Source organism: Myodes glareolus, chromosome 16 (genome assembly GCF_982192425.1).
Source record: "Myodes glareolus chromosome 16, mMyoGla1.1, whole genome shotgun sequence".
Classification (NCBI taxonomy): domain Eukaryota; kingdom Metazoa; phylum Chordata; class Mammalia; order Rodentia; family Cricetidae; genus Myodes; species Myodes glareolus.
This window is the reverse complement of record NC_142041.1, coordinates 31367256-31510686: the sequence shown is the minus strand read 5'-3', so window position 1 is coordinate 31510686 and position 143431 is coordinate 31367256. Positions and strand designations below refer to the sequence as shown.

At 44.9% G+C, this 143431-nt stretch overlaps 3 protein-coding genes across 4 annotated transcripts; all 3 read left to right on the top strand.

The window, feature by feature from the left end:
- Positions 1-22824: 22824 nt before the first annotated feature.
- On the top strand, positions 22825-91162 carry Reck (reversion inducing cysteine rich protein with kazal motifs). 2 transcript variants are annotated; one of them, XM_048420231.3, is made up of 21 exons: positions 22825-22966; positions 35563-35621; positions 38061-38135; positions 39131-39167; positions 40395-40480; positions 42521-42568; positions 55565-55598; positions 56729-56926; positions 58974-59241; positions 64369-64548; positions 68004-68216; positions 70479-70615; positions 72587-72727; positions 74836-75024; positions 76567-76689; positions 78702-78873; positions 84354-84546; positions 85651-85861; positions 87224-87297; positions 88708-88863; positions 89631-91162. In XM_048420231.3, the coding sequence occupies exons 1-21, from the start codon at positions 22867-22869 to the stop codon at positions 89847-89849; spliced, it is 2913 nt and encodes a 970-aa protein (XP_048276188.1). In that variant the 5' UTR covers positions 22825-22866; the 3' UTR covers positions 89850-91162. The 2 variants fall into 2 exon arrangements, with proteins under 2 accessions (XP_048276188.1, XP_048276189.3); XM_048420232.3 differs by lacking the exons at positions 22825-22966; positions 35563-35621; positions 38061-38135; ... (1 more) ...; positions 40395-40480; positions 42521-42568 and adding an exon at positions 43682-43740.
- Positions 91163-107755: 16593 nt separating this feature from the next.
- Positions 107756-128920, top strand: Glipr2 (GLI pathogenesis related 2). The gene is made up of 5 exons (XM_048420552.3): positions 107756-107886; positions 118269-118377; positions 118733-118836; positions 120493-120570; positions 127294-128920. Exons 1-5 carry the CDS (start codon positions 107874-107876, stop codon positions 127452-127454), a joined length of 465 nt encoding a protein of 154 aa, XP_048276509.1. The 5' UTR covers positions 107756-107873; the 3' UTR covers positions 127455-128920.
- A 4145-nt stretch (positions 128921-133065) lies between these two features.
- Ccin (calicin) lies at positions 133066-135323 on the top strand. Its single transcript, XM_048420661.3, has one exon. The coding sequence runs from the start codon at positions 133506-133508 to the stop codon at positions 135270-135272; it is 1767 nt and encodes a 588-aa protein (XP_048276618.1). The 5' UTR covers positions 133066-133505; the 3' UTR covers positions 135273-135323.
- Positions 135324-143431: the final 8108 nt, after the last annotated feature.

The following is a 143431-nucleotide window of genomic DNA, read 5'->3' as shown; positions in this document are numbered from 1 at the left end:
CTTTTCTGTCAGTGTTCCATAAGCAGTAGAAGCTTCTATTTAACAGGCTGGAAGGAAAAGCCTTCACATTGCTGGAGATGCTGGCTGGCCGGCTGGTGGCTTTGTGCTCCACCTCAATGTCATCGTAGCTCAACTCTTTTAAGACCAGAAGGTGCTGCACATCTCTGGAAAGACATCAGCGTGAGCCATTAGGAAACAGATGCAGAACCAGGTTCTTGCTGTCCTCCCCTTGTGATACGTGGAACTGCTGACTGTGGTGTGTGCCTCGGAATTATCCATGTGCTTTGGTTTTGTTCAGTGTTTGTGTCTGACACGAAAAGGCCAGTGAGATGGTTCAGTGGTTAGAGGTGCTTGTGTGTAAGACTGAGGACCTGAACTTGGGCCCTGGACCCCTCTGAGAACAGAAAATTAGCTCCCAAGAGTTGTCCTCCAACTTCCTGAGGCATGCTGTGATATGTGTGTACCTGCACACACACACACACACACACACACACACACACACATATATATATATATATAATAAGTAAATAGTTTTATAAAAGGTAAGCTTGCAAAATATCACACATGCAACCACAGTGGCAAATGGCACCATTCTGGAAATACTTCTTAGCACTAGGAAAAGGAGTCTGTCCCTCAGTGATGGAACTTGTCTGTGAGGAAATACTTACATACATAAATACATAATATATATCTCACATATATATAAAGTAGGGGAAAGAAAATGGCTATAATAATCCTCAGATCAGCCTGGCATTCTCCCCACTGGCTCTGGCACAGGAGTGGTGGACTGTGGTCTGCAGGTTTGGACACATGCATGGTCAGTGGCAGTCTCAACAGCAGTAAAGGTTGGGTACCACAACAACCAGGGTATCTTTGGTAGGTAAAAAGAGGGGACTCCCCTCAAACTCGCTTTAAAAAAAATACTGTAGCTTTATTCAAAGTCAGGCCAGACTTTCGCCTGCTCAGTCAGCCACAGCTCCTTGGTTCTGAGACAATCTCACTCTTCCACATCAATATCATTCTTAGGTTGGATCTTTGTGGCTCTTGTCATCTGTGGGGTTTCTGTTTCCATACTCACTCATGGGTTAAAAACCTTTGGTTCCCACAGCCAGAGAGCAAATGTCTGTGGTTCAGGGATTTGCTACGGGGTGTTTTTCTGTATGCTGTGAATTCATGTTGCTCTCATTGGTTGATAAATAAATCTGCTTTGGCCTATGACAAGGCAGGATAGAGACAGGCAAAAAATCCCAGAAGAGATACAGGAGATTAAGGGTGAAGTCTGGGAGAAACCAGTCAGCCCCTAAAGAAACAAGACATGTAGAAAATGAGGTAGCAAGCCAGGAACCACATGACAAAGTATAGATAAGAAATGCGGGTTAATTTAAATGTAAGAGCTAGCTAATAATAAGCCTGAGTCACCAGCCAAGCATTTATAAATAATATGAAGTCTCTGAGTGGTTATTTGAGAACCGACAGACCAGAGTGGAACTTCTGATTACAGGGATTGGTCTGATGGTACTCATTCGAGTCCCAAACCAAACATAGCATCAGATGAGAACCTGACTGTCTGGCAGGGCTAACCTCTGATGCTGAAGATGGGGCCAGTCTCACCGGAACCCTCTGGATGCTGACATAGGGGTAAACTTGAAGTTGGGGATCACAGTGTAGAGGTCAAGGGGGTTAAAGGGGCAGTGGAGGATCCCACAAAAGGTCTAGTTTAGAAAGTTCTGGGTAACTCTTCCTGCTGTATGGAAATCCCAGGAAAGACAGACTGCTCCTGATTGATATTCTGATATTGAAGATTCCTATCAGCCTGCTAACAGGAATTCCATTAAAGAAAAGAAATGAATGGATTTTGTGTGTATGTGTGTGTGTGCAGTTGAGGTTTTTTGGTTTTTGTTTGTTTGTTTGTTTTTGTTTTTTGTTTGTTTGTTTTGAGGCAGACTCTTGCCATACAGCCAGGGATGTTCTGAAACTCACTATGTAAACCAGGCTGGCTTTGAACTCACAGAGATCTATCTGCGTTTGAGTTTGAAATCAAAGTTGTACATCACCCAACCTGGTCTTGTAATCATTATGTTTTCTTTTCTACTTCCCTTTGCTACATCCCCCCCCCACACCAATCTGTTTTTATTTTAGGGGTCTCAAATGTATGTGGGGGTTTTCTTAATCCTTTACTGGGTGAGTTGTGCAAATAAGCAAACAGAGCCACAAATAAGAACCAAGGAAACAGATGGGTAGAGAGAAAGTAAAGGAACACACATGGCAGAAAAGCAGGAAGGGAAGTGAGGGGGAAAAGAACCAGATGGAGAAGGGAGGTGCCCGAGGGAAGAGCATGGGGAGGGGAGGGGGACGAATGAGAACAGAGAACAATGACACAAATACAGGATGGAAGACACCGCGACAAAACCCTTCACTTTGTATGCTAACCTAAAAAATTAACTTGAAAAGTAGGTGTGGTGGCACACACCGATAATCCCAGTACTCGGGAGGTAGAGGCAGGAGGATCAGGAATTTAAGGCCACTGCCAGCTACAAAGCAAGTCAGAGATCTTGTCTCAAAAAACCAAAATGAGCCAAACCCACAATGAAACAAGAGAAGGCAGAAAGGACAGCTTGTGTCTGTAACCCAAGCTCTGAAAGATCTGAGGCGAGAGGATTACTAGGAATGTGAGGCCAGTCTGGTCTAGATAGTAAGTGATAGGCTATCCTGAGCTATCCTGTCTCCCAAAATAAACAGATGAAAGAAAAGGGAAGAGAAGGGATGAACTCAGTAAATATCTGTACAAAGCACTCAGCCTTGTGTATTTCATTATAGCAATGGGAAATTGACTGAGACACCTGGTGTGGACCCAGACCTGGGGAATGGGACTGTGTGAAAGTCATCTTCCAGTAGGACAGTCCCCAAAGCATCCCTGACCTAAGTTGCCTGCCTAGTTCCTCCTTCCCTGGATTTACCACATATATTCTATGTCATGTGCAGGAGACAGCAATTATATCTAAGTACAAATTTAATTTCTTTTCTAATTCATTATTATTGTTTGTGTGTATACATGCCATGACATCTGTGGAGGTCAAAGAACATCTCTGTGAAACTGGTTCTTTCCTTCCATCTTTATGTGGGCTCTGGGTTTAGGCTTTCTTGGCAAGCACCTTGACCCATCCTTGCTGGTTCCCGAGAACACACTTTTGGGAGCAATGTCACGGGCACCTGAATTCATGTCAGTGCTGCTTCCCAGGTGTCTGCTGTTCCTGATCCAGATGGCAGCAGAGGCTCTGCTCATGTGGAGTTGCTTATGATACACTAAACTATGGGCAAAGATGAGGACCTCATGTGAATCTTCCAAGGGGAGATGCGAAAGAGAAAGCCAAGCATACTGAAATTGTCACTTGTCTTTGGATATGGAATCTACTGGAGCTTCCTTCCTGACCTAGGCCTCACTATGTGGTTTAAGTATTTGATTCAGGCTTTCCCTATATAGCTCTGGCTGTCCTGGAGCTAACTCTGTAGACCAGGCTTGCCTTGAACTCACAGAGATCCATCTACCTCTGCCTCCCAAGGTGTGTGCCACCATACCCAGCAGGCACAGGGTAATCTTTAAGATGAGAACCTTGCTTTTAGAGTTTGTTGAACTTGCCCACCTTACCACTGAGAGGTGGGCTGGGGCCTCTATAAAGGCGAGGAAAGTGATCCTAATTCAGACGACCCGCTAAGGAAGGTAGGGGGTCCTGGGGCTCTTTGCTGGTGAACCTGCAGTTCTTTCTCTGCCTCATTCCTACCTGTTTTGCAGACTCAGCTTCTACTGACTTGTTGTGTTAAGACAAAGCCTTGGAAATAGTTTCTTTCTCCTGGCTTAATTGACTAATAAAAACTGTGTGTGTTAAATGTACTACTGCAAAGAATGGAACCCACCTCTAGGTGGAGACCCTTGCCACCTCCATAGTATATCCAGCAGGGCTACGGGAGTAAGTCCTAGGAAGGCAGGGTCTTCCCCATGATGTACTTTCCTTCTCCCGAATCCACGCCTCCTAGAGTAGTTCCCAGGAGCACAGTTGGCTCAGTCTGCCCACTCTGAGTCCTGGCTCAAGAGAGAACATTCCTCTCTTCTTCTCCTCCGATATGCTTTATAAAACCCTCTAATGCTTTGGGCTTCCTTACTCCTTTTTTTTCCCTTGGAGATCTACTCAGAAACATTGCTATACTGTATGGTTATTCTCTTTTTAATCCGAGACTGTGAGCATTCTACGTGAACAGAAGAACCTCTGCCGCCATTTAGATTTGGGCACAGTCGCTCCTGGGATGCAGCTGCTGGGCAACACAGACATACCTTTTCAGAGTCTGTGATATAGATCTGGAGATTTGCTCACAAAAGTTGGGTTCAGGGACCAGCAAGATGATTCCCCTCTCCACCCTGGCAACCTGAGCACATGGTTAACTTCCACGCAGTCTTAATTTCTCCGGGCAGCTTGAGACTTACAGTTCACATGCCCTTCGAGTTCATCCACATTGTCCCAATGACCTTTTTAATGGCTGAGTAGTATTCCACTGGGTGTAAACACCACCTTTTCTTTAACCATTCATCTTAGCTATTGTGGATAAAGTTCCAATGAGGAGGAAGTGCTGGTTTTGCGTTCCTTGGCGATCTCCTCAGAAGCGCTGCTTGGCTGTTCTCTTTTTAACCCGAAGAACTGTCCAAGTTTTGCCCAATGATAATTTTAATTTAGCATTCCTCCCAACAGCTACCCATGGGATAGAAAGGAGAACTGTCCGCTTCACTTCTGTCTTAGGGTTTCTGTTGCTGTGACGGGACACCATGACCATGGCAACTCATATGAGAGAAAACACATTTAATTGGGGTGGCTTACAGTTTAGAGGTTTAGTCCATTATTGTCATGGCCAGACATGGTGCTGGAGAAGAAGCTAAGAGTCCTACATTTTGCTCAGGCAACAGGAAGTGAACTGTGTCACTGAGCACAGCTTGAGCATAGGAAACCTCAAAGCCCACCTACACAGTGATTCACTTCTTCCAACAAGGTCACACCTCCTAATACCGCACTCTCTATGGGGGCCATGTTCTTTTCAAACCACCCCACCTCCCCAAAGTATTTTTAAATCCTTATAGTCTGAGCATATATTTTTCAGATTTCAATAGCCTCAGCTCCAATGAGTCTATATAATCCAAATGTACTCTTAATCAAGAAAGGAGAGAGAACGAGAGAGAGAGAGAGAGAGATCTTGTTCAAGTGACTTTTCTAGAGATGAAAGAGGAAAACAAAACAGACTGAGGGGAAAGTTGTTCAACAGTCAGGAGCCTCAGTCAGGGAGAGCCATTGACTCAGAGGCCAGCAGGATGCCCAGGGTACTCCTTGGGAACCAGAGCTGGTCCTGTATGTTCCCCATTAAGGCTGATGTTTGGCTCCCTTAGAGGCTAAGTCCAGGGCGGCCCGTGCGGAGCAGCCCATTAGTGATCCAAATTGAGTGTGCATCACTGCTTCCAGCTCTCCCGAGGAAATGAGAGAGCTCTTCAAAGAGCAACTGGAATCTGGCAGAGGTTGCCAGGCTGCCTGCCCGTGTAAGGAACTCTCAGCCAGACACCTGCTCTCCTGGTATGTCCAACCGTGTTTCTACCCTGAGCTCTTGACAGTCTCATCTCTAGGGGCCTCAATTTCTTTGTAAAATGAAGAGTGTGTGGCTATTCCTCTCACTCACAATGCACGGGGACAATATGGAGACTATCCGCACGGGAAGAATTGACGAGGGCGACCTGCCACTCTTTGGTTAGAGTTTCCTGTGCAACCTCCGCCTTTCATTTCCCAGAAGTTCAAGTGTACATTAACTCCAATTCCCTGATGGTTAACAGAGAGCCCTGAGCGCCTGATGGCTCTAGCTAAGGTTGCCTGCTGCAAACCTGCCATCTGGTGGGCATTTTGAAAGTTGCAAGTTCCTTTTATCTGCATCTCAAAATTTGAAGACTTTGTGAAAATGCAGATTGGTCTCAGCGACTCTGGAGTGGGTGGGTCCAAGATTCTACACCTCCAGTAAGTGTCCGGCTGGTGCCCATCCTGCTCTACCTGCAGCACTCAGAGGGTGGTGGAGAGAGGCAGGGAAGACACTTCAAGGTGGAAGCTGTGTTGTGTGGGGCCTCCTGGGGTCCTTTACTTACATTTGGAAAGATCCACCGTCTTTCTGCACTCACCATGACTGCACAGCATCTGGTTCACACTGCCACATAATACCTCTCTCACCAGGCTTGTTTACGTTTCTCAAATCATGTTTTCCAATAGCTTCCCCTGCTCAGTAAATGGATGGGTTGTGTTCATTCTTGCAGGTGGGCAGATCCTGCCTCAAATAAAGCATTTATGGCAAGACACCAGGAGTTTGGATCCATGGCCTGATCGCCTACTTTCAATTCCTATGAGTGTCATCAGACTAATGTTCACATTTTCTTAGGAAAGTCTGACTCCTGGAAAGGTCCAAGGGCTTGGGAAGATAGGGGGATGGCTCAGTGCGTGTATTAAGACACTAACACGCTGCCATAGGCTTTCTGAGAGTGAAAGACAGTTTTATCATTGATGTCGCTGCTATACGTTTTGGTTTGGTTTATGGGTTTTTGAGACAGGGTCTCATGTGGGTCTAGGCTACCTTCACTATGTAGCTGAGGCTGGCCTTGAACTACTGAGTACCCTAGTACCACCTCACAGATGTCAGTCCACGAGCCAGTCCTGAGCCATTATCCTGTACTGCTTTGCATTATATGGATCATGAGAGTTCTAATATATTCTAGTCATTCCCCTACTCCTGCTTCTGATGCCTGGCCCAGCTTTGATGTTTCCTTGTCCCTCCCCACACTGCTGGCAGTGCATAGTATGGTGTTCTCCTTTTGGGAAATTAAGTAATAAAGAGCATCTGTCAATTGCCTTGGCATTCATGTGTCACCACCAAGGTGCTTCCGTAAATTAGAATACCCAGTTTCTCTGACATGAGTGTTCACCCAACAGAAACGACCATGCGTGTTCTTACACATTCTCATGAACAAAGGTTCCGAGAATCGTTAGTCATAATGGCCACAGCTAAAAATAACAAATGCCCATAGGTATGTCCAAAGAAATTGGGCCTGGTTGGGCACTCTGTACCCCTAGCATCTGAGAGACTAAGCTTAGACAGGAGGATCATGAGTTTGAAGCCAGCCTGGACTACTGTGAGATCCCTTCTCAAAAAACAGACTAGAGACTGGTAAGATGGCTCAGTGGGCAAAGACACTTGATGCCAAGCCTGACAACCTGAATTTAATCCCTGGACCTGCATGGGAGAAAGGGAGAAGCAACTCCTACAAGTTGTTGTTATACTTCCATAGGAGCTCACCTTCACACACACACACACACACACACACACACAGAGAGAGAGAGGGGGGGGGGAATACCCTTGCATAAGAATGCCACTTAGCAAAACAACTGACAAAACCATCAAAACAGGTTGTAAAAATGAGATACTCTCAAAAATATTGCACTAAGTGACAGAAGCCAGACACACAAAGAGTGCAGTGTGTGACTGGATCCTAGAGAAGTCAAAACCAAGGCACAGTAGCAGGAGCACAAACATTGTTGTCTGGAGCCAGGACTGCAAGAACACAGGATGCTTCGGGATATAGCAGCAGTGTTTCATATCTTGGTTTTGTATAGTTATTTCTCAAGACCCGTTAGAATCACATCTAAGAATGGTCTACTTAGCCAGATTCTACTACTGGTCTACTAATGGTAATCTAGTAATGGTCTACTTAGCGGCAGCCCAATGCCTTTAATCCCAGCACTTGGTAGGCAGAGATAGGCAGATCTCTGTGAGTGTGAGGCCAGCCTGGTCTACAGAGAGTGAGTTCTAGAACAGTTAAGGTTACACAGAGAAATCCTGTCTTGAAAAAACAAAACCAAAATAAAAAAGAAACAAAAAGGTCCTGTAGAATGGTATTATTATTATTTATTATTACTTTAATGTGTACAGAAGGCTATAGAGATGGCCTGGTAGTTGCTCTTTAGAGGACCAATGTCCACATGGTTGCTCACTCTAATCTGTAACTCCAGTTCCAGGAGAGTCACGCCCTCTTCTGATGTCATCAGGCACCAGGCGCACACATGGAGTGCAGACATACACAAAAGAAGAACATTCACACATTAAAATCAATAAATCTAAAAATATTTTTTTTAAAATAAGATGTGCATGGGTGTTTGGCTTGCATGTATGTCTGTGTACCACATGTGTGCCTAGTGCCCTCAGAGACCAGAAGACGGGGGGGGGGGGCAGATCCCCTGGAATTGGAGTTACTGACAGTTGTGAGCTGCCATGTAGGTACTGGGAACTGAACCTGGGTCCTCTGCAAGAGCAGCCAGTGCTCTTAATCTCTGAGTCATCTCTCCAGTTCCAGAATGCTCCTTTTTTATGCAAATTATACCCGAAATTGTTGATTTACAAATAAAATAATCAACTTCATTTCTCAACTCTAAGTTCTTTTCTAACTGGTCATGTGTAAGCCCCCGCCTTTTCTGTGGATACCCAGGCCCGATTCAGGTGCACGCTTTCCTGAACTCGAGTCCACGAGAATGGACGACTGTCCTGAGGGTTAAAACAGACACACACAAGAGAGACTTGCTCACTTACCAAGAGTAAATGGCCACTTTATTAAACTCAAGTCGGGTATTTATACCAGTGGGCAAGGGGGTTCAAAAGGGCATGGCCTCCCCCCATCAGGAGCAGGAGAAGGAGATTACAGGTGCCCGGGCGCCCGAGGCAGAATCAGCTGGGGGAGGCAGGTGTATGGGGCCCACTGCTAGAACCTTGTTTACAGGTGGAATCACCATAACAAAAGAGAGCCAAATTCTTCCTAAGCTATCCCCTCAAGCCAGTGCTAGTGCAGAATCTCCAGGGAGCCAGAGGTCAAACGGCCCTGCGAATCACCAAGGAAGAAAAAGGGAAAAGACCTGGGTACCTACAGTCATGTACACTTGGGGGAAGGTCCTCATGGCCACAAGCTAGACTCAAATTCATTATGTAACCAAGAATGTCCCTTGGACTTCTGATCCACCTGCCTCCTCCTTAGGTTCTATCATTACGCCAAGTTTACGCAGGGATTAAAAACAGGGCTTCATGTGTACAAGGGGGAGCTCTCTACCAAGCCAGTCACACCCCTGGACGCTATATAATCTTTTTATTAGCTAATTCCGTTAAGACTGTCCTGACTCTACCCTAATTCTTATCTCAAGTACTTCTAAAATACAGCCAGATGCAAATAGATATAAAAATAGCCAAGCACAAAATAAGAGACATAAATACAGCAGAGAAAGAAGCACATGTCAACTGTTGCAGAAAACGCATTACTTGTATGTCACGTTGATTAGGGTTTCTATTGCTGCGATGAAATACCATGACTAAAAGCAAGCTGGGGAGGAAAGCGTTTATTTGGCTTACATCTCCCTATTGCTGTTCATCACTGAAGGAAGTCAGTACAGGAACTTAAAAAGGGTAGGAACCTGGAGGCAGGAGCTGATGCAGAAGCCATGGAGGCTAGGTGGTGGTAGCGCACACCTTTAATCCAGCGCTTGGGAGGCAGAGGCAGGTGAATCTCTATGAGTTCAAGGTCACCTAGTCTACCAAGAGAGTTCCAGAACTGTTACACAGAGAAACTGTCTCGAAAAACAAAACAAAACAAAACAAAAAACCAAACAAACAAACCAAAAGAAGCCATGGAGGAGTGCTGCTTACCATCTTGCTCCCCATGGCTTGATCAGACTGCTTTCTTGTATAACCCAGGACCACCAGCCCAGGAATGGCACCAACCACAATGGCCTGGGCCCTCCCCCATCAATCACTAAGAAAATGTCTTACAGCTAGATCTTAATGGGGCAATTTCTCAATTGAGACATCAAACCAAGAGAAACTTGAAGCTGGGAGGTAGTAATTACAATTGTATCTAATCACCAAGGAGGCTCAATTAGGGAGAGCATAATGTGTTCTGGGCCAGCCTGGGCTACAATGAGGCCAACCGGAGCTAGACCCTGCCTCAAAAAGAATTTAAGACTGTCCCAAAATATAACGTAAGATGTATACTTGTGATCTCAGCACTAAGGAGGTAGAGGCGAAGGATCAGGCGTTCAAGACCAGCCTCAGTGGCATATCAAGTTTAAGGCTTGGGTTGTATGCGATACTATCTCCAAAAATCTCCAAAACCTTCCCAGAAAAAGGGGGGGGGCAGAAAGACTGACCAGAGATTTGGGAGGAAGAAACTCAGCAAAAACTACTACTCTAAACCCTAAGATGCAGGCTCACAAATGTAATAAACCAAAGAATTTCTTTTTTGAAAAAAAAAAGCTTTAAGGGCAGGAGAGATGACATGGTGACTAGGAGTACTGGCTTCAGTGCTCCCAGAGTGCTGGGCACCCACGTGGTAGCCCACAGCTCTCTACAACTCCTGTCCCAAAAGATTCCATATCTCTCGGACCTCATCATTAGGCACAACATGTGATGCACAACATACATGTAGGCAAAACACTTATACACATAAGTAAAAATTTAATGTAATTTTAAGGTTTATTTCATTGATTAATTATATGTATGTCTGTTGTATATGTGTGTGCACATAAGTGGAAGTACCCATGGAGGCCAGAAGAAGACAATACATGCCCTGGAGCGAGTGTTGCAGGCAGATGTGAGCCACCTTGCCAGTGCTGGAAAACAAACTCGGGTCTTTGACAAGAGCAGCGTCTTAGGGTTACCACTGCTATGAGGAAACACCATGACCAAAAACAGCTTGGGGAGGAAAGGGTTTATTTGCTGACATGTCCTCCATCACAATCCGTGGAGAGAAGGCAAGTCAAGAGCTCAAATTGAGCAGGAACCTGAAGGCAGGAGCTGACGCCGGGGTCACAAAGGGGTGCTGCTTACAGGCTTGCTCCTCCTGTTTTCTTATTTTCGGGGCTGGAGAGATAGCACCCAGAACCACCAGCCTCATGGTAGTACCACCCAAAATGCAGTAGGCCCTCCCTCATCCATCATTAATTAAGAAAATGTCCTATAAGCTTGCCTATAGCTTGATCTTATGGAAGCATTTCCCAACTGAGTCTCTCTCCTCTCAGATGACTCTAGTTTGTGTCAGGTTGACATAAAACTAGCCAGCATTAAGCAGGGACCCGTCTTAACCGCTGAGCTATCTCTCCAGACCCCAGAGAATTTCTTAACTGTTCATCTCCTCTGCTCTACCCCTCAAAGATTTGGATTCTATGATTTGAGGAAAGATGAGCAGATGTCTGGCCTCATAAACATTTCAGTGTTTATTTATTCATTTATTTACTTTTGTGGTTCTGGAAGGGGAACCCAGGCCTCACACAGTTGCCAGGTGAACGTTCTAGTGTTAAACTACATCGCAGTCCTAGCGTGTGGGGCTTTAAATCCTTCCTGGGACTACTGACCTGCACAAGTTACCAGTGGGGAAAGAATAAAAGTCTTTGGAAGCTTAATTGTGTCAGATGCTTCCCACCAGATTTAAATCTATTTACAAAGTAACAATTACTGGACCACTAGAGTTTCAAAGTTTTGTAAAGTCACAACTGGGTTTGGTGGCTCAGGGCTGCAATATCAGCACCAAGGCTGGGGAGACAGGGGAGGTCAGGAGTTCAAGGTCATCCTTTAGCTTCTTATTGAGTTTAGAATATCCTGGGCTCTGTGAGATACTGTCAGGGGAAAAAAGGAAAGAAAAAAAACTAGAAAAAAAAAGCTTTGTGACATCAGTGATATCAATACCAGAAATAAACAAAAAACTGTAATGATGTAATATACAGGACAGATCGAGATTAATAGTATAAAGATGCATACTTCTTAATATAGTAGAACAGCAACGGTATCTGGTTGGATGGTTTGCCTTGGGGCCATTCATCGCACTGTATGCTGCCATAAAATTCAGGGGGATGACAGCTGAACATAAACATGTCATAATTACAAAAGCACACAAAGCGCAGTATGGCATACTTGTGCCAGCTGTGGTCGACGGCGTGGCTCACTCGGGATGGAGAGGGGATCTCTGAGGTAAACAGACAGGGCAAGCAAGTTGTGAGATAACAAAAGAGACATTTCTACCAGAAAGAGGTTTGTAAGGTCCCACTTGTGTCTGACTTTTAAAATATTACTTTATTTATTTACTTACTAATTGAACAGGGTCACTGTGAAGCCCTAGCTGGCCTAGAACATGCGGTCAACGACACTCTACTGTCCCTTCACTTACAGAGACCCGTCTGACTCTGACTCCTGAGTGCTGGGATTAAAGGTACGAGCCACCGCCCCTGGCCTGACTAACCTTTAGACTGGCATTTATCTTGCTGAACCCGTGCCTGAAGAATAGTCATTTTCCAAGTAAATGCCGATCTGATAGGAAGAATCTAATGTCATTTCCAAAGATCCTGCTCAATTACTCCTCACTGACAGTAGTTCAGTAGTATTTGGGACCATTTAAAATTCCAAATAGCTACTGCTAGGGATGTGGCTGATGCTTATCTAGCATTCATTTACTTACAAGTATTGCTACACATAGAGACAGATACTCTACAAAGGATACTGAGTATGTATTAAGCCAGTGGACACACATAAAGGTCTTGTTTCAGTTTCTTAAATACTGGAGACATCCATTTCATGAGGAATCACGTTGTCAAGTTGATTCATGTTTGTAGGGACTAGGGATAAATCTCTCCCTGTCAACTCTTGGCACACATCTTGCTGGACCTTTGACTGGGAGAGTCAAACCTATGTGTGTCACTCGTCTATAGATTACCCATGCGCTGCTCTCAGCTATGTTCTGGGAAGGCTGGGTCATCACAATAACAGGGACCAGCAATAGCTTGTGTTACAGGTGGCACCAGGATGAAACCTGTCTCAGGGTTTATTGTGATAAAACACCGTGACTAAACTTTGGGAGGAAAGAGCTCATTTGGCTTATTCTTCTCCATCCCTGTTCATCACGGAAGAAAGTCTGAACAGGAACTCAAACAGGGCAGGAACCTGGAGGCAAAAGCTGATGCAGAGGCCACAAAGGAAAGCTGCTTACTGGCTTGTTCCTCATGGTTTGATCAGCTTTCGTTCTCTTTCTTTTCTTTTCTTTTTTGTTTTGTTTTGGTTTTGGTTTATTGGGTTTTTTTCGAGACAGGGTTTCTCTGTAGCTTTGGAGTCTATCCTGAAACTAACTCAAATAGACCAGGTTGACCTCGAACTCACAGATTCTGCCTGCCTCTGCCTCCAGAATACAGGGATTAAGGGCGTGCACCACCGCCCAGCTTCAGCTTGCTTTCTTATAGAATGCAGGACTGCCGACCCCAGTCGGCATCACCCATTTTGGCCTGGGCCCTCTGTCATCAATTGCTAACTAAGAAAGTGCCCTACATGCTCGCCTACAGCCAGATCCTATGGAGGCATGTTTTTTCAACTGAGGCTCCGCCCTCTCAGCTGACTCTATCTTGTGTCAAACTGACAAAAACTAGCCCTCACAAACTCTAAGTTTCAATTGCTACTCCTCTATTACATCTATAATGAAAAGCTTTGGCAGTTATCATATACTAGTGTATGCTGAATAATTTTTGTTTAACTGACTCTTTATTAATAGGAAAGTTTTCGAGATGTTTGGCTTTCACAGTAAAATTGGGCAAAAGATTCCCCATACATATGACGCTCCTCACAATCGGCATCCTGGTCCAGAATGGTACATCCGTTACAGCTGGTGGACTACACTGGCACACCCTTCACAGAGTCCATACTCGCAGAAGGGCTCACTCCAGGTGTCCTACATTCTGAGAGCTCCCACAAAGGTGCCCTCGAATACCTTACAGAACAGTTCTACCACCCTAACCCTCCTCTGTGTAGTGCCGACTTATCTCTCCTTTCCCCAACCCTGGAAACTGCTGATCTTTTCAGTGTCTCTGAAGTTTACCTTACAAAGAATGTCAGATAACCAGTCATACAGCGTGTGTTCTTCTCAGACTGGCTTCTTACATTAGCACTGTACATTTATAATTCCTTCTCATGGCTTGGTAGTTCATTCCTTTTCGGTACTACACTAATATTCCATACCCTAGGGCAATCAGTTTATTTATATGCCTACCTATCGAATGACATTTTTTTGGTTCTAAGTTTTGAAATTATAAATAAACTTCTCCACTATATGCCTTTGCATATGCGGGGATTTGTGGACACGTAAGTTTTCATAAACCAGTCTTCGTTGCTGTTTTAGAAATAGGGTCTCGCTCTGGTCCAGGCTGGCCTAGAACTTATTTTGTAGCCCAGGCTGGCCTCAAACTCACCGTATTCCTTCTGCTCCAACTACCCAAATTCTGGCATTATCATCAATCATTCTTGGGACAAAAATTTCACAGGGCTTCCCCCCACATGTTGTCTTAATTAAATAGTTGTTGAGGTTGCAAAATGAACTATTGAAAACAAAGCATGACTCTGTTCAAACTATTCCTGTGTGTGAATCAACCAAATCAAAAGCAAATTATAGGAATACATTGGAAGCTCGACCTGTGTGACTGCTTTTGTCATCTGTGATTACAAACGTCAAGTTTTCACGTTCCTCCAAACCTTACTTATTGCTTTGGACTTCTCCTTTTTTTGTGGTTTTGGTTGTTTTTTGTTTGTTTGTTTTGTTTTGTTTTTGTTTTGTTTTTGCTTTGAACTGTCTGTACCTCTAAAAGATATCAGATCCCCAGAACTGGAATTACAAATGGTTGTGAACCACCAAGTGGTTTCTGGGAATTGAACTCTGGTCCTCTGGAAGAGCTGTCAGTGCTTTTACGTTCTGATCCATCTCTCCACCCCAAGTTTGAAAGTAGAACATAAATCCAGCCTGGAATGGTGGCATATGCCTGGACTCCCAGTACTTAGGAAGCTGAAGATTCAAGTTCCAGGCCAGTCTGGGCTTTGTAGTGAGACTCTGTCTCAGACTCTCGCCTGGTTTTGGATTCTATTGCTAATAAAATAAGATCACTTCTTTTTTCCAGTATTGGAGATGGAACGGAGGGTTGCATGCTAGGCAGATTCTCTAATACTGAGCTACACCCTCAGCCCTAAATTGCTTTAAAATGTGTTTAAAGGTCAGGTATGGCATACACCTTTAATCCCAGAAGAGGTCGGCTGATCTCTGTGAGTTTGAGACCAGCCTGGCCTACATAGTGAGTTCCAGAACAGCCAGGACTGAATAGTGAGACCCTGTCTCAAAAAACAAAAACAAGAAACAAACCCCAAAAACAACAACAACAAAATGTTTGTAACTACGCGTATGTTTGTGGAGGGAGGTGGAGACATGAGCAGTGAGTGCAGATACCTAGAGGAGCCAGCAGAGGGCAGCAGATCCCCTGGAGCTGGAGTTACACGCAGTTGTAAGACACATGAAAGGGGGGGGGGCGGGTCCAAACTCTGGTCTTCTCCAAGAGCAGCCATAGGCTCTCAACTATTGAGTCCTTTCCCCCCAGCCCCCCCAAAAATGTTAGAATGTTGTAAAAATGAATAAGCGAAGGGAGTAAAGAACAAGGAAATGTCCAATGTCCAGGTGTATGTGCTCATGTTTTTGGAGAGTTGTTTGGAGGCTGGCAGAATAGTGTCCAGACATCTCAGGTCAGAGAGTGAATTCTATCACATGCTGTGTTGGATATTGTGGGGGAGAGACTTGTCTGAGAGTTCACCAGAAGAACCAACAGGCCTCAGTTATGCTGGTTCTGCTCCAAGGCAACAGGCAGGCTTTGTTCTCCAAGGCCACGGCCCCAGCTATTAAACTAATAGCAAGCATGATGCGCAACTGGAAAATACTGTTCCTGGCTGGGAAGCTGCTCCCTAGCAACGCGATTTAGATGGTATGCTCTGATCTTCAATGGGTAAACATTTGCCTCTGCACATCCCGTTCCCACCGACTGATTGAAACTTAACCTCAGTTCAGGAAAATCCTAATTTAGTCAAGGTCGTTCTCAAACATCTTCTCCAGTTTCGAGAGAAATGCACAGAGCCGAAGCCAAGCACATCTGGCTGTTACTGTCAGCCCTGTTGACACCTGCATCCTCATCTGGTTTCCAGTTGGTCACAACAGCTCTATGCTCCCCTCCTTCTGAACTGGAGATCTCTCAGGATCTTGGCTTGCTAAACTTTACGTTGCTATTAGTAAGGGGCGTATAAAACACCCATCTGCTCTTCCGTGGAGATCAAGGAAAGTCATACACCGGATGCTGCTCCCGTTCGATGCCCTCAGGCGCTGGGTGTGGAGAGATTTCCTAAGCTCTGACACTTCCTTGAGTTCTACGTAGAAAATGAGGCCCAGATCTCCTTTCTAGGGCTTCCGTGACCCACCTGGTACATCCCTCCCTCACAAGCAAACCCTTTTCTCCTCTGGATGTCTCCTCCCACGCCAGAGGACTCACATCACTGGAGACTAATAGGAATGTGCATTCTCCCACGCAGTGTCTTTGTTGTGCACATACGTCATGCCCTCAGTTTGGAACAGTATAACGGGAACCCTGAAGAATTAAAATTGATCCAAGAACTCCTAAACTAGAAGTGAGGAAAGTCGTCAGAGGAACGGCTACGCTCAGGGAAGATTTCTCGGTTTTGGTAATTGCCTCACAGTTAAATCTAAATGTACATATGTGAAGGGGCGCGGTGCGACCGGTAATAAAAGATCCGCCAGACTAGCTTAATACAAAATATACAGCTTTAATAAACAGAGGGAAGACTTACACCAGAATCCCAACGATCCGTCCTGACGCAGGAGACAGGCAAGAGAGGGCTAGGGGAAGCGCACTCACCAGGTTTATAGGTAAACTTTTGCCTAAGGGCGACACGCCCCACGAACAGAATGTGATTGACTGAACTCCCCTATCACATATGTACATCCCCTGGCAAATACATATGTTTTACTTTCTTTTTTAAAAAATAAATAAATAAATAAATCAACGTGTGTGTGTGTGTGTGTGTGTGTGTGTGTGTGTGTGTGTGTGTGTGTGTGTGTCTCCCCATGTACGTGAGTTTTCCACAAAGGTCAGAAGAGGGCATCATTGTTCTGCAAGTGGTAGGGAGGAGCTAAGACCTCTCTCTCTAGTTCTGACCAAAACTACAATCTGTTTCCTTTCACCAAGAAGAAGCAGGAGAATCGTGCAAAGAACCCAAGCTAGAGTCGTGTGGAGAAATTAAGCAAAAGCACAGAGCCAGATGTGGCTGGAGTGTATGAGCAAATCAGAGGGACAGTGAGAAAGGAGGGCAGAGAGGTGAGGAAGCCAGATCAGAGAGAGCCTGTGATAAATACATCTGAGCCTTGTTTGCTCAGTGCAGTGGGAAGGCTTTAGAAAGTTCTACAGAAGAAAAACCAGGCTTCTTAAAAGGGTCACTATAATTGCTTTATTGAAAAGAGACCACAGAGGTTATTGGGTGAAATAAAGGTCAATTAAGTAGCTACTTCAACAGTCTGGGCACGGCGGAATGATGGACAAGGGTGACCACACTGGGGGTGGTTGAGTGATCGCCAGCGTTTCTGAAGAAATGTCAGACATATTCTGTGTGGTTCGTACCATCTTATAACTAGTCAGTCATTTTATCCTTATCCATCAGTTTGATTATGATTTCTAGGGTGAGCTTTCTTTGAATTTGTTCTTCTTAGGGTGCATTCAGCTTTCTGTGTGCTTTCCACTGCCTTTGGGGAGTTGTCAAGTACCAGTCTTCTGATCATTTTCTGTTCTCTAATCCTCTTCTTCCTCCTGGAATCCAACTATGTACACATTAGACACTGAATGACCCATTTCCTTTCTTTTCATCTTCTCTCCACCTCCTGTTCTTGGAACTGAATAATTCTCAGTGATTTGGCTTCAAGTTATTTTTATCATTTCCAATGTGTAGAATGTTAAATTCACGGACTGTGCATTATTTACCGGTTTAGGCTGTCCATTTGGTTCTATTTCTAGTTTCCATTTTTCCTGATGCTGTGACAAGCCATGTCCTAGGAGTGGGGACCAGGCTTTTATGGAGTTTGTCCTAGGTCTATTGTAAAGTAAAAATGTATTAGTCATAAAGCAATTAAAAATGCAATCAATTATCAAGATGAAAAGCAATCACTTGAAATCCTTGCCAGGATTGCCCAGATGTTGGAATTAGCAGAATTGAACTTGAAAGCACGTGTCAAACACACATTTAATCACATAAAAGGCAAGTGTGGCAACACTGGGGGAACAGATGTGTGATCTCAGGAGATCCTCAAGCAACTTAACTTCATGCCAGAAAAAAGCAGAGCATCTCTCTCTCTCTCTCTCTCTCTCTCTCTCTCTCTCTCTCTCTCACACACACACACACACACACACACACACACTTAGCACTCCAAACACAAAATTCATGTGTATGTCATACAACCAAAATCAATCCAGTATGTAAAGAAAAAGGAAAATATTACTCATAACTAAAAAAAATCAACATAAATATACACAGAGATGATAGAATTATCAAACAAGGACATTAAATAGCCATTATAAAATAATGTTATGAAGAATACAAAAGGGAGAGGCATGAATATCATGAGGAGGAGAGTAGAGACATAGAAAAACACAAAGAGAATTTCTATACTTGAAAAATGTAAGGGACTGGGGGACTCTGAATGCTAAGGCAGGAGGATTTCGAGTTTGATGCCAGCCTGAGCTACACAGGGAGACTTAACTCAAAGGGAAATTATAAAGAAGGATAGAATCATAAGGAAAATACACCACAAAGCCATTAACCAAAAGATTTGTGGGAGGGGGCTAGGGACACTGCACCTGCATCAGCACCTGCTGACCATGTGTGAGCCCCAGGTTCAATCCTAAAAAGTAGTGTTGGAGAGAGAGACTTAAAGGGTTTTCTTTAGCTAAAATACAGAGCAATGGCTCTTTGCCTCAGAACAATCAATTACTGATGATTACATCTTTTTAAAGAACCATATTGATCTCCAATCATCAATCATTTCTAAGCAAAACGTTACATGAGCAACGTCGGACAGGAATACAGTGGGAGCTCCACAGTGAACTGTGGAGGGCCGGACCACATTCTCCATTGCTTCTAGGAACAAAGGTAGAGATTGACCTCTGTGACCCCAAGGTGTGGCGGTACACGCCTTTAGTCCTGATGCCTGGGCGGCAGAGGCAGATTGACCTCTGTGACCTCAAGGCGTGGTAGTATACGCCTTTGGTCCCAATGCCTGGGAAGCAGAGACAGGCAGATCTCTGTGAGTTCAAGGTGATGTAGCACACGCCTTTAATCCCAGCGCACGTGCTTGGTAACTCTCTACCACTGCTGCGTCCCTGCCTACTCCCGAGGCATCATCTGGGATAATGGGCAGCGGACCAATCCAAGAGTGACACGTCAGAAGCGAGGCCTGTTTCCTTTATAAGGGCTGGGTTCCCCTCATTCTGGGTCTCCGCCATGTAAGCTTATGCTCTCCCTCTCAAGACGCATAAAGCTTTACTGCAGAAGAATCCTATGTGTCCCGCGTCGTTCTTGCGGGCGAGACGGTAGTGCGGGACAGTGAACCACATAAGTTTTCTAATAGCTACAGTGTAGAGTTAAAAGGAATAGTGGTAGATAAACATACTTTTGTCAAAGCACACAGACAGCACAGTTTCAATAGTAAATCCTCCCCGGGTGACAGTGCAGGCGTGCTCATGGCCCTAGATAGACCACTGTGGAGGACGTTGGTCATAGCGAAGGCTGTGGAGATGAAAGGCAGGAGACGTGGGCTTTCTGTGCCTTCCATTCAGCTTTGCTGTGAGCCTAAAACCATCCTAAAAAGTAAAGCCTGCAAAATTCAAGATGCCATTGTTTTCTACCGCTGAGTAGTACTCTAATGTGTATATATTCCACACTTTCCTTATCCATTCTTACATTGAAGGGCATCTAGGTTGTTTCCAGGTTCTGGCTATGACAAATAATGCTGCTATGAATATAGCTGAACAAATGCTTTTGCAGTATAATAGGGCATCTCTTGGGTATATTCCCAAGAGTGGTATTGCTGAATCCCGAGGGAGGTTGATTCTCAATTTCCTGAGAAACCGCCACACTGATTTCCAAAGTGGTTGCACAAGTTTGCATTCCCACCAGCAATGGATGAGAGTTCCCCTTACTCCACATCCTCTCCAGCATAGGCTATCATTGATGTTTTTGATTTTAGCTATTCTGACAGGTGTAAGATGGTATCTCAAAGTTGTTCTGATTTGCATTTTTCTGATCACTAAAGAAGTTGATCATGACCTTAAGTGTCTTTTGGCCATTTGAACTTCTTCTGTTGAGAATTCTCTATTTAGTTCAGTACCCCATTTTTTAATTGGGTTAATTAGAATTTTAATGTCAGTACTACTCAGTGGTAAAAAACAATGACATCTTGAATTTTGCATGCAAATGGATGGAAATAGAAAACACTATCCTGAGTAAGATAACCCAGACCCCAAAAGATGAATATGGTATATACTCACTCATTTGTGGACTTTAGCCATAAACAAAGGTCATTAAGCCTATAGTTCACAAGCCTAGAGAAGCCAAATAACAAGGTGGACCCAAGAAAAACATATATAGATCCTCCTGGAAATTGGAAGCAAACAAGATCGCTGGGCAAAAGTTGGGAACATAGGGGTGGGGTAGGGCTGGGGTGGGGTTCGGGGAAGGGGAGAGGGGGAGAAAGAAGGGAGAAGGAAAAGACTGGGGAGAGCTTGGGAGAGTGGGAGGGTGGAGATGGAGGAAGGGCAGATATAGGAGCAGGGAAGAAGATATCTACATTAAGGGAGCCATTTTAGGGTTGGTAAGAGACTTGGGTCTAGAGGGGATCCCAGGTGTCCATGGGGATGTCCCCAGCTAGGTCCTTGGGCAGCAGAGGATAGGGTGCCTGAACTGGTCTTGCCCCACTATCACACTGATGATTATTTCGAATATCACCATAGAATCTTTGTCCGGCGGATGGAAATAGAAACAGAGCCCCACATCAGAGCAATGGACTGAGCTCCCAAGGTCCAGTTGAAGAGCAGAAGGAGGGAGAAGATGAACAAGGGAGTCAGGACCGGGAGGGGTTGGTCCACCCACTGAGACAGTGTGCCTGATCTAATAGGAGCTCACCAAATCTAGCTGAACCGGACTGAACTAGCATGTGATCAAACCGGACTCTCTGAATGTGGCTGCCAATGGGGGCGAACTGAGAAGCCATCTATAACGACACTGGGACTTGTTTCTACTGCATGTACTGGCTTTTTGGTACCCTAGTCTATTTGGATGCACACCTTCCTAGGCCTGGATGGAGGGGGGAGGGCCTTGGACTTCCCACAGGGCTGGGTACCCTGCCCTCTCTTAAGGACCTGGGAGGGAAGAGGGAGAGTGGGGGAGTGGGAGGGGAATGGGAGGAGGGGAGGAAGCATAAATTTTTGAAAAAAAAAACATAAAAGAAGTGAATGCAAAAAAAAAAGTAAAACCTTAGTTGAAAGGGGAAGAGGGTGGGGTAGCAATGCTGCAATACAGTGCTCATGTATAAAAGCCTCAAAAAGTGTTTTAAAAGGGAAAGTCTGTTGTTTTAAAGAAGTGCAAAGTGGTTAGGACAGGGTGGGAAGTAAGTTCAGTCAGTTAGTCCCACAGCCCCAATTAAGATTTCAGAGTGCCCACGTTATTCACAGTGCCAGGTACTGGCTCAGACATTCGAAATACAGTACAAAGTTGGGTGCCTATAATTTCAGTACTTGATCAGGAAATCAAGACCAGCCTTGGCTTCATAGTAAGTTCAAGGTCAACCTGAGCTTTACGGGAGCCTGTCTCCGAAATACCTAATTAATTAAATAAATAAACATAAATAAATAATTAAACAAACAATACGTTCGTTAATCTTGTCAAGAAGGTCAGAGTCGGGGAGGGGGGAGCCTCAGAAGTAAATGTTCTCACCCACAGACACAGGGCTAGTCGGGAGTAGTGCAATCCAGTGGTGCATCAAGACCTTGCTCTTTCCAATAGAGTCATTACTACCATCTGATCATTGCGTTTGGTGCCCTGAACAGAGGAAAGTGGAAACAAGCATTCGGCTTCACTTCTGAACAGCAAGGTAGCTCTAAAATGGATCTGTTCAAGGGTCGGACAGTCAGGAAGAGCAGAGGCGCTCTTACCCAGTGAATTAGCTTTTGATTAGTACATCCTCTGGAACATTCTCCACAGTAGTTGCTTAGAGTGGCACGGGAAGATCCATCTCCAAAAACTATGAATTTCCAGACTCTCCAAGTCTAGTCATAAAAGCTGCCCTGCCCTTTTCTCTGGGTGGAAAAGATATTAACAGTGCGTGAACTGGCACAGTGGGGCCAGCCTGAGATTTCGTAGCCTTTCAGCAGAGCCCTTTGACTTTGAGGGGAGGCCAGATGACACTCCTTCTTCAGGACGAGGTAGCACCAGGACAGAATATTGAGTATCCAGGAGGACGCAGGTAGCGGTGCACCCCCTGCGGTTCAATTGACTTAGCCTTTGGATTTCAGACGGACCTGTAGAGCAGTCGCCTCTGAGCCGCGGGGACCCCTGTTACCCCAGCAGGCGCCAGAGGCGCTCCAAAAGGGGTCTCCAGCCTCTGACTTCCCGTTTGGAGAACGCTGCCCGGGAGCCCGAGGCCGAAGGCGACACACAGCTGGCCCATAACAAAGAGCCAGGGTCTAGGGCGCGCTGCCGCCCCCCGGGAGGTTTTGGAAACGCTAAGCGGTCAGGGCGGGGCTTCGGAGCGCCGCAGCCAATCACCTGAGGCCGAAGAAGCTGGGGGCGGGGCTTGGTGCCAGCGGCTACTACGGCCAGGCTGGGTCCGAGCATCTCGCGGCTTCGGACCCGCCCGGCCCGGACATGGCGAGCGTCCGGGCCTCCCCGCGAGGCGCTCTGCTGCTTCTTCTGGCCGCGGCGGGGGTCGCTGAGGTGGCGGGAGGCCTGGCTCCGGGCAGTGCGGGTGAGTAGCCGCGGGAGCCACGGGCGGGGCGTCCCGATCGAGCGTCTCAGCGCTCCAAGATGGCGCGGGGCCGGGGGCGGGGTGCGCGCGACCCCAGACCCGCGGGCGGCCTGGACCCTTGCGGGTCCTGGAGCACAGGGCCGGGGCGGGACCCAGGAGCCGCTCCTCTTCTTTGCCCTCTCGGCGCTGGAGATCTTCCGAACCCGGCGGGTGGTGACTTGGGTTCGAGGCCTTGCTGTGTCACCTCCCAGACAGGGGCCCCTTGCCCTGCCCGACCCTGCTGCCTGGCCCGGGTCTCTGTCAGAAAGCAGGGAGGTGCCTGGGCTCCGGATAGTCCTGACCGGCGGACGGGATTCGTAGGTGCAGCCCTCTTACCGCTGCCCAGCCAGTTGTTGTCATTTTTTATTTGACTGACTTGGCCTGAGTGGCGGTGAGCTCCACAAGGCTGCCATGTGGGTGCACTGTCCGTCCGATCCCGGGGTGCTGGGACGGGTGTGTGTGTGTGTGTGTGTGTGTGTGTGACTACAAACCGGTAAATTACCCTTGGGCTTTCTTAGAGCAAGCAGTTACATCCATCAGAGATGGATACGAAGCTTGGCCGCTTAGGATGGTCCTGCCTTGCTCAGCTTTCGGACTTTACACTAACTTATGCTTCCCGGGAGACCTATGGCTGATAGGCGGCACAAGACAGGAGCTCGAAGTAGTTCCAACTTAGGCAAACAGATATTCAGAGGAGAGGTGCGGGCGGGGCTGCAGGGGCACAGAGGAGGGGGTGACATTCCACCTAGGAGATGAGAAAGACCAAGTGCTTACCTATATTAGCCATCAAAAGATACCTGGGATTTGTATGACGAAAGTAACGGAGGAGTGTGTTGCATAGTGGGTGAGGCGCATAGCGAGAAACAAACTCAGTCTCGACAAAGTTTTTAAGAAAGTCTATAATATTAACATTATGGGGTTTTTGTTGTTGTTTTGTTTATAAAGGCAGGCATTTGAAGAAGGGAGGGATTTTGTCAGGATTAGTTAACTAGTTGAGTTCTAGATTTAGCTGTACACCAGTAAGGAAAGTAATAGAAAAGAATGATATGAATTCTTGACGAATTCATCTTACCTTTCTGTGTTCTTGTTAGCCTGAAGATATGATCCGTAGAATACTAGCTGCCCATTCTTATCTCCTACTATTATAGAGTAGGGCCTCGAGGAAAACCTTAGCAAGTTACTTAGCCTTAATCTTTTTTAACTTTAATATTCACATTTTTATATATGGTATCATCTAGATAGGTGATTCTCAAATCTGTGGGACACGACAGCCCTTTTTATGGGGTGACCTAACTCCATCGGAAAACACACATATTTACATTATGATTCAGAACAGTAGTACAGTTACAGTTATGAAGTAGCAATAAAATAATTTTATGGTCAGGGCACACCACAGCATGAAGGGTCGCAACACTAGGAAGGTTTAGAACCTCTCCTCGAGATTTTACTGTGAGCATTAGCTGAGGTATCCATGTATAGCATTTAGCATAGCAGACACCAAAATGTTAGCTCTTAAGTGTATTTGGACAAGCGAGGTATAGTGGCTTACACCTGTAATTCCTGGAAGACTAAGGCAGGAATGCCACAAGACCCAGGCCAGCATGCATCATGGAGCGATGCCTTGTCTCAAATAATAAAAAAGAAAAAATGAAAAGCAGAAAAGGAGAGACAAGCATAAGTGTGGGTGTGGGTGTGAGCGAAACACACTGCACTGTAGCCCATCCTGTGCATTCACAGCAAGAGATCCGAGGAATCCTTTGACAAAGACCCTTATCTGCTGAGGCATCAGAGAACGTCTGCTGGATGTGAGTTTCTTTTGGGGGTGATAGAAATGTTATATAACTGAGTGTGCTGAAAATAACTGAATTAACACACCTTAAGAGGGTAAACTTCACAAGATGTGATTTGCATCTCAATAAAACAGCTGTGGAAAGAAGAAAATCATCTACTATTTAACTTTGTGTATAACACTTTGGAACACACTGGGCTAGTTATTTCCGGTAGCCCTTCCATCCCCAAGACATCTGTGGTTTCATACAGTTTGCATTATTTGATAAAAAGAGTAATTCCAAGGTTGATCGTAAATTGAGTCTCATTTCTCGTACTAAATTCTGGGAAGCATATAGTGCGGGTTTCTTATGTGAAGGGCATTGGCTAACATAATGGACAAAAGCTTCCACTGTGGGTCTGTAGAAGGTCTGAAGCAGAAATTGAGAACACAATTATTAAATTGTGTTCCAGTGAAGGCCTGGTTTGTAGTCCTGTTCAGACGGTCTCATTCCCCTCTCATTATCCCCATCCAAGATTGTCTCCTCTGCTACAAAGCTTTCCAGGTCACTGACCCCTTGTGCACTACCTGCCCTGACTCTTCTGTTCCTGGGGTGAAGTTAAGGGTTGCTGCAGCTTGCTCATGAATCATCTCATTGGAGGATGGGATAAGATCCCACGCTGCAGGCTTGGAGTCTGTGTCTTATAGCACCTTAGTGGTTCTGTTTCTATTTAAGATGCTTTGTAATAATACAAAAGAGAGAAAGGCGGGTAACATTAAAGGCCAAGTTTCAAGGAGTTGACATTTGAGCGATTATGTAATAGCCTAGAATCCAGGAAAAGAATGTTATGAATTTTAAGTTAGGAAAAGGAAACGCCTATCTGGAGGAAAGTAATAAGAAGCAGATTTTCTTCCCTCTGACTATCTTGGCTCATGATGTGGAAAGAGTAAGGGCTAGTGACAGACCAGATCCTTCAGTTTGTCCTGGCGTACCGGTACCATAGTCGGAGTTCCTCTCTTGCGTCCATAGGCTTACGCAGTCTTTCCTTATTCCCACTTTTCACTGTTTAACACTCCTGGGAGAAAGTGAGATGTCAAGGAGATGGACTTATTTATTATAAATATGACTTCTTAAAAGGCACGACGGATGGGACTGAGGATTGTTTATTCAGGAAACGCTGAATGTCAGGCCCTGTGGTAGGCACAGAGCTATGCCTTCAGCATACATTCTGTGGGAGGAGAAATCGATAATAAATGCATAAAATGATTTCTGGGTATAAGTCTGGTATGAAGAAACTAAATCCCATGGTGATAGAACTGTGTGGGGAGAGTGTTTCTTTTGTAACATTGACAAGAACAGCCTATCGGAGGAGGGAAGTTTACAGTGAGGATGCCATCCGCATAAAAAGTGCCCTGGGGTTCAGGAAGAACAGAGCCGTAAGACGTATGGACCAGAATGCTTCTGTAGTTGAGACATAGTGACCCAGAGTGTAGGCTAGGGCTAGATGGTGCCTAGCTTTACTGGAACCATCTGGTTTTATTCTGTGTATGAAGAGAAATCAAGAATTCTACATAAGGGAGATATAGCTTGATGTATATTTTAGCCACTGAGCTATTTTTCCAGCCCCATAGATTTATATTTCAGATCACACTCTCTGAAACCCAAAATAAAATGGAAATAAAGCAGTCATTATATATAGAAGAGTAAAGAATAACTAGAAATCCATTAGTGTTTCAAAAAGGTGTGGGTGGCCCACACCTTTATCCCCAGACCTAGGGAGGCAGAGGCAGGTGGAAACCTGTGAGTTCAAGGCCAGCCTGGTCTACACAGTGAGTTCCAGGACAACCAGGGCTGCATAAGGAGACCTTTTCTCAAAAACAAAACAGGGCCCAACCACAACAATAGAGCTCCAAGATTTAAAACAAGATAATGGTGACTTGGGAAGTTGTGGACGTGAAAGGGAGTCAGGGTATACTGATAGATCGTTGTGGGCAATGTTGGAAGGAGAATTACAGGTTATTGCTTGTTTTATCTTAAAGGGCTTGATAAAAGTGATGCCCTGTTCTAAGGTAGGAAAGATGGGGAAAGCAGTACTGAGGAGTATTGACAGGAGAGGCAGGAACAGAGCCAAAAGTTTCACTGGGAGCTAAGGATGTAGCTCAGAGGTAGAGCATCTAGAATGCACAAAGCCTGAGTTCAGTCCTCAACCCTGGAAAGTGTCGGGGGCCAGAGTCAGGGGAAAGAGAAATCATCTTTGTATATGTTGAAGATAGATATTACGAGTAACTGACTGCCCCAAGTCTTTGTTAAGCTGCTATTTAATAGTGCTGGAAACCACAACCCAAGTTACAAAGTGGTGTGAAAAAATAGACATGTTCTCTCCTTTTGTGGGATTTACAGTTCAGTGGGAAACTCAGACTTTTAACATCACCAGAACTTTGAGCATAGTGGCATGTAGTGGTAATACAAGAACTAAGAAGGTCGAGAGGCAGGGGGATTTCAAATTTGAGCCCAGTCTGGGCCACCTAATGAGGCCATGTCTTAAAATGAAACACATAAATCCAAGAATTGCAGGATGTCTACAATGCTAATACATGATTTAATTAGCACATATCAGTTTAAATTTCAAGTCTAAAGAATATATTTGAGAAAAAACCGATTTCATCAAGCTTGTAGCACATGATATGGCAAATGCTACAAAGCTTGGAGATTACACGAACATTGCCAAGATTCAGGCATAGTAGCATGTGCTTATAATTCCAACACTCAGTGGGTGGGGGGGGGGGGGGTGGGGATTGCAAGTTTAAAACCCACCTGGGCTTATAGCAAGTTCCAGGTCTTCCTGGCTCTTTGTGGGAGGAACGTGTCTCAAAAGCAAGTGGGTGGGGTGGCACACAAGGACAACTAGAGATGGTTCCGTCAGTAAAGTACCTGTGACGCATGTCCAAGCCCTGAGTTCAGATCTGGGGCACTCACACGAAAAGTCACGCGCCAGTAATCCCAGCACTGGGTCCTGGGTGGTGGGTGAAGAAATGGATCCCTGGAACTCACTGGTACGGCCCACGCTCAGTGAGAGACTCTGTCTCAAAGAAAAGGAGAGTGACTGAGAAAGACCTTAGCCGTCAATCTCTGACCTCCACCAACATATGCACGCACATTTGTGCACACATATAAATGAGTTTTTTTAAAAGCTAGGTGTGATAGCACGCACCTGAATACTAGCACTTGGAAGATGAAGGCACGAAGACTAGGCGTTTAAAAATCATTCTTTTCTATATAATGAGCCAGAGGTTAGCATGGCTCTATGTGACCCTGTGTCAACAAAATTTTAAATATATGTATATATATATATATATATATGTATATTGAAAGAGACATTCTAACCAAGAAATGTCATTGGAAACTAAATTTCGTGCCATTAGATCCCTTGTTTCTAATGGGAGCCCTGGAGAATGAGGAAGGGAATTCCCCAAGAATACTGACAATTAGGACTCTTCAGAAGAGTCACCCCTAGTTGTTTCTAATAGTGAATATCTGTATTAGGTGTGTCTGATGACAAGGAATAGAAACGAGATAGCTGGCTGAGATCTGGGGGCTCTTAAGTAGCATCTATGAGGAAATTGAATGCACATGGGGTGGGGCATTTCAGCACACTGTTTACCTTCCAGAGGCCTAAAGAAAGTGGAAAATTGCTAAGAAGCAACCATGCTACTGCTGTGTGCATTTCTTACACTTCCTCTGTGCTCCTGTACTTTCTATGCGCTCATCAGCATCCCTAATTCCAAGTCTGTTGACCCTGTAAGCCTGTCACCAGTGGCTGCTTACCTTCTGAGCACTTGATTGACTCCAGTTATAGATATATTTTAAATCATGCTGTTTACTGAATTATGAGAGCATCACCGTAATATGGTACTGAGATGATGAAGTGAGAAATACAAAGATGCCCTGTATTTTCTTTCCTGTTAAAAGGGAATATGGGGCTGGAGGAATGGCTCAGTGCTTGCTTTTGGGCATTTGCAACTCTTCTGAGGCCCCAAGTTCTGTTCGCAGTACCCACATTAGGTAACTCCAACTCCAGGAGATCTGACACCCACTTCTTGCCTCTGTAAGCACCCACCTATATATAACATACACACAAAGACATGCACACAAATAAATAATAAATAAAAATAAGCCTTTGAGGCGGCATAGTTAACAAGGCTGGAGAGGTGATTCAGCAGTTAAGAGTACTAGCTACTCTTCCATTCCTAATACCCATGTAGCCGCTTGCAACCTTCTTAACTCCAGTCCCAGGAGATCTGACGCCTTCTTCTGACTTCCATGGTCACTGCACAAACAAGGTACACATACATACATGCTGACAAAACACCCATATGCATTAAATAAATAAAGTTTAAAGGCATAGTATAATAGACACGTTAGTTTTTAATCAGTGAGCAGTTTTTAACTGAACAGTATACCAGAGGCTTACAGTCACTCTCTGATGCTCAAAGCGAAACGATGGAGAAGAGCCGAGGGTTAAAGGTTCCATGTCTGCCACTTTGATTAACCAGAAAATCAACAGCCAAATTAAAGAAGAAAGACTTACTGTGGGTTAGATGGCATCCAGTAGATGTACATTTTCCTCACTAAAACAGTTCAAGTTTAAGGAAGGGAAAACTAGGGAAAGATTTGGAAATTTTAGAGTTTAACCTGCAGGAGATAGACTGCTGACTAAGAGTGACATCACTGTATCTCTAAAAACGGGGAAAAATAACATGGAAATTTTATTGGTATTAGAACCAAATGAGGACACTGCAGTGTTGACAAGCAGTGGGGTTGATCTGTAATGCAGAAACAAACTGTGCATCTGGTTATGTGTGTGTAGACAGATGGAGCCTGACAAGATGCTAGCGGTGTTGACTGTGTGCTGGGTATACGGTTAAGCATTTACTTTTGGCTCTTCCTTGACTGATAAAATATATAAATAAATAAATTTCTTTGTTTTGGGGAGATTAGAGGGGCTTTTAAATGGTCTTTTTAGACAGGCTTGCATTGTAGTCCAGGCTTGCCTCCAACTCATAGTGACCTTCCTACCTGAGTCTCCTGGGTGCTAAGATTAAATAAAGGTCTGTAGCACAGTGCCCAGCTTATATGTTTTTTAGGGAGTAAGTGAGACAGTTTGCATGCTGTATTTATAAGTTAAAGTTACAGTTATTTAAGTATTTTTAGTGATTATTACTTTCTAAGTTGTCTTAAAAGTCAAACTTTACTTAAAAGATTTCACATACTGAAAATAAGAATTTATTTTTAAATTTATCTTTTTATTTATAATTTTGGTATTGGCCCAGATTCTGTTTTTTCTATCAGTAGCGTAGGATATATATGAATATATACATATGTACATACTCTGTTTTAGTAATTCTTTAGAATGTATTTATTAGAGGACCTTTTTTTGGCATAGAAAGCAGGAACAGCTTTGCAATGACAAAATTGAATTACAGCTTTTGGGAGGCTTCTGTGGCAAAATCCCTTTTAACTTCAAAAAGCCTGTAATTCTAGGGGTGTTTATTTTTAGATTATGGTTTTATCTGCTTCCTTAAATGCTCTCTAGCCTTAGCACTTGCGTTTTCCGAGTGTAGCTGGAGCGTGGCCTGTGCTCACTTGCCTCTCTGTCGTTTGCATGTGGTCTCCAGCCCCAGCTAGGCCTTATATATTGGATAATTCTGCTCGAATATTCCCAGACTATACCAGTTCCTTCTTAAAGCCAGCAAACATGGCCGTTCGCATCTCTCTTTTAGTTTTCATTAATTTTATAATCAGGGTCTGAGACTAAGACTGCAAGATGACATCTGTGTCTCTATAATGAGGATAAAACCTGTGCCTTTTACTCGCATGTCAGTATCAGGCTTTATTTTGAACGTTTCTCTCCTTGTCCAGGTCCGTTTTATGCCAATGAGCAGAGCTTTAAACTACAACAAATTGGGTTAGCAAGTAAGCAAATTAGAATCAAATTATGAAACAAAGTGTTTCTGGAGCAGCTTGCCTTGTAGAAAACATTGAGCACTGCATTGTTTGTTCCCCCTCCTCCTCTGCCACCCCAGTTATAGCTGAATGATGACCCAGTTAATCCATTTTAATTATTCTAAAGACGATAAAGTCCTTTAATTACTACTTGAATTGCATTCAGATTTTTCATATGCTTGGTGAAAGCATATGAAGGGAATATAGGTGTACGCTTATTTCTTGAAAAGGATGTACTGCTAAAGATTATACAAAGGTTTTTTTTGTTTGTTTAAAAGTAAGAAAAGTGTTCACTAATACAGTAATGTCTACTGTTCCCAATCAGCAGGGGCAGTGTGATGGGGCAGCGCTCCCAGGTCTGTTGGAGGTGGCAGTCCTCCCTGGGGCGGAAGTGTACTATTAGAGAGGAATGCTCGGTCGAGAGGGAAAGGGGTTATTACTGCAGGACTCCAGGCTGCCCTCTTTCATCCTATTTTGTCAGAAGTACCAGAAAAAGCTTTTGGAAAAGCTAGAAGGAAATATGCCAGAATGTCAGCAGAGATTGCGGTGGGACAATTGGAGTAGAAATCTTTTCCTTTTCATCTTTATTTTCCAAATTTTGTGGTTTCTTTCTTTTTTGTGTGTATAATTTTTTTTAATTTTAGCTTTGTGCCAACACAAAAACACAACTGTCACCTCAAAAAGGATAAGCAGTAGTTTATTCTGAAGCCACACGAAAGTGGCCATGGCCCAGGAACATAGATTTAGGTTACCCCAAATTCCATGTTCCAATGCTGTAACAATTTGGTGAAGTTTTTATAGTAGTAGAACAAAGAAAGTCATAAATCAAGGCCCTTTCAAATACATTGGCGGAAACATTAAGTCGGTGGGTTGCAGCAAAGCAGTACCTTCTGGAGGCCTGCGATACTGTATGGTGGCCTTCTTAGCCTTTTGGTTGGTGGAAACTAGGATTTTGTTAAGTTAATACATTCCAAAAAGTCACAGGGAGTTTAGGGGCTAAAGATAGCCCAAGATAAATTGTAGTTAGGCTCTGGACCTGCGGTGCTCCAACCTGACCACTGTCACTGATGTGAACTGTTGATCAGCACTGCAGAAGGGTCAGTCAGCTGAAGGTGCCGTTTCTTTCTGGAAACTTCTCGTTTGAAAGTCACGCCACAATAAATTTGACTTTCATTATTAAATGTAAAATGGAGGTGTCTGTATTTTATTTTATATAAACCCTCCAGTTGCTATCAGTTTTAATTAGAGTATATTTTGTGACTGTTTTAAATAGGCCTTTGCTTCAAGAACTTTTTTTTTTTTTACAAATTCCTACGCCCAAATCAGACTCCTGTCTGCCTGATTGTTTTCTTTTTGTTAAGCCCATGTTTATTGGGACCATATGTTACCCTGAGTTATTCTTGCTCAAAATCAGTTGCATTATCGCCCTCATATGACCTTTGTGTTAGAGGGCTGTAGAAAGTGTCAGTTTCCAGAGCACTTCAGAAGAGCACAAGAGGTCAGGTAAGGGGCCTTCGCCTTCAGTGGGGCTGCAGACAGAGCCTTTGGAGATGCAGCGCGACTGTGAGGGTCTCAGGAATATATAGAATTCATATAGAATTCCCATGAGAAAGCTCTCCCACAGTAGTCTTTCATGAAAACCAGTTGTCCAGTAAGACCATAGGCCCCACCATTGCTTTGTGGAGAAATTGTTTCCAGTATTGAGCTTGGAAGCCTTTTAAGTAAGACCTAAAATTTCCTTTTTTTTTCACTTGTTTGTTCATTTTTTTCTCCTCCAATACTAATCCTGTTTTCAATTTTAAAACCATTTTTTATCTCATTTATAAACAAGAATTGTATGTAGGTTCCTATAGAGGCTAGATGAAGGTGTTGGATCCCCTGGAACTAGAATTATAGGCAGTTTTGAGCCTTCTAATATAGGTACTAAGAGTTGAACCCCTGACCTCTGGAAGAGTAGCAAGCGTTCTTAACCACAGAGCCATCTCTCCAGCCCCCTCACATACTTTTGATCTGGATATAGATCTTACTTTCCCATTACCCAGGGTCAGAAGTTCCAAAGAACAGCTCAGAGCTCAGGGAAAGAGTACACTTAAAATGACTCTTTGGAGAGTAGCTCCAGGGTAGAGTATACACTGAGTGTACAACTGCTGTCCTGTGTAAGGTATGTGAACCAGGACCAGATCTAGAGGAAGTATAGCGCTTCCTGTCCCTTCTTCTCAGGGAATCAGTCTGTCTCTTTTTCTCCGTCTCTGTCTCTGTCTCTGTCTCTGTGTGTGTGTGTGTGTGTGTGTGCGCGCATGCGTGCGTGCGTGCGTGTGTGTGTGTGTGTGTGTGTGTGTATGTAGTTTAGTTTTGAAATGGTCTCACTGTACAGCCCTGGCTGGCCTGGAGCTTGCTGTTAGGCTGACCTTGTATGCCCCTATTGGGATTAAAGGCAATGCCACCAGACCCAGCAGAATCAATGTTCATTTACATATATGTAATCTCTCCAGAACATTAATGTAGTCACCAGCCAGGAAAGCGTTACTGAACTTCTGTGTCAGAGACTTTATCTGGTTTCATTGTGTAGGATTAACTGAATTATTGGTCAATGGTTGAATTCAATCTCTGTTCCCCATCCCCACCACCAGTGACTGAGAGGTCAAGTTGATAAATGCTCAAATCCCAATCCTCCAGTCTCAGGCTAGTCTTTTAGACCTGACTAGTCCCTACCCTGAAACTATGCAGTTGGGTTACTTCTTATCATAACAGAGGTACTCCCCTGTTGTTGAGGAAATTCCAAGGATCTAGCGTCTTCCTTCTCAAGAGCTAGAACAAAAGCCACCCAGATTCTTCATTATACAGCCTAATCCTGGGAAGAGGGAGTGTGTACTTCTTGAACTGGGCTTACCCTTACTGGTTCACACTGATAACGGGATCTTTTAGAACCCTAAATAGTATGACCAATAGGAATGCCACCTCACCTGACAGCAGCGTGTAGCACATGCCACCATCTTGAAACAGTCTACTTAACTTGGTTTCTTGGTTGCTGCTCTGGCAAGCAGAACATGTACCTGCTCCAAAGGGAATAAGAAATAGTATGTTCTGAGCTAAATGTGAGCGACCATGGTCCAGGAACATGGGTCCTGATTACCCTAGATGATATGGTTCACTGTGGAAAAACTTCTGTAGTGAGACTACAGAAGAAAGTAACGAATCGGTAGTTTTTATAGTTACTAAACGTGTCGGTGGAAACATTAGGTCAGTTGGTTGTAGCAGAGCGGGGAGATTTCTACTCTAGGTTTCAGATGCTATTTGATTACACTTTTAATTTACGAGTTAGTTAAAGCTGGTTAACGATCTGCTAAATTAATACATTCCAGAGATTTTATGTGATAGTCAAAAGAATAGCGTGTCTGGTACAGAGGTGGGTGATACATGGCTCCTAAGGACTAAAGATAGCTCAAGATAATTGGGTTTACCACAATCAGGAAGTCCTAATCAGTCTGTAGAATATTCAACTAAAAGTGGCTTTTTCAAGGAACTTCTGTTGACAGTTCCTCTTAGTTTTCTTCCCATTATGTAGGCTACTCTCCTTCACCTCACACATGCAAAATAAATAAGCAAGTGAATAAATAAAAAGAAATGATCTGAGATGTTTAGTAGGTGGCTTTTTATTTTATTTTTATTTTTTTGTTTTTTTGGGGGGGGCTGGCTTTGAACTCCGAGTGTTCCTGCTTTTTCATCCCAAGTGCTAGGTTCACAGATATAGGCCACTATACCCAGCCAGCAGGTGGCTTTCTAAGCAAACTCATTTTCTTTTCCAGCCTTCAATCTGTCTTCTGTCTCTGTGGGCACCTGACATTCCTTGTAATGTTTGTTGCTTAGTGGCTGCCCTCTCTCCAGCTCTGTTTCAGCCCCCTTTCCTTTCCTTCATGTGGCTCAGCTGTGGCTGTTCATTAGGATCTGCTGCTGTATTTACTTTTCAGTAGAAGCTACCTGGACAGCATCTTATCCCTTTAAGCTTTGTACTCATGACTTGTGCATTTGGATCTTCAGACTGGGCTCTTAGCTGTACTCCAAGTTTTGACTCTGGACTCTACCAGAGTTTCCATCGGAATATTCTGTAGGAACCTCAGATTCAACATTCCTAAACAAAATTCACTATTTTAAAGCCAGTTTAGCTTTGTGTTATAGTTAACAAAATATTGTCTGTAGAATAATCTTAATGACTGAAAAATATATAAGCAAGCTTATTAGAAAATGTATTGCATAGAAAGTACATGATAGCCAGGCGGTGCTGGCACACGCCTTTAATCCCAACACTTGGGAGGCAGAAGCAGGTGGATCTCTGTGAGTCTGAGGCCAGCCTGGTCTACAAGATCTAGTTGTGGACAGGCACCAAAGGTACACAGAGAAACCCTGTCTTAAAAAAAACAAACCAAAAAAAAAAAAAAGACAGAGGAGGAAAGTACACAATAATAGTAGCTACTTTTATCATGCGAAATCTTTCCTATTAGTTTCTCTAGAACAATGACCATGTCTCCATTTTAGCATCTTGGTTGTAATAAATGCACCTTGAAGATCCAGTTAAAACAAGTAATGACAGCCAGACGTGATAGTACATGCCTTAGGTATAGCCTCTAATACTAGCATTTTGGAGGCTGAGTCAGGAGGATGAGGAGTTTGGACGCCAACTTATGGTGCATATCAGGAGAACCTGTATCAAAAACAGAAAACAAAAAACAGCCTATTGAACAATCACATTGTTTAACAGTGAGATATCTTGTTTCCTTTTCTCCCTAGGTGCTGTATGTTGTAATCATTCAAAGGATAACCAAATGTGCCGTGATGTATGTGAACAGGTAAGCTAAATAATAATTGCAAGCACAATCAGATAAGTCATTTATTAAATTTGTTTTTTGGAAAAGTCTGTTGTGCAACAACTTATAATTTACATCACAAATAATCTATTAGCTGACCTGAAGGACTGAAAGGGATCATAGTGTCATAACCTGAGTTGTAAGGAAACAGTCAGGCTGACCCAGACTGAGTTCCCTTGAAACAATGGCCTATACTCTTCAGACATTATCAGCTATCTTAAAAAGACTACTGTTAACCAACAAAGAAAGGCTGAAGGATGATTCTAGATCAAATTTACTAAGGAGACATGACAGACAAATGCAATGAATGATCCTGGAATAAAAAAGAAATTTCATAACAAAAATTAGTGAGATGAATTAGTGAAATTTGAGTATGACCAGGGAATAAACTGATAGTATTCTATCAGTATTGGGATCCTGATGTTGGTCATGGTATTGTGGTTAGGTGTGACAGAGCCCCCCCTTTTTAAATTTATTTATTTTACATACATCCACAGTTTCTTCTCCCTCCTCTCCTCCTGTTCCCTTCCCCCACTTCCTTTTACCCCCACCATCCTACTCCTCCTCCTTTTGGAAGGGGTAAGGCCTCCCATGGGAATCTACAAAACGTGGCACATCAAGTTGAGGCAGGACCAAGTTCCTCCTCCTTGCATCAAGACTAGTCAAGGCATCCCGCCACAGGGAATAGGTTCTAAAGAGCCAGCTCATGCATCAGGGACAGGTCCTGGTCCCACTGCTAGAGGCCCCACAAAAGACCAAGCTACACAACGACCCAGATCCAGAGGGCCTAGGTTGGTTCCATTGCTGGCTTCCAAGCTGTCCATCCAGAGTCCGTGAGCCCACAAGCTCAGGTCAGCTGTTTCTGTGGGGTTCCCCTTCATTATCTTTTTTTTCTTTATTGAGCTCTACATTTTTCTCTGCTCCCCTCCCTGCCTCTCTTCTCTCCCCTTCAACCCTCTCCCAAGGTCCACATTGTTGTCTAAGTTCTCTGAGATTGTGGTTTGTAGGCTGACTTTCTTTGCTTTATGTTTAAAAACCACCTATGAGTGAGTACATGTGATAATTGTCTTTCTGTGTCTGGGTTACCTCACTCAAAATAATGTTTTCTAGCTCCATCCATTTGCCTGCAAAATTCAAGATGTTATTATTTTTTTCCTGCGGTGTAGTACTCCATTGTGTAAATATACCACATTTTCCTTATCTATTCTTCAATCGAGGGGCATTAGGTTGTTTCCACATTCTGGCTATAACAAACAAAGCTGCTATGAACATAGTTGAGCACATGTCTTCGTGGCACGATTGAGCATCCTCTGGATATATACCCAAACGTGGTATTGCTGGGTCTTGAGGAAGGTTGTTTCCTAATTTTCTGAGAAATCACCACACTGACATCCAAAGGGATTGTACCAGCTTGCATTCCCACCAGCAATGCAGAAGTGTTCCCTTTTTTCCCCACAACCTCTCCAGCATAAGTTGTCATCAGTGTTTTTGATCTTGGCCATTCTTTCAGGTGTAAGATACAATCTCAGAGTTGTTTTGATTTGCATTTCTCTGATGACTAAGAATGCTGAACATTTCTTTAAGTGTTTTTCAGCCATCTTAGATTCCTCTGTTGAGAGTTCTCTGTTTAGGTCTGTACTCCTTTTTTTTTTTTAATTATTGGATTATGTGATCTTTTGGTGACCAATTTCTTGAGTTCTTTGTATATTTTGGAGATCAAACCTCTGTCTGATATGGGGTCGGTGAAGATCTTTTCCCATTCTGTAGGCTGTCGTTTTTGTCTTGTCTCCTTTGCTTTACAGAAGCATTTCAGTTTCAGGAGGTCCCACTTATTGTTTCTCTCAGTGTCTGTGCTGCTGGGGTTATATTTAGGAAGTGGATCCCTGTGCCAGTGTGTTCAAGTGTCCTTCCCACTTTCTCTTCTATAAGGTTCAGTGTGGCTGACTTTATGTTGAGGTCTTTGATCCATTTGGACTTGAGTTTTGTGCATGGTGATAGATATGGGTGGGTCTATTTTCATTCTTCTACACGTTGATATCCAGTTATGCCAGCACCGCTTGTTAAATATGCTTTCTTTTTTCCACTTGATATTTTTTGCTTCCTTGTCAAAAATCAGGTGTTCAAAGATATGTGGACTGATATCCGGGTCTTCTTCGGTTCCATTGGTCCTCCTGTCTGTTCTTATGCCAGTACCAGGCTGTTTTCAGTACTGTAGCTCTGTAGTAGAGTTTGAAGTCAGGGATTGTGATGCCTCCAGAAGTTCTTTTATTGTACAGGATTGTTTTGGCTATCCTGGGTTTTTTGCTTTTCCATATGAAGTTGAGCACTGTTCTTTCAAGTTCTTTGAAAGAAGAAGAAAGAAACTCAAAGGTTTCTGTCTTTTTGTTTTGTTTTTGGGTTTTTTTTCTTTTTGTCAAATAGATTTTCTCCTCAAAGAGTGAATCCCGGCTGAAACATCTGTTGCAGAGAGCCCCGGACTACTGCCCAGAAACGATGGTAAGTCCTGCGTCACCGTGACAGCGTTGTATACATGAAGCCGTGGCCGCGTTACTTTTAGATTTATCACACTTCTCAAGAGTGGTTGAATGTGTGATCTGAATAAAATTTTAAACCCAAAATAATCTTATGAACTGCTAACCAGACTAGTGTCTTTCACTTTTTATCCCTGTGTTAGTGCCTAGGAGTACAATAGTCTTAACTATCTATGTATTCCAGTCTTTAAATTTCACTGCAGCATTTTATCTAGAATTTAGAATTCTATCAGTGATTTGACTAATTTTATGAAATCTGTAATAACTAAATTCTTTGTTTATTTGGATTTGGGGAGCTGAATTTGAGATAAGAAAATACGTGACTGATTCCTAACCTCCATTTTCTGTCACACTGTTATTGATACACTGCTTGAAGTCTGAATCAGGAAGTCTGACACGTCTTCAGGGTTTGGGCTGTTTTCTTTTGTGAAATGTGTGTGGGCCAAGCCAAGAGCGCTCAAGCTTCTGTGAGAGAACTGTAGATATAGTGGCCTCTGCTGTGCGGAAGAGGGAAGTGCTGAAGATCAGACAGTTCTGACTGTGTGCTTGAGAACAGTAACTATAGTAAATAACCCGAGTAGCCTGGCTCATTCCCAGTGCTTTTAAATGGAAAAACAAGAAAGGCATATGCAGTAGTTATCATTTTTACACTTCGTGAGTGTGCATGCATGCGCATGTGTGTACACATGGCAATTGCATTAAGATCAGAGTACAGTGTGTGTAGGTGGTTGCTCCTTCTGCCATGAGGGCCTGAGAGTCCCAGAGACTGGCAACATCACCCTTACCCACTGAACCATTATACTGGCCCAGCTTTTAATTTTATTTTTTTAAATATGGAGTTAGCCCTATGACTATATGGTTTCAACCATAATCCAATTAACTGTGCATAATTTCTGTAGAGATTATCATGTATAGAAGCTAGTTATTTGCATAAAATCATTTTGGTGATTACAATTTCAGGTTGAAATTTGGAGTTGTATGAATTCATCTTTGCCAGGTAAGTAAATTAATTTTATTAACATAAAATCTGAACCATAGTCCTAAATCTGATTTGTATATAGGATTTTAAAAATGATTTATTTATTATTGCATTGTATGAGTATATAGAGTAATAATTAATATTTATTATTATCTAATAAATTTATGATTAATGTTTCAGCACATTATTTCTGTCTTTCTCATCTCCTTTAGAAAGAATAACTCAGGGATTTCTGCTTCCATTGCAATAAAGTCTAAATTCTGTAGCCTGACATTCATGGTCTTCTGGAATTGAAGTTCATTTTCCAGCCCTGGTTAAAGCCAATGCTTAGGAAACAGGAATATGCCCTGTGTTCTTAGCTTGAAAGAGTTTCTTAGTATTCTCAGAAGTTTGCATTGCAAACAAATTGAGCAGTGCACTTCCGTTCAGCCCAAACTACAGTCTCCACAATGGGCTGCTTCTTGTATATTTTGTTTATTTTTTTGTAATTTCATATCCCATGTAATGGAGTAGCTTGTATAGAGATTCAATAATAAAAGAGCTTGTTGAATAATTTTGTTTTCTGCGATTGCTGGGTGTTTGGAGATAGCAATGTACTGCATTATGAATAATAGCTCACATAGCTTATGATCCCTGCAGATTCTGTTCACTAGTTCAAGAGTGAGAGTGTCTGAATACCAGGGAGCAAACTAAACCAAAATAATTCAGTCATTTTGAATGATTCGTGTGCCCATCAAAGCCAGGAGTGGCTCATAGAATTTGATCCTGCATGTTTTCTATGTATCAGTTTTAAAACAAGGTAATGAGTTTTATGCTATTCTATATATTTAATATTTTAACACAAAAGAGGCACATGCTTATTTTTTGGCTATTTGCTTAAATCGTATCAGAATATTTGTATGAGATTCACAGTATGAAATAAGGAAAATTTCTCCCTGGCATTCCTTACTTTGCATGTCCTCTTACAGACATGCTGTTTACCCAGGATCGAGAATGACCAAGCTCAGGGCGAACAAAAGAGGATAAAACCAAAGGGCCTAATAGTCATGTAGTGTGGTACCCCGAGGAAACTGACATCACTGGGAATTAGGACCAGAGGAGGTACATAATCATTTTGAGGCCCTGCTGTCTGAACTAGTTTCCTCATGGACATTCACTTTGTCTTGTAATAATATCCATTAGTTTTGTACACTATTTGTCTTCATTGATACTTAGACCAAAACATTTAAACATTTTATTTTTCAGGTGTATTTAAGAAATCTGATGGCTGGGTTGGCTTAGGCTGCTGTGAACTGGCTATTGGCTTGGAGTGTCGACAGGCATGCAAGCAGGTAACATCTGACAATCAGGCTCTTAAGCACCATGGAGTACAGTTTGAGTTTTAGCTGCCTTGTCTACATTACAGCTTTGGAAAAATGACCTGCAGAAACTGCACACTTAGCATTAGGCTTATGCCTCAGTTGGGGCTACTGCATGTGTAATATTCAACCTTCTCTTAGTCTTTTCCTGTCTTTTCTTAAATTTATATATTTATGTATATGGGTGTTTTGACTGCATGTATGCCTGTGTACCACATGTGTATCTTGTGCATCTGGAGACCAGAGGAGGTATCAGATCCCCTGGAACTGAAGTTATGGATAGTTGTGAACCAGTGTGTGGGTGCTAGGAATTGAGCCTGGGTCCTTTGGTAGAGCTGCAGTGCTCTTAGCCACTAAGCCATCTCTCCAGCTCCAGTTTTCTTTCTTTCATCTCTCTACCAGACACAGAAGAGTTTATTGGGACCAACGCATTTTGTCCTTTGCACAGGACATGCTGAGTCAGTGCAACTCCAAGTGGGCCTGTAAAGCTAGGGTACTGTTGGATGAAAACAGAGGCAGTGGCTTATTTTGTGCTTCTCTTCCCTTCTCTATTTCATCATGGCTCTACTCTGAACATGTGTCCCTACCTTTTCTCTGCTCTGGAAACACATGACTCCTCTAGTAAACTTTGGCTTCTCTTTGATAGGCTTATCTCTGCTACAAATTCAGGTAGGCCCCTGAGTTCACTGCATGTTTTTTAGGAGCTTCTCGGATTTAGTAATATTGGCTTCCTTGCTTCTCTACTCCAGGTGGTGGATGTAGCCCTAACTGGGATGCTAACTGTTTAAAGGGTTATTTAAACTGTCCTGTAAACATAGCTGGAGCTTGCTCTGGGCTTTGTGAGATGCCAGTGTTACCTTCCCTTCTGTTGTTGAAGTTCTTGTTTGTTGTTTTTGTGGAGGGGTTTTGTGTGACCCTGGCTGGTCTGTAACTCCTGTGTAGATCAGACAGGTCCCAGGTTACAGCAGTTCTTCTGCCTCTGTGCCTGAGTGCTGGGATTATCGGAGTGAGCCAGCATACTAGCCTCACCTTCACTCTTATACACAACGCTGTCTAAGCTTGCACTGTGGTGTTTGGGCAGCACATGACCTAGCTATCTGCCTCTCCCCTCCAAACGCTGAGGCAAAGTTGAGTTATATAGGATTTCAACTAAAATCTTGGGGACATACAGCAATTGCCAGCCATTCTTCTTCCTGTCCCTTCCCCAACCACACCTCCCCCACCCTTATCAGTTAGTTTGCTAAAAATTGCATGGGACTAGGTGACAGAATAGGAGGAAGCGAAATAAAGGATGCAGTCCCATGACTCTTGAACAGGGTCTCCACACTGAACCTGATGACATGTAAAAGAAAAACCGCTTGGCAGCAGATTTGCTTTGCCTTGTTTTGCAAGCACATCCTTCATTATGATGAGTAACCTGCTGTTTTTCTGAGCTCAGCCTTCTGACAATAGAGAGGGTAGTGCCTTCTTCATACACTGTTGAGAAGGAACCGGAGGAGTGACTGATTCACTGCCTGCTGTGTGCTATGTGCTTCTTCAGCTGCGCTCTCCATTATATGGGGTACTTTTCTGAGGAAATTGGCTCGAGAGAGTATAAAATGTTGAATATGAAGGGTTAAAGAAAAAGCAAAATGTAAGTGTCCTGGCAGAGCTTCACAAGAAAATTCACTAGTGTGGAATTCATCTTTTTAAAAGGCCTCTGATTTATATTTCCTTCAAAGTTGTGTAGTTTCCAAAATAACAAAAGAACCATGTTGTTATGTGAGATTGAAACCATAGAGCTTAGACTGGAGCTCTTCATACTGAGCAAGTCCTGGGGTGCTATTTGTTTTAAAACATTGTGTAAGATTGGTTGTATTCTAGAAACTTCCAAATATTTGAGTATAAGGTTTTCTTTGATGAATAAAGAATATTATACCAACAATTAGCATACACTAATTTGTGTTCTTTTTTGTCCTATACAAAATAAATAGCATGTGTAGTAAGTTAATGAAGATTTTTGTTTGCTTTTAGGCATCGTCAAAGAATGATATTTCCAAAGTTTGCAGAAAAGAATATGAGGTATGTGTCTTATTTATCAAACTTGGATAGACTATTCCAGTGTTCTCAGAACTGACAAAATCACTTAAATTTAAAAAAAAATTATTTATTTTTAAACAAATTGCATTCTAACTTAGCAGAAATTTTAGCTTTGGCAAGAAATATCTTTTACTCTCTAAAGTGTTTTGACTTTAAGGTTTGTTGAAATTAAGTATTAGTTTTAAAGAAATGCTTTAAATCTCTCATTCAAAGATTTCATCTGTAATATTTTCTTAACAAAGCACTTGTACTAAGATTCTGAAATCATTTTTCATAGGTTCTCTATCCTCTTTTGCCCCTTTTCTATCTGTGGACCCATCTTGGTGTCCATTTTTATGAACTGCTGTGTCAAGAAGAGATGTAAACTAAGAAAATCAAACTGCTAAGATGAGCACTTCACATCAACACCTGATTTTAGGAAATGTTGCAAATCTGAAACCCTTGTCCCCCAGGATGAATTTGCAGCATTGTGTTCCCCGTGGGCAAATGGTGGCGTGGGAGCTGCGGAGGCAGTTTGCCTCGTGCACGTGTGTGAAACTCCTTTGGTTGCCCGTATTCTGGAACCCCATCATGAAGTGTGACACTTGTATCACTTTTCAGAGTGTACAGTCGTGTAATTAAGAGACTTAAATGCACGTCTCATTCGTCACATTACTATCTGGACAGTGGGGAGCCCATTAGCATCTGTGTACTGGGAGAAACAGTAATTCCTGGCGGCTTCTATGTTACAGTTCTAGTTATTTTTTCTTTTCTCGGAGTCTGTAATTATACCTCTTCATTAACACTTTTAGACTGCAGAGTCTGATTTATCCTTTGTCCCTTTGTTCTGTTGGCTAAGTTACATCTGGTCTCTGAAGACAAGTTTCAAGTTAACTTCAGCTTCCCTCTGTTCTTGTTGAAAAAAGCCTGCTATAAAGAAGTAAAGAGTCTCTTTAAATGTTTTTCTTACCTCTGCCTTTGAAATGACCATTTTGGGTTTCTCTTGACTAAGTGGCTAACTGTGACAATTCCTTCTTTTCTTCCACATGATGTCTGAAACTGTCCATCTCCTGTAGCCTGTCCTCCATTACTTTAGTGTGCTTCCTTCTCTTGTCTGGATTTCTGCACTGCCCTAGGAAGTCTGCAGTGTGGTGATGAAGGCCAAGACAGGAAAGGTAAGAGAGATAAACACTGTGCTACGGTAGAGATAAGAGCAGATTGCTTCCCTGCCTGCCTCTCTTTATCTGGTGTAGAATTAATTCAGCAACTATTTTTCAAAAGTCTATAGGATGTGTTTCCTTCTTATTTTTGTATTACAAGCTCAAATTATCAACATAATTCAAAACTCCATTTGATATCCTACATATCATTTAGAAATAATGAAAGGCAGCAGAAGATTAATTCAGGAAGCTGGTTCTGCATTATACACCCAAAGCAAATCCCAGCTGAAGTCTAGTCTAGCCATAGGACCATCTGTGAACAGCTCTAAGGTGAATTGGGTAAATTTGGCATAATATAGTCTATTTATCCTGAGGGTTCCCTGTTAACATCAGAAAAAAATTATAAAATGGGCCTTTAATGTCTTTTCCTTAGCCTTAGGGTGGTTGTAGGATGAATCCCTACGTGTTGTGGTTTTAGGTGCCATATTTACCCTGAAGGACAGATTTTAGGTGGTTTGAGTAGAGATTTAGACTGGGCGATTACATTCAGAAGACCTTGTTATCTTTATTGGAAAACTTTTCCTGGTTCCTTTAAGGGAATTTCCTAGAAAATTTACTTCAGTGAATAAAGACTATATTGCCACTTAAGATTCTATTTTATTCAAACCAACCTAAGATAATTCAACTAAATAGGGAGCATTGTTACATCAGATTTTATAGTCTGGTTTCTAATGAACATCAGCAATATTAATGAAATTTTGAAAGGCAGATTTATCTAACTAGAAAAAGCACAGACTTCAGAGTCAGACCTAAGTTAAAAACCTAGCTAAGGGGACTGGGGAGATGACTCCACAGTTAAGAGCACTGGCTACTCTTCCAGAGGTCCTGAGTTCAATTCTCAGCAACCACGTGGTGGCTCACAACCATCTATAGTAGGATCTAAAGTCAATAGAACACTCATTTACATAAAGTAAATCTTTAAAAACAAACAAACCTTAAACCTAGCTGAGCATGGTGGTACACACCTTTGATCCCAGCACTCTCAAGGCGGAGTCATGAATCTTGGTGAGTTCCAAGCCAGCCAGAGATACATGGTGAGAACCTATCTCAAAACAAAACAAAATTTTAGTTAAGATGTTTATAGCTTAACTTCTTCAATAAAGAAGTTTATCTAATTAAGTCAGATTAGTTAAAATATATACTGGGGCTAGAAAGATGTGTCAATAGTTTAGAGCACTTACTGCTTTTTCAGAGGATTTGGGTTCAATTCCCAACACCCACAAGGTGACTCATGGCCATACATAACTCTCCCTGATGCTGTCTTCTGTCCTTTCCAGGCACAAGGCATACAATACATGCATAAACTTATACATTATAAATTATGATAAATAAACCTAAAACTACTATTTTAAATATATACTGCGTGCATGAGGACTTAGGAAATCATAAGTAGAGCCAGTATTTTGGGAGTTCCAGGAAAAAACTTTACAAAACAGTGATGAGTTGGTGTGGTTGGTTACTAAGACTGTGGACCAAAGGCATGCTAGGAAAAATACATGTGACTCATGCAAGGGGCAAAGAGAGGGACAAACCTTGATAATCTCACTGTATAGCCCTGGCTGTCCTGGAACTCACTCTGTAGGCCAGGCTAACTTCAAACTAACAGAGATCCACCTCTACCTCCCGAGTGCTGAGATTAAAGGCATTTGTCACCGTAACCTGCCAAGTTTTAAATAAAAAGGTATGTGTGGTGTGTGTGTGGGGGTCCTATAATAGAGGTAGTTTATGTCATTAGAGTGCTGAGCAGTAAGAATTCTGTGAGTCAACTGTGTATGCACAATAAAGGAATATAGTTGTAAAGATTCTATTATATTCCGTTGTCAAAGGGACATTAAGGATTCTGTTTACCTATATAAAAGCAACTAACTTTTTAAAGAATCAACACTTTAAGGAAGGGTTGAGGGGAGGATGTCAAAGATTTAAATGAAGAATCATTAATAGGATTTGTCTTGGTGGGTTGGCTATAGACAACAGTGTCCAAGAATGTAGAATAATTACCTAATCGTTTAAGCCCAGTGTCCTGGAATACTTTTACTATCGTCCTGTGCTTGAAGATACTATGTAGGTCCTTATCTTCCCACAGAGGGCAGACTTATTATCTAGATCTGTGTTGCAGGTGTAAAATGCACTCAGTGGGCACGGGTCTAGAGAGTGAGGCCCCGAGGAGGTGTTGGTTTTGAGGACTTGTACGTGTGCTGAGTCAATTTTCATAGCTTTATAGTCTCATGCACTTGGAAGTCAAAGAATAGATTTTGGTACCAATTGAAGATGGAAAACCCAATTGAGGTCTCTTCCCTTTCTCACCAACAAATCTGGCTCCAAAGGGGCTACACTTACAATATAGGATGACAGGAGTGTTCATCTCCTTCTTTTGGAGAGGGATATATTGCTTCTCTCAGTGTTGTTTCTCTTGAAAACTGGTACTGATAACTTGAGTTTGAAGCCTCACTCATGTAAAGTGAATGCTTAGAGAATCTGCAGCTGGGAATGTATCGAAAATGATTCTAAAATGGTAGTCCTTTCTTAGATGCCCAAGACAAGTAACACAGATCCTCTCTGCACATAAGAGTACAAGGGAAATAAGCAACCCACAGTTTAAAAAAAGTCACAAAATTCACTAGAAAACAAGGTCATCAGACAACAGCCAGACCTCAAGGCATTTCTGCTATAGAATGATCACATGCAGACCATACAGATATTTAATATGGTTAAGAAACAGAATCCCAAAAATACACAGAGCACATAGAATTGGGAAATAATTTAATAAAATTTTAGTTGAAGAAATAAAAATAAAGTGGAAGCTGGGGGATGTTCTTCTGCAATCCCAGTACTTCTGAGATAGAGGAGAAAGGTCACAAGTTCAAAGGTCATACTTAGCTGAATATTGAGTTTAAGCCAGCCCAGGCTACAAGAGATCCTGTCCACACATTATACACATACATCATAAAAAAATTCTTGCAATAAGTTAAAAAAAAACCTTTGAAAGATGGCCAACAGCTGTTGTCTCAGTAGCAACAAAAGCCAGAAGACAACATTTACATGGTTTTGAAAGAAAATAGCTATCAACCTAGAATTGTATATCCAAAAAGATTACAGGAAATAGTACAACATTATGATAGTTTGAGAGGAGGGAGTGGGATTGACTGAGTAGGGGGACAAGTAAGAACAAAGTATAATAATACATGCACACACATACACAGATATATGTGTACATGTGTATCAATGTGTGTGCGCGACACTGTCACAGTGGAACCCGTTTTATGCTAACTGAAAGTGCAGTGGTCCTAGAGGGCAGGTGAGTGAGTAAAATGCTTGTGCAAACGTGAGAACCTGAGTTTGAATACACAGGTAAAGCAGCACAAGAGCGTGCATGTCTGTAATTCCAGTACTACCAGGGCAAAGTGGGAGGCAGGAGGATCTCCAGAATCTCATCCCAGCTAGCCTGACGTGTGCAACTAAGGAACCACCAGAAACTGTCTCAAACAAGGTGGAAGGTGAGAATCAACACCAGAGGTTGTCCTTACATCTTACATGCGCTGTTCATGCACTCACTGCCTGTGTGCACACATATACACACGCACACGCACGCACACACTTACATGCACATATGCACATGCAAAAATAATGATTTCTTAAAGACTTTTGTTTGTTCTTTGAGACAAGATCTCAGTGTGTAGTACTGGCTGGTCTAGAATTCAATATGTAGACCAGGCTGGCCTCAACTCATAGAGATATGCCTGCCTCTGCCCTCTGCCTCCAAGTGCTGGAATTGGAGATGTGTATCACCATGCCCTAGGAATTTCTTTTCTTTCTTTCATGTTCTTTTTTTTTTTTTTTTGAACTTCTGCTAAGAGTGAATATCTTTTCTCATTTATTCACTCTCTGAAAAAGTACCTGAAAAGATTCCCTCTTTTGGTGCTTAAAGAACTTGTGGGCTGGGAAAGTGACTCAGTGGGGAAAGAGGTGCTTGCTGGTAAGCACGACTACCTGAGTGCCACCCACAGAATGCAAGTGGTAGAAAGAAAACCTGCTTCTCTAAGTTGACCTCTGACCGCTACACTCATGCTATGGTATGCACTCACCCACACACATGCATATATACACACAAACACACATACAAATAAGTAATTGTAACAAAAAAACCCAAAAACCTTAGATAACACTTCTTTATAACTCTATAATATCTCTTTATAAGAGATAACACTCTTTAAGAGTTACATATGTTTGAGTGAGATCACCAAGCTGTGTTCTAGGAGCTCCCAAAACCAACCTTTAACTCAGAATCACAGCCTGGTCTACAGAGAGAGTTCCAGGACAGCCGGGGCTACACAGAGAAACCCTGCCTCGATAAAAATGAAAACAAAAACAAGCAAAAACAAAACACACACAAAGTTTTCTCAGTTATATTCTCCTGAGTTTTTTCACAAGCATGGTCCTTGAGCCACTTGGAAGTATGGGACAGGTCATGAAAAGGCTCGTGGTGAACAGTGCTAGAACCTGAAATAGCATCCAGAGCACCTAGAGTCCGATTTTATTTTTAACTCTTTGCAGGAGCCCACCACCCAGCTCCCAAATAATCACACAGAGACTTATTCTTTCTTATGAATGCCCAATCTTAGCTTGGCTTAACTTAAATTATCCCTTCTACTTTTTGCCTCTGGGCTTTTATCTTTCTCTGTTTTATATACCTTTCTTTACTTTTTACTCCTTATCTGGTTGTATAATTGAGTGACTGACCCCTAGAGTCCTCCTCTCCTCCTTTTCTTGCCTTCTATTTATTCTCTCTGTCTGGCAGTCCCACCTATTCCTCTTCTGCCTAGCTATTGGCTGTTCAGCTAAATCAGGAGTTTTAGACAGGGAAAGTAACACAGCTTCACAGAGTTAAACAAATGCAATATAAAAGAATACAACACATCTTTGCATCATTAAGTGTTCCACAGCATAAACAAATGTAATGCCTATTTTCTTCCTTGATTATCAGAATAAGCATTGTTAAACAATGTGAGGTAGTAAAATGTACAGGGACTTGCTGATGGCTTATGAGTTACGTTTTAGTTCAGTTCAGGGTCTGTAAATCCATGTCAGACCTTAAAGCCAGACTTCCCGGACACTGTCCTGGCATGCGGCCTTCCCATTTGCTGTGCACACCACTGAAGTGCAGTGCGACAAGCTGCCTTCAGCCCTCCATGCTCCTGCTTGCTCCCTCCTTTCTCAGCTTCTGCTCCAGGCTTTCCCTATAGGTTCCAGGACAGTTTTCCTGTCCCTTACTTCCTTTCTTCAATCTAGTTCTTTGATGGTTTTCTTTAAAGAAGGTAACAATGAGAAAAGCCAGAGAGAGATACTTCTCAGAAGATTAGCCTTAAAGACAGACAGACAGATAGACAGGACCTGGGTTGGATTCCCAGCACCCAAATGGCCATTCACAACCATCTGTAATTACAACCCCATAGAATCTGACACCCTCTGTTGATCTCTAGGGTCACCAGACATTCATGTGGTGCATACATATATGCAGACAAAACACTCACACATATAAAGTAATAAAACAATAATTAAAATTTTAAGACAAAAGTTTTGAGTTAAATAATTACTAATACAACTCAATTGTTTTGCTGATGACCACTGGTTCTGTGGGAATGCCAAGATAAAGGCAGACAGGGGCTCTTAGACCACAGAACCAAAGGTGAGCCCAGTCACAGCTCTGTCCGCACCACTGCCAGCACATAGCTAGGTATGACAAGGTGCAGGTATGTGTCAAACTATATTTTTTCAAATATTCACATGGTTCACAGTTCAGAATAGCATATAATCAAGTTTCTTTCCCACATCATATACCACGAAGTTGCCAGTGATGTTTTATGTGTAGGAAGGAAGTGTGTATATATAGTCCTCCTCCGGCCCTTACCACTGTGGTCAGTTAGCATGCACTTCCCTCTGCCGCTGGGCGCCAGTGTTGAGTGTGTCTGTGTGTGCCTGCTAGGATTGTACTGTATCCTTAGCAAGTATTACAGTAAAATGTATGCACGAAGATATGTTTGTATCACATTTTTGTTCCTTTTTCTTAAATTAACCTTGACTCTAGGTTTCCTTTGTGTTAAAGCCATAAAGGAAGGGAGGTTCTCACCAGCCGCTGGAGGATCCCTAAGCTGTGGTGGCATGGCTGTCTGCTGTAGTGGGTCTGCTGTGGCAGGTCACAACCTGAGCTTTGTGCTGTCCCTCACCCACTCAGCTTTTAACTATTTTAACAAAATAACACAGGCTGGAGATGTGGCTCAGGAGTCTTTGGTTCCATCCTAGCTCATGTATGCTTGCTCCTACACATTCAAAAAAATCAGGCGGTATTTTACCTTCATAAAGTCTTAAGGACCTAACTAGAACGTGTGTGTTAGTTAACGCCGAGGAAATGCCAGGAGTGGTTGGGGGTAGTAAATAGCAGGTTGTGACAGGAAGCTTTAGGAATGGTGAATCTCAGCATAGGTAGAAGTATCTGGTCTGAGCCGTTGCCTGCAGCTGATGAGCTCCAAAAAGAGCGAAACCGTTAGGTCCTGCAGTACTGGCTTACAGTAGTGAGACTTGCTAGGGTTGCACTTGTGTGTCATTCTGCTCTGTCATTTAATATTGTCTCAAGAGGGGAGTAAATCCTGTTTAGTCTCCTTGTTGCTGGTTCATTTTCTTTCCAATTCCTACCTTAGCTGAGTAAGTGTATCCCTAAGGGCCTAGTCATGTCAGACTAACCTGTGATCTCATGGCATCTTAAATGGTCTTCCACTGGTAGCTCATCCCCTAATAGTTTGTTGTCACTTGTTTTGTGGTACTGGGAGTTGAACCTAGGCTATCACGCTCTACCACTGAGCCATTTCCCTAGCCAAGGCCCAATAGCTTTAATTACCCCTATTCAATGATGGTTCCAGAATCTTCTCTGCTAACTTCTTTTTTGAGACAAGGTCTCACTGTGTAGCCCTGGCTGGCCTGGAACTTTCTATATAGACCATGCTAGCCTCAAACTAACAGAGATCCATTAAAGACATGTACCACCACACCTGACCAGCCAAATTAATTATTGATTTTCTGGTATTCACTACCCTCCTCCTCTGTCCTTACTCCCATAAGATAGCACATGTACACACATGCACACATGTACACACACACACACACACACACACACACACACACACACTCCAGAACAGACACTTGTTATCTTTCTTACAGTTCTCGCTGAGTTACTGAGTACAGTCTTCCCAGATGTAACCAACTAAAAGCCAACAGACTTGTCTACCTTTCCCTCTTTCTCAACATCTCCCATGGTTCACTGGCTATTAAACCTTGAAGATTTGTCTACTGCCAGGTGTGGTGTTGTATACCTTTAATCCCAGGACTCGGGAGGCAATGGCAGACAAAGCTCTATGAGTTTGAGGCTCCCTGGTCTATGTAGTGAGTTCCAAGACAGCCAGGGATATGTGGAGAGACCCTATCGCAAAAAACAAAATAAATAAGTAATAAAACTATTACTTCCCTTTGGAGACCATTAAAGAAAAGATTTGTCTCCTAAGAACATCTTAGTGAATGTTGACCTCTGGCTTCCTGGAGTAGAGCTCTGCAGTTGTCTTTGTGTCTGTCTCTCATTCATTTACTTAACACCCACTGGGCTGAGGATGCACACTGAGCTAATACTTCAGTGTGTGTAGGGAACTTCCTCAGTGATTGAGCCTCTGTCTGCCAAAAGCTTGTGGTCTTGCATATGAGAGGAGAAGCCCACATAGGCTTAGAACAGAGTCAACAGAAACACTGCTAGAAACGTGCTGGAGACACCCTGGGACCTGGATGGGGAGCCCATCCCCAGCCTAAGGAGAAGCCTAAGGCTTCACAGCAGGTAAGACTACCTACCATGAGTCCAAAGCTGTTGCCACCAGCACTGGATAATAGTGCTTTCTTAGGTAAGGTTTTATTATTGAGATGGTCACCCTGTCCTTGGGTTTCTGAGGTGGTGGTACACCCTCTCTTCAGTACCACTGCAGTTTTTATCTGTTTTTAAGTAAGATGGTGAGTCCAGTGGAGGTACCATGGTATGGTCACAGAAAGGGCTCCACACTAGTTAATGGAAACCCTTACTTCCTGCCCTTGCCACCAGATGGCGGTCAGACATTTAAAAGACTTAATGGATTAGCTAAAACACCAGAATGAGTTTGAGGCCATCCTGGTCTACAAGAACTAGTTCTAGGACAGGCACCAAAGCTACGCAGAAAAACCCTGTCTCGAACCCCTCCCCCCTCCAAAAAACTGAGCTGACGCTTTAACTCTAGATGTGTCTTAAGTCCTATTAATAATTAGCAATAGCTCAAGCAGCTAAAAGAGTTACTGATAATCAGGCATGGCGATACCTGTAATCCCTGCACCTGAAAACTTGAGGGAGAAGGAATGGGAGTTTGAGGAAAGCTTGACTTAAAAAAGGATAAAGAATTATTTACAATAAATGCAGGAATCTTTTATCTAAGTCAAATATTGTAAGTCTGTAAAATCAAAATGGGCATAGCAGAATTTTGATGAGTTTATCTACATCTCTAAAGTGATACATGTATAATTTTTAAATGGTTTATTTATTTGTTTTATGAGCATTGGTATTTTGCCTGCATGAATATCTGTGTGAGGGTGCCAGATTCTCTGAACTGGAGTTACAGACAGTTGTGAGCTGCCGTGTGGGTGCTGGGAATTGAAACTGGGCCCTCAGGAATAACAGCCAATGCTCTTAACCACTGAGCCATCTCTATAGTCCCAGTCAAAACATATTTTTAAACTACAGAATGAGTAAAGATGTAGAAGTAGTATGTATTGGGTCTGGAGAGATGGCTCAGAGGTTCAGAGCACTGGCTGCTCTTCCAGAGGTCCTGAGTTCAATTCCCAGCAACCACGTGGTGGTTCTCAACCATCTGAAGTGAGATCTGGTATCCTCTTTTGGCCTGCAGGCATACATGCAGACAGAACACTGTATACATAATAAATAAATTTAAAAAAGAAATAGTATTTATTAGCATTAATGGTGCTTCTGTGTAAAATATCAAATTTTCATTCAACATATTCAGGAAACCCTATGCATGAAAGGTCTATCACTGAACACGAAGAGAAATAATAGCTGCCTGGGGAGCATCTCTACACTCTGCAGGTGACATCAAGGAAGACAGCTTTGTCCCTTTTTCTTCAGTAGTTTGCAAACTCTCTGAAAAGGGCCCGTTTATTGTCCACTTTAGGCTAACAGAAGATATGGTCTTTGTCTACTCTACTCTGCCGTCATAGCATGGATAGCATAGCATAGCCATGTGAGATACATAAGCAAATGGGTGTGACTGCCCCTCCGTAAAGCTTTATAAACAAGTGGCAGGCAAAACTTAGCATGCATGCCATTGTTTGCCAAGCGGGGAAAGTGGACTCTGCAGCTATCTTTCCTTTCTGTTCTCAGTCTGTGGCTGCAGTCAAATAAAGACATTGAATTAAATGACCTCTGATACTTGAGGCTTTATTTCTTTTAGTGCCCTTCTCTTGGGCTAAGCGATCACAAGACTGACCTCGAAGTGATATATTTTTCTTACTTATAAGGTCAAATTTTAAAAATCTAGCTTGAGCCAGGCGGTGGTGGCACATGCCTTTAATCCCAGCACTCAGGAGGCAGAAGCAGGTGGGTCTCTATGAATTCAAGGCCTACCTGTCTACGAGTGAGTTCCAGGACAGAGCTGCTACACAGAGAAACCCTGTCTTAAAACACAAAAAAATAAAAAAATAAAAACCTAGCTTGAACAAATTAGTAAGCCTTAAGGCAGAGTTCCTGAGAGTTGGTGTGATTACATTGACATCTGGCCTGTACCTAGCAACATTTATGACCTCTACTCACTAGATGCTAATTAGCACCCCACCCCACTTTCCATAACAGAATACTAGTCCAGGCATCAAGTCCTCCCAAGGAGGCAAAATCACCCCTGATGAGAGCTATTTCTCTACAGACTACTTTTTAATGTTGATTTTGATTACTTTGTATGTGTTCATTAAGCTGGTGAGCCCCAGTAGGATTGTATGAGATGGGTCCCGGTAACCCAGGAGCACGGGTGAAGAGAGATGTAAGCAGGCTTACTGTTGAACACCGAGAGCATATTTACTTTTCTGCTATCTGTATTAGTCTACCAGCTCTAGCAGAAATAACTCATGCTGGAGGAGCTCATTATCCCACGTAGGCCTGGGCTTTGTTGATTTTTTTAGCCTACTTACTTTTTCTTTAAAGGAAGAGTTCTCCTGTGGCTTATTCCTACAATAGGATAGTTTGAGGCAGAGACAGTGAATGCATTGCAGCCTCAACAGCAATGTAGGTAGACCTTTTGTCTTTTGGCCCTTTGAACTTAGTCTTACACTGTAGCCCAGACTGACCTGAAACTCATTCAGTAGTCCAGGCTGACTTCACACAAGTGACAAACCTCCCATAAGCCTCTCCACTGCTGGGTCACAGGCGGTAGTCACGAGGCCTAGAAAATCTTTGAGGCTACTTTTCCAATATTGGTAATGCTGGTCTTTTTTTACCTGTTTATCATGTTCCCACACACACACATTTTTTTCTTTTTCTTTTCTTCTTCTTTTTTTTAACCCCAAGACAGGGTTTCTCTGTGTAACAGCTCTGACTGTCCTGGAACTTGCTTTGTAGATGTCTAGCCTGGCCTTGAACTCACAGAGATCTGCCTTCCTCTGCCTCCCAAATGCTGGGATTAAAGGTCTGCACATCACACCTGGCCTCTCTCATGGTCTTTTAAGACAAGTTCTCAGAGCTCACTGTGTAGCTCAGGCTGGCACTGGACTCGAGATCCTCCTGCCTCAGTCTTCCAAGTGCTGAGATTATAAACAGATGCCACCGTGCCTAGCTAAGGCCCAGTCACTTAGCTGGATTTGACAGTAAGGGTACATCTGATTTCCCTTCATTATTTTATGGGTACTCATTATGTTAGTCTTTCTCTTCCAGTTATGAATGGTACTAACTCTAACTCATAGCTAATAAGCCCTGAATATCCAAGTGGTTTTGGACAAGGAGTTTTCTTTGGTTTCTCTTATTTTTTAAACAATGATTTAATACAGTGTGGGTCTTTCTGAACAACAATCTAAGCCTTCTAGAAACATTAATTCTGACCTCAGGTTCTGCTTTTGACAACTTCCGTGGTCTAGTGCAGTAGCTTCCCCCTGCCAAGGGGTGCTTTCCCTCTGGAGAAAGCTAGGGAGTTTCCCGGACTCTGGTTACAAGAACACTAAATGAAAACTATCTTTGAAACTTTGTGTAAAATGTAGATTCTGTCATCGGGTGGGCTGGGAAGTTTGGGTGGTTCCACTGCACAGTCAGGTTTGAGAACAATAAAAGGTAATGTCCGAGGTCACACCAACTCTAAAATGTAGTGGTTACAGGAAATAAATGTATGTCTCTGAGCGTCTTTTATTATGTTACTTCCTAGAAAATATTTCATATTATAAAAGAAAAATTGAAATGCATACACTGTGATTCCCTTCACACATACACCTTCACACGTTAGTGCATCTCACTTAAGCTTTGTCTGCTTGTCAAATGTTAGTCTGTAGCTCAGATTGCTCCCCACCACCTGCTGGGGGACGGTTCCTCTCTTAACTAGAAAGTCCTTTCCTAGCATCTGTGTTTCAGCCTTGGACTTAGAAAAGAGTGATATTCTGATTTCCATAGACTTCTAAAGTGGAATAAAATTAGAAATTCTGTCTGTTAATTTGTTTGTTTTTCTTTAATTTACAGAATGCTCTTTTCAGTTGCATTAGCAGAAATGAAAGTAAGTATCTGTCCGTGATTGCACAAGCAGTCCAGAGAGCAAGACATTGTACAGACATGGTTAGCAGTCAGAACTGATTGCTCAGTTCAGGGTGCCTCCATCTCCCAAGTGCCGTGTGATGATAGGTCTGTGCTTTTATTTATTTTCCAAATAAAAAATGCAGTTACTTGCCTTCAAATAACCTTGTTCTGACTTTGAGACAGATTGTATCCCTTGTGAAATGAAGGATGACAGTATAGGAATATTCTTGTAAATATTTAAACTGTGTAGAAAATTTTGAGATTTCCACAACCTTAGACAACAATGAGGACCCTAAGAGAGACATGCATAGAGCTAATCTACATGGGAAGTAGAAAAAGACAAGATCTCCTGAGTAAATTGGGAGCATGGGGACCTTGGGGGAGGGGAGAGGCAGAGAGGGGAGCAGAGAAAAATGTAGAGCCCAATAAAAATCAATTAAAAAAATGACTACCCACACATGCGCTTGGTCCAGCTTAAAAAAAAAAGCCCTTTATTATACTCAAAAAAAGAAAATTTGAGATTTCAGTTTCAAAGTATATATTTGTTAATTTTATTAACTTACTTGCTATCTCTTTGTTTTTGCTGGTCCTATTTTATAAATGTGAGGCACTGTGATTTTGTTTTCTTTGTTTGGTTTTGCCCCGTCTGCAAATCTCCACAAGTGCAGTGGGAAAGAGGCTGTCTGTCCCATGCTCTCAGCATGGGCACTCTGGACATTCTGGGAAGCAGCTTTGGTTATGTGACACTTCTAGGGGCTTTGGTGTACATTAGTAGCCCTGACATGCATTAAATGCCAGTGTGTGCTCCCAGATTGTCATTACAGCCAGAAACACTTAAATGTGCATCTGCCCTGCTCCATACCTCACAGGGATCTAGTTGACTAGAGAGTCTCGGTCATGAATGGTGACTGTTATAGATCGGTCAAAGATCAGTCATGGATTGGATCAATGAGCCCGTGACAGTGCCCTGTGCTCCTAGTGTTTATCGAGTGTTTATCATCTCCGGGACGGCTCTCCTCGCATTCAGAAAGGTGCACTGCTGATCACTGGGGGCTGAGTTCACACTAACAAAAAGTTGCTTGTATCTTAGTGTCATCTCTCTTTCCATAGTGGGCTCAGTGTGCTGCAGTTACGCAGGTCATCACACAAACTGCAGAGAATTCTGTCAAGCCATTTTCCGAACAGACTCTTCTCCTGGTCCATCTCAGATCAAAGCCGTGGAAAATTATTGTGCCTCTGTTAGTCCACAGTTGATCCACTGCGTGAACAATTACACCCAGTCTTATCCCATGAGAAACCCAACAGATAGTAAGTAAAAGGGATGGATTCTTCTCATCTCAGTCTTTGATAAAATGATCCACTCAAAAATTGATGCATTGATGTAGGATTCTGTGCTCAAGTTCACTTGGGAAACACCGAGATGCCTTTGGTGTTTGGGTTTAACAGACTGGATATACAATTGAGTGATTTTCACAGCTATAAGGTACCAAGAAAGAAGAGAATGTGGAGACCATGAGGAAAAGGAAATTCTGTTTTGAAGACAGGAAGGGTCTTTGGTATGGATATTTTGATGGGAAGCCAGATCATCACCATTAGACTATCAGATAATATCTTTTGACCTGGAAATTCCATCTTGTCATTTGTACACAAAAACTTATACAAATTTGCAACTAAATAAATAATAGTCTGTACATATGCATAGTGTATATAAGAAAAAAATTAGAAGTGACCCCAATATGCATCAGTAGGCTATTCATTGTATTTCGATGCAATAGTATTTCTCTATACTTCACAACTAACAAAGAGGAGGATGTTTATACAGAAAGTCCAAGGTGTGTTAAGAAAACAAAGCAATGGCCAGGCGGTGGTGGTGCATGCCTTTAATCCCAGCAGAGGCGGGTGGATCTCAATGAGTTTGAGGACAGCCTGGTCTCCAAGAGTGAGTTCCAGGACAGGCTCCAAAGCTACAGAGAAACCCTGTCTCAAAACAACAACAACAACAAACAAAAAAAGAAAACAAAGCAAGTTTCAGAACTGAAAGTATAGTCTTAGTTGTACTCAACTGTTCCACACTGTATATTTCTATGATGCTGGAACTTTTATCAATGAAAAGTTCTTACTTTAATAATAAAAAAAAATCTTAAAATAAGAGAATGATATTTTTGAAAAATCAAGGCCTCCTAATGAACCTGTCCTATGATGTCTTCAAAACACCTACTTTGTATATTCTTAAATTCGTTCTGCACATCTAGAGATGATCAGATTTTAAAGAACTGACTGGTCAACCAGTGTGGCAAAAGATCAATTTATAAGCCAGATGCTAGTGTCTTGCTTTATACTGGAATATTGTAAGACTCTTTTATAATCTTGAAAGCGATGTGCCTTGTTTGGTCCTAATTGAAATCAGAATCTGAGGCTTCTGACATTCTGTGATGTGGCAGTGTGGTGAAAATCAGAGATGTGGCCTTCATGTATTTCTAAGCAGATCTGTGTTTTCTGACATTTGGACTGCACTGAAGTGTTGCTGGTGGTGAGGAGATAGAAGCTTTAAAAAAAGGCAGAAAGAGATAGAATAACCTCCAACTTCCGTCCTAACACAGGAGTCTAGAAAAGAAGGCTTCAAACTGAGTGTGTCTTCAAATGCAAATACCTGAGAAAACTACTTGAGAGAACCCTTCTGAAGTCGATAGCCTGATTGAAAGTCTTCTTTCAGTTTCTAGTTCTTTGTAGAAAATTAAAGGCTGGGTGAGTGGGGCCATAGTTTACAGGCAAATCATGGCTCATTAGCATGTTTGAGGCCCTGGTTCAATCCCTATCATCAAAAAAGAAAAGAAAATTAAAGGCAGAAATAAACTAAGATATTGTCAGAGTCCATATTATTTAAATTACAATGTATAAAAAAATTACAGTGTATATTAATTAGCCTCTACAGACTTACAGAAGTCTGTGGTGTCCTAGGGTATGATTAAGTGGAATGTTTTTAACACTGTGGGAATTAGTCATCAGTCTTACATAAAAGAGCACAGTCCACTAGACACAAGCAGGAAATGAGCCCACTTTGATTTGTGGTATTTTTTCCAAGAACACAAAGTAGTTTACATGAGGCCTTCTTAGGTGTGGGATGACTTTCATTTTGTAAGGATAGTTCTAGAAAGCTCATGACTGGGGAACTGTGGTGAATTCTGGGAAGAGATACGTTGCACAGCTTGCACTGCAGGATGATGGAGAGCTGAGGAGGCCCTGTGTGCTGCAGAAATGTGCGGGGAGGGCTATTGTTTTCCACTTGCTCCCATGCTATTTTCTGAGCAGTGTGTGTTGTAAACCAGCTAATAAAGCGCTTATGTTCTGAATGCAGGTTTGTATTGCTGTGACAGAGCTGAAGACCACGCTTGCCAAAATGCCTGCAAGAGAATTCTCATGTCTAAGAAAACAGAAATGGAGATTGTTGATGGTCTCATCGAGGGGTGTAAGACCCAGCCCCTGCCTCAAGATCCTCTCTGGCAATGTTTTCTTGAAAGCTCCCAGTCGGTTCACCCTGGAGTCACAGTCCACCCTCCCCCCTCAACTGGCCTTGATGGGGCTAAGTTGCATTGCTGTTCTAAAGCAAACACTTCAACATGCAGGTTAGTATCTCGTTTCCCTTTATTAAAATCAGGAGAAAACAGGATTCTAATTGGTGATTTCTAGCAAATGTGTTATTCTTGTGTTGTCTAGGCTTAGCATTTGAAATATATAAAATCTGACCTGGGGACTATAGATCTGATAGAGGGCTTTAGCAGATACAAGGCCCTAGGTTCAATCTCAGTACAACAGATAAATAGAAGATATAAAATCTTTAATTCTTTTTCAAATTAAAAAAAAATATAGTTACTTTATGTGTGAATGTTTTATCTGCACATCTGTACATGAGTGCATGAGTGGAGCCCCCAGAGGCCAGAGAGGGCACCAAATCCCCAGGAGCTGGAGTTACAGATAATTGCAAGTTGCCATGTAGGTGTTGGGAACTGAACCGGGGTACCCTGCAGGAACAGTAAACCTCTTCACCACTAAGCCATCTCACTAGCCCAAAACCTCTCATTGTTTTATTCAACAAATATTTACTGAAGACCATTTAAGTCAATACAGTATTTTAGGACCAGTAAGGTCACTTATCAGGTAAAGACACCTGCCACCAAACCAGATTAATTAATGAAATGATCTGAGTTTTCTTGGGGTTTACATGATGGAAGGAAAAACCAGACTCTCAAGTTGTTCTCTTATTGCTATACATGCATGAATACACATGCACACATACAAATAAATATAATTTAATTCAAAATCTGATGTGTATGTGTGCTTTTCTCACATGTATGCATGTGTATACATATGTGCCTGGTGTCCACAGAGGTCAGAAGAGGTCATAGGAGCCTGTGGAACTAAAGTTCAGCCCTTCAATTTTTTTTATAAAACAAATACTGTTTTAAACATTGAGTGCAAAAAACATTATATTTGGGGGTATGAAAGATTAGCCATTGAAGGGACAATAAATATTTAAAGGTGATACAGTATTAGTAAGCATGCAGTATGTTGGGCCTGGAGAGATGGCTCAGTGATTAAGAGCACTTGCTTACTACTATTCTTGAAGAAAGCCTGAGTTTGGTTCTCAACACCCAATTGGGTGCCTCACAAGTACTTGTAACTCCAGCTGCAGGGGTCCGATGCCATTTTCTGGTCTCTGATGCACTTTACTCACGTGTGCAGACATATACTTATACATATAAATAACTACTTAGAAAAATACGTTTTGAGCTGATTTCTAAGAGATAGTCTCTTTATTAAATTACAAAATTTTGGGGAGGGGAGTGCAACTCAATTGGTAGAGTACTCACCTTGCATGTACAAACTCCCAAATCCCAAATATCATGTGAACTAGTCACAGTGATTTAACTCTATGATCCCAGCATTTAGCAGGTAGAGACAGGAGGATCAAGGTCAATCTCAGCTACATACTAAGTTCAAAGCCAGCCTAAGCCACACGAAACCCTCTGTTAAAAGGAAGGTACTTTGAAGTTAAAGTCTTTTGTCAAATTAGAACAACCTTAGTGGGGTTGGCATCTGTGTTATGGGAAATTATGTCTGTGTTGGGAAGGAGGGTCTGTGACAAAATATCTACCATAACAAATGGGAGATTTATTTTGGTTCACTGTTTCAAAGAATTCAGTCCACAGTCCCCTGGCTCCACTGGCTTGCCCTGAGGAGAAACAACATCACAGTGAGGGTGTGATGGATCAGAGTTTCTCTTCCAGTGGCCTACTTCCTTCAGTTAAAGTTTCTACTAACTCTCAAAATAGGGTTGTCAGTCAGGGACCAGTCCTTCATCACAAAAGCCTGTGAAGAATTATCTCACATCCAAGTCATAGCAGCGTCAATTGAGTATTACACCTAGGCATAAAAAAATAATGTGTGAACAGAGAAAACTGTAGAGATTTAAAAAGTGAGTGGCAATACCTAAGATCATGATGAGTAGGCTTGTCTTAAGTTACTTTCTATTGCTGTGATAAGACACCATTGCCAAGGACCTTACAGAAGAAAGAGTTTCAGAGGGTTAGAACCCATAACTATCACGGTGGGGAGCATGGCAACAGGCAGGCAGGCATGGTGCTGGAGCTATAGCTGGGAGCTCACATGTGAAACACAGTTATGAACACAGTTAGAGAGAGAATGGCATAAGTCTTTGGAAACCTCAAAGCCCCTCTCCCCAGTGACACACCCCTGTAAGTGGAGGCTGCTTGTTTGTTCCCAGCTACCCAGACCATGAAATAATCACTCAGAAACTGTTTTATTTACAATACTGTTTGGCCAATAGCTTAAGCGTATTTCTGGCTAACTCTTATAGCCTAAACTAACCCATCTCCATTAATCTGTGTATCGTCATGTGGCTGTGGCTTACTGGGTAAAGTTCTGTCCAGCATCTGTCTCCAGTTGGGCAACATGGCTTCTCCAGACTCCACCTTCTTTCTCCCAGCATTCAATTTAGTTTTCTCCACCTAGCTCCATTCTGTCCTGTCTATAGGCCAAGGAAGTTTCTTTATTCATTAACCAATAAAAGCAACACATATACAGAAGGACTTCCCACACCACACCCTCTCTAGCAAGGCCATACCTTCTAATTCTTCCCAGAAGTTCTACCATCTGAGGACCAAATGTTCAAATATATGAGCCTATGGGGGGCCATTCTCATTCAAACTACCACAAGAATGTAACAGAAGTTTGAGTTATTAGAGGTATTTTGTACAGAAAGGGGCCAAACATTACTAAGATATGCTAAAGGGAAAAAAAGATACCATACATAAAACAACTCTTTTTAAATTGGATGGACCATTACAAAAAGAAACTGTGTCTAGGATAATCCATCAGACTTTACCAAGGATACAAAAAAATCAAGCAAAGACAATTAAAAGGCTTAATTGAAGTAAAGCTGGCCCTGTGACTACAGAAATGGATTCTGTATAGAAGTTAATAAAAGCATTAATGAGAGGGACACTGAATTGTTTTTGAACGTCCACAAAAATAAGTTTATTTCTGCATTGAGTTGCTAGAGCTTGGGGTGGTTTTTGTTGCTGTTTGTCCTTTGTCTGTCTGTTTTTTGTTTTGGTTTTTTAAGACAGGGTTTCTCTGTGCAGCCTTGGCTGTTCTAGAATTTACTCTGTAGACCAGGCTGGCCTCAGACTCAGAGATCTGCCTGCCTCTACTTCACAAGTGCTGGAATTAAAGGTGTGTGCCACCATGTTCAGCTTGTTTTTGGTTTTGAAGAGTTTTATTGTTTTTGTTTTAACATTTATTTAGGAGGGTCTGCTATGGTTCATGTGGAGGTCAAAGGACAACTTGAGAGTCAGTTCTCTCCTTCTATCATGCGAATCCCAGGGATTGTCAGGCTTGGCAGCAGGCCCTTTCACCTGCCAAGCCATCTAACAACTCAGGAATAGGGGGTTATGGTTTGCTGAACGCTTTCCATTTCGTCAGACTTGATCTTTCTGAAACCTTATGAGATAATTGGGGAAATTTGTATAATTTCTATTTTAAATGTTAGAAACTAACTCTGAAATGTTGAATAATCTGCTCATTGCAAATATAGGAAGTCAAAGAGGAGAGAAAATACTGGCTCCCTTCTCCTCAAAATGTGCAAACTCCCTTATGAGCCAGGTCTGGTCTGTGATACTGCAGCTCCAATGCCTTGAACAAGCACGCAGATAAAACAGCACTCGTGAACACAGGGAGAGTGGACACAGATCCCTTCTTTGGGACTTGAGAGATGGTCAGTGGTTAGGAGCACTGACTGCTCTTCCAGAGGACCCAGGTTCGATTCCCAGCACCCACATGATAGCTCACAACTGTCTGTAACTCCAGTTCCAGCAGATCTGATGTACTTTTTCTGCCAACATTAGTATCAAGCATACACATTAAAAAATAAAACAGACACAAAACTTCTTCATAGGGGTATTTATGAGAGTCAAATAACTGTGAGGACAGTGGAAATACTTACAATTTTGTATATTTCAATGATGTCAAATTTTTATAGTGAACATATATTACTTTTATAAAAACTAATAAATCCAATGTATAAAACCATTTTAATGACCTACCAGTATTGCTTATCTGTAGAAACACTTGTATTGCTTTGCAGTTGTCAAATCCTGAAGATCAAAATGTCGTGTATCAACTGTAGTAATGTGTAGAAGATTTGACTATCTTAAGGAATATAAATGGTTTAAACAAACTTTAATTGTAAACTCCATGCCCATAGTTTCTGATTCTATGGATTGAACCTAAGGTCTTAAATACCCTGGACACAGTCTCACACTGAGTTACATCCATAACCATTAAAATGCTTTTGTAGAGGAGAATTCTACCTCCTCTGGTTAGCATAACTAGGGGAGATTATACCTTTGTGGAGGTAAAACTATGTGCTTTACTGTAAGTACATACTGAAAAAAGAAGGAAAATAAGAAAGACATGAGAGAAAATAATTGTACCAGAACTAAGAATGTACAAAACACCTTAAGGGACTGTAAAATGTAGTGTTTAGCTTTCTATCAGTCATGCCAAAGGGGGTTGGATGGTTTGGGTTTTTTTTTTTGAAATTTATTTATTTATTGAAGTTTATTTATTGGTGGAGTGGGGTAGGGTGGGCACACATGCCATGAATCTCTGTAGAGTTCAGAGGTCAACTTTGTAGTTTATTCTCTCCTTCTGCCTTTATCTGGGTATTGGGGGTCAAATTCAGGTCCCCAGGCTTATGTGGTAAGCTCCTTTACCCACGCCACCATCTCTAAGTACCATTCTGTCCCATGGATGATTTTTTTAATATACACATTGGGTTACATTTTTTGTTTGTATGGCGTCTTTACCTGCATGCATGTCTGTGCACCCCATGCAAGCTTAAGGGCCCTCAGAGGCAAGAAGATTGTGTTGGGTCTCCTGGAATTGGAGTACAGGCAGTTATGAGCTGCCATGTAGATACTGGGAATCAAATCTGGGTCCCCTGGAAGAGCTCTTAATTGATGAGCCACCGCTCCAGCCACCCATGGATGATTTTTGAAAGGCCATTTTTGTGGAGAAGATTGCCTTTTCTGCCTCCAAATTCCAGGAGCTAGTTAGTTGTCCTTTTTCTTTGTGTCCCTAAAGATGAAGTTAATAGAACTGGAGTTTTGCACAGCTCAGATACTCATTAGGCTTCTCTCTAACGTTCTGCATTTATTCTCTTCTTCCAGGGAACTGTGCATGAAACTTTATAGCATGAGCTGGGGGAACACGCAGAGTTGGCAGGAGTTTGACCGCATCTGTGAATACAATCCGGTGGAGGTGTCCATGCTGACATGTCTCGCTGATGTCCGGGAACCTTGCCAGTTGGGCTGTAGGAACCTCACTTACTGTACGAACTTTAACAACAGGTAGAAAAAGTGTTATATATGAAGATGGAGATGCGCTATCATTCATTTACTTGTTTTCAGTAAATGCTACTTTCTGTTGTGCCCTTCTGGGGTAAAAGAAAGCTGTATTTCTTTTTTTTTCTTTTCTTTTCTTTTTTTTGGTTTTTCACGACGGGGTTTCTCTGTAGCTTTGGAGTCTGTCCTGGAACTAGCTCTTGTAGACTAGGCTGGAGATCTGCCTGCCTCTGCCTCCCGAGGCATGCGCCACCACCATCTGGCGAAAGCTGTATTTCTTTATGATTTCATCTTGAAATGTTCTGTCCCTTCAATGTGGCCCCTAGAAAGGAAATATGTTTGCAAAGTCTCCTCTAACCTAGAGATGCCCCAAGCTTCTGGGACTCAGAGACTGTTTGGGGCTTTCCGTCCCTTTTCCTCTCTGCACCAGTGGAAACTGCAGAACAGGTCATTTTTGTGCTCTGGACGCCCTTTTCTGTTCTCTTCAACCACTGAGATCTGTTCCAGGCTCGGATCTTGGCCCCTTTCCTCCTCTTACTATCCTTGTTATCTCAGGATACTCTGATTTGAATTGTTCTGTAAGTAATATCTTTAAATTAGGCAAGTGAGCAGATGGTGATTGCACCAGCCTGGTCTACATAGTGAAGTCAAGGACAGGTAGAGCCACATAGTGAGCTTCTGTCTTGAAAAAAAAAAAACAGCAACAAAAGGGACAATAATTCCAGTTAATAAGTATGCCACATATGTGGAATTGCTAAGGGAATAGACCTACCACAAAAACAGGACAGAGTATTTGTATTAGTATGCATTAGTTTTATATAGCCACTCCACGATATATATATATATATATATTTCAAAACATCATATTGAATGCCGTAGAGTTAGCAGTTAAAAGTGCTTTTAAAAAAGAATGTATATGAAAAAGCTAGTCCTGTGAAATATGAATTAGAACATCTGTGAATACTTCCTCAGACCCATTAGAATGGCTAGACTAAAAGACTGGCAAGTGTGCAGAGTGTGTGGGTTTTCACTCTTTCCTGCTGGGTTAAATCTGTGGCCTGTCAACTCTGTTCTGAAGTGTTTATTCACCCAAGAGACGTGAAGGCATATGTCCAGGAAAGTCTCTGTGCCAGCATTATCTGTAATCTCCCATACTGGGAGAAGACTCCAAAACATCATCAGGGGGATGAAAAAAAAAATGACAATAGTTCCAAAAGTGGAGTGGTTTACAGAAGGACAGCAAACTCCTAAGACACTCAAATATGAATGAGCTTACATCCAGCAGAGGAAACCCACTATTCTCTGTGCTTTCAGACATATGAAGTCTAAGAATAAGCAAAAGTAGTCTGTGGGGATAAGGACCAGAAACCCAGGATCATCAGGGAATATCAGCGTGGTAGAAATGCTCTGTATTGTACACAGTTCTTGCCTTTGGGGGAGAGTGTTCATTTTTGAAACAGGAACTCGGTGCGTATCCCTGGTTATTCTGGAACTCCGTATATAGACCAGATTGGCTTCAAACTGACAGAGATCACCTGTCTCTGCTCCTGAGTGTTGGGATTAGAGATACACACCATCCACCACACCCAACTTGTGTAGAGTTTTCAGTTACATAGCTGGGTACAGTCTTCAAACATTGTTGAACTAGATTCCCAACATATACATTATAATGCATATGATTAAACTCCAGCAAGTTTTTGTTGTTGTTTTATTTGTTTGAAACAAGGTCTCATGTAGCCCAGGCTGGCCTCAAACTAGCAATATATCTGAGTCTGGACTTGAAATCCTCATCCTCTTGCCTCTCCTTCCAAATATAAGAATTACAGGAATGCACTATAATGGCTGGCTTTAAAGTAGTATTTTATATGAATTTAATTAATTTTTTTCCTCATCAAAAAGTACTACCAGACACTAAACAGAAAAACCAAAGCTTTGCAGAAAGTATTTATACGACACATGTCTGACAAAGGACATGTCTGTAATGCATGAAGACCCCTTTAATCAGCTTCAACTTTTTTTCTCAGATTTTTTTATTTGTATGAGTGTTTTGCCTGCCTGTATCTGAGTACTGCAAACATGCAGTGCCTGCAGAGGCCAGAAGAAGGCATCAGAGCTCCTGGAACTAAAGTTACAGATGGTTTTGAGTCACTACATGATGCTGGGAACTGAGTCTGGGTTCTCTGCAAGAGCAGCCAGTTCTCACCTCATTGAGCCATCTCTCCAGCTCTCAGCTTTATTTTAAACATAATTTCTTTATTGATTCTTTGGGAATTTCCCAATTTAAAACCAAACCAAACCAAACAAACAAACAAAAATACTTGTTTTGCTCCTCCATCTTTCCTGCCTCTCCATTTGTCTTAGTGGCATTGGGAGCCACTGTGTGTCACGCAGTAGACCCTTTAGTCCTATCTGCTTTACTTGCAAATGTTTCTGAGTCCCTGGTCTGGTTCAAGGCCTCTGGTGTCTGGTACACCATCATCACTGGACCCTCTCTGAAACCCCTCTTGGCCCCCAGCCATGGAGATCCTGTTGGTATCCTTCACATGCTCCAGTAGGTCATAGATGAGATAGATGTTAGAGTGCAGCCCTCAACTTTTTAAAGGGCCAGAAAAAAGCATTTCACAAAAAGTAACATTTATTGGGGCTGGAGAGATGGCTCAGAGGTTAAGAGCACTGGCTGTTCTTCCAGAGGTCCTGAGTTCAATCCCCAGCAACCACATGGTGGTTCACAACCATCTATAATGGGATCTGGTGCCCTCTTCTAACAGAACACTGTATACTTAATAAATAAATAAAATCTTAAAAAGGTAACATTTATTAATAGATCATAGCTAACAACAAAAAGGAATAAAATACTTGTATATACAATAACATGGGGGTAAATCTCAAAAAGATTATGTTTTGATGGCTATTCCAGGCCCCTCAAATAGAGTATGAGTTTGCTTATATGAAAATCTAAAACAGGTTAAAGTAAATGTGATGTTCTATGCATGAGGAGTGTAAACCACAGGGTGATTTGGCAGGGCACACAGGAACTGTTTGCTGTGGTGGAAATGTTCCATTGCAAGTTTACATGCGTTTCTAGGAGCAGCTATACATTTGGCAAATCACATTGCATTTATAATATGTGCATTTTGTTTTTTATTATACCTCAGTTTTAAGGGCATAGACTCATTTATTTTGTGATATAAAACGAGATGGTCTGGGAATGTTAGTCCTTTCTAAAGCACCTTGAAGTTTTAAACCGCTTAATAAGAACTCATGTTAAATTAAAATATGCAGTCAATGACTTAATGCCACATTGAGCTTCAGATGCTTGTGGCCAGAAATCTATGATGAGTTTCATGCGCTCTCTCTTTAAGAAAATCAATTTTTCTTACTGTTTGAATTTATGAAGATTTTATTCATTGCTTCTATCTAGGAAATAATTTGTCTCAGTTCCTTCTGAATTTCTTTTTCAGGCCAACAGAACTTTTCAGGAGCTGCAATGCTCAGTCTGACCAGGGAGCCATGAATGACATGAAGCTGTGGGAGAAAGGAAGCATAAAGATGCCCTTCATCAGCATCCCTGTTCTTGATATCAAAAAGTGCCTGCCAGAAATGTGGAAGGCCATCGCGTGTTCACTGCAGATTAAGCCTTGCCATAGTAAATCCCGAGGAAGCATTATCTGCAAGTAAGTGGGTCTATCTCTGGTGATGTGGTGTGAGCTCTGACCTCCCTGATCTCTGGCAGAGCCTCTCTTTAGGACTTCCTCCCCTGTGCCCCTCAGCTTGAAGTACCTACCTTCTTGCCTGAGGCCCGCCCTGCTTGGCTCTTGTCAAATACCAGACATTCCTATGGAGTCTTCCCACATTCCATTGGCTGATACTAACTTATCCTTGGTGCAAATTCCCATAGAACTTTGTGTGTACTTTATTATGGAATTGAGCTTAAGGAACAGTTTCTAAATACCGTCAGTGCACTGTTATGCTTTATGCTTTACATCTTTATTACATTTATTTTCATTTGTATACCTGTCACAGAGTGTACAGACATCAGAGGACAATTCGAGGATCCCAGGGACTGAATTCAGCCTTCACAGCAGGCACCTTTATGGCAAGCCATCTTGCTGGCCCCGTATTTATACTTTTAAAAGCACTTTTACATTAGAGAGAGTGAGGGAGAATCTGAAAGAATAAGATACCTCGGTGAGAGTGTGGTAGCTTCCTGGGATCAAGCTCAAGTTGTTCTTCAGGCTTGGTGCACAGCACCTCTACCCACTCGGCTATCTCAGGCTCTTCTATAGTTTTAATTGTGTTCTTGTCTGTTTGTCGTAGGAATTTACTTTCTGGGCCATTGTCTTTTTTCCTCTTTGCTCTTTCTCCTTTGTAGCATGATTAATAAAAGCCTAGAAACAGAAATTGGGAGTTCAACTTGAAGGTCAGAAAAGCAAATCAGCCAACCACTGGCTCTTACCTATGCCTCAGTCCAAAATGGTGATCCTGCCTCCAGGAATCTCAGAATGAGACTGTGTCTATGAGCTGTCTCCTCCCATTTTATATTCCTCTCTAGGACTGGGATTAAAGGCATGCACTGTCTGGTTTCTATGGCAAACTAGTATGGCTGCTGGGATTAAAGGTGTGTGTTACCATATCCTGGTCTGTAAGGCTGACCAGTGGGGCTATTTTACTTTTCTGATCCTTAGGCAAGCTTTATTTATTAAAGTACAAATGAAATGCCACTACAGTCCTTTGCAGCTCCTACTATATATTTATTATTATCCTGTAAATGCTTGATGAGCGAGAGGGTTAGTGAGTAGCCATTAGGTCCTGTTCCTAGTAAACAGTTTGGAATGGTTTCCTTAGGAAATCTAAGCAAAGCCAAGATGGCAACTGCCCGAGTGGGTGAAGCCAGAGCGCTAGCTACACGGGGCCTCAGCTGCTCTCTAAGCACCTGTTTTCTAAGACCAAGGTGGTACTGAGCCCTAAACCCTTCGTGTGGGGCTCAGTTCACATTAACAGGGTCCAGATCAGTTTTTTTTTCCTTATTTGATTTAGTTTTGATTTTGGAGTCTTACTGTGTCACTCTGTAGTCCAGGCTGGCCTTGAACTCATGGCAACGCCCTGCCTTGGCCTCCTGAGCTCTGGGAGTACAGACAGGAGCTATCATGCCTGGCTCCTGATCACTTTTCTGACGTGACTTGAGAATGAGCAGAGTAAGGGAGAGGCTGAGGTGTAACTCTGAGAAGGCCCCAGGTACTCTTAGAAAACCTTCCACCAGGGGACCAGACCCTTACTCAAGACTAAAGGAAAATAGTAAAGGGTTATTTATTTAATGTGTGGGAATATTTTGCCTACATATATGTATATGCACCACATGTGTGTCAGGTGCTCACAGAACTATATACCTCTGGAAACATACATCAGAAGAAGACATTGGATCCCCTAGAACTGGGGTTGCAGGTGGTTTTGAACCACCATGTAGGCACCAGGAACTGAACCCTTGTCCTCTGTAAGAGCAGCAAGTACTCTTAACTGTGGAGCCGTCTTTCTAGCCCCTAGACTAAGGAGAGTTTTAAAGTCGTTAAGGCCTAGCACCTTGATGTTGGTGACTAGAAGGCATTCGAGTGAGAAGGAAGCAAGGGAAGCAGCTGACAGGGCCGGAGACTAGGGCTGCCTTTGAAGCACGCTAGCCTAGCTCAGCTTCCTCTTAAAGGTGGGAAAAGCTACACCATGCTTGGAGCAGTAACTAATTTTTGAACAAGGCCTTTGATCTCAGATTACAGGAAGTTAGCTTTGAACTTGCTGTGCAGCTGGAAGGTCACCAGCCTCACTCCTGACCAGCTGGGGGAACTTGCTAAAGGAAAACTCCTCTGGAGAAGTTTCAGAAACAGTCCTGACCAGACAGCAGGAGGCAGTGCTATGAACCCACAATGCACATGCGTTTTTCTTTTAAGATCAGATTGTGTAGAGATTCTCAAGAAATGTGGAGACCAGAACAAATTCCCTGAAGACCACACGGCTGAAAGTATCTGTGAGTTTCTGTCCCCTGCAGACGACCTGGAGAACTGTATCCCTCTGGATACGTACCTCAGTAAGTAGTGTGTGGATACGTACCTCAGTTAGTGTGTCGGCTTCAAGGGCTTCTCTCACCCCTGCCCTTGCCCTTGCCTTAGATGAGATCCTGTGTGTGGTGCTGCCAGCCCCATTAGGTACTTCTCTTGTGGCAGAAATACTCACTCAAAGCATTTTAAAGGAAGAGGGTGTATCTGGCTCACAGTCTGAGGATACGAGGGCAGCATGGTGGCAGGGGTATGAGGCAGGAGATCTGATTGGGAAGCAGAGAGGTGATGCTTAGCTCACTTCTCTTCTTCAACCCAGGACCCCAGTTTATGGCATGGTGCTGTCCAATAGGGAGGGTCTAATCTCTCTCTCAGGAGTCCAGAGGTTTGTCTCCTAGGTGATTAGATCCTGTCAAGTTAGCACTGTCATCTTAAAATTTGTAAGCAGAAGTTGTATTTTATCTTTCGGAGGAAGTATGAACTTTTTACCAGTCAGGAGTTCTAAAGAGCAAAGTGGAGGACAGCATTCTCAGAAATCATTATTTCTCATGATATCACCAGAACATTAAACTTCCCCTAGGAAGCTGTCAGCTTTTGTCATCAGGAGCTGAGCCCGGCTGAGTTCCTAAGGGAAACGGAGCTTGCCTCACTACTTGAGCTTCTTCCTGCCAGATGCTTCTGCAAGAGAGCTGGTCCCTCATGAAGGGATTCCAGGAGCTCAAGACAGCAGAGAGAGCAGTGGGAAAAAAATTAGTGTTCCGGCTGCCACCAGGGGGCAGCAGTGCCGTAAGCTGGCTGGCCAACAAGAAGCCTGCTTGCTGCCTTTCCCCCTTATGATTAAGCCCAGCTGCCGTTAACAGAACTGATGGAAGCACAGAAAGCCCAGAGGGAGCAGTCCAGGATGTTTCTGGTGGCATCAACACCAGGAATCAGGCCTTTCACCTTTCTCCGCTCTGCTCAGATTTACTTCATGGACTTTACCTTCACACCATGGCTGCTGACGTTTTACCCAGCTTACTGTAGTTGATAAATGGGAAGAAAGATGAGAAGCAACTTCTTAACTTCGGGACACCTGTAATTGTATGGAAAAACTCAGATGGGTGATCTTTTTAGCTTTGGACCCATGACCCTGAATAAAATTAAGAATCGATTAACAAAAGAGAAGAGAGGGTGGTGAATTTTTAGCTGGCAGTATCTGTTAGGTTCTCTCAAGATAAAAAGACCATGTCCCCTAACTTTTGTGACCAGTACTGAAAAAAGAGCATTCAAGGTGGGAACCCCTTGTGGCCTGGGAAGTTCTCCTGGAAACCTGAACAGAGTGGTGGGGCCGGTGAGCCGCGCCTGCAGTTAGTTCTGCTGAGTCTGAGTGGGCTGAGCATCAAGGAAGCAAACCAACGTGTTCATAGCCCTAGCGGCTTAGAGCAGTGGGGTCTGCAGAGGAGGCTGATTCAGCAGGAGAGACCCGAAGGGTGCTCTAGTTTGAACAGCAGCGCTCTTTAAATCACAAGCGCTTGAGTGCTCCTCTTCCTCGACAGGGTTTCAGAAGGTAAATAGAATTATGTTCTGGGGTTCATGTTGATGTAATTATCATTTAATGTCCTTCACAGTGCAAAAGTATCCCTCCTTACACATAAATACATGCTTGATTGCCATATCCCAAAAATGTCTCATCTCTGAACTGCTTACCACTTAAGTTACATGAGTTATCTTATTTCTTCCAGATATTAGCCCATGTTAGCTTCTCTGTTTTGTCCACTACTATCTAGTACCCAGGATCTTCTAAGTGTATTGGAGGTGTCCCATTAGTAAATAAGTGCTTGGCTGTGTTGTAATAAACTGATGAATGATGAGGAAATCCAGTGTTTAGTTAGGGCTTGTCAAAATCAGGCCTTGCTCTGTGCCTGTGAGCCCTCCATTTATTCAGCCACAAGGAAGCCAGATAACATGGAGACTTGGTATTTATTCTTTTAGATTGGTACACTGATCTGTTTGGGGTTTTTCAGGGCCAAGTGCTTTAGGTAACATCATAGAAGAAGTGACTCATCCCTGTAACCCAAATCCTTGCCCAGCCAATGAGCTCTGTGAAGTGAACCGAAAAGGGTGTCCGTCTGGAGATCCCTGCCTTCCATATTCTTGTGTTCAAGGTAAGGGATGGAGGCTATAGGAGTGAGGTGGGCATGGCACATGCTGCTGGTATTTTCTTATTAGAGTTGTCATTACACCCAGGTTGCAGGGACTTTTTCTGTATTTTCCTGTAATGTTTAAGCATTTCCCATGAAAAATGTATTTATTCAAACAAAGACACATAGAAGTTGTCATTTCAATTGTAGGCTGATGCTGTCAATGCAAGTTATAGGATCTCAACTACAGAAGAAAAGAGAAGCTTGAGCCAGTGCTTTGTGCCTTCTCATCCCTGCCGGCAGACTATCCATTGTTCTTCTCTGCAGCACATGGAGGAGTGCTGTGCTCACTGTGACTGTAGCTCTGCAGGAGAGTGTTTGCCTAATGTGCAAAGCCTTGGAAACTCATTCCCCAGCACCACAAAAACAGAACAGTCTTGATGTGCGCATGCATTCCTATAATCCCAGTGCTTGGGAGATAGATGTTAAAGTTTCCAGAGTTCAAGGTTGCCTCCAGCTGCAGAATGGATTTGAGGCCTTGCCTGAGCAACATGAGAGCCTATTTCAATAAAAATAAAAAGATTAATGTTATGTTGAAATGCATACAAACAGCTGGATGTGGTTGTGCACCCTTTTAATCCCAGCACTCAGGAGGCAGAGGCAAGTGGATCTGTGAGTTCAAGGACAGCCTGGTCTACAGAGTGAGTTCTAGGACAGCCAGGGCTACATAATGAGACCTTGTCTCAAAAAAACAAAAAACAACAACAAAACAAACAAAATCATAAGAAATGCAGACAAGTAATTGTTTTGTTTCATATTACATATTAGTGGGCCTTTTGAGGCCCTTGTACACTATAGGGATGTGCTTGACCACTGAGTCCCATATTTAGCCCCTGAAAAATATAGTTCAGAGAATTTTGATAGCCTTTACCTCTGTCGCTTGTTCCGAATTTAGTTGTAGTAACGTTGTGATTCTTTCTTATCTATTTCTATGTTGAAGATGTTTATCATGTTAGAATCAACATTTTAAAATCTTAGAAGTAAAAAGGAGCAAAACATGAACTGAGTGTGCTGTGTAAAGACCGTCTGCCTGAATAACAATGGCCAGTTCCCGAGAGTGATGAGTCAGCTGAAAGGAGAAGGCGGATGTTGTAAACCTCAGAGTGTCCGCGGACACTGGTAGAGCTTAGCCAGTGTCTTCTTACCTAGAAGACGGACATAGTGACAGTGGTGGTGTCCTGCTCTGTATTATATAACATGCCGGAGTTCCAGGTTGTTTGTTAAGCTCAGAAAGTCCATTTTATGATAGATTAAAAATGCATTATCTAGAAAATGGGTTTCCTTAAGCCCATCTAAATACTCAATATTGAATTTATAGTTGTCTGTTTGTGTTCCGTCACTAAAAATTGTCCTGGTCAAAGTACTCTAAGAAATATTCACTTTATATACTTCATTTAAAACATTTTTATCATTTTTCAAATATGTTTGACCCAAAGAAATAAAAAGCCATGTTTTTGTTGTTTGCTTATTTGTTTGTTTTTTGATAAGATCTCACTACATAGTAGCCCAAGCCATTCTCCTGCTTCAGCCTTCCAAGTTCTGGGAGCAGGTGTGTACTGCTGTGCTTGGCCAAAGCTATGTAGCTTCATAATGTTTTTTGTACTAAACTGTAGTTAACTTTGGAGTACAAGTCCTTAATCACCCATAGAACAAAGAATTTTATTTGAGAAGATATATTTTTTTGTCAGTGAACAAAAGCAGTTCCTTAATTTGGTAAAAGTTCTATAAACGTAATCTTTCAAAATTATTCATTTTTATGTGTTGGGGTGTTTTATCTGCATCTATATATGTGGACTGTGAGTGCTCAGTGCCCAGAGAGGCCAGAAGAGGGTGTTGGATCAACTGGAGTTATAATGGTTGTGAGCCACCACGTGGGTGCTGGAAATTGAGCCTGGGTTCCCTGACAGACAGCTAATGCTCTTAACTGCTGAGCCATCTCTTTAGCTCTGTGACCTAATCTTGCAATCTTTAGTAGATACACACCTAGAAGACTGCTAGTGTGTGTAATATGAAGCACTGTCATAGAACAATACTCTCAGCTCAGTTTTGGTTTTGTCTATATTTTTGTACAGGTTGCAAATTGGGAGAAGCTTCTGACTTCATTGTCCGCCAGGGGACACTGATCCAGGTGCCATCCTCTGCAGGGGAAGTTGGTTGTTACAAGATCTGTTCCTGTGGACAAAGTGGCCTCTTGGAGAACTGTATGGAGATGCACTGTATCGATCTCCAGAAGTCTTGTATTGTTGGAGGAAAAAGAAAAAGTGAGTCTTAAGCATACTTGTATTTGGTCTTACTACAGTCTGAGATTGGTTGTCTTCACTTTGCACAAAGAATATTAGATGAATTCTTGCTAAAGAGTACAATCTATGCATCATATATTCTAGGAAAGGACTTTTCAAACTGTACAGAACACTGTGGGGGGTAGAGGGGTGGGAGGGTATTTTATTTGAAACAGGATCTTATTATCTAACCTAGGCTAGCCTGGAGCTCACCACATAGCCTAGATTGGCTTTGAACCTACAATAATCCTCTGTCTCCTGAGTGATGTTATTCCAGGCAGGCACCACCACAACCAGCAAGGACTAGGACTTCTAAAGAAGTCCTCCCAAGAAGAGCCTGCTGGTTAATCTCAGTGAACTCTGACTGTGTGCCAAGCATAATGCCACATCTTTTTGTTTTGTTTTGTTTTTTGAGACAGGGTTTTTTCTGTGTAGCTATGGCTGTCCTGGAACTAGCTCTTGTAGACCAGGCTGGCCTTGAACTCACAGAGATCCGCCTGCCTCTGCCTCCCGAGTCCTGGGATTAATGGTGTGTGCCACCATCACCCAGCATTTTCTTTTAAACTCCTAAGCAGGTTGCATAATGCCAAGTCTTGACCCACATTATCTCTTAATTAGCTGAGCCTCTCTTTATGTAGTTATTGCTAGCATTGCTACCCCTGCTTCACAGCTGATGCTCATACAGTTGCCCTGCTGGGCACTGGGGCTCAAGCCTACAATCCCAGCACTTGAGAGACTGAGAGGATTGCTCTGAGTCAGCCACCATAGGTGACAGAGTGAACTCCAGGCCAGCCTGATATATATGGGGAAACTTGGATTGGGAGGGGATAATCTGCGGACAATAAATAGTTTCTAAGAATATACTGCTGCCTTTTAGACGTGAGATATCTGTGAGTTTGAGGCCAGCCTGGTCTACATAGCAAGCTCCAGGACAGCCAGGGCTACACAATGAGACCTTGTCTCAAAATAAATATCTTATTTAAGTCCCTAGTTTATGTATTCATAAGAAGAAGTCATCTTTAAATATTGATCTAAAACTTTTGAGGTACTTGGGGATGGTTCATTTGGCAAAGCACTTTGAGACAAACTTGATTTCCCTATACCCCATGTAAAAATGCTGGGCATGGTGGCGTACATGTGTAATCCCAGTGCTGGGAAGGCAGGAACCAACTCTGAAAAGTTGTGCTCTGACGTGCACATTCATACTGTGACACACACATGCATGTAATAGATTTAAGATTTTTTAAACTTTGAAACAAATTTATGTTGTATTCTAGTGTGTGTGTCTCTGTGTATGTCTGTGTATGTCTGTGTATGTCTGTGTATGTCTGTGTATGTGTGCCTGAGCCACAGCCTATCTGTGGACGTCAGAGAACAACCTGGGGGAATTGGTTCTCTCCGTCCACCATAGGTCCTGGGGATTGTATTCAGGCTTGTCTGCAAACTTCTTATCCACAGAGCCATCTCACATTCCTGTAGTCTATTTCTTAGTACATAATATAATTGGTGTTTTCCTTCTTTCAGGTCATGGAACATCCTTCAATATTGACTGCAACGTCTGTTCTTGTTTTGCTGGCAATTTAGTGTGTTTCGGCCGTCCATGCCTCAGTGAGCACAGTTCAGATGATGACCGTAGCACGTTCACAGGTAGCCACAGGCATCCAGAGCCCGTCCTCCAGGGGCCATCATTCCTTGCGCTCATCTTTCTTCTAGGCATTGCAAGAATTGCCCTAACTGCAAATGTACATAGTAATATCAGTGTCAAATCTGAGTGCAATATGTCATCCTCTCTGACTCTCTGCTTCCCTATGTTTGTAAAGGAGCCCATATGCAGCCCTATTGAGGCAGTCTTAGGTGTCCTTGTACTATCTAAGTTTGTTTCTCATCTGGTTCTTTCCAGCCTTCCTCATACACTGTTTGCATAGGCTCCCACAAACAATACCCGGCACTGCTTTCTCGACTTTACAGTACTTGAGAATATGGTGTTGGGCTGACACAAGCGCCTACAGATGCAAAACCTGGAGGACCTTTCTCCTTTGAAGCAGCCGCTGTAGTGGTATCAGCACTGTTCTCTGGTCTCCTGGTGTCTGCCTTTCCCCAGAACTGACATACCTTTGGTTCCCAGTAAAATGGCATTGGTATTAGGTAGCTCTGCTTGTCCCCATTCTCACCAGTGTAATGGCAGCTCGATTCCTTCTCAGAGGTTGATAGAACACTGTGGGGAAGAAAGACAAGAGGATTTACTAGCCTTGTGCCAGCCCATCAGAAATAAAAAGGAAAAAGCCCTACAGAGTGGTGAGGGCAACAACAGAAGTAGACATGCAGTGTGCCCCACCCCCTGCTGCCATGAGTTCTGTGAGCGCCTTGCTCCTGCAGCTGTTGCCTCTCAGCAGCTCCTGCTCCTCACTGCTCCCTGTCTGCTGTTCATTCTGTCTGGAGAAGCCACAGTAGGATGTGGGAATAGGGAGTGGACTAAAGACTTGGAAATCATTTATTATTTATTATAAATAACATCTAAAAGTGTTTCTGCAAGGACCCATGTTTTCTGTGGTCCCTGCCATTCTGCAGTAACCCAAAAAATACCAGTTTAACTGGCAGACTCTAAGGGATTCCACTAGCCCAAAACTGTACCAGATATTTTTGTGACTTAGTGTCCCAGTATAAACATGAATTAGAGAAAGCACTCATAAAATTTTATCTTTTAACATTCAGGAAATTCCCAAGCTAGACTTCAGTTACTTGATTTCCAAGTATGATCAGTAAAGTGGCAGATCAGGAAAATGAACCTTATCGTTTCTGCCTATAGCCCTCTCTGCCTGGGTCAGTGTTGGAGACACCCTTCTCTCTGCCTGGATCCATGTTGGAGACAACCATTAAGTGTAACATGAGGGCCGGCTTGTTGGGGTATCTGTTCCTGCCTGGTACTCCACAGCCGGCAAGTCCCAGAGAAAATCAATCACACAGAGATCTCTGTAAGTTATAAACTGATTGGCCCATTAGCTCAGTCTACTTATTAGCTCTTATAACATATGTTACCCCATTATCCTTATCTACGTTAGCCATATGGCTTGGTACCTTTTCCAGCTGTCAGCTCACATGTTGCTGCTTCGGTGGTCTGGGCAGGAGTGGCAGAGGGAGCTTCCTGCCTCCCAGAATTCTCCTGTTCTCATTGCATCACCTTACTTCCAGTCTGGTTTTCCCGCCTATACTTCCTGCCTGGCCAATCAGCATTTATTTAAAATATGATTGACAGATTACAGACAATTCTCCCGCACCAATTAAGTAGCAGTGAAAACGACAAAAGAAGTGCCATCTTGCAGAGAAATAACTTTATGTAATAAATATAGAACTTTACTCTCTTTAAGTCTCTATCAGAACCAGATAAGATGGCACACACCTTAGACCCCAGCACTGGAGAGGCTTAGACAGGTGGAGGTCTTAAGTTTGAGGCCAGCCTGGTCTACATGGTGAGACACTGTCAAAAAAAAAACTGTTTTAGGGTTCAGGGATTGTGGGAGAGATTTGTCTTGTTTTGCTTTTGTTTTTTCCTGAGTTTATGTACAATTCCATTTTAACATGATTTGTTAGTGGTTTGCCTTCATCAAGACATATAGAAAGGGGTATGTGTGCTCATTTTTGAGTCTGTTTCCTCCCTTCAGGTCTGCCCTGTAACTGTGCTGATCAGTTTGTCCCAGTGTGTGCACAGAATGGACGCACTTACCCCAGTGCCTGCATTGCCCGCTGTGTAGGTCTCCAAGATCATCAGTTTGAGTTTGGACCTTGTGTCTCCAAGGATCCCTGTAATCCTAACCTCTGCCCAAAAAGCCAAAGGTAAGTTAAATGCTACTGCTTTTCTTCAGCCAAAGACTAGTGCGTATCAAGTCTCTGATGTTCATGCCCCACACGATGAGAGTGCAAAGGGGGGTGAAGCAGTCTGGCTCACGTGTGTAGTCCCAGCACTTGGGGTACTAAAGCTGGAGAGTTCTGGGTTCAAGGTCATACTGTGCTACATGCTGAGAAAGAAAGGCAAAGTTACTGCTGTCTGGAGAGAAAGAGCTGCCCAGAACTCCCTGGCTGCACGATTGGCAGTGCAGATGTAGGAGCAATTGATGCAGTTGAGGCAGGAAGGCCTCAGAGGCACTCAGACACATGCCGCGTGAATGGGTCCCTGAAGAGCAGGAGGGCTGGGAGGAAAGCTGGTGTGGTGGCTGCAGATGGCAACAGGAGAAGAAGTGTATGCCGGGAGCTCCAGGGGTGCTGTAAGGCTGAAACAGAGGAGGGCAATGGCAGGCAGCAAAATGCTCAAGGATGCATTCTTATTAGCTATTCACGGCTTCTACTACAGCACTCATTGTAGGAATGAGACGTGAGAAATCTCAGGAGGTGCAGCTTTACATTACTTGATATTTTTGGACTTGGACTCCCTTCTCTGTAGTCTCACCAAGCCAGATGACAGTGACCTGGCCTTGATGGACTTCTGCACTGTGTGGTCCGCGGGCCAGTGTGGCGGACTTAGATTTCAGCCTTCTGGACCTGTACTGTTTCACCTCTGGGACTTGAGCAGGCCTCGCTCATCCCAGAGTCACAGCTGCTCCTGATGCAGGAGTTTATGCAGAAAGTTGCTTCTTCCTCTTGGAAACTCCGGCACAGAATAAAAGGGGAGACTTCCCTATGCAGTGAAGTGGCAAAGGTTCAGCCACATTTCTGTTGAAGTTCTTTGTCTAGTTTCACTGGTGTTGCCATGATAAAGCACCCTGAGCACAGAAGCAGTTTTGAGAAGAAAAGGGTTTGTTTTGGCTCAGAGTTCCAGGTTATAGTCCATTACTGCAAGGAAACCCAGACAAGAACTTAAGGCACCAATGCGTGGACAAGAGCAGAGGGAATAACTGTCCGCACTGCCCGCTTGCGGCTCCTTAGATCCAGTTCCACTGTTCAGGGTCCAGTGCATGAAATGGTGCTGTCCACACTCGAGGTTTGTCTTTCCACCGTAACTAACGGTCAAGACAGTTTCCACAGATATGGCCAGAGGCCAGCATGTTCTAGGTCATTCCTCTTCCAGGTGATTCTTGGTTGTGTCAGGTTGGAAGGAAAAACCAGCATCATCACATCCATACAACAGAAACAAAACCGAGAGTTTACTGATTGCCATCCTGAACAAAGTTGTCTTGCTTTTACATCTCCAAATAAAGAGGCCTTTCTGCATAGATGGCCAATATAAAGGAAAGTTGGGGGGCTGGAGAGATGGCTCAGAGGTTAAGAGCACTGACTGCTCTTTCAGAGATCCTGAGTTCAATTTCCAGCAACCACATGGTAGCTCACAACCATCTATAATGAGATCTGGTGCCCTCTTCTGGCCTGCAGGTATACATTTAGGCAGAACACTGTTTACATAATTAATAAATCTTTTAAAAAAAGAAAAGAAAACATTTTTTAAATTTAGCTACATGAAAATCACGAATTTCTTTTGGCATGGCAGAGCAGAGAAAGAGCCCTGACAAATCAGTGTGAAGAATATCATCTTCCTGTGAACACTGATGATCAATAATAATGCAGTTTCTCTCCACCCTATCAGCCTCTCTGCCAACACAACAGTCCAGATCAGACCAAATCAAACCTAGAAAAGGCCTAGGTTTAATGGATACGATGCTACCTGATGATTTTCCAGCCCCTCAGAGAGGAGACAGGAAAGGAAGACTGGAAACCACGTGTCTGTTTTCCGGGGGGCAGTTTAAATACCCTGTGGGAGTGGTCTTGAGTATCTCTGGGGGAGGGAGGGTATTCATTTTGTGGGCTTTATTCGAGATGTGGCTGTGTTTGAAGAGAGATGGGGGAGGGGCTTGGTGTGGAACTTCCACCAAAACATCCCAGACTCTTTGGGCAAACGGATGTCAGGGGCTGGGGTGAGGCTTCCACCAGAACAAATAGCTCCATAGAAAATAATGTGCCAAGGAAATAAACACAAAAAGAAATAGAAGTGGTTCTTTAACATCTGGGGTTGGTGGTTTGAATAGATGTGGCCGCATAGACTCATGTGTTTGAATTGTTGACCTATAGGGAGTGGCACTATTAGGAGATGTGGGCTTGTTGGAGAAAGTGTACCATTGTGGGGATAGACTCTGAGGTCTCGTATATGCTCACGTTCACTTCCTGTTGCCTATAGATCAATATGTAGAACTCTCATCTTTTCCAGCACCATGTCTGTCTGTACACTGCCATGTGCCACCATGATGATAATGGACTAAACCTCTGAAACTGTGAGCCAGCCCCAATTAAATGTCTTTCTTTATAAGAGTTGCCATGGTTATGGTGTCTCTCTTTTTTTTAACCTCTTATTTTTTTTTTATGTGCATTAGTGTGAAGGGGACAGATCTTGTGGAACTGCATTTTCAGACAGTTGTAAGCTGCCATGTGGGTGCTGGGAATTGAACCTGGGTCCTCTGGAAGAACAATCAGTGCTCTTAACCACTGACCCATATCTCCAGTCCCGTTACGGCGTCTCTTCACAACAGTAGACCCTAACTAAGACGGGGGAGAATGAGGCTCTTTTTTTTTTCTTCTTCCTGGTTAAAACGGGGATGGGAATGTGTTTCTTTATTAAAGTTTAAGTAACTCTATTGTATACAAATCACCAAAATCCAGTCCTTTTGTATAGTAGAAGGTAAATTGGCACGCTCAGCAGGTTGCCCCAATAGCCATTCCATAGAGACTTGGGATCCTCTTGCAGTGGCTCTGCCATCTCTACAACTCCACCAGCCTTTATACACTCTGCTTCTGGCTAGCAGATATGAGAAGGGAGGTGATGGAGGACTTTCTTAAGAAGCCTTCATGAGCCACCTAAGGAGGTGACATCATGGTTGCTACTGCCAGCTGCATTCCACTGTCTAGAGGCTAAGTCACTTGGCCTCACCCAGCTACCAGGAGGACCAAAGAATGCAAACTAGATATATAATTCAAAGAAGACTACGTGAATTTTATGAACATACAGCCAGTTAGCACCAACTTTTAATCTTCCTCATATTGCCAGAAATGTAAATTAAATTAAAATTATAATTGTGTGCCACCTTGAGTCTATTGGAATGGCAAAGAGATGACAACACAGATTTAGAAAACAGATGCTATCATGTAAGGGGCTGGGAGAGGGTTAGTACATTCTCTCTTGGGGGCAGTTTGGCCCAAACCTGTTTCATTGTTATTATTTTAAAATTGTATGTGGATGAGTGTTTTGCCTGCTTGAATATCTATGTACCATGTGTTTACAGTGCCCTCAGATGCCAGAGGAGGGCATCAGGTCTGGAACTGGAATTACAGCATCTTGTGGGTTACCATGTGGGTGCTGGGAATTGAACAAGGTTCCTCTGAAGAGAAGTCTCTAACCACTGAGCCAGCTCTTCAGCCTCCAAGCCAGTTTTCAATGCACAGATTGGGCTCAGAATGTAACTGAGTGGTAGAGCCCTTGCCTAGCACGAGTAAGACTCTGAGTTCAATTCCCAGCACCAAAAATGAGAAAGGGAGGGAGGGAGGGAGGGAGGGAGGGAGGGAGGGAGGGAGGGAGGGAGGGAGGAAGAAGAAAAGGAAAAAGGAAAAAACACATTCCCTTTGGATCACTATCTGCAAAGGTTCTTACCTGTGTGAAATATCTCTGGAAGAAAAAGGAAAGCATAGCTGAGAATGGCTGCTTCTAGGAAAGGGAGCCCAGTGTGGAACCTGAGGTGTGGAGAGGAAGCTCATTTGCACAATGCCATTACACCTTTTCTTTTTATCCAAGGGTTTGTGCTATCTGTTCAAAGCAATAATTTTGGTTTGGTTTTTTTTTTAAAGAAAAGTTTATATTCCTTCAGATATCTACTGAAACACCACACATTTTTCTAAACATTAGGACACAACATGAATCAAGACAGACTATCACTACTTTGATCATTTTACTTAAATTTGCCCCCCAGATTCTCAGATTTTTCCTGTGATCCTCTTATTTCTGTAAGAAAGTTCTTGGGGTGTGTATGGTATATGTGTATATATGTGTGCTTGTGAGTGTGGACATGCATGCCACAGGAGACTTTCAGGAGTTGGTTTTTTATTCTATCTTGTTTGAGATGAGGTCTCTCTCATTGCTTCTGTGACTATTTTGTGTACTTCAGGTGCTCTGGGAAAACCTCCTGTTTCAGCCTACCGTGTGTCTGTAGGAGGGCTGGGACCGCAGGTGTGTGTGTGTGTGTGTGTGTGTGTGTGTGTGTGCTGCCACACCTCCCATGTGTCTGTAGGAGGGCAGGAACCGCAGGTGTGTGTGCTGCCACACCTCCCGTGTGTCTGTAGGAGGGCTGGGACCGCAGGTGTGTGCGTGTGTGTGTGCTGCCACACCTCCCGTGTGTCTGGAGGAGGGCAAGGACCGCAGGAGTGTGCTGCCACAGCTGTCTTTGGTGTGGGCTCTGGATCAAGATCAGGCCATCAGGCTTGTGTAGCATGTGCTTCTGCCCCTGGGCACCCGCATCAGCCCCAGCCCTCTTGTTTCTATATACGCAACTTGATCCGTTTCTTTTCTCTCTAGATTGCCAAGTGTTCTCCAGTACCCTTGGCTCTCATACCTTCCTTGTCAGGTGCCATTCTAGAAAGGCCTTGCTTCTGTGGCATCCTCTCAGTGCAGAAGCACCCAGCATCAACCCTCCTATCTAGGAGGCACAGCAGCCTGAATTTTTAGTAAGAAAAGTGAAGCCTTTCTTAAGATAGACTTCTGCTAATCAAGCTAAAATTAGGTACCTAGCTAAGTGTGGTGTCATACTCCTTTAAACCCACATTCAGAAGGCAGGCAGATCTTTGTGAGTTTTAAGGTCAGCCTGGTAAGTATAGGAAGTTGTTGTAGTAAGACCTAAAGAACTGAAGCATCTGGAAGTGATCTGTTGTTATTGACTATGACCTCAGTGCTGGACCCCACCCACTGTTGGACTCACATCAGGACTTCTACTCCTTGTATGAGTCCCCAGCTTTTACCCTCTATTTTACCACCCCACTCTCATCCCCACATACCCCTCCCCACTCCATATCCTGGAACCCACCTCATGTCTGTGGCTGTTCCGTCGGCCTAGCCTGCTTGTTTCCTCCTTACCCACCAGGCTCCAGTTAGAACACCCGCTCTGTGTGTCCCCATTTGTTCCCTCTGAGCAGTGTGTCTGCCATGTTCTATTCTAACTGCCCTTTTCATACACTCCATTGACCCTGTCTCTCTCCTTGGCTTCCTGTGCCACCCACATCCAGGACTTTGTTGCCCCCACCACAGTCCTCCATGCTCTGTTCACCGGCTGGCTTTCATCGTTTTTCAGATGTGTGCCAAAACCACAAGTTTGCCTGACGACCTTCGATACATTTGGCTGTAGCCAATATGAGTGTGTGCACAGACAGCTCACCTGTGAGCAGGTCCGAGATCCTGTGTGTGACACAGAGCACGTGGAGCACAGCAATCTCTGCACACTGTACCAAAGAGGAAAGAGCCTCTCTTACAGAGGCCCCTGCCAGGTATGTCTCAGCTGCCAAATCACGTATGCCATGACCTTTCCAGACCACAGAGTGCGTCCTCTGCTGAGAAAGGAGTAGTGTGGCTCTGAGGAGGAAGGTAGAAGCAAGTGGACCCTGGCTTCAAGTCACTCCTAGGGAAAGACTAAGGCTTTGCACCCGGTTCGGTCACTGTCATTTATTTGTCCACAGTTTTGTAGGCTGCCATAAAAAACAAATCAGGAAAAGAAGTGATCACCCCACTTGTGCCCCCACTTCCTACTTCCCACCTTCTACCTCCCGCTGTGTTTAAGTAAGATGAAAATCTCTAAGACTTGTTTCACACAGGCCTAACTCAGTCTTTTAGGTTTGTAGAATCTAGCTTCCAGGACAGCCTCCTTGGAGCTCCTCACCACCTTCCTGGTTCTTGCTGACCCCTCTGCTGGAAGACTCCCATCTTTGCACCCAGCATCACTTGCCTGCAAGCCACTAATACTGGACATGTTCTCCGTCCATGGTAGAGAAAGTCCCTTCAACTTGTCTGGCTACTGTTTCCTCTTGGAGCTGGTGTCCCGCTCACAGACACCTTCTGCTCTAACCACCCCCTTCTCTTCATCCTTGCTCAGGCTTCTCGGCTCTAGGGTGTTTCTGAGGTCTCACTGCCTAGCAGGTACAGAGTGCGTCTGCTCTGCTCATCTCTCTGCCGTCCTCCCATCCTACACCCAGCATGAAGAGCCGTCTTTTTTTTTTTAATTGATTTTATTGAGCCCTACATTTTTCTCTGCTTTTTCTTTCCCTCCCTTTCTCTCCCTCCCCTTCAGCCATCATCCTTGGTCCCCATGCTCCCAATTTACTCAGGAGAGAAGAGCATTCTTTTTATCCAGGTGACTACTAAGAGAAGTCTGGGTGAAGGACTGGCAGAGGGATATTTTTGTCTTGTTTCTGTTTCAGAATGAGCACCCAAGTTTCAAAGGCTTTCCAACCTGAGCCAGCCCGTTATGAATTCCACCTCCAGGGCTTTAGAGGCTCCCCACAACTTAGACCTGTGTCTTTTCACTTCCTAACCACAGTGAGGTCACTCTGTGCTTACTGGAGTTTCCCGGCTAAGAGTTACTTGTCCTTCCTCAGCCCTTCTGCAGAGCCACCGAGCCTGTCTGTGGGCACAACGGCGAGACCTACAGCAGTGTGTGTGCCGCCTACTCAGACCGTGTGGCAGTGGACTACTATGGGCCCTGCCAGGCTGTCGGGGTCCTCTCTGAACATAGTGCTGTGGCCGAGTGTGCTGCAGTGAAGTGTCCTTCTCTCTCAGCTATAGGCTGCAAACCCATCATTCCCCCTGGTAAGCTGGAGGTGTTGGGGGCAGGGGTGGGACCAGAAAGATTTGCTGACCCACCCCCAGAACATGAGCTCTGAGAAGAGAGTTGAGCAGCCTGTAAACTTGGAAAAGTCGTAATCCCAGCATTCGGGGCTGAGACAGTATAAGACCTTGTCCAGAAAAATAATATGTTAAAGAGACCTACATGCCAGTTATTCTGAACTAATTCCAAAGCTATGGACTGCCTTAGTGCTTGCTCTACTGACATCAGAACAACATGGAGAACTGCCTCCGAGGGACTTGTATTCAAATCCTAGCACCAATACAGTGGCTCACAGCCATCTGTACTACAGTTCTAGGGGATCCTATGTCTTCTTCTGACCTCCTCATGCACCAAGTGCACACATGGCACACATACATACATGCAGGCAAAACACATAAAATAAAATGAATGGATCTATTTTTAAAATTAAAAAGAAAACAACAGCTTTTTTTCTATCAAAATCTTACATCAGGCATCAATAAGCAGGAAAAGTAGCATTTAAATAAAAAAATTAGGATTACTGGGTTAAATGCTGGGTTTACTTATTTTAAAATACCTGAACAATTGACTAGTAGTTGAATGGATGGTTGAAGTGTTTTGATGAACACAAACATTTGTAATTGAGAGAAGCAAAGAGAGTTGACTTAATTGTGCAACCAGAAGGCTCTGTTCACACAGACAGCTGTGAGTATAGTGTCGTGGACAGTGGACAGTAAACTTTTGCCCATCAGTGAGACACGCAGTAGAAGAGCCTTCATTCCAGACCTGCACACACAGGCTGCCCTGGGTCTTCCAGATCTCCCTCTGTAGCTCAGATTCAGCCTCCACTATGTTTAGGACATTCTTTTAAGCACCAGGGACCCAGCAGTTAACAAACAAAACCTCTTCTCTCCTGGACACCATATCCATAGAAGGAACATAAGGCTCCTTGCAGATCCAAACTGCCAAGTCAGAATTGCCTGATGGAGTGAAGAGATGGTAAACTCTGTTAAATGTGGCAGGAGACTTTACTATTTCGTCCCTCGCTATGGTAGTTTGGAAAATTACATGTGAAGCTAGCACTCGGAACTCCTGGAGCTCCCTTGTACAGACAGAACATTGAAGGCCCAGCACAAGTTTCTGAGCAGGACCAGAGCATGAGATGAGAAGCGGGCGGGTCTGGTGTGCTGTTGTCCGCAGCCTCCCTACCCGAGCATTGCCCACCAGAGGAGGGTGTCAGGATGGAGGGATGGCTTTAGGATCCTGGGTTGGTCATCAGGAAGGACAGGTGAAGGCCACTTCACCAGTCATTTTGGATTCTCCTTGCTTTAATTCTGAACTCACAAAAATGATTTCTGTTACAGGTGCTTGTTGCCCATTATGTGCCGGAATGTTACGGGTTTTATTTGACAAAGTAAAACTGGACACTATTGCTAAGGTAAATTGCTCCATATGCTAGGTACTGTTGAAAGCACATTGCTAAACTCAGGAATGCTGGAGAGTAGAATGTATTGTCCCTGTATATAGATAAAGAACCTGAGGCCATACAGATCATAATAGAACAAGGGTTGACACCCAGAGTAGCTGACCTCTGCTCCTCCCTGCCACGTGCTTTCTTAGGAAAAGTCTCTGCCAGCTCAAAGAGCATGGTCAAGGCCAGGTTGGCAAGCAGTAGTAGAAATCCAGATGGTCTCTGTACCCATCGTCATCCCATTCCCCTAGGAGCTACCTTCCCTGTCTGTCTTTCCTTTTCCTGCTGCACCCTTTTGGGAGCCAAGACTTTAGTGATGTAATAGGCAGAAAACTTGCCACTACCTAGAGGACCCTTCCTGTCTGTTGTCACCTGTTTCCACGGGACTTTGCCTCCCTCCAGTTCAGAACAGGCGCTTTCTGAGAAGTGCTTACAGGACTGGAGAAGCAGCTCAGTTGGGTGCTTTCCTCTGTCACTTCTGCCTTGTGTTAGAGACAGGATCTCTCTCATTCAGCCAGACTGCCTGGCAAGCAAGCCCCGGGGGTCTTCCTGTCTCTACCTCTTCAGTGCTGAGATTGTAAGCATGTCCCACCACATGCAGAATTCTTACATTTTTACGTGAGTTCTGAGATTCAGACCCAGGTCCTCGGCAAGTTCCTAGCCAATGACAGACCTTGTCTTAGAAGAACAAGAAGATGGCTCAGTGGTATAGCGCTCATGCAGAGCACTTCTGCCCCTTCTGAAGACTCAGATTCAGTTCCCAGCACCCACATCAGGCAGCTCACAGCCACCTGTAGCTCCAGCCTCCGTGGTACCTGCACACATGCACATATACCCATCCAAGATATACCTACAAATAATTATTTTTTTTTAATTTTTTTGAGACAGGTTTTAGCCCTGACTGCCTCGAACTCACAGAGATTCTCTGCCTCCCAAGTACTGGGATTAAAGGTGTGCACTACTACCACCACTAGCATAGACAGAGTTCAAGGCTGTCATCAGTTACTTAGGACCCTATTTCAAACACAGAAAGGGCCTAAATAAATAGACAGCACTTCTGAGCTGCGTATGCTGATACAGGATTACCATGGAGCTAGCAAGGCTGAGGCAAGAGGATTATGAGTTTAAAGCTAGCCTGATCTATACAGCAAGACCCTGCTCAAACCAAAATACTTCTGGTGGGGGTTAATTTTGACTGCAAAACTCAGTAGATAGCCCAAACTCCATTCACTGGTCATTGGGTGACAGGATTCTGACCAGCAGAGCCAAACTTGGTGCTGAGCGCCAGTCAAAGAGCCTCTTCAGCTGCAGCTGAAGCAGACGGAGTAGCCTAGGCGGCAAGAGGGTTTCTCCTCAGGTCTTGGAAATGTCTCCTAGGTGACCAACAAGAAGCCAGTAACAGTTCTGGAGATTCTTCAGAAGATCCGCATGCACGTGTCTGTCCCACAGTGTGATGTGTTTGGATACCTGAGCATCGAATCAGAAATTGTGATCCTGATTATTCCTGTCGACCACTATCCTAAAGCTTTGCAGGTTTGACACACATTCTGAAGCCATTTGTCAATTTAGAGTTTGTTGAACTTACAATGGGGATGGGGGTTGCCAAACCAGGGCTGGGAAAGGACCAAGAGGTGAGGAAACGGGAGCACTTTGGAAAGAGCAAGGCAGCCTCCGATGGCTGGGTCTGTTCTGGGGCCTGAGACTGGGCACACTAAGTCCACCCCACCCTTGTGCAAGTGAGGCAGCCAAGGCCTGAGGAGTAGGACACTGGCATGGCCAGGCAGTGACCAAGCCAAAGCCTCTGGTCTCTGGAGTAGGATCCATCAGAGGCAGTCTCCAGGGCCCTAAGTCCTTCCTTGCAGATCAGGGTGCCCTGGAACCTCACTCTGTAGGCCCAAGTTTCGGTAAAAAGTAGTGAAGACTCCCGGGAAGGGTGAATGGGAGCAGTTCCAGCTGCCTCATCCCAACCCTGTTTCCATCCCCTGCTGTAGAGCAGCAGTGAAAGCATCCCTATGGCTGTGTCTAACTGGTCACTGTCTCTAGAGGTGGGCAGTGGATGCTATGGTACTGTGCAGCACCAAAAATGGTTGACTGACTAGGGTAGTGGACATGAAGTTTTTGATTTCCATTAATGCCCTTACATGTGTGTAGTAAGTTAAGGCCTGGACCTAACCTGACTACACGGTAAAGGAAAAGAAACTGTGCTGTCTCTGTGGTCTTTCTACTTTTGACATGTGCTTGGAATTTGCTTGACTGGACCTTTTCTGAGGTTTTCTAGTGAAAGAATCTTTCTCTTGCAGATTGAGGCCTGCAATAAGGAAGCAGAGAAAATCGAGTCCCTCATCAACTCCGACAGCCCCACTCTGGCGTCCCATGTCCCCCTCTCAGCCCTTATCATTTCCCAGGTGCAGGTCTCCAGAAGCCTTCCATCCTCTGCTGCTGGGGGCAGGTCTCCCTGCCCCTCCCTGCTCCTCTTTAACCTGGGCCTCACTGTGTACCTGCTCTGGACTCGTCCCTGACTGCCCACAAAAACTACAAAGCCTTCCTTGACTCGGCCGTCCCACCTTTTGAAAGACATCAGGACTGCTAGCTGGTGGCCGAGCAAGAACACGTGTCACCTCTTAGCCCTACACAGTATTTTTTTAATCTGCCAATGTTAGAGGTTTTACCTTGATTCTAAAATGATAAACTAGGCTCCCCCAGTATGATGGAATCTCTTGCTGGTGGGCCGCTGGGTTACAGTTTACATTTTGCTCAGTAGATGAGTCCGCTTCTCCAAAGGAAATTTACCGTCACTGATGAATGAGACGGTCGCTTTAGGAGCCCCCTTTTCGTGTCCTAGAGGCGTCAGAGTTCCTGTAAGGCTGGGGCTGTGCTGTGCTTGTTTCTGTGTCTAGAGCTGAGGGCTCAGTGGAAAGCCACTTCTATGGTGGTGTGGAAGGAGAGAGCTCTGACCTGATCACAGGCTGCTTCCATGGAAAGGTAAGGCAGGACTCTCATGCACTTAGCAAAGGCAACATGTAACACTCACGTACCTGCCTTGCAGGTGGTCCTCTCAGTCGTTGCCAGTTAGTGCCTGTGAATGGGGGCAGCCCCGCTCATCCGAGCATCTGTGTCGTGCAGTTTTATATTAGCCTCTCGTCAGTACTCACCAAGTTCAGAGACTTTAAACCAACTGCTGCTGCTATATAATTGCCAAAAAGTAAGATAATTAGTCGTTCATGTAAATAGTACATGATTTCTTAATTTTATTATGAAGAAGGTGAATAGCCATATTTGTAAAATGACAATCATATGTGTTAGCCCCATACTTTCCGTTCATGAAGACACATTTGCTTTTTGTGGTGTGCACAGTATGGATAAATGTCTGTCTTTCTTTTTATATAGAATTATAAAGAATGTGGTTTATATATTTAAAATGTCAGACTAAGTATTAAAATGTTTGCATGTTGTCTAAGAAATTGGATATTTTGAATGTTTCACAGTTTGAAATAAGCTATTATTGTAATACTTCTTGTTTGTATGCACCTGAACTTAGAGTTTTACATGAAGTATTTTTCAGTGTTACATGTACCCTCTGAAATATAGCAATATGCTTATTATACCAAAATGTTGTTGAAAAGTAGGCACTTAAAGCTTTCAGAGGATCTCAGTGCTGATGTTAATGTAGCCTCTGTTGCAATTGCCTATTTCTGTCTAAATGTCTTCAACATACTAGACTATATTGTATATATATATTCTATATATAGTATATTATACATACTATACTATATATAGTATACAGCAATATGCTAGAAAGCTTCTCTATTTTAATAAAAGTAATTTTATATGATCATGTGTATTTCCAGGTAATGTGAACATTCAGATTGAAACTGTTTCTCACCCTCAAGTGAGTTGTGTCTTTACTGTACAGTGGGAAGTTCTGGAGTGACATCATCCCAAGCCAAGTCCTCTGGGGGAGTGAAACAATTGTGTTGAACACCCAGCACATCCAGAGGGCAGGCAGTGGTAGGATCAGGTGCAGATTCCAACTTTAGCTGTTCCAGGACAGAAACAGATAGGCAGGTCTGTTCCATTGGCCTCGTATTCCAGGTCCAGGGTGTATTTGGGGCAGATGATCCTGAAGTGTTGGGGACAGAGCAAGTCATGAAGAGCTAACCTCAGCTACTTAGGCTAAGTTCGTGAACCTGACATGTTTGTTACTCATCCACTACATCTGCTGTAGTTCTCCCCACACCGACTATACCCCAGCTCCATCCCTGTGTCCTCACTGAAGGGAGAAGAGACAGAACCATGAGTTGCCTTCAAGGCTCTACTCACAAGTCTCAGTCGTTTCTGCCTGCAGTTTAGTGGCCAAAGCAAGTCAGGTGACTGCTCCTGAGCAGAAATTATGGGTGGGGATGTAAAGTATTTCAGTGGTGCCGTATGTGCCGGGGGGGGGGGGGGCTGATGAGTACTTTGATTGATGCAGTTTACCACTGCATGAGAACAGTGTTCATGAGAACAGAACAAGAGCCAGGTCTGACTGAGGTTTTTATTAGGAAAGCAGGAATACTATGGTCTGGGAAGGAAGTCAGTGGTTGGGTTTGGGTGAGGGAATGTATGAATGAGAGATCTGAAGTTGGTCCTGTTCTGGGATTGTAATCACAAGAACCCCCAAATGGTGATAGAAACGGGTTAGCTTGGGGGCTAATGTCCTCCAAGGTCCTGATGCTAAAGTGGACATCCTAACTGCTTGTGCTAAATCATAGTGGCTTCCCAGCACCCAAGCAAGTGCAGCTGTTGCTGAAAGTCCCCCTCCCCTGCCCCAGCGGTGGTCTAGACGTCCGTCCGCAGGCAGAGGACTAAGCTGAAGTAGAGATTCCTGGGCCCTGGAGTTTACCTGCAGGAGGAAGACAGGGGTTGAGAGAAAGATCTGTCTTCCATCTATAACATGAGTGATGCAGCCATGTCCGTAGACCTTCAGTGTTCTAAGCATGAAGAAAGGCAACAAGCTACAGTGACTCCCTTTTATCACCTATGGCTTTATGGATAAGAACTACTTATCAGAAATTTCTCCACATCCATCCATTGCTTCTGTGGCCAAGATGAGATCAGACTCCCACGCTACACTAGTTACTGGCCGAGGGGAGCAAGGCCATAATTGACTTAGTCCAGGAGCTGCACCACTGCCAAAGCCAAGCCAAACATGGCAGTGCAGGTAAGTTAAATGGCAAAGGGCTCTTGCTTTGGCCATAAACCGCACTTCACTTCAATACCTGGCCTCTGAAGCTTCTACTTACTAGAGTCTTGATATGAGAACACTTTTATTTTCTTTTTCCCAAGAAGGAAGTGACCATTCTGGCTCTGCTGTGTACACTTCCATTTCCAGACAAGACGTAGACTCCACACATCGCCTCTTATTCCACAGCCTCACTTCAGTCCTCAGGGCTCTCTGCTGTTTCAGGAAATCCAGTCCCAGTTACAAGTGCCTGGGAGGTGAAGGCAAGAATGTCAGAAGAACCCACTCGTACTTTTTTATAAATGTAATTTTTACACATATATTTTGTGTGTGTGTATGTTTGGGTGTAAATATGCCATGCCTCACACGTGGAGAGGACAGCTTGTGTGAGTTGGTTCTCTCTCTACCAAGTGGGATCCAAGGAATGTATATGTGAAGATATTTCTTGTTATTATATCATCTTTATTCCTTAGTTTTTGTTTGGTCATGATGAATTATTCCATTAATGCACAGCTAGATATAATTTGTGATATTTGCTTAAAATTTTGATGTTCATATTTGTAAGTGATGTTTATTAAATTAATGAGGTAGATTTTACATTCTTTAGAAGATTAACTATAATCAGCCCACTATATCTACAGGTTCCACATCCATGGATTCAATGGATCATAGATTAAAAAATTATATTCTTTGGCTGGTAAGATGGCTGAGTAGGTAAAGGCATTTGCCGCTCAAACCTGACTACCTAAGGTCAATTCCTGTAAACCACATAAAAGCAAAAGGACAAAACTAACACTGCAGAGTTGTACTCTGGCCTCTGCACATGTGCTGTGACATGCACATCGTGGCACACACATATACACACCCCCCACACATACATGTGGTGATACCTTATTTGTACAATTAAAGCTTGCCTGAAGATCAGAGGACTGAGCTAGTCACTAGCTCACCACAGAGATCTGGAGGTCTGTACAGACAGACAGGAAGTGATATGGCTGGGCGGAGAGAGGAAGCAATAAAGCAGGAGGAGACAGGAGCTCAGTCTCTTTTCCACCAGAAAGTTGAGTAGGTAAGGTGACTATGGCTTGCTCCTTCGTCTCTCTAACATCTCAGCAGTTTTCCCTACATCTGACTCTGGACTTTTATTATGAAGACCCAGTAGAACTCGTTCTACATATTGGCACCCAACTGCTTGCCTGTGGCTTTGCAGCTCTGGGCACAGACCAGAGCTGCAAGCGGAGCTCCTTCTGGAGTCATCACCCAGCTGGCCAGGTTCTTTTCTCTTCTTCCCTAAGACTCTAAGCAAGTTTGGAATTTGTTGTAGCTTCTCTGCAACAAACTTCACAGACCCAAACTCCACAGGCACCTCGACTCCAAATGCCACAGGACTTACCTGCCCTTGGCCAGCTGGCTCTGCCTTCAGAAAGGTCTTACCACATGTGCTTCTTCTGCACAATCCCATGTGCATTTTTCAGACAGCTGTCTCCTCTCTCTTTCTTTATCTCTCTCTCTCTCTTTCTCTCTCTCTCTCTCTCTCTCTCTCTCTCTCCCTCTCCACCATGGTTTGTGGGTTTTTCCCTATACCCCCTCTCCTCAGGCTGCTGCTCTCAGCTCACAGCTACTCCCAAACAGCTGCAGCTACCCTCAACCAGGCTAGCTCTTTCTGCCCTGCTCTGCTATAGGCTCAAAGCAGTTCTTTATTAACCAGTGGTATTCACAGCATACAGAGGGGAATCCCACATCATAGGTGCTAAAGAAAGAAAATAAAATGGGTATATACAATCATACAAAAATAAACCAGTGGTGGCGGCACATGCCTTTAAGCCCAGCATTTGGGAGGCAGAGGCAGGTGGATCTCAGTAAGTATGAGGCCAGCTGCTCTACCAAGTATGTTCCAGGGCAGGCAGGACTGTTATACAAAAAACCCTGTCACAAAAAAAAGGAAGAAAATAAAAAGTAAATAGTTTAAAATGTTAATATGAAGTCTTTAAAGAGAGAGTAAAGTAATAGAAAAAGAATAAGCCTCATAAAGATGGGAAGTGTAACACAAGGAGTATCCTATATAGTGCTTTATTAATTTAAAATTATTTAAATACTAATGAACAGAAAACAACAGCTGCTCAGAGACATTGGATTGTATACAATGCTGCTGAATTGAACTAGTCTATATAATTTAAGGATGTCTTAACACAGAATGGAAGTCAAGAAATGTGTTGCATTGGGGGAAAGGTGATGTCTTTATTTCCATGGGAAACAAAAAGACTATGAATTCTTTCAAAATTAATAAAGATCAGATTTGATCAAGGGAAACCTGAAAATCATGGCTGCAAACATAAAGGAAGAAACCAAGAAAAACTGCAAGACAGGTGGCATATATGCTGACCTCTCTGCTTGGGAACAGCTCTGAGACTGGATGAGACATGTTAAATCATGTTGGCTACGGAGTCCTCATGACTTATTATTACATGTCATCCTTCCATATGACATGGCTGGAAATTTATATTATGATTTGGTTATACAATCCAAATGGACTTATAAAGTTCACAGATGCCTTTTACCTGCTTAAACATAAAACAAAAAAAAACATCTTTAGCTGGCTTGTGCATACTGCACATTTCATACTTGTGTTAATGCAGATATGTATGTTACTTTAAAAGTTTATGTGTTTCCAGAAAAGCAAAAAGACCAGACATCAATGAAGAGAAGTAGTCTCAGAATGATCCTGTTACAATTTTCTCAAAAATCGGCATTCAGAACAACTTCAGAGCTGAATTGGCCCAACCTCATAGACTACTCCCGCCAGGACTCCAGATAAGCTCTGCACTGTCCCATCACACTGAGACTGGACAACTAGCTCTCCGGTTATTATCCCAATTTTCTCAGGGTCCCCTAAAGATGTCATCGCTCTCAGACAAGAGGAAGTAATTTTAAAAACATGACATCTACCTTCCCAAGAGGTGAGATGTGTGGCTTTTGGTCATTAAATGGGTCATGAATGTTTTTCGTTGTTTAGGCGGGTTAGTTGCAAATTGTTATTGGTCATGGTCATAGAGAAAATTAAACAAAGAAGGTTAGATTCAGGGATCTCTTCCTGAAAAGAAGAGGGGATATAGAAATGATGGAATAAAAGGGTAGATTATTGAATCTACTTTTAGACTAAAGAGCAACATTAGTCTGAAATATTTTACATTAGTATGGATTTTTGTATATCAATACAATTTTTTGGTTATTTTGATATGTTGTAAGACTGGTACCTATGCAACTCATTTAAAATTGCAATGTATAGTTCTAGTCCTTGAAATCTACTATTACAGACTAGTTCAGATAACTAAGATAACAATCAAACTAGTATTCATGATAGGTATGTTTTCAAAGTCAAACATATTATAGATAGGCAGTCTTCAAACACTTCAGAGATCTACAGAATAAGGTCTTTAAGATGTTTTAATAACATAAAGCTTCTCATGACATTGAGACACATCTGTTCCTGGCAGCACGAATCCACTTCAAAAAAGGATGATGGGCATTGAAGAACCTCCATATGGAGTTTTCTTTAAATGTGACAAAGCTAGTTACTGGATAAGAAACTGCCCTTGCCTCAGTTATTGACAATATGTTGTCCAAATTGGACACGCAGGACACAAAGAAGGAGACTGATGAACTTTGCCAAAACAGTTTATCATACAATATAGAAATTGGGAAATGAAATATTTTATTGTCTTATCCTTCAGAGAATATGCATTAAATGATCATTAAATGATGTCAAAAACTTGAGAAATTTAGCATATTAGTTAACTTTATAAATCAATTTGCTTTAAAAAGAAGACTTGACCTTATTCATACTAAGTTGATGAGTCAAGGGATTGAACTCTGTATTTCCTGTCGGAGCAGGTGTTCACAGTCATGATTCTCGGAGGTTGCACAGCTGGTTAAAACAGAATAAAGATATTCTGGACCCAAGCCTAACTCAATGCTTATGTTCACGGTTATCATACCATGCATTTCCCGCCAGGTACAGCTTTGTTTACATCCCACTTTGTCTAACAAAGAGTGGGTCGGAGCATGTGAGAAAATGATAGAGAACATGCTTAGCATGACCAAGGCCTTGGGTGCCATCCCCAGTATTACAAAACGATTCGAATGATAACGATGATAGGAATGTAGCAGAATGTAATAAGGAAATTCTCTGCCATTTTTCTAAGAGTGTTACCTTCAATCCATTGCTTATTGCAGTGAATTTTTCCCTTCCCAAACCTCAGCAGAACAAGAGCCCAAGCTTAAAGCTAGAGTGCAACTTGCCTCCTAAGCCTTAGTCTGAGAGATGGTTCACAAAGATGGCACTAAAAAGAGGTAGAACTGTGTGCTGCAGCAGACTGGGGAAATAATTTAAGACAGAAGCAAAAATCCCCCTTATGAAAAGGGGTGGCTACGGATGAAGCTTAGTGGCTGAGAGCTTGGTTAGCCTGTGTGAGACCCTGCATTCTAGCCTTGGTACTGAAAGAACTGTGTGTGTGTGTGTGTGTGTGTGTGTGTGTGTGTGAGAGAGAGAGAGAGAGAGAGAGAGAGAGAGAGATATGTGTGTGTAAAGGTGATATGTGTGTGCATGTGTGATATGTATGTTTTGTGTATGTGTGTGTGGTATATGTAATGATGCGGGGTGTGTATGTGTGTTTTGTATGTGGGTGTGTCTGATGTATGTGTATGTGATTGTCTTAGTTTAGTTTTTATTACTGTGAAGAGACACCATGACCATGACAACTCTTACAAAGAAAACATTTAATTGAGTTGGTAGCTCAGAGTCCATTATCATCATGATGGGGAACATGGCAGCATGAAGGCAGGTATGGTGCTGGCTTCATCTTGACCAGAAGGCAGCAGGAAGGTTCACTGACTGTCACACAGAGAGAAGCTGGAGCAAAAGAGACCTCACCCCTACAATGAGTGACACACTTCCCCCAACAATGCCACACCTTCTAATAGTGCCACTCCCTTTGGGGACCATCTTCTTCCAAAGCACCACAGTGATGTGTATAGGGTATGTGTGTGTTGTGTGTATGTGTGTGGTATGTATGTCTGTTCTGTGTATGTGTATATGGTGTGTCTAGGGTATATGTGTGTGATGTGTACAATGTGTGTACATGTGTGGTGTGACCAGGTGTGGTAATGCATAATGCCAGCATTTGGGAAGTAGAGGCAGGAGTTTCAGAAGAAGTTCAAGGTCATCTGGTTCCACATGAGTTCAAGGGTACCCTAGGACACTCCTTAGACCCTACCTCTTAAAACCAAATACTGAAAGTTAGAAAAAAAAGACAATTAAAAAGAAAATAAGGGAGTGGTGGATGATAGCTGGATTTAGGTTATTTAGCAAGCAGCAAGGTCAGTGTCACTGCAACAGAGGTCTGACCATGAAGGGAGGGAGGCTTGTTCTATTCTGGACCTGGTTTGAGGGCAGAACCCAGGCTCAGTTAACTTGGGCTCCTACTCAAGAACTTGGATCTCAAGGAGCTGACTCAAAAGTATGATGAGGAGCCAAGAAAGATTCTAAGTTAATTGAATATTTTCCCCAAAGGGACCAAAGTAGATGTGACCAAGTTTCCTTGAATGGGCACATTTAAATTTCATCAGCAACGAGAATGAAAGCAGTAGAATTGGGGCTCCTCTTTACAGAGAAAGGACGTTTGTGCCTCACGTAGGGAAGCTTTGTCTGAAATGCATACACACCTGAAAATCTCTGCCCTTAAGAGGTCAGTCAAATTGGTGTTTGGTTGGTTGGTTGGTTGGTTGGTTGGTTCGTTCGTTCGTTCGTTCGTTCATTTGTTCGTTCATTTTGCTTTGTCTTTGTTTTTTGAGATAGAATCATCCTGTGTTGATCAGGCTGTACTTGAACTTGAATTCTGCCTCAGTGTGGTGGTTTGAATGAAAATGGCCCCCATAGGCTTGTAGGGAGTGGTATTATTAGGAGGTGTGGTCTTGTTAGAGGAAGAGTGTCACTGGAGATAGACTTTGAGGTTTCAGATGCTCAAACCAGGCCCAGTATCTCTCTCTTTCTGCTGCCTGATGATCCAGATATAGAACTCTCAGCTCCTTCTCCAGCACCATGTCTGCCTGCATGCCGCTATGCTTCCTACCATCATGACTGTAGACTAAACTTCTGAACTGTAAGCCACCCGTAATGAAATGTTTCCCTTTATAAGAGTTGCTGTGAGCTGGGCAGTGGTGGCACACACCTTTAATCCCAGCAGTCAGAGGCAGAGGCAGGAGATTGTCTGAGTTTGAGGCTAGTCTGTTCTACAGAGTGAACTCCAGGACAGTCAGGGCTGCATAGAGAAACCCTGTCTCAAAAAGTAAGGAAAGAAAGAAAAGGAAGGAAGAAAGCAAAGAAACAAGGAGTCTCCAAGCATCACTGTCTCTATTCTACAGAAAATGTAAAGGACATGGTGAGGTCCCAGAATCTGGATCAGTCACAATATACAGCAGATCCAGAGCTCCAACCTGGGCACCATGAAACCAACTTCAACCCACGCTTAGCTATTGCCCACAGTCCAATTGTTATTCATTTATGAACATCGATTTTAATTTTGCTCTTCAGTGTTCTAAGAGGATCAAAAACTTTATCACTATGACTTAAAACTTTTAGTTAAAAAAAAGGCCAGGGATGGTGTGGGGGCCAGCCATGATAATCTAAGTCTGGGCAGGTCACCCAAAGGAAGTTCTTTACTTCCAACCATCATAAATTTAAATAAGAAGCCTAAGTCTCAGTAGTTTACCCTGAAGCAATATCTGGTAGTAAGAAAATACCACAAGCTGAGATTACCTGACCCCCACCCAAGAGCAGACCATTCAAAAGAAATGCCTGACATTCCAACCACTATAGATAGGATCACCTGCCAGTGTACCTCACCCTCACCCGGACACCCCTAGACAAATGTCAGCCAATCAGGGGTCCTGAACCTCAGAGACCCCTCACCCCCACCTTTACTATTATAAAACCCCAATTCTAATTGAACTCGGGGCTCTCTGGTTATTCCAATATGTTGGACATGCGGAGAGACCGAGTTTGGAAACTTGATTAAAATAAAGGCTCTTTGCTTTTACATATGGGACTTGGTCTCCTTTGTTGGCTTTTGTGGGGACCCACGGATTTGGGCATAACAGATGGTACAGCAAGATGACTCAGTGGGTGAAGGCCATCATTGTCAGGCTTGATAACTTGAGTTCAATCATGGAATCCCCATGGTAGGGAAAAGCCAACTCCAGAAAGTTGTCCCCTAAGCTTCATACTTCAACATGCAGTGATGCATGTGAACCCCCAACACACACACACACACAAACACACACAATTTTCAAAATTTAAATTGACAACCAGAAAGGGGGCCTACTAAGAGGATATAGGTCACTGGGGGCATGACCTTTGGGACTTCCCTAGCCCCTTCCTGTTCCCACTCATCTTCACTTCCTGTCTTCTTCTCTGTATGACCTCCCTCCCCACAGTGGATTGAAGGCTTTGAAACTGTATCAAATAAATAGTTCCTCTCAGTAAACTGTCTTCTGAGGAAGTTTGGTCACAGACATACATGACCATCTATTTTACAGAGGAGGAAACTGAGTCAAGTTCCATGTCCCCGTTCATACATTGGTGCCACAGAGTTCTTTGTTTTGTTTTGTTTGAGGCGGGGTCTCACTATGTAGCTCTGGCTATCCTGGAACTCCCTCTTGTAGACTAGGTTGGCCTTGAACTCACAAAAATCCACTGTGAGAAATGCCTCTGCCTCCTAAGTGCTGGGGGAAAGCATGTGGCACTAGGCCCAGTGCAGAGTTTATTGTTCTTTAAAAAGAATGTAATGATGGGATGCCCCGGATGGCTCGCAGAGCAGCTTCTAGTCCGACAAGGATGACTGTGGGTCCCTGCAAGATCTCCAGGGTGGCAGTGCCATGCGGCTAGGGGAGTCAGGCAGGTGGTTACGGCGGATAAAAGGCTCACAGGACATAGTATTATTTAAAGAAGAGGGAGACATTTATTGCTTAAAGAAGAGAAAAACAGAGAGACGTAAGAGAAACAGAAAAAAACAAAGACACATGTACACATGACAAGAGACAAACACAAGAGAGAGAAAAGATGGCGAGGAGGTCAGAAGTGGCTGGGGTGGACGTGGTTAGTCCTTAAAGTCACCGCAAAGGAATAACATTCCCGGATCCTTTTTATAATAAAAAGTAGAAGGTTAGACATTACAGTTTGAAGGAATTGGGGCGGCGAATTCTCAAGACTGCTTCCGGCTGATTTGTGGGCGTCATCTTTGGGGGGGTGGTGAGGGAGATTCGAGAGAAGCTGGGTGCTGGTCACATCCTGGCATAGTTGGTCTCTGTGCCCGACAGGTGTCTGTGGCATGGAAATGTCTGGTGTCCCTTGTACCTGGTTAGGGTGTTGGCAGAACAGAGGACAAAGTTAAATTGAGAAAAAATTTTTAGGACCAGGGAATTGAGCGGTTATGTATCTGACCTGTTTATGATGGGTTCTTTAATTTGGCTCCCTGGAACTCATAAGAAAAATAGAAGTTTTAGACATATACATTGTATTAAGAACTCCTTGGGTTTGTAAAAACAGAAATTATAATGAAAAGTATTTTTATTTGGTGAGACAACCTGGCAAAACCTCTTAGCTATCAGACTGTCAGAGATCTTTGAGAAGGATAAGATTTTACTTGAGTTATTGATTAAAAAATGATAGAGAACTTACTTGGTTGGCACCCAGAGCTACTCTTTTGGGTCCTCCCTGGTCACTGAAGGTTGCATTTGACATTTGTTGTTTAATGTAGAGCCTGTCAGGCTTTAGAAGACCCTGTGGGTTAAGAAATCTTTAGGAAGACAGGCCTACCTTGACCTGGGCAGCTAGGCTGTCGATTCCAGTGATTTTGTCTACATTTGGAGGTCTCCAGTTTAGGTGAAAGGCAGTTTTTTCCCAATGGTCAGCGCTTGGCAGTCAAAGCAAACTGCAGATGGACGCTGGTCTTTGACGGTTTGTCTTCTGTCTTCTCTGAGGAAACAGAGTGCTTGCTAGGAGCCAACTTGTCTCTTTTTGTTATGAAAAGTTTTTTAAATAATTAAATATTTAAATATCGCATTACCCAGATCTCTGAGCAGTTGAGGGCTGATTATAAGGTATAGTTACAGTATAGAATCTGTCTGGAAGGTTGGGTCTGAGTTTGACTGTACTGACTCTTAATAGGTAAGATCCATATTTGTAAAAAGACAGAAAGAAAGAAAAAAAAACTGTTTGTAACATTAAGATTAGTGGCAGAACTGACAATGGTAGAAAACAGCTTAAAAGTACATACCAGTTTAAAATATGAGACTTATGATTTTGTAGTCTGAAACGAGATGAAATGAACAATCATTATACATAGAAAGATTGAACAGGAATTAGGCAAACTGCATGCTTTTGATGGGCCCTATCAGAAGCGCGTCATTATGCAAAACACCTGTAATCAGAGTTAAGGAGAAGATTTCGGTGAACACCGAGGAGGGGGAGGGGAAAGCAGGACATACATAACAGTGGGAGAGCTTGGTCATGTGATCTGGCTCTCAGTGAATCTAGCGATAAAGTCACCTGACCCCAATGAACATGGCGGTGGACACGTATTGTGGCTTGAATGGAAAAACCGCGGGAATTTTAAAAGCCGGGGGCCACCTGGTTGTTATCCAGAGTCTGAATCGTGAAAAACCCACATAAACAGACAATTTAAGGCACATTTAGGCTGGTACGACTTGCTTTCCCAGGTCAAGACCGTGAAAAACCCGCAAAAACCGTGGCATCTTGAGCCTACAGGGAACGGCTCCCCATTTAGGTGGGATGCAAATGAATCAACCACCCAGAACACGTGGGTGAGCATCCCCAATCCACGTGTGGGGTGGTATAGGCTGAACCGGATCAGCCTTTTTGTCCGTGAGAAAGATGAGAAAGAAGAAAAGAATGAAATAAGAGAGGAAGAAGACTGGAGGTCCCGGACCTCCAGGTGAGGGAATGCACGGGCTTAACAGGATGCAAGCCATAATGAACGCCAGCGATGGGGCGGAGAAGTACCCCCCCAAGCCCAGAAACACCAGGAGGACTGGTCAATCCCGGGTTAAAAAGGCTCAGATAAGCTGGCTGGAGTGAGGAAACTTACAATTAGAAGCCGGTGTTGTTTGTAGGAATGAGTTCAGGCAGTTGGCGGTGTTGAGAAGGCCCTCGGTCCCAATTTAATCCCGGAAGTTGGTGCTCAGAGTCCCGGACGAAAGGTGAAGCTGGGACCCTGGCCCTTGGAGGGTGAATCTCTCGAGTCCACGGCACCAAATATTGTTCTTTAAAAAGAATGTGATGATGGGATGCCCCGGGCGGCTCGCAGAGCAGCTTCTAGTCCGACAAGGATGACTGTGGGTCCCTGCAAGATCACCAGGGTGGCAGCGCCATGCGGCTAGGGGAGTCAGGCAGGCGGTTATGGCGGATAAAAGGCTCACAGGACATAGTATTATTTAAAGAAGAGGGAGACATTTATTGCTTAAAGAAGAGAAAAACAGAGAGACGTAAGAGAAACATAGAAAAAAACAAAGACACATGTACACACTACAAGAGACAAACACAAGAGAGAGAAAAGATGGTGACGAGGGAGGTCAGAAGTGGCTGGGGTGGGCGTGGTTAGTCCTTAAAGTCACCGCAAAGGAATAACAGAGTTCATTTTTACATTTTGCAGGACATTAAGTTACAGAGGATTTAGCACACAGAATTTGGCAGTAAAGCAGGTAGCATTGCTGTTGCCTCTGTGAAACTTTATCTAACTCAGTGTGCCCTGAACTTCGCTATGGTTTGAAGGAGAAATGTCCTCCATAGGCTCATGCATTTGAACACCTGGTCTCCTGCTGGTGGCGCTGTTTGGAAAGGTCTCGGAACCTTGCTGGAGGAAGTCCGGCCCGCGTTTCCTGCTGTCTCTCTGCATCCTCACTCTGGCTGCTGTGTGATCTGTATCCTCACAGCTGCCATGCCTTCATGAATGGACTGAGGAGTCTGCATCCCCTCAAACAACAGAGAGTAAACACTTCTTCCTGGAGTTGCTTCTTATCAAGGATTTGGTAACAGAAAAGGTAGCCAGTACACTTTGAAAATATATCAAAATCAAGTTTTACACTAGTAAAGATTAATTTTACAAACCGTAAAAGTAACTTTACTTTTGCTGTGTACATTAATAGTCTTCTGAATTTATTGAAAGAAAAAAAGTTAAAAGCTAAAAATTAGATGACCTGTGCTGGGTCAGTTCAGCTCAGAGGTGGCTCGCCCAGCCTGTGCAAGGCCCTAGGTTCATCACCAGGACTACAGTAAACAAACACACCCATTAACACTCATTGAGAGAAAGCTAGGACAGCTGCACTGATATCAAACATGCATTTCCCATGAAGAAATAAGAGGAGAGAGAGAGATCTTTTTGAATGATAGAAGAACTAATTTACTGGGCCAGGTTTATAGCTCAGTGGTAGAACACTTGCCTGGTATACATGAGTCCCTGAGTTTGATCTCTGGGGTGAGCGGTAAGGTCAACTTATCAAGATGATAAAAGCCATAAATGTTTATTTTCAAATGAAATGATTCAAAGTACATGAAGCAAACTGGCATAGTCTCTGTCTCCAGCTTATGGTTTGAGATGTGAGGCCTCAGCTGTTCCTGCCGCCACACCTTGGCTCTGCCCTCTGGACTCTAACCCTCTGGAGCTATAAACCCAATTAAATGTTTTCTTTTCTAGGTTGCCTTAGTCATGGTGTAATATCACAGCAATAGAACAGTGAGTAACTCAGATGCTGACCCTGAGAGGAGCTTGTTTGGGGCTGGGGGCTGGGATGTTACACATGCCTCAGCCTCTAACCAATCCTAAACCCATGTGAAGATCCTACGATGAGCTGGGAGCTGGGGAATGTGACCCTTTCTGTGTTGTCTTGTTTGGTCATCCAAAGCGTATGTGTTGGAATATCTTCCCATTGATCCAGGTGCTTGGGTGCTGTTTCCCCTGCAGGAGCATCCTTCTGTCGGCCTTGCTTTCTCACCTGTGGCTGGACAGAGGACCGTGGAGCAGCCAACACACAAGGCTAAGTTGGTGCAGGCCGAGAACATGCTGTTTGTAGAGCATCCTATGCATTTCACACTCATGGAGTAGCAGTCCTCCCTCTTACCAGGCACTTCTCCTGTTTTGTCTTCTTCCAGAGAGGGAGGGACAGCCTCGCAATAAGCACGTGCTTGTGGGGAGGTCATCACTGCTGGGAAGCTTCCTTATTTGCTTTCCGCAAAGAAGAGGTAGAGGAGGAAGAGAAAGGGGAGGGAAGAAATAATAGAACAGAGAGAGAACAAGGCCGGCTGCACATGCTCTGTCACAATCCAAATATAAGACAAAACGAGTGTAAGAGTCAGAACTGACAAGCATCAGAGGAAAATGGGAAATCTCATGTTTGCTTACTGACATTGGGGGTAAACTCAGGGCTTCCCTATGCTGAGTATGTCTACCACTGAGTTACACCCAGGTTAGGAGTTCTCAAATGAGACAAACCCAACAAAAAAAAGATAAACTGATTGGGAGTTGGAGTCAGGAGTTCAAGGCCATCATCAGCTATATGGCTAATTTGAGGCCAGCCTGGGCTAGGTGACAAAGCACAAATTGGGCTAATCTTTCTTCTTGGTGTCTGGCATTGGCTGTGGCTTGTCTCTTGTCCCCAACTTCTGGCCTATCGGCACCTCCCTCTCCAGCCACCGAGTTGTCCTTAGTAGAAATCAGCTTTGACAATGCCTAAATCCATTTGGCACACTGCGGGCATGCTGCTGGCAAAGCCAGTTTACAGAGTCCGCAGCCCACCACCCATAGAGTCTCCAGATGTCACCAAGGCAGGAATCTAGCCTTGCCAGGTCTCTGGCCCTTTCCTTCTGAACTCACTTCTGAACGAGGCAGTCGAGAGACCGATGGCCCCTGACAGTTGTCTCTGACGCGGTGAATGGCTCCTCTGTGCTCAGCTATTTCCTCGTGGCCTTGCAGCTCTGGTTCCTCTGAAACAGCTTTCCAGAGATCCTACATGTGATAAGGATCCCTCCTGGGCTCGTTTGATTGTTTCAATGAGAATTTGTCAGCAAAATGGAGCAGAGACGTGAACAGTGGGAGTCGGAGTCCCTACCCAGAACTACAAGTCCCTTTAAGGCAGATGGGCACTAGTGTCCACTGTGCTCCTGTTTGGAAGTGCGAAGAGGCAGGAAGTATATCTGATGGACAGAGCGGGAGAGACAGTGAAGGCTGTGTGTGGCTCCGTGCGGACCTACTGGACACATCTAAACTCGATACCAGTTCTGGTGAGGTGTGGTGGCACAGTCCTGACCTGTGACCAGTACCTGAGTGAGTGTAGTGGCGCGAGGCTGCTTTGGGCTGCTCACTGAGACTGTCGACCAGCAGTAGCCTAAACCAGTGCACTTTTATTCCTAGAGTATGTACCGCTAGGGATGCAGCCGTAGTCACAGCCTTAGGAGGTGGAAGCAGGAAGATCCGAGCTCCAAAGTCAGGGTCAGCTACGCGGAGAACTCCAGACCAGCCAAGACCACAGGAGAGCCTGCCTCAAAAATAAAATGCAGAAGAGTAGAGAAGAGAAAATAGCTGGAGAGATAGATGTCTTATCAGGTAATGGCGCTCGCTGCCAAGCTGGACTCCCAGGGCACGCATGGTGGAAGGAAAGTACCGGTTCTCAGCAGCTGTTCTCTGACTGCCACACACCACACTCAAACACCCAACATAAAATACACAAAATACACAATCAAAATCTGAAGATGTAGTCGCACTATGTAGACCAGGCTGGTCTTAAACTCACAGAGATCTGCATGCTTCTGTCTCCCAAGCGCTGAGAATAAAGGCACGTGCTACCATGACTGCCCCAAATAAATGTATTTTAAAGTATATGTACACACACACACACAGAGAGAGAGAGAGAGAGAGAGAGAGAGAGAGAGAGAGAGAGAGAGTACTGTCCTTGTAATTTGTTAATCAGTTCAACGTTCAACTCAGTCCCCATTTATTAAAAGTTTTTAAATTTTTTTATGGTGAGAAAAAGGTGTGTCTTGAATTAACCAGCTGGACTCAGTTTAGATGATGCCAATGGCAGGGATGGAGGAGGGGCGTGCCACCATCCCCAAGGAGAAGACAGCTTTCAAGAGTTGGTCCTCTTTCCACTGTGTTCGTTCCAGGAATCCAACTCAGAATTTGAGTTTGACTGCAAGTGCCTTTACCCTGAGTCAACTCTCCAGTCCTTTACAGAAAAGCCTGAACACATGTCTTCCACAGGGGCTTCCAAATCTTCTATCCCACCAGTGTGAAAGCGTTCCCTTGGCACAGGGAGTGTATTAGGCTGTGCCTTGTCTGGGTGCACTTCTCAGGGCTGAAGACCTTGAGCCAGTCTCTCCCGTGTTAGGTGTGTACTGTCCTAAGATTGGGAAGGGAAGGGCCGATGAGAACTGAAGAACAGGACAGACCCCAGAGTACTGACTAGGAGGGGCCAGGTCCGCGGCCGTCCCTGTTGAGGGATGAGTGAGCAAAACCAGGAACGTTTGGGGTTTTGTGAAATCTGGTTTCACAGGAGCGTGGGATAAAGTTAGAGTGGTGGGGAGTACATGTCTGGAGTCAGATTCAGGGGTAGGAAATTTGGTTGGTCTCAGAGGCAGTAAGGGTCAAGAGCACAGGTCCGAATTGAGCTATGGGCACCTCCTGGGGCGGCTGGAACTGGAGGAATAGGACGTGTTCAGTTACAACCTGGGGTCGCATAGCGGTAGGGTCCTAGAAAGATGTGATTGAAACACAGGGTCGCAGAGAAGGGGAATAAGCACACTCGGGGGAGGCGGGTGTTGCCTGTCGCTCAAGTTGCCTGTCGGTACTGGGAGAGTCCCGACCTCTGGTGGCACCGGCGGGAACGGTACCTCGCCAGACTTCAGTGAGCACCGCAGTCTTCATGACGCCTCTGTAGCACAGGAGCCATGGGGAACCACAAGGAAGGCTAAGTTCCCCTAGGTCTCACGCGCGCTTTCAGATCGGGGAGAGAGGCACCGCGACCACATCTGGACCGCCCTAGCCAGCGGCGGAATCCCACCAGACCACGTGAATTCTAGGGGTGGCCCCCCGCGCCTCCGCCTACAGCTGCCGTTGCCTTATAAGGCGGGGCCGGGCGGCGCCGGGGGAGTGGCTGCAGCCGCCCCTGCCCCTGCTGGCCCTGGCCAGCTGCTGGGATCCACCACCCTGCGCAGCGCAGCCGCCGCGGAGCAGAGGAGCGCACACAGTCGGCCATGGGCAAGTCAGGTGAGTTGCCCGTTTAGCCCGCGGGAGTGCTGGGATGGCTCCGGGACACTCGCTGTCACCCTGTCCCGCCTGGGGCCTGGTCCCCTGGGAATCCCCTGGAGTCCCCGCAGCTCTCGTTGCAATGCGTGACCCCTGAGTGGGGATGGAGAGCACGCGGAGCAAAGCGCCCAAAGGCGCAGCTGCGGCTTCTTCTGGTTCAACCTGGGAGCAGAGGTAGCGGAAAGACCACCAGGAGGGAGAGAAAGAAAGGAGAGGGAAAGCGATGGAGGGTCCTTCTGGCTTCGAGCCAGGGATTGCGTCAGGGAGGGTTTCCAAGCGCTGATGGGGATAGCTCTCTGAGTCTGCCGAGGCGTGGCTTTGCTTTGTTTCCAAGTGAGGACAAAGTTACAGTTGGAAAAAGTCACCAAACTGTGACAGCACCCGTGGCTGTGAAACAGCTAGTCCGGTCCCAGTCCCACTAAGGCGGCTCTGGGAATCCTTTTCGCTCTCTTTAGGAGCATCTCCTTAGTGCCCTCTGTGCCAGGCTGGGTGCTGTGCAGACCCGCTCCCCCTGTGATCTCTGCCCTGTTGCCGCCCAAACTCATCACTGTGACTGTGAGGTTGAAATGTCTGAAAACCAGCTTTCCCGTCGCTCCCTGCTTCCCGCCCCCTTTGCTGAACAGCTGTGCTGGCTGGCTCGCACTCAGGTTACTTCCCCTGGGTGTCCTGGCCCAGTCTTCACCACTCCGATTACCCAGCGGGAAACCCTCCCTGCCCCTCTGTGCTCAACTCTTCAAATCTGTGAAGGGGATCCCATCCCTAATGTCACCCTCCTCCTACAGAGGGACATCTCACACCCTGCATCACCTGCCCTCACTCCCACAAAGACAAGGGATAGGTGTTGGACAATAGATTTACTTCTCCCAGATTTATCCCTTCTGGACATTTTTTTGGGACATCATTTCTTCCTCACAGAAGGCTCTAAAGCCCTGGTTCTCAGCTTGTGAGTCGTGACCCTTTGGGGTGGAACCACCCTTCCACAGAGGTCGCCTAAGACCATCAGAAAACACAGATGCTTAAATTATGATTCATAAGAATAGTGAAACTACAGTTATGAAGCAGCAATGAAAATAATTTTATAGTTGGGAGTCACCACAACATGAGGAACTGTATTAAAAGGCCGCAGCACTAGGAAGGTTGAGAACCATTGCCCTAAAGGAACAATGAAGTCAATGGGCTGTCAGTCCCAGATGAGGAAGGCTGGTTCCCTTCTTGGGTCTGTCCTCCAGGACCAGGACTCAAGAGATGCACAGGAAATGGCCTCCGTGACCTGGTCCTAACCTGCTTTTCCTCCAACTTGAATGACAGGCCTGGTTTGCAAGGCTGGCCTTACTAATCATTTGCTACGTGATGTGAAGTAAGGTCTTCCTCTGCATCAGTTTACCCATCTGTACAAAGAGGGTGACCCATATGACCCCCAAGATCCTTTGCAGTGGAAAGGATGATGTCACATAATTAAAAGAACGAGATGAAAAATGGGGCAAATGATGTCAGATGTGAGAAGGACTTTTGACATCTCTACTTGAAAAAATTAACTCCTTCCTCTCTAGACTTATGAGGCAGTCCAGGGATTCTCTAAAGCTGCGTTTCATTTTATTGATATCTATTGTTACTATTACTGCTATAAGACAAGATCTCATTGTGGACCTCTGTCTAACCTGAAACTCACTATGTTGACCAAACTGATCTCAGACTCACAGAGATCCACCTGCATCTGTACCTCTCTGGTTGCTGGGAGTAAAGGTGGACCACCCGCCCCACCCCCACCCCAGCCCCTAAGATACATTTTGATTGATTGTTTCCAGCCCTGCTCTAAGACACAATTTTCTACAACTGCACCTGTGCCATCATCCTTCTACCTGCTCTCCCCCATCTGTCTCTGTGTCCCCTCCCTCCACATCTGTCCTTTCTTCCAAGCTGTGGACCCGGTGCCACGGAGGGCCAGCCAATGTTTAGGAAATGAGGGAGGATGGTGGGGGAGAGACTTCGGTAAGAGGTGGGAATGATCTTGATTCAGACCATGAAGGGAGGTGGGGGAGGCACACGAGAGAGGTGTCCTCTGTGAAGACCATCAAAGGAGTGTGAAGAAAGTGACCCATTCTAGAGGGTCCTGGGAGGTTCTGGGTCATCTTAGGGATACGGGGTGCCACTGAGCAGGGTGGGAGAGACTAGAGGCTGGGAGCAGAGAGATTACCTCCCCACAGACAGGGGTGGTGCAAGCACCTCGGGCCTGGCTTCTGAAACTGTCTGCTTGCAAAAGAAGTAGTTTTACTCAATAAACTGTTAAACAACTCCAGGTACACAGGCATGTAGAACAAGTATATGAATCAAATATTTGCTGATCGTAAATCACACAGAAGCTTATTTTATTATGTGTGTATGTTCTGTGTGTGTTTGTGTGTACGTGGGGTGGGTGTTTGTGTGTACGTGGGGTGGGTGTGTGTTTGAGGGCTACAGGTAGACAGTGGGTGTCGTCTTCAGTTACCCACTTCCTTATCTTTGGAAGCAGGGTCTCTCACTGAACCTGGAGCTGACTGACTCAGCTGGACTAGCTGGCCAGCAAGCCCCAGGATCCTCCTCTCTCTGCCTTTCTAGCTCTGGACTACAGGCATAACCGCTGTGCCCAGTCGTTTCATTGTGTCGTTGTTGTTGTTTCTAAGCAGGGGTGCTGGGGACCCCAACTTTGATCCTCACGCTTGCATGGCAAGTATTTTATCAGAAGCCACTTTCCCCTGCTTTAAAAGAAAAGAAACTTATTTTCAAACAGTTCTTTAGGACACACACACACATTTGAGACAGGGTCTCACTAGGTAACCTTGACTGTGTAGACCAGGTTGGACTCAACAAACTCACAGAGACTCACCCACCTCTACCTCCTGAAGTGCTGGGATTAAAGGCCTGTGTTATCTATCATGCCTGTAGTAAGGAGACTGCTTGTTCATTCCCGGCTGCTCAGCCCTGAAATAATCACACAGAAACTATATCATACAAAACACTGCTTGGCCCGTTAGCTCTAGCTTCTTATTGGCTAACTCTTACATCTTTATTTAACCCATTTCTAGTAATCTGTGTATCTCCACGTGGCTGTGGCTTACCAGCTAAAGTTCCATCCAGCTCCAGCACGGCTACAAGGCTTCTCTCTACTCCACCTTTGTTCTCCCAGCATTCAGTTTAGTTTTCCCTGCCTACCTCTGTTCCACAGCATACAGAGGGAAATCACACATCACACGCCCAGTTTATTGTTGGAACTTCTGTCCTAACTCAAGACAAAATTCATTCAATGATTTTTTTAGTTTATTTTTTGGTACGAGGGCTTGAACCCAGGGCCTTGTACATGCCAAGCAAGTAGTGCTGAGCTACATCCCTAGCTCTTCAGAGACTTTTTATGACCCTCAAGTGAGTAACTCAACAGCAATTTTTAAAACCAAGCTTTCTAGGGCCAACAAAATGGGTCACTGGATAAAGGTTTTGCTGCCAAGCCTGAGGACTCGAATTTGACCTCCGTAACCTACACAATAGGGTGAGAGAGTCAACTCCCCCAAGCTGTCCTCTGACCTCCACACACAGATCTGAAAAAAAAATGTAAATAAAAATAAATAAATTACAAACTCAAGCATTCTAACAGGACTCAATCCTCAGCTACGCTAACTTGACTGAGAAATGGCAGTAGGAAAATACTATGCTTTCTGTAATTACCATTATATTTCTATAAGAGCAGAATGTTTTGTGTGTGCAATAAAGACACTGAAATCCATAACAAATGAGCCGAGCTCCTCAAGAAGTGCCAGGGGCAGCGCCTGGTGTGACAGTGTAGATGCAGTGCACAGCGGTAATCTGGTGACTTGGGAGCCAAGGCTGTGGAGAGACTGACCAGACAACCTGTAAGGAACTATCAGAGGCACCTCAGTTTCATTCTCGTGCTTGAGTTTGAATCGAGTTTTGGTAGTCGCACATTCAGAAATCTTTTATTGTTGCCGACCGTTTCGCCACCTCTACATTCAGTTGTGTGCCAGGGAAGCTGTGGTCTAGGGCAAAGTTGGGAACCAGAGAGGAGGAAGGATGGACTTGCCAGTGGCGATCTTGGGCAGACTTGATGACAACTTTCAAGGAATAGAAGGGAAGATGAGATGCATAAGTGTGGCCCGAAAGCGATGCTGGTGCAGATTGTGGGACCAGAAGCAGGTTGCGGCAGGTAGAGCCAGGTGCCCCCACTCACTCGCTAGCTCTCTCTCCCAGGCCCACGTCCTTCATAGTCACACATGACTGCATCTTCTAAGGTCCCCAGAGAGAAAGTAACTCTTCTGGATGACTCAGACCCAGTGAGCCTGCTGCACAAACCCAACCCTGAAGATCCAGGCCCCAGTCGAGGCTTCGGGGAGGTGCCTCTCCGCAATACCCATTTACGTGGGAGTTCTATCCGGCTCCCAAAAGGCCATGTAAGGAATCAGTCCCTGCCTCATTGGGCCGCAGTTTGGCCTCGTGGAACAGAACTCAGATACACCCCAGAGCTTCAGGGTGAGTGTGAGAAATCCCCTAACGCCATCATACAACTGCCAAGGCTCAATCCTAGAGAGCTTGGGCTGGTGCTGGAAGTTCTCAGTCCTGCCTGCAGCCCTGGTCTCCCTGCATGGCCTCTGTACACCAGGTGTGCTCAGACCTAAGATTGCAATAACCCTCTGCCTTGAATAATAGTGATCGTCAATCATTTGGCCTCTTGTTGTATGCTAGGCCATGGAGTTAGGTATTTTATGTTACTAACCTCTTCAGCAGCACTCTAGGCCATGGCCTCGTCATATTATGTCGGGACCAGTATGTGAACAAATTAGGATTAGAATTTAGCTCTGACTGGTGTCTGTGTGTGTGTGTGTGTGTGTGTGTGTGTGTGTGTGCGCGCGCGCGCGTGTACGCGCACGCGCGCGCACAGAGCCTAGCCTTCTGAACTGTGTGCTTCCACAGCACACTGACCACATGACTTCACTCCAGTTCCCATCACAAACGGACTCTGATTAGATCCACACAAATACTCCAATTGTCTCTAACACTCTTGGTGTCTCAGACACTGGACCCCTAACATCAGAGGGTATCAGAGCAGAAGGCCAGGAATTTTCTTCTGGGTGAGCCCCTGGGACCACTACAGGAAGAGGCCACGTGGGCCAGGGCAACCCCATCAGCCCCCGCTCATCTGTTCATTTCCGGGCCGGCCTCATGTGAAGGGTTTCCCTACTTTGAGGACATCTTGAAACCCGCAGCTGTCATCTTCCGTATTCAGAGGGGAGCCCGGGGCCCAGGGGACAGAAACTTGTCGCTAAGGAAGGCCGGGCCCTTGAGCAGCCTGAGCAAGCACTCTCCTGTCTGGCAGCTTCCGTCATTCAAGGACCATGTGTACACTTGGGCGCCTTTCAAACAGACCAGCCTGAAGGAGGCCATCACTCCAAGAAATGGATCCCTTGCCTACAGGCAGCTGAACAACACTTGGTAGCCTATTCTTGCCATCAGGAAAAGGGGGTGTTGGGTGGAAAATAGCAAGTGTGCAGGATTCGGGGTGGGAGAGAGGCAAGGGAAGGATGCTGTTAGGTCTGGCTTTAACCAGGGCCTCCTGGGTCTAAGTGACCTGAGACCATTCGTTCACTGCCCCAGGCGCCGATTTCTCATCTGATACAGCAGGGATCTAGTCCTCGTACAGGGATCTAGTCCTCGCACTGTCTCTGAACCTCATTCCTTTGCTCATTCACTGACTCAGCAAATTTCCAGGCTTGGAGGAACTTTAAAAATTGTTTCCCAGCTGAGCAGTGGTGGTGATTGCCTATAACCCGAGCACTTGGGAAGCAGAAGCAGGCAGATCTCTGTGAGTTTGAGGCCAGCCTGGTCTACAGAGTGAGTTCTAGGACAGGCAGGACTACACAGAGAAATCCTGTCTTGAAAAAGAAAAAAAGCAAAAAGCAAAATTGTTTTCTCTCCAATTATCTGCTTTCTACCATTCCCAAAGATGCAAAACCAGTTTTGTCCCAAAGGCTAGAGCAATTTGCTTTCCAGCCTCTTGTCAAGAGTATGGAGGGGCCTGTTCTCCAACTTTTGTGGGGAGTCTGGAGAGGGCAGTGGTCAGGGAGGGGGAAGCTGAGGAATGAGCCTGTCTGCCCAAAGCAGGGATGTGGGGGGCTAAGGGCAGCTCTCAGAATCCCTCTGCTCTCCTCAGTCCCCTAAAAGGAAGCGGAATAGCCCCACCTAGAATGTGCAGCCTTGCATTCCCGCGGACAGCTGGGGCTGTGGCCTCTGCTCTAGCCTCTGCAGTCTCCTGCAGCCCTCTCTCCGAGGATGAGGACACTCTTGAGAAATGCGAGAGATCAGAGGAAGCTGCCCCTGTGGGCTCCTTTCCCCTATTGCTCCTTTCTGCTGCTCCCCCCCCCCCAAGCTTGAATGGCATATTCCACTGCTCCATGGTAACCATGGGTTGGGGGCAGAGCTTCAGAACAGGGCCTTCCTTCAAGTCTAAATCCCTCCTGATGGCACCCCTTGAGCAGGAAGGGAATCTGGGCAGGCTGCTGTCCCTGCAAAGCGCCTTTTTTCCTAGTTTAGTCATAAATGTGTCAGGACATCCCATAGAGGTGGCGGGAGGTTAACGAGGTCTTCATGGCCCCGTGGGAGATGAGCAAGAGAAAGCAGGAGCCCAGGGCAGATAGGTCTGCCTGTCCCCTCCTTCTGGCTCTTCAGCAAAATGAAGTGTGGATCCTGCCCTTCCCCCCGACCCTGGGACAGCTGAGGGCCCACCCTGCCTGGCTGTGGGCGGCTGGTTTTACTCTGACTTTATCTGTGTTGGGGTTTTTCTATAGCAGTAGGGCGTGCCTCGGCCTGGGTGTGGTCACCATTGATAACTTGCCTCCTAGGGCTCTCATCCTGCTCGGAGTGGGAGGGGATGCCTAAGATAGCTCTAAGTGGCTGGAGGGCCCCCTGGCTTCCAGCTATGGGTCTCTGTTGAGACCTGGTGACTCCTTGCAGAAGCCCCGGTTGAGGGAGCCTGACCCTGCTGGGGCCTGTGCCTGGCGTCAGCTTCTGGCACTGACCTTGTGTTGGTTCAGGAACTTTCACTTTTGTTCCCGGAACTTCCTCCATTCTGGGAGTACAGTGACCTAGTTTTTAGAAGTCACACACACGTCTCTGACAAAATGCCTGCGGGGCCTACAGCACACTGGGGTCCAGTGCAGACTGACCCCAACCCACAAGCTGCTTTAAACTGACGCCCTTTCTTCTGGGTCCTGTCATAGCCTGGCCCTTTCTGCACCTTTGGCCTCCTCCTCCTGCCTCCTGAACCTGGAACACCCTTTCCAGGGAGTTCTTGTGACACTGCACGTGTCACCAAGTCTCAAGTGTCCCTTACGGTGTCCCAGCAGACCTTCTCTGGCCTATTTGAGTCGTGGGAACTAGTTTAGGATGGATATGGGCCTTTTTCAGTGTGACCGCGTAACTCAGACAAGCCCTTTTATAACCCTGTCTGTTTACCGAAGAGTGGGAAACTCCTCTAAGTCACAGGCCTGTTCCTCACCTTCCTCTCCAGCTCCTGATAGAATCATACAAGGAATGGAGACAAACTGGCTTGCATGGCCCAGTGGTAGCTTGCTGCCTTCTGGGAGGGAGCCCTGTCCAGTCCCCAGAAAGCTTTATGACAATCCAGAAAAGGCACATATTTCTAAAGAGAGATGCAGATTTCAGATATCACACTATTGGCACAACGGAACCAAGCAATTGGAATGGCCCCAGGCGTCTCATGCTTGGGGGAAGGAGAAGGCTACAACCCCAGTGCCAGCCGTGGGGAGGGACTTGCCTTCCAGGAGGAGACTTCCTGGAACGCTGGCTGCTGGAAAGAAGGCTTGCTGCGTGGGGCCCACCTTTAGCAGAACGGCTTCCTTATTCACAATTTGCCTGACCTTGCGTCAGGTCTCCCCAGATGGACATAGGGAGAGGGGGCACTGGGTCCTTTGTTCCTCTTCTCACTGTGGCCACATTGTCACCTTTCTCTGCCTTCCACTGTTATTTATCTTGGAATAGTGAGGACAGGAATGGCTGTTTCAGAGTGCTGAGGACAGGGTGAACCCCCACTTGTCGGGGCTGCCAGAGTTCAGGCTTGTTCCCTGAAAGCTCCAGGAACTTTCTGACTGGGAGAAAGGGACCTTCTGATTCCTGGCTGACATCCTGCCCTTCTTGCCTGCCAGCTCCAGCTTTGTCCCGTAGGACCCCAGAATTCCCCAGAGAACTCTCCCCCCCCCCCCCGCAACCCCAGTCTTCCAGTCTGATCTCAGTGTGTGCTTACTCTCACAAGACCCCACTTGTGCAAGGCAGGGCAGAGCGCCCCTGGCCTAGGAGCCATAGTTGCCACATTATCCTGCTGGTTCCCTAGCTCACTAAAAAAGATGAAACTTGTGACTTGTGCCCAGGAGTTGCTCTTGTTCCCGTTTATCCCCTGGCCTCCATGGTCTTTGAAAGACTGATTTGATGTCCTCAGTCCCACATCAGCGTGCCAAACCGGAACTCTTCCTTGAGGTGCCCCGTTGTCAAGTGAGATCACCCAGCTGTCAAGCAGCTCCAGGGTCCTTCCCCTTGGAAACTCGACACTTAGCTAAACACCACCCGTTTCCTCCCACCTCAGGAGACCTGAAGTCTGTCTTTTGTAACACAAAGGTGTGAACCTTCTCTGGCCACCAGGACGTGAGGACTTCTGGTTGTGACTCCACCCTCTGTCTTAAGCTGAGTCATTATTTTCACGTTTACCTCTGTTTGCTTCGCCATCTGTTACCCCAAACCTCACAAAACCTTTCTAACCCTGCCCCACCATATGTTCTGAGACTGGATCGCCTACACAATCTTGCTGGACCCTACAGCCCCCAAGGGCGGTCTGCTTCCTCTATAGTTTGTCAGAAAGTCCAAGGACACCGCGGTCACCAGCCACGAGCGACATTTCTTCCTCCCTCCTGCCTGCAGTTGGCCCCAGGACTTCCTTCATGACTGTGGTTGCGCCTTTCCTACCTCCGCCAAAAGACAGGCTCCCGGCAGATGGACCAGCCTGATCTCGCTCACAGTCCTCTCAGTACCCCAGGTCTACAGGGAGGGGTGGATTCCTAGGTTCCTAACACATGTGATCTTATCCCTTATCCTGGCCCCTTGCTCCAGGCTCCTCTTGTACCTTTACTATTCTCTGCATCTTCCTTCTCTGTGTGAGCTTTGGAGGTCCGGGTTCGGCATCACGTCGGGCAGTGCTCAGGGAGTAGACATGTGGATTAGAGTGGGTCTGAACTGATGGTCAGTACTTGGGTGGGTGGATGTGGCTGCTCAACAAATGATGAATTGATGGATGGGTAAGTGCTGGAAATGGAAAAATGAGTGGATGCTTGACATTGGATGTGGATGCAAAGCAGATGGATGTTTGGTGAAAGGTGATTGGCTGGCGGGACGGATGGACGGTTTGGGACAAGTATTGAATAGATAAAAGATACTAGAAGGATGGGGTTGTTTCGGATCTGAAGCAGTATGGGTTTTGTCCACTCTCGCTCTTCATCCATCTGCTATTTCCCTAACCCCAGCCCTCTGGTCTTGTCTCTGCTGAAGTCATCATTCAGTTGGGCACAGGCTCTTTCCCCGCTGCAGCCTCACCCAGCAGATCACACCCTCCTTTCCCATCACTATGGAGTCCTTTTCTATACTCTCCTCTTACTCCATCCCTCAATGCTGCTTTATTTGGTCCTCCCTCTTTATCTGGCTTATTTGACTCTCTCTCTCTCTCTCTCTCTCTCTCTCTCTCTCTCTGTGTGTGTGTGTGTGTGTGCGCGCGTGTGTGTGTGTGTGTGTGTGTGTGTGTGTGTCCCCTTATTCTCTCCTTCCTTTCCTCTCCCTTCCCCACATCTTTTGTTTTCACTGGTCCAACATGGTATCATCCACACTAGCTAAGCTATTCTTCCCTGAGCTCCCAACACCAGCTCTTCCCAGAGTCTACTGGTCTCGTCTGAGGTTTGCCGTCACCTTCAGACATTGTCTCTTAGATGTCTGACCAGCTCTCTCCCTTCCTCAGCCCCAAGAGCATCTTTCAGAAACGCTCTCCCTGCTTCGGCTTAGTCATCTCCCATTGCCTCAGATAAAGGTTCAAATCCCCAACGTGGCCCGGAAGATCCTACATAATCCGCAGATCTCTGGTCTGCAGAGACACGGAGGGTGACAGGGGTGTGGAGACAAGATGAACACTGGTGTGGACCAGGATGGAGAAGAGGCGGGCAGTCTCTGCGTGTCCTGAAGCATGCCTATATACCTTCAGAGGGTCTCCCCTTTGCACTGAGCTGTTCTCCATCCTTCTGTCGTTCTAGCTTCCAAACAGTTCAATAACGAGGTCCTGAAGGCCCACAACGAGTACCGGGCTAAGCACGGTGTCCCTCCACTGAAGCTTTGCAAGAAGCTCAACCAAGAAGCTCAGCAGTGAGTCCCCAGCCCCAGACGGATGCTAGCCCTTCAAGGAGCTGCTTCTGCACTCATAGAGGGGTCCTGGGGGGTTGAAGGGATGTGGTTGGAGTTCCAGTACAGCCAGGCTTAAGGACCACTCTGCTACCAGCACGGGCAGGTTCCCTCTGCTCCCGAGTGTCAGTGTGCTCTTCTGAAAATGGAATTGTCCGATGCCTGGGGCGGTGTTTCCACTGTCCCTCTGGGAACCCAGATAGGGAAAGCAATTCAGTCATACTAGATCAAAACTCAGACGCTGGATCGGGGTGGAGGGTCCTAAGTTGGGGTGAAGGGTCCCTAGGTTGGGCCTGCTCTGAGGAGACATGTTATGCAGGTATTCAGAGGCCCTTGCCAGCACAAGAATCCTCAAACACAGCCCAGAGTCCAGTCGTGGCCAGTGTGGGGAGAACCTTGCGTGGGCATCCTACGACCAGACAGGTAGGACACCCTTGACTCTTCTTCTCTCTGCCCATCTGGACCCGGGATGACACTATGCCCTTTGTGGCTCAGTGATGGTGTGGCCACAGGCCCAGGAAGGGAGAGGAGGCCCTGAATTCTCAGCATCTGCTCCAGGGCTGACCTCAGTGGCTGGCTTGGAGCCAGGAAGCTGGGAGCCGGGAACGGAGGAGTCAGACTGCAGTTCAGATGCGTGGGCGCCAGGGACTGCAACACTGCATCCAATGGCAGCCTGGCTCTGTGGGCCCTGGAGCAACCTTGATGGTTTCTAAATTATTATTTTTTTACACTGTAGGTATATTGCTCTTATTATAGAAAAAAAGAAAAGAATTGAGCATTTTTATTTTCTTTAAAAAAATAAAATAAAAGGAAGACTAAAAAGATGATTTTTCTGCCCTGAGCCTGGGAGGGAATGACCCCACCCCACTGAGCAAGCATTCTTGAGTCTCTATTTCCTATAACTCTGAAGTAGCTTTTTAGGAAAAAAAAAAAAAAAGAGAGAGAGAGAGATGTCACAATCCCTGAGCTTTCTCCAAACCCCAGGAGGAAAAGACTTCTCTCCAGCCTCACATTCCCCGGAGCTCCCAAGGGGATCCCCCAGCTGCCTGGTTCCCCTAGTACATCAGCCCCCCTCCCCAACCCCAAGAGCTATGTCCCTGAAAGGCAGCTGATGATGGGGTCTCTCCGCCTCCCCCTCAGTCAGCAGACTAGGGGCCCAGGGCTGCCGCCTCTCCTGACTGGGCCCTAAGGATGCTATTCTAGCCCAGCCTGTGTTGGATTTCTCTGGCCTTAGTTTTCCCATTCCTACACAAAGAGGCTTGAGCTGATGTCTTCTGGTTACACAGGAGAGTCTTGGGAGAGCTTTTAAATCTTTTCCAATCCCTGGGTCTCTCCTCCAGAACCAATAGAGTAGAAGAAGGCCCTGGGCCTCTGCTTCATTTAAATAGTCCCCAGGCATGGCTGATATGAACTTCAAAAACTAGCAGCAACAGTAGGGAACTTGGTAGAGATGAAGAATCACAGTCCCCTTAGGACCTGCTTTAATCAGGCTCTAAGTTGTAACAAGGTTCTAGGGTGACCCATCTTGACTCCTGTGTCCTGAGTTGTAACTGTGTCATTGGGATCAACGGATCCCTGGGAAACGCTATCTCACCCCATGGCTGAGAGTGGATGCTCAGATGAGGGCCTTGCTGGTGGCAGCGACTACCTTTGACCTGCTGGCTCAACTGCATTTACTCAGGCCTATTTTAGAAACAGACCCCGGGTAGAGTGAGGATAGCCTCCTAGGAGTTCAGATCATTGCTAGAAGGTCCTCGGGATGTGCTGCGTTCAACCTTTTTATTGTAGCGGCCCAGAGCAGAAAAGGCCTTGCCTAGGATGCCACGGTGGATCAGTGGCAGGATGTAGGCTTCCTTATCTGGGGACCATGGCTTAACCCTGGGTCAGTGCTCATCCCAACGAAGGTTGTGTCTTCATCACGAGTCCCCAGGAGTCTGCGGGAGGAACCCTCGTGTTTTACTTCATCAGCACGTCGTCAGACATGCGGGCGTGGACTCCGGGTGGTTTGGGGTCTGTGGGAGAAGACGGAGGGGGCGTGTAGACTCTGTGACTTAGTTCACTCGTGCCTTTTCTGTCCAGGAAAGGAAGTGGCTGATCGGTGGTACAGTGAAATCAAGAACTACAACTTCCAGCAGCCTGGCTTCACCTCAGGGACCGGTGAGTAGCAATGGCGCCTGGGCTGAATGGTGTCTTTAGAAGGTTCGTTCTTTCCCTCCTGCACTGGCTCAGTCATGTTTCTCCAGCCGAGCTGTCCAGGAACCAAAGCCTCCTTTTCTCAGCACCTGTCCACCTCACCCCACCGCACCATCATCCCACACCTTACTCTTTCTTCATCTGAGGGTACCCAGGATGCTGATCCCGCCCCCTCCATTACATCCCCAGTCAGCTCAAAGTTTAGTGTGTTCCCCTCACTGCAGCGTGTTCCCCTTACTGCATTGTTCCCATCACTGCAGCGTGTTCCCCTTACTGCATTGTTCCCCTCACTGCAGCGTGTTCCCCTTACTGCATTGTTCCCCTCACTGCAGCATGTTCCCCTCACTGCAGTGTGTTCCCCTCACTGCAGCATGTTTCCCTCACTGCAGTGTGTTCCCCTCACTGCAGCATGTTCTCCTCACTGCAGCATGTTCTCACTGCAATGTGTTCCCCTCACTGGAGTCTGGATTTGAGCTGGGTGCTTCTTTCTTGAACTAGTATCTGAGCACATCTGACTGACTGGTTGTCCTGCCTCTGGTGTTTCTTCCGCCTCAGCTGCTCTCCTGGTTGCACTGCTGTGGCTCCCTGGAGGCTGTCAGGAAAGGGTCAGGCCAGTCTTCACCTTCCCTCCTTCACACCTCCCTCCTCTTCCTGCCTGTTCTCCACACCTCATGGTACTAGGGGGTTTCCCTTCCTCTTGCATTCTAGGCTGCGGTTCAGGTGAGCCTAAGATTCAGGAAAGCTTGGCTCTTCCTAGCTTCTGCCGTTGTGGTGTGAACTTGAGTCAGTTCTGGTGGTGGTCTCCCAGGCGCTTCTGGGAATTGGTGATGCAGAACTGGAGGAGACCACCTTTGTTATAGACATTTTAGGACGAGCAGTAAACGTGTGTGTGTGTGTGTGTGTGTGTGTGTGTGTGTGTGTGTGTGTTTGCAGATACATGTGTGTGCGTAAGTGTGTAAGATGCGAATGTGTGTGAAAAGGTTGTTGTCTAAGGTCTTCCTCAGTTGCTCTCCACCTTAGTTTTTGAGATAGGGTTTCTCACTGAATTTGAGCTCAGTGACTTGACTGCCCAGCCAATGAGCTCCAACCCCCACCCCAGGCAAGCTTTTTGCACCAGTGCTTAGGATGAGCCACTTCCCCAGCCCTGAGCAGTAAACATTTATCTGGGCAGCTCTTCTGGTTTCTGAGGTCCTTCTGCCTCATTTGCAGGCCTCACTGCCCCACCCCCACCTCCCCTCTTTTCCTAAGAAGTGACTCAGACCCTTCTTGGGCCCCAGACAGGGTAGGAAGGAATGTGTATCTGATTCAAAGCACCAGAGAAACTGAAAGGGGGAGGGGTTCCCTCCGCACCCCAACCCCTCCATCCCACCTACATAAGGGTAGAGCCACTCTGGGCCTCCCATCCCCTGGAGAGTTTCTTCAGAAGCAGGAAATGACAAGTTCTCGCTGTTTCCTGTGGCTTACTGCTCACCCTGTCCAGGAAGGGTTCTTGCAACTCTAGGTACAGACCTGGGACAGTTTCTTGTTCAGTTTGCACCCCCCTTCCAAAGTTGCCAGACTGAGCAGCAGAAAGCAGCCACCAGAGCTTCAGATAACAATGACCCTGTCACTGAATGAAGAGGAGGGAGCAGTGGTTAAGGATACAGATAGTGTCCAGAAACTTTCATAAGTGAGGTTCTTGAGCAACCAGACACATGCTGGATCTCGGAGCTGCGTGTGCTTGATGCTTATTAAGTGATTGTATCCTCAGCTGCGCTAGCCTCCAAGGCGGCAGACTGAGACCTACAAAGAGGTCTCCGCGTGTCTTCTGGTCTTACCTGGTGCCTCTTCCATGGCCCCTACACCAAGAGACGGTGCCTGGACAACACTGGGGACAAATGACACTGGAGACGCAGGCAGGAGTAGAGCATCACTCCGTGTTATAGAACTGAGGCTTCCGGAACCTTGAGGATTGCCAGGTCCATCCTGCCCGAATCCCTCAGTTCCTGGCTTCTCCCTGCTTGTGTTTTGGGATTCCCTGACCTGAGTTCATATAGGCAAAAGGCCTGTGAGATACCTCGCAGTCTGCTTGGACTGACAGCCCCTCTCCCAGCAGCCTTCCCTGATAACACCTACTCACTGGTCCCTGCTATGTGCTGAATGGAAAAAAACACTCTTACTTTGTTCTGACCTGGTTAAGTGAGTAGATTTATTTATTCTAAATGAGGACTAGTCTGACCTGGCATGGCATCTGAATGCCATCTAAGTTTCTGGTTTCTTGTGTATGTTTTCCTGGGTTGTGTGTGTGTCCTCTTTTGCACTGTCACAGCAATGAAAGGGTTGTCTCGTTCCTTCCTGTCTTCGTACGTTGTTTCTTTGCAAGGATATGCTGTAATGTGTTCAGTGTGGTTTTTCAAAGCCATATTCTACGAAGTTTCGGTCCTCAGCTGGAAAGAGGATGTGATCCCCTTAAGGGGTGGAGACAAAGAAGAAAAGAAAAAGGAACTGTTGTTGGAAGTTAGTGATAGAAACCACTATGTATCTGCCGTTGCTAAGGAAGTTGTGTCTCTTAATTCATCTGTAAATACCATAAGGGGATTGATTATCTGTGCAAGCGGAAATCTCCACAGAGAAGATTGCTCAGTGTCCTCCCTTAAAAAGAAGCTACCATGGGCATCTAGCCACTGATGCACACTTTCTGTCCAACTAGTTGCTTGGCAACCAGTGGATGATGGAAGTTTCCTTCTTCTCTGGGAAGCAGAGGGGAAAATGGTCGATAGCCAAAGCCTGTGGTCACTTTAGAGTAGCCTGCGGGAGAAAGGGCTTGAGCCCTGGCTAAGAGGCAGCCAGAGAAGCAGGACTGCCTGGCAAGGCTGCCCAGTGCCTGGAGCTGTTAACCACAACAGAACAACCAAGGGTGGCCAGGACAGAAGGGGCGCTCTCCTCAGAGCTAAAAACCAGAGTTTCTAGAGCCGAGGGCAATACAAACAATGCAAATCTAGAGATAAGAAAGATTTAGAATCTGACCTAGGCAACTTTTCTTTTGCTTTAAAAAAAAAAAATCTTTGAGATAGGATTTCTTTGTGTGGCTTAAGGAAGCTTGAATTTGCCACATACTCCAGGATGACCTGGAGCTCACGATCTTCCTGCCTCTGCCCTAAGTGCTGAAGTTTCAAGATTTAAAAATGATGGGCCTGTGAGATGGCTCAGAGTCATTGCCTGGATTTAGATGCCAGCCTGAGTTTAGGTAGGAGAGAACTGACTCCTAAAGGCATTCTCTGACCTCCTTCATGTGTGCTCCGAGGCATACTTGTGCCCCCCAACACGCACACGCATGCACACATGCACACACACACGTGTGCACACACACATACACACACATGCGTGCACACACATATGCACACACACACATGTACACACACATGCATCCACACATACATGTACACACATATGTGCACACACATACACACAGACATGTACACACACATGCATGCACACACACACACACTCACAGACAAATGGAAATTTTGTTTTGTTTGTTTTTGCTTTTGTTTTTCAAGACAGGGTTTCTCTGCGTAGCCTTGACTGTCCTGGAACTCATTCTGTAGATCAGGCTGGCCACAAACTCAGAGATCCACCTGCCTCTGCCTCCTGAGTGCTGGGATTAAAGGTGTGTGCCTCTAGGCCTGACGACAAATTTAATTTTAAATATAAATGACATATATATATATATATATAAATATATATATATATATATATATATATGCATGAACTAGGCACAGTGATAGGAAGATAGCCCCAATCTTTGACTTCAAAGCCAGTGAAGGCCAAGGAATAAGTAAGAATAGAAATCAGTGGGTGTAGGCAAACTTTTCTTTTCTCCCTTCCAGTTCCCAAGTAACCAACATGGAGGCTCAATACTAATTATAAATGCTTACCCAATAGCTCAGGCTTGTTACTAGTTAACACTTACATGTAAATGAACCAATATTTCTTATCTATGCTTCGCCACATGACTTGGTACCTTTTCTGCATGTCCATCTTACTATCTTGCTTCTCTTCATCTGCTTTTGACTCCCAGCTCTGCCCTTTCTGTTCCCAGCATTCTCAATTTGGCCCTTCTGCCCAACCTTACCCTGTTCTGCTGTAGCCCAGTCAGCTTCTTTATTAACCAATGAGAGTAATATATACTTACAGTAGACAAAGATTGTTCCACAGCAAGTGGGGCAGGATTATAGCTCAGTTGGTAGAGTGCTTGCCTTGCATGCTTGAGGCCCTGGGTTCAATCCTCAGCTCCACACAAGCTGGGTGTGTAAACACAGGAGGTCCTGGGTATAATCCCCAGCTTCACATAAACTGGGTGTGTAACACAGGAGGTTCTGGATTGATCCTTAGCTCCACACAAGCTGGGTGTGTGACACAGGAGTTCCTGGGTATAATCCCCAGCTCCACATAAACTGGGTGTGTAACACAGGAGGTCCTGGGCTTAATCCCCAACTCCATACAAGATGGGTGTGTAACACAGGGGGTCCTGGGTACAATCCCCAGCTCCACACAAGCTGAGTGTGTAACACAGAAGGTCCTGGGTCCAATCTCCAGCACTGTATGGAAGCTGGTGTGCGGGCACATACTGTAATACAAGAGGGGAGGCTGGATGATCAGAAGGTCAAGATCATTCTTGCCTACATATTGAATATGAAGCTTCCCTGAGATACAGAGACCCTAGCTTAAAAAAAGAAAAAAAAAAAAGAGGAAACCTTGGCAATTGCTGGCAGTTTCAGTGCCAAGCCCACCTGCTTTCCTGATTCTCAGAATGTAATGTTTCCTCTCTCTCCAGCCACAGTCAATGAACTGTGACTGACTCCCACGGAGAGCTATGGCCATACTTGGCTATGCCTGCCTTCCTATCTATGACTTTCCCTTTGAGAAGCCCACACTCCTGAGTAAGCCTTGATTTCTTCTAGGCACCTCCCTTTTCCACTCAACCTTCGTGTTTGAGCCTAACTTAAATGTCTTTAATAAACCCCAACTCTGCAAAACAAAAACAAAAACAAAAAATAAAACTTGTTCTTGCCATGTGGGTGTCATAGATGAAGGAGCCAGTAGAAATGGAGAAGGGGAAGACAGGGTGTAGGTCAGGGTAGAGAGGGCGATGTCTGGCAAATGAAAGAGTGATTGTGCAAGGCTTATTTAAATAAATGACATTTATTCAGATCTAAGGAACAAAAAACTGTTAGTCAGTAGGAGAGCTCCCAAGGGCTGGAAGTCTATGGTGGTAGAGTGTGTACTGGCATTTACAGTCTTGGGTTCAATTCTCAGTACTGGGGGAAAAAATATCCACATGTAGGCTGCTTTGAGCAAGGGTTCATTCCCACAGGGCTTTCTCCATAGGAAGCAGTTTACTGTGTTCAGGGAAAGGAAGGAAGGAAGCCACCAGGCCAGGGTATTAGCTTTCATTCCAGGTGCAGCTAGGAGTGTAAGATTTTGACTTGAGGGAGTTAAATAGATACGACTTATGTCTCAGGGTGATCTAACTATCTTTCCCATTCATTCACAATGGCATTTCCCATTCTCACAGTGACAAATGAATTAGAGAGGTCGGAAGTGGAGCCAAGAGCAGTCAGATGTTGCATCATTCCAAGACAGAAAGCCATGAATGAAGCCAAGGTTTCAGAAGAATACAGTTGAGCTAGATTTTAGAGTTGCATTCCTTGGGAATTAGCGGTAGATTGTTGTGAGGAATCCAGGAGAGGAAAGGATACAGGCTCATCCCTCAGCTATGTGCACAAAGATGCTGTTGATACCCGATGGGAAGTCAGCAGAGGAGCAAGTCTGGGGGACCAAAATCGAGAGTGAGATCTGGATAGATTGCATCTGTGTGTCATCCAAGTGGAAGTGTGTGGTGATTGTGTCAGGAGCAGAGCGCAGAGGACTGAACCGGGGAAATCCAGCTGGAAGTCAGGGAAAGATGAAGCTGCCTGAAGGGCAGAGTATAGAAAGGAAAGGAGAGAGTGCCTGGATTGAGGGTGAAGAAGCTGCGAGACCAAGATGGAGACAGGAGGGCTGCTAAGAGAGTAGTGTCCTGGAACCCAGTGGAGGGAGGAAGCTTTGAAAGGGAGGGACATGGACTGTGTAATGCTCCTGAGAGGTCAAGGGAGACACAGGGGTAAGAAGACCATCAGAAAATAACAGAGATTTAAGGAGTTCAGCCCGGGGGTCTGCAGAGACAGCTCAATGAGTGAGAACCTCTGTCGCTGTTGCAAAGGCCAGAGTTCAGTTCCCAGCGCCCACATGGTGGTTTACAACGATTCAAAACCCCGATTCCAAGCGGTCTGACTTCCTGGGTGACCATACAAATGCAGGCAAAACATTCATACACATAAAATGAAATTTAAAAATCTAAAACACAAAAAGTTCGGTTTTGGGGGTGCGCCACTGAGGGCTGGTGCCTGGAAGCTGAGGTCACAGGTACTGGGACCACTGTGCTTTGTCATGACCTCAGAGAGACTGTGAGAAAGTGCTGAGGTGGCCGAGGTCTGTGGGATTGATTGACACGTGCAGCCGTGTGCTTTGTTTCTTCTTCATGACTGGCATCTGCGAGTGTCTAATTTCCTGAGCCTGACAAGAGCATGCAGGTGTTGAGGGTCCCCTAAGCATCCTCTTCGGGGTCTGGCTGCCTCCTCATTGCTCCTCCCTTGTCTCCCACAGGCCACTTCACAGCCATGGTGTGGAAGAATACGAAGAAGATAGGCGTGGGGAAGGCATCGGCAAGCGACGGCTCCTCCTTTGTGGTGGCCAGATACTTTCCTGCAGGGAATGTCGTCAACCAGGGCTACTTCGAGGAAAATGTCCCACCTCCAAAGAAGTAACTCACCAGATGTCACGAGAAACTGGAGACACACGTATAAAGTGCCTATAGACAAACAAAGAGCCAGCCGAGGGTCTGCCCCTGTGGGTGCACTGTGCACACACAGGCAGCTGGCCATGAGCTCATCCCGGTTAAAGGATGGACATCCAAAACGTTTATCCCGAGGGTTGCCTAGACCACAGTTACTTAGATTTGGGTGAGATCAATCCTGACATCTTTTTGCTGTTGTTTTTTTGTTTTGTTTTGGTTTGGGTTTTTTTTTTTTTTTTTTTTTTTTGTTTTTTTTTTTTTTTGGTTTTTCGAGACAGGGTTTCTCTGTAGTTTTGGAGCCTGTCCTGGAACTAGCTTTTGTAGACCAGGCTGGCCTCGAACTCACAGTCGATCCACCTGTCTCTGCCTCCCGAGTGCTAGGATTAAAGGCGTGCGCCACCACCGCCCGGCTTGCTGTTAGTTTTTAAGCAGACTTCTTTTGTGTATCTCTTACTTCTAATATCTATCCGTGGACTTTGTGTATCCTGAATATTTGCCATGCTGAGAAGTAAGGCCGGTTGGTGTGAACTTCCTGTGTTGTAATCTCCTTTTGGTAGATTTTTGAAGAGTATTAAAACTTCCTTTAAATGTGACATAAAGCAGCTGGCGTTAGAGAGGCGTGACCAGTTCCATTCCACAGAGTCACTGAGATTTCTCGTTCTCAGCTGGAAGACATGATATCACCCCACACCCGCTGGGATTCCCTAATGGAATTGCCAAAGAGCAAATGGAGAAGGAAAAATAAACCCTTACTTCCTCGGGAGTTTTTACCCTTTAAAGAGCAAACGCCACGGCCACTAGCGCCTTTCACACCTCTTAAATTTCTGGGTTTACAGCACTGCTTCTGGCTTCTGGGAGCAGGGCTAGGTCTGGAATACAACCCTACCCCCCAGTCTCATCTTATTGGACCCTCACATGGCCTGGGCTTTTGGCCAAGGTCTTGGACTATGAAGTCAGTGGTGTAGGGGTGAGGATGAGGTCACGGGGGCCCTAGAGAAAACCCCACAGCCTCTGTCCTTCCCCAACCCAGGAGGCAGTAACCACCCAGGCTTGTCCAGGGCAGCTGAAGCTGTGACTGAGCTGTGGCTCCCTCCTGGAATGTGTGACAAGCCCAAATGCTCCCAGGAGGAGGCCCAAACAGGGAGATTAGGAAAGCCAATTTGACTTTGCGTTTTGTCCCAAACTATACACAGTTCCCTGTGAATAGAGGTTTAACCAGGTCCATTCAGGAGGGACCAAGCCAGAGGTCCAGTTGAGTGTCTCTGAAATTATGGCATCTCCTTCCGCCAATGGGAGGGTTGGAGGAAGGGGTTGTTGACCTAAGGACAGACCGAAGCTGCCGGTCTTTGTTAGACTGTGAACAGTTTCACACTGTGCCATTTGGCTCATCCAGGGATATCGACTAACGAGACAATAAAATCCTTTCCTTTTGTGTAATTTCTTCCTCTAATGCTTTTTGCTTATGGCTGAGATAATTCAGTACTCTGAATCCGTCTTGAACCACCCCACCTTCCCAGCCCTTCCCCAGAGGACAAATAGTCACTTTGGAAGTGTGCAACCTCCTAGCTCACAGATTAATGGACTACCTGCTCTGAGGGCAGACAGCCCTAGGCGTGAGGAATTTGAGCTCAAGCACATGGATTGACTGGTGAAACTGGAAACAAGGGAGTTTCAAACAGAGCCCCAGCAAATCTAAGCTATTTGCAGTCCAGTTATTAATGGTAAGGACAGGTGAGCCTGGCCTAGAGGCACAAGCCTGGAATCCTAACTACTCTGGAAACGGAGACAGAAGGATCAGAAATTCAAGGCCAATCCTGACCATTTAGTGAGGTCCTGTTTTAAAAAGAAAAAGGAAGGCAGGATCTGGCTTGCATGCCTGAGGCTCTACTGGCTTCAAAGCCCCAGCCTTGGAGGCAGATGCTCTAGAGGAGTAGATTGTGAGATGCTTTCCTGACCTTCCTACTGATAATTCTGTATATCTTTGAAAATGTCCTTGATTAAGGATTTGTAATATGATATCAATCTATAAGGTTAGAATATTAGGGTCTCCTCCCCAGGAATTCCCCAAATATGAAAAATTCTGAGCTGGGCAGGAAGAGAGGGTGAGCGGAATAGACAGGAAGGAGCCCTTTTCTGGCTGCACCAAACAAACAGCCAGTGACTTCCCGGTGACTCCTAGGGACACCAGCATAGGCATATCACCAGGTGACGGAAGCTGGACGGAAGCCAGCCTCTAAGCCGGAGTCTGTTTCCACCATCGGTTGAGACTAAGGAAGAAGCTGCTTTCCAGGACTGGAGTAGAGCCAGGCAGTGATGCTGGCTGAACAGATGGACACAGGCACACCCAGTCTCCCCGAGCAGCATGGCTGGACTAGCCCTTGCTATGTAGACTAGGCTGGCCTCAAACTGGCAGTTCCGCCTCAGTTCGTTCCTTCTTAAACTTTAAAAGAATGTTTCATTAACCAGGCGTGGGGGTGCACACCTTTAGTCCCAGCAGAGGCAGAAACAATCACAGGTAGTTCTCTGTGAGTTCGAGGCCAGCCTGATCCACCTAGCCAGTTCCAGGACAGCCAGGGCTTCATAAAGAGACCCTATATCATAGTGTTTTTAGTACCGTGATTAAACACCATGACCAAAAGCACTCGGGGCGGAAAGGGTTTATATAATCTTACACTTTTAGGTAACAAACAGTCCATCACTGAGGGAAGTCAGGGCAGGAACTCAAGCAGGGAAGGAGAGTCTATGGAGGAACGCTGTGGAAGACTTGCTTAACCTGATTTCTTATACCACCCAGGACCACCTGCCCCAGGATAGCACCAACCTCAGGGGAATGGTGGGGATGGGCCTTCCCACATCAATCATTAATGCAGGCAACACCTCCCATATGCGTACAGGCCAATCCAATAGAGATATTTTCTCAATTAAGATTCCCTCTTCCCAGATGCATCTAGGTCAACCAAAACACCCTGTCTCTAATCAAAACTCTGTGTGTATGTGTGTGTTTGTGTGTGTGTGTGTGTGTGTAAGAACAATTTTGTGGAGTTACTTGTGTTCTTCCAACTTATATGTGGGTTCCAGGAATTGGATTGGGAGTCAGGCTTGCTGGATGAGCATTTTACCTGCAGTCACCTCAGCACCACCCCCTACACATCCTTTTCAAATCTCAAGTAGTTCAAACTGGTCTAGAACTCAAGACTACATAGCTAAGGGTGACCTTGAACTCCTAATCCTCCTCTTTCTTTTCTTTCTTCTTCTTCTTCTTCTTCTTCTTCTTCTTCTTCTTCTTCTTCTTCTTCTTCTTCTTCTTCTTCTTCTTTTTCTTCTTCTTCTTCTTCTTTTTCTTTTCTTCTTTTTCTTCTTCTTCTTTTTCGGGGGGGTTTCTCTGTGTAGATTTGGAGTCTGTCCTGGAACTTGCTCTGTAGGCCAGGGTGGCCTCAAACTCACAGAGATCCACTTGCCTCTGCCTCCTGAGTGCTGGGATTAAAGGCATGCGCCACCACAGCCCCACCTATTTCTATCTCTTAATCCTGCTTGGATGACAGGAATGAGCCACCACACCTAGTTTATGTGGTTCTAGGGATCAAACCCAGGCTGTCCTGGCTGTCCTCTCCAGTGACTGCCTGTCCCAGTGAATGTATAGAAGGCAAACATTCTGTCCACTGAGCTATATCCCCAGTACAGTTTAATAAACTTTTTCCTTTATAAACTTTTAACTTTGAGACCGTCTACTACCTTGCCCAGGCTGGCCTGAATTTGTGATCCTCCCTCCTCAGACTCCTGAGCGCTGAGATACCCGTGGACCACCACACCCCACTTGTGTTGTTTTAAGGTCTGTGTTACCCAGGCTAATCTAAACTCCTGAGCTCAGAGACCTTCCTGCCTCTGCCTGCCAAGTAACGGGGATTCTGAGCTTTCTGTCTTGAGTTTGTTGAGGCCGGCAAGCTCTGCAATTAAGATCAGAGTACATGGCAGCTGAATTTGAGTTGAGCAAGCCTCTCCTGTCCAGGCCTCAGATGTCAGGTCTGTCAGGTCCTCCCGGATCAGCAATGATCTCTGGCTGGAGGAACACAGTGAGTGACTCCTTGTCCTGGTGCTCAGGGGTCTGTTGATCTACTTCGGGTAAATGTCCCAGCAAGTGGGGTCTGGCGGCTGGCTGGGATGCTGCTGGGAGTCAAGCATCCTCAGCAGCGGGAGTCAAGCATCCTTAGCAGCATCATGATGGCTCCTCCAGCCAAGTGGCCACTGCTTCTCAGGTGAAGAGAGCTGGGGAAGCATGCAGCGCTGAAAAACTCCCAGAGAGCGGGAAAGAGACTGGACGGTGGGGAAGTGAGCGGAGCCACACAGGGAATTCTCTGCCATGGGACTGGAACCTAAAAATTCCTCCAAAGAGGGAGACAGAAGCTCTGAACCTTTCTCTGGCACCACAGCCAAAGAGACTATCTGCCCCAGACATCGGGCATCAAGATGAGTAACTTCAATATTAAAGAGTAATTGTTTTTAAAAATAAACTTCAAATTACCAAGCTCCCCGAATAAAGAAAAGGCTCGGTTTTGAATAAAAAGATAATGAGAATCAAAGCCAACAAGAGAAAGGCTGGGAGGGGTCTGGATGAAGCTGGTAGTCTCCCTGAGAGGAGCACTCAGGAGGATCTAAAGGTTTGGAGTGGGGCTTAGAGTCCATAGTGAACATCAGAGTCTGAGCCAGGTCCTCCTTCACCAGCACAAGGACATTAAGTGGCAAGGCTGTTCTTTAGCGGCCACGCATCTCGGCTAGGCTCTGTCCACATCTGGAAAATGAGAATAGGTGTAGGTCTGCCAGACTGTGAGCCCTGGGTCGTGCGTTCCGAGCTGCTCGCACACCAAGCAGCCCCAGGCGTGACAAAACAGGCAGAGCCTGTAAAGCGGTTGGGGCGGCTGAACGCGAGGGAGAGCTGCTCCCAGCCGGGAGGTGACACTGCAGCCCCACCGTGCGGCCACAGGAGGCTCCTGCAACCCGCCAGGAGCTCCGCGAACGCCTACAGCCTCCCACCAGCGCCAATCAGCGACGGCAATAACGGCTAAGAAACAGCAGCTGGCATTTATTTGAACGTTTGCTGCGAACTAAACACTGTGCCTACTGCTGCACAGTTTTTTATTCCCATCTCACAGAAATGAAGTCAGAGGCCCGAGCGAATTTGTCAAAGTAACTCCGGATGGAGAGAACCGGCCAGGCACTGTCTCAGCATTTTACTTGATACTGGGAAATCTGGAGCGGGCGGTTTCCAAGCACTCCCGTCTTCCTGGTGCTGGCTGTCCTCTCCGTTTCTGCTCCACTGAGCGTCACCCACCTCTCAATTTCGAACGAAAATGGTGTCCTGACTACAAAAGTCAGAAGCCAAGGATTTGTCTTCTCAGATGCCCGGGAACATTGGCAGAAAAAGGGCCTTTGGGTCTAAGAACCAGAACGCGTAAAGTGGGTGGTCCCGGCTTCCTAGGAAGCGGCGGGCCCGGTGCCCTACACTCCGCTGGAGTTCTAGGCCTGCACCGCCCCCAGTTGCCTGGAGGACACTGGAAAGTCCTTTGTCGGGACTCCAACCTCCCAGGTGAAATGGGAGGCTTCTAGATAAAGGGAACCTCTTCTCCTCCCCTCCCGTTATCTCCGCTGTGCACAGCGGCCTCCTGCCCCACCCAAACCAGCCCCAACATTCCTGGTGAAACCTTGAACTGTAGCTTGAAAGACCCAGGCAGACACCGTGGTTCATTCCCTGAACTTTGGCCTGAACTAGGTCCTTAAGGCCTCGGCAGGTTGGAGTCCTCTTAAGGAGAGAAAGGCTCCATACCTCTGACAAAGGCCTGAGGGTGGGGGAGGGGACTGCATTATGATGACCTCACTCATTCTATGACATCACCCTCACTCCCAACCCCACCCCCTCCTCTCTGGTCAGCTGCTCTGCAAACAACCATCAGTCCAAATCCCAAAGGCCTGAAAAAGTCTGCCCTCCAGTACCGGCTACTGAACTCTGTCTCAGCCGACGAGAAGCAGCATGAAGCTGGAATTCACAGAGAAAAACTACAACAGCTTTGTGCTGCAGAACTTGAACAAACAGAGGAAGCGCAAAGAGTATTGGGACATGGCCCTGACTGTGGACCACCACGTCTTCTTCGCACATCGCAACGTGCTGGCTGCTGTCTCTCCGCTGGTGAAAAGTCTCGTCTCCAGCAACGACATGAAGACCACCGACGAGCTCTTCATCACCATTGACCCCAACTACCTGAGTCCAGGCACGGTGGACCAGCTCCTGGACTACTTCTACAGCGGCAAAGTGGTGATCTCAGAGCAGAATGTGGAGGAGCTGCTTCGGGGCGCTCAGTATTTCAACACCCCACGCCTCCGGATTCACTGCAACGACTTCCTCATTAAGTCCATTCGACGTGCCAACTGCTTGCGCTACCTCTTCTTGGCTGAGCTGTTCGAACTCAAAGAAGTGTCAGACTTGGCCTACTCGGGCATTCGTGACAACTTCCACTTCTGGGCCAGCCCCGAGGGCTCTATGCACTTCATGCGCTGCCCACCTGTCATCTTTGGCCGCCTGCTCCGTGATGAAAACCTTCACGTGCTCAACGAGGACCAGGCTCTCAGTGCCCTCATCAATTGGGTGTACTTCCGGAAGGAGGAACGGGAAAAATACTTCAAGAAGTTCTTCAATTACATCAATCTCAATGCCGTCTCCAACAAGACATTGATGTTTGCCAGCAACAAGCTGACGGGTTTGGAGAACAACTCCGCCCACGCGACCTTGATCGAGAGCGTCCTAATGGACCGCAAGCAGGAGCGGCCGTGCAGCCTGCTGTCCTATCAGCGGAAAGGGGCCCTGCTTGACTCAGTGGTCATTCTTGGTGGCCAGAAGGCCCAGGGCAAGTTCAACGATGGCGTGTTTGCATATATCATCCAGGAGAACTTGTGGCTGAAGCTCTCAGAGATGCCCTACCGAGCAGCGGCGCTGAGCGCAACTGCTGCTGGCCGTTACATCTACATCTCCGGTGGCACCACTGAGCAGATTTCAGGACTAAAGACGGCGTGGCGCTATGACATGGATGACAACTCCTGGACCAAGCTGCCTGACCTACCCATTGGACTTGTCTTCCACACCATGGTGACCTGTGGGGGAACAGTGTACTCAGTGGGTGGGAGCATTGCCCCACGCAGGTACGTCTCCAACATCTATCGCTACGATGAGCGAAAGGAAGCCTGGTGCCTGGCAGGGAAGATGAGCATCCCTATGGATGGCACAGCAGTGATCACCAAGGGTGACCGGAACCTGTACATTGTCACTGGCCGATGCCTGGTGAAGGGCTACATCTCCCGGGTGGGTGTAGTGGACTGCTTTGACACCAACACAGGGGAAGTGGTCCAGTGTATCACTTTCCCCATTGAATTCAACCACCGGCCTCTGCTCTCTTTCCATCAAGACAACATCCTCCGTGTGCACAGCCACCGGCAGAGCGTGGAAATCAACTTACAAAAGATAAAGGCCAACAAGTCAGCGACCTCAGTGCCTCTGTTGCCCAACAGCTGTCCCTTGGATGTGTCCCACGCTATATGCTCCATTGGCGACAACAAGGTATTTGTATGTGGGGGTGTCACCACAGCCAACGACGTCCAGACAAAGGACTACACCATCAATCCTAATGCTTACTTGCTGGACCAAAAGTTAGGAGAATGGAAGACCCTCGCCTCCCCACCCGAGGCACTGGACTGTCCTGCCTGCTGTCTAGCCAAGCTACCTTGCAAGATTCTTCAAAGAATTTGAACAACTTTTTAAGTGGGAGAATAAGTAAATGCATTATTATTCACAATTTAATGACAGAAAGCAAGAGAGGAAATGTGGCCCTTGGGTTCCTCTTAGTGTAGTCAATGCTCAGGTCTGAAAGGGAACTCCTGGGCTGGGGATGCTATCCGTGGGGAGAAGCTCAGGGTGAATGAGTCTCTGGAGCTAACCAACAGAGACTGGCATGGAGCCTCTGGTTGGTGGGACGGCAGCATCTCTCAGGTATCAGTCCCCCAGTGGGCAGATTTTTTTAGAGTTTCTCCAGCACTGCAAGTCTCCAAACTGAGACAGGAAAAAAAAAAACAAAAACCTCGGGGTGGGTGGGGGGTGGGTGGGGATTGAGATTCCTCCCAAACCCTGGGCTAGGGGTTGTTCAAGCCCCCCCCTATTCTCAACGCCTATAGTCCCCTCTCAGTGATCTGCTCAGAGATGTGATGCTGAGCGTTCTTCCAGGATATGTTTGCTTCGGGTCTTCCAGGGAGGCAGGAAAAGGCCCATTCCGGGTCCCGGAGAGTAGCCTCGTGGGCTGGGGAGGAAGGTGGTGTGTGAGCTCAGAAGCAAGCAGAGTCGGCAGCCTATCATGTTTGTGCACCAAGGGTGGTTTTGTGTCTCATTTGTGGGGAAGCTGAAGGTTATTCACAGCTGCTTCTAATAGGAGAGGCTCACTGAGAACCTTCCCCAGGAAAGTGAGGTTTGAATTGGGGGGTTCGAATGCCCAGCTGGCAGTAAAGGGAGAAAGAAGAAAGAGATCCTTACCTACAGCGGAGTGAAGCTTGTGGGTGTGTGACAGAGAGAAGATGGCATGGTTTGAGTGCCCGCTAGGTCATTCTAGGTCGGTTAATTTATATCTCTGTGTCTTGATTTCCTTTTCTGTAGCTGAGATAGTGAGACTGCCTACCTAACAGTGTAATTGTGGAGTTTCCATGAATTAGCCCATGTGGAATGCCTAGAGCGGATCCCAGCACGCACTGAAGTGCAGAGGGACCCCCCCCTTTCTGACAGGGTTTCATTCTGTAGTTTACGCCTCTCAGGAACTCACTATGTAGCCACGGCTTCCCTGGAGCCACGGTCCTCCTGTCTTCACCTAGTGTCTCATTTGTAGCCTCTGCTACTGGGATTACAGGTGTGTACTTCCACACCTGGCTTGGAATTACCTTGTTAAAGGATACATTTTGCTCTGTCCCAACATTCCCCAGGTGTATTGCCCCCTGGATGCCACAGAGGGTAAAAACTGGCATCAAGAAGGCCAGAAACCCATTACCTAAAGAATTTCCTATCTTGTTCTAAATTATCTCTTTAGGTCTCAAATAAGGCATGAAGTCTGGCATTCAAAAAATGGAGTATTTTGGTCCAAATTGTGTTGTTCAGAGATGCAATAGAATGGAATGTTGATGTGTTTTTAAAACTTTTATGTAAAATAATCTACCTACAATTGACTTATTCAAAATATACATCTTAATGGGAGATGGTGGCTCACACCTATAATCTCAGCAGTTTAGGGTGAGTCTCAGGCCTGACTGAGCTGCAGGAGGAAACCTTGTCTCGAAAAACAAAACAAAGGGACTGGAGAGATAGGTCAGCAGTTAAGAGCACTGACTGCTCTTGCAGAGGACTCAAGTTCGATTTCCAACACCTACAACCATCTGTAACTCCAGATCCTAGGATCTGATCCCTCCTTCTGGCCTCTGTGGGCACGGCACACAATACACACAGTGCACAGACAGACAGACAAGCAAAACACCAATATACATAAAACAAAAAAAGCCGGGGCTGGAGAGATGGCTCAGTGGTTAAGAGCATTGCCTGCTCTTCCAAAGGTCCTGAGTTCAATTCCCGGCAACCACATGGTGGCTCACAACCATCTGTAATGAGGTCTGGTGCCCTCTTCTGGCCTGCAGACATACACACAGACAGAATATTGTATACATAACAAATAAATAAATAACAAAAAAAGCCCAACAAGTAAACAAAATATATGCAGCTTTCGGGTGTGGTGGTGCACATCTGTATTTCTAGTATCTTGAGGAGATGGGAGGGTTGGAAGTTCAAGGTCATTCACAACTACTCATAGCAAGTTTGAGACCAGCCTGGGCTGCCTTAGAGCCCTATCAAAAACAAAAACAAAAACAAAAAATGGGTATAGATGCTGTGAGACTGGTTTTACCCTGTAAACATTTGTTTCTTGTGTTTGTTTAATAAAATGTTGATTGGCCGGTACCCAGGCAGGAAGTATAGGTGGGGCAACCAGGCAGGAAGTAGAGGTGGGGCAATGAGAACAGGAAAATTCTGGGAAGAGGATTCTGCAGTTGTGACCCCCCCCAAAAAATGTACCAAGCCACGAGGCTAACTCAGACAAGAATTATGGGCTAATGTCAGTCATAAGAATTAGTTAATAAGAAGCCTGAGCTAATGGGCCAATCAGTTTATAACTAATGTAGACCTCTGTGTGATTTCTTTGGGGCTAAATGGCTGTGGGACCTGGTGGGACAGAAAACCTCAGTCAACACATAGTGGCAAATGCTTTTTAACCCCACTGCTCAGGAGGCAGAGGCAAGAGAGGCCAGCGTGGTCTACAGAGTTTCTAAGCTATCTGGGACTACACTCTAAGGCCCTATCTTAAATCGTAGTTTTAAAGTAGCAACTATATGGTTCACTATAGCTACATGGCTCACTATAACTATATGGCTCACTCTAACTACATGGCTCACACCTGTGGATACAGTGGCTCACACCTGTGGTGCCAGATCCGCCAAGACTGAGACAAGAGTTTGCAGGAGTTCAACTGACTACATAATTCTAGGATTTCATGTAAGTGAGACCTCATCTGGCATCTCTGATTTAGCTTTGCAGTGTTTTTAAATTTACATTTGTTTATTTTTTAATGTTTATTTATTTATTGTGTATACAGTATTCTGCCTGCATGTCTGCCTACATGCCAGAAGAGGGCACCAGACCACATTAGGGTTGTGAGCCACCATGTGGTTACTGGGAATTAAACACAGGACCTCTGGAAGAAGGTGCTCTTAACCTTCTGAGCCATCTCTCCAGTCACCAGCTTTGTGTTTTTAAGGGTCATCTGTCATAAGGTGTGCTATGATGGATCTTTCTTTGGACTAACAGCTCCTGAATAATGACACAAAACTTTTTATTAATTATGAAAGCTTGGCTTTAGTTTAGGCTTGTTCCCAACTAGCTCTTGAAATGTATTTATATTAATCTACATTGTGCCACATGGTTTGTTACTTCTCAATGCCATACATCCGACTTTCTCTGCATCTGGCTGGTGAATCTTCTGAACCTCAGATTCTTTCCCAGACTTCTTATCTCTCCTCAGAAGTCCTACCGATTCTCTCCTACCTAGTAATTGGCCCTTACGCTCTTTATTAAACCCATCCGAAGGTTCCTTAAGCATTTTCAAAAGCCAAAGATTTGATTAATACTTGCCTAATTTCTGAATCTGATACTCTTCTATTTACAGCTGAAGTCAATCTTTGTAGTAAAAAGAAAAAAAGAAAGAAAAAAGTTCAGTAAATGCTTTCTTTGGACCTTGTATATTTTTTGTAAATGGTTCAGATCTTTTTCCTGCTTCTTCAGTCTTGTCCCAAGCACTTAAAGCTACTGTATGACACAGCGCCAAGGTGGCATTGTAGTATTCAACCCACACTATATTAAGGCGTATTAACCTTCGCCCAGAGACTGACCTTGGGAACTATGGATTCCTCGAGCCCCATTTCTCTGTTCCGTCACCTTAGTCCTTCCTCCACGATTGCCATTGCCTCTGAGGACCAGCATCTCAGATTGCTTTTGTCATAGCTTTCCACTCTTGGGGGATTACTCTACTTTGAATTGCCTAAGAATTTAATGCCTGCTTTACAAATGGTAAATGCATACCATAGGAAATTATGGCTTCGATTTTTTTTTAAATCTAGCAACCCCTCTGTCTCTGTCTTAGTATCTTTCTAATTTTTCTTCTAAGACTTGTCTTTTATCAATCCACTCTTTAAAAAAAAAAGATTTATTTCTTTATTGTGTATATAGTGTTCTGTCTGTAAGTATGCCTGCATGCCAGAAGAGGGTGCCAGATCTCATTACAGATGGTTGTGAGCCACCTTGTGGTTGCTGAGAATTGTACTCAGAACCTCTGGAACCTCTTAACCACTGAGCCATCTCTCCAGCCCTCAATACACACTTTGTATTTTTTTTTCCTATATTTCTAAAGCTTTGTTCTTTTAGAGGGCACAGAAAGATACTATGGCTATTAAGAATAAAATATGAAGTACCAGAATGATAATAATCATAATCCATATCAAGCCAATCTCAGTTAAGTCATCTATGTTTTCATTTTCTGTTTCTATTTTTAAACAATTTAATGTAGCATTATATAAGGTCCAAAGGCTTGGTGTTATGGCATTTCCATCCTTGTGGCTAGGAACTGCATCTACCCACCCTACTTCTGGGAAGTTTCTGGGCTCCTAGTCTCCTACTGAGTAGCATTTGACTCTTCATAGGCTCCACTAACGTGCTTAACAGCTCCACTGTTTCTTAAAGAAACAGTGCTTCTATACACTTCTGCTTCCAGCACTAAGCTTGCCCGAGAGACTACATTTGCTAGGAAGCTGCATCTGGTTCCTTACCCAGAACTTTTCTCTGTTTTCTCAGGCCCTACACTTAGACATACAGACCTCACATTTGGGCACCAAATACAACGAATCTTTCTTTGAACTGACAGCTCCCAAATAATAACACAGAGACTTTTTAATTAATTATGAAAACTTGGCCTTTAGCTTAGGCTGTTCTCAACTAGCTCTTATAACTTAAATTAACCCATTTATATCAATCTACATTCTGCCAGGTGGCTCATTACCTCTCCTCAATATCATACATCTGACGTCCTCCACTGGTGAATCTCCTGCACCTCTGTCTCCCTCCCTGGAAGTCCCACCCATCCTCTCCTGCTTAGCTATTGGCCATTCAGCTCTTTATCAGAAGGTGCCTTAGGCAGGTGAGGAAGGACTTACCCTCACACAGTGTGCAAAAAGATTACCCCAACAGTGTGCCACACTTTTTATATCACTCACAACTAATAAATGGTTGAGTGGTTTCTGCTTTGGAGCTATTACGAATGATGCTGCTTTGAACATCAATATACATGATTTTATGACAATGTATGTTTTCATTTCTCTTCGATGCACACTTAGGAGGGTATGTCTAGTAATTCTGTATTTGACCAATTGAGGAAATGATGGACTTGCTTTCCAAAGCAACTGGTATCAATTTCTATCAGAATGAAGGAGGGCTCTGTGGACCCAGGCTTCCTATGCCTTCGTGTGTAGAGAGCTGCCTTACAGGTGGCGCTGATTCCCGCCTTCCATCTTTCCAACAGTGAGTGCTCTCAGGTGTGTACAACTCCATATATGGCTAATGCTAAGAATCTGGCTTGCTTCCGCGTTTCTGGACCTATCTGCGTTTCCCACGTGGCTTGCTGGGGTTGGCTACCCAGAGGTTATTTAAGCTGTAGGCTGGCTTTGCCCTGGGGTGAGAGGTTGAAAAGATGATTCAAAGGTCCTGAATAAAACCACAGTGAGAAGAGTCTGTTGTTGCATCTTCCTTGCTGGCGAGGCGGGCTTGTCTGGACTCAGAACTTGCTGCGGGCAGGGAAGTGCACTAGTAAATTCCCAGGTAAAGGGGAAGTCCGTGTCAAGAATGAGGTTAATGTGACTACGACAATAGCAGGGTTAGTGTAAATGTGTACAGATGTATGTTATGTTGTTTGTGTTGTCTTTTGTGTACTGGACAGGAGAAAGATATTTGAATTTAGGAACTGCTAAGAAAGGTATTTTGAATTTAAAATATGGGCCTAAGGATTTGATGTTTTGGAAAAGAGGTTCTGTTTTCGTCTCCACAGAAAATGAGAGCCTAAAGATTTATTCGAGATTCATGTGGTTTGAATCACTGAGACCTCCTGAAATGTTGCAGTAAATACCCCTAAGAATGCGGCATCCCCACTCAGCAGGAAGTAGTCAGACAGACTGACAACGCCCAAATTCCCTAAAAGATTGTTTAAGTGGGGTCCTTTCAGTGATTGCAGAGCAGCAAGCCTGTTTCCCTGAGTTCCGCTCCACTCCATGCACCAATTTGGACCCAAAACGAACACAGCTGGGGCTAGAAGGCAGCTGGAGCAGAGCTTTGCTAGGTGGCTGTGGTGAAAGGCACATTGCCCCAGCCCAGTCGGTGCCTAGCCTGGCGGATGCCACAGCAGTGCCAAGAATGTCAAACCGAAAGTAAAAGCGGCACCATAAGCTGTAAAACCAGAAGTAAGAACAGGTGCCCCAAGCTATCAAACCAAGGACTGATCGTAATTATCATAATAAAAGCGCAATTAAGGTTTAGACTGGCAGTAAACAGGCAATACCGTATTACCTCTACATAGTGCAACTTAAGTTTTTAAGCACTGCTTAGCATTTTAAGAACTCACATCCTCCTGAAAGGTTGCTGTATATACGCTTGATTTATCTAGTGTTTCAAGATCTGCAAGGAAATAGGTACAAAGAGCCCTCGGATATTAAGGTGATTAAGTCCTTGACTAAATCTGTGAGAATTTACAGCCTCTTTTACTGTGGCACAGGTGAAAGCCTTGAATAGATATTGCATGACGCCCAGTGATTGGAATGGCTTGCACATGCATGTTTAAGCCCAGAACAGTATTTAGACTGGAGAGTCCTCTTGAAAGAGTTTGCTAATGAGGAAGCGACCCTGTTCGCTGCCTCTCTCATCAGCCCCATGAGCTGCAGCGGCTCTGGCCTGTGCCACCTCGGTCACAGGTCCGCACCGCCACACTCCCCACCAGCACAGCCGCGGAGAGCAAGGCTAGTCCCATGGGGAAGGCAGGGAGGCCCGGAGCTGGAGCGGCCATGGGCTCCATAGCTGCTCAAGCCGGGGAACCGGCGGAGCGGTGCGGACCGGCCTCAGTAGCAGCAGGCGGCGCGGCTTCCCCTGAAGGGGCAATGTCTAATGGGGTTTATGCCCTGCTGAGTGCGGCCAATGGAGAAGTGAAGCCTGTAGTGTCCAGCAGGCCTCTGGTAGACTTCTCAATGCAGCTGGAGGATTACACTCCTACGATCCCAGATGCGGTGACTGATTATTACCTGAACCGAGCTGTAAATTTGTCTAAGCAGTTGTCTAGTTATCTTTTAGGTAATTGGACTGGAGAATTTGATGCCGTGATGGAACAGTTGAGGGTGATCATCGTCATCGTGAATTCTACCCGAGTGGATGCGGGAATGACTGAAGGACTCTCGTCCTGGATCTCCACTGCCATAAAACATCTAAAAGAGTGGGCAGGCTTGGGAATGTTAGCAGGCCTCTTGGTGTTGGTCTCCCTGGCTTGCCTGTGGTGTATATGCAAGATCAGGTTTTCTTAACAACGCAATGCAGCCATGATTATTCAAGCCTTAACAGCCATTGAAGCAGGACAGTCCCCTACACATGGTTGACGACCATAGAATTGTCACGTTCAGGATGCAAGGCTAAGCACTGCACTCAGGGTCAGCCACCTTAGGCCTAGAGAAGAGCATGCCTGATTGCATGTGGGTTGATACCCTAGATCCCACCTCTGAAAAAAGGTATCGGACTGGTCTGATACTCTTCGGGTGGATGACACCTGAATAAGGATCAGTGCAAGGTTCTAATGTCTCTCTATATTCAGAAATCAGGCCTCTACTCTTGCCTGTTGCATCTAAAACAAAAAGGGGGAACTCCAATTGTCGCGCCCGCCTCGCCAGCAAGGAAGATGCAACACTGGACTCTTCTCACTGTGGTTTTATTCAGGACCTTTGAATCATCTTTTCACCCTCTCGCCCTGGGGCAAAGCCAGCCTACAGCTTAAATAACCTCTGGGTAGCCAACCCCAGCAAGTCAGGTGGGAGACACAGATAGGTCCAGAAAGGCAGAAGCAAGCCAGATTCTTAGCGTTAGCCATATATGGAGTTGTACACACCTGAGAGCACTCACTGTTGGAAAGATGGAAGGCAGGAATCAGCGCCACCTGTAAGGCGTGGCGTCATGTCGCTCTCTACATGTGTGCATACACGTTGTCTTTCTGAACAGGGATGCAACACAGCATCTCATCGTGAGTTTGTTTT

What these genes read in the sequence shown, in the direction of transcription:
- Reck (XM_048420231.3), top strand. Translation starts at nt 22,867, where the DNA reads ATGGCGAGCGTCCGGGCCTCCCCGCGAGGCGCTCTGCTGCTTCTTCTG. An exon ending in ACTACTGCCCAGAAACGATG is followed by an intron (nt 38,136 to 39,130) that starts GTAAGTCCTGCG and finishes TTACAATTTCAG; the next exon opens with GTTGAAATTTGGAGTTGTAT. An exon ending in CGAGGAAGCATTATCTGCAA is followed by an intron (nt 68,217 to 70,478) that starts GTAAGTGGGTCT and finishes TTTTCTTTTAAG; the next exon opens with ATCAGATTGTGTAGAGATTC.
- Glipr2 (XM_048420552.3), top strand. An exon ending in CTCAACCAAGAAGCTCAGCA is followed by an intron (nt 118,378 to 118,732) that starts GTGAGTCCCCAG and finishes CATGTTATGCAG; the next exon opens with GTATTCAGAGGCCCTTGCCA. An exon ending in GGCATCCTACGACCAGACAG is followed by an intron (nt 118,837 to 120,492) that starts GTAGGACACCCT and finishes TTTTCTGTCCAG; the next exon opens with GAAAGGAAGTGGCTGATCGG.
- Ccin (XM_048420661.3), top strand. Translation starts at nt 133,506, where the DNA reads ATGAAGCTGGAATTCACAGAGAAAAACTACAACAGCTTTGTGCTGCAG.